Genomic DNA, 105000 nt, shown 5'->3' on the forward strand with positions numbered 1-105000 from the left:
AGAGTCATTTGTTTATGAATCAGATGGTACCAGTCGTGTTGTATGGTATTGCACACAGCCAGCAAAAATACTGAATAGACTGACGTGTTTTTCTTCTATGAATCAGATAAAAAAGATTTCTTACCCAGCTTCCACATTTCTCATATAAATGTCCAATACAGTTATTTTGTTTTATTGAGTCACTTATTACATTAACGAATATACTTACTTAATATTTAATGTTTTTTTTTTATTATTATTTTGTATACAGATTCAGAATCATTACATTTCAGGTTCATTACAGATTCATGACAGATTTGGATTCATTAAAGAATCACCTTTAGATTCATGACAGAGTCCAATCCATTACAGAGTCCGAATCATTACAGATTCAGATTCATTACACAGTCAGATTCATTACCAATTCATTACAGGTTTGGATTCATTACAGATTCAAATTCATTACAGATTCATGACAGAGTCCAATCCATTACAGGGTCCGAATCATTACAGATTCAGATTCATTACACAGTCAGATTCATTACCAATTCATTACAGATTCAAATTCATTACAAATTCACTACAGACTCAGATTCATTACAGATTCATGGCAGAGTCCTATGCATTACAGAGTTTAATTCATTACAGATTCAAATTAATTTCAGATTCATTATTGAGTCCAATCCATTACATAGTTTAATTCATTACAGATTCAGATTCATTAGTCACATTCATTACAGATTCATTATTGGTCCAATACATTACACAGTGAGATTCATTACCAATTCATTACAGATTCAGATTCATTACAGATTCATGACAAAGCCCAATCCATTACAGAGCCTGAATTATTACAGATTCATGGCAGAGTCCTATGCATTACAGAGTTTAATTAATTACAGATTCAAATTCATTACAGGTTCATGACAGAGTCCAATCCATTACAGAGTCCGAATCATTACAGATTCAGATTCAATACACAGTCAGATTCATTACCAATTCATTACACAGTCAGATTCATTACAAATTCATTACAGATTCAAATTCATTACAAATTCACTACAGACTCAGATTCATTACAGATTCATGGCAGAGTCCTATGCATTACAGAGTTTAATTCATTACAGATTCAAATTAATTTCATATTCATTATTGAGTCCAATCCATTACATAGTTTAATTCATTACAGATTCAGATTCATTAGTCACATTCATTACAGATTCATTATTGGTCCAATACATTACACAGTAAGATTCATTACCAATTCATTACAGATTCAGATTCATTACAGATTCATGACAAAGCCCAATCCATTACAGAGCCTGAATTATTACAGATTCATGGCAGAGTCCTATGCATTACAGAGTTTAATTAATTACAGATTCAAATTCATTACAGATTCATGACAGAGTCCAATCCATTACAGAGTCCGAATCATTACAGATTCAGATTCATTACAGATTCATGACAGAGCCTAATCCATTACAGAGTCTGAATTATTACAGATTCACGGCAGAGTCCTATGCATTACAGGGTTTAATTACAGATTCATTATAGAGTCCAACCCATTACAGAGTTTCATTCATTACAGATTCAGATTCATTACAGAGTCACATGCATTTCAGATTCATACCAGATTTATTATCGGTCCGATACATTACAGATTCAGATTAATCAAAGAGTCAGATTCATTATAGATTCCAATCCATTACAGAGTTTCATTCATTACAGATTTAGATGCATCACAGAGTCAGGTTTATTACAGATTCTGTTGAGGTTTCCTCATGTTTTCACTCTCTGTCTGTGTGTCTGTGGTTTGTTGTCGTGGGGCTCCAGATCTATCGAGTCTCTCCCAGATAATCAAAAGTACCGTCAGCTGCAGAGGGAGCTCTCTCAGGTTCTGACCCAGCGTCAGATCTACATTGACTAGGGTCAGAGATGTTTGTGTGTGTCCGCCTGCACACCTCCTTAACAGAGACACTAACTGCATGCAGGTGCATTCTGGGTACTGCTCATCAGTATTAACGAGTGTTCATAGACCTCCAGTATGGTTTAAACTGTAGTGTAATGCAGTGTTTAGGAGGTCGATTCACTTTTATTGCACAGTTGAGTTTCTCAGGGTTTACATGGCTCCTTAAAAGGCTATTAAAAGTCTTAAATCTTAAATCGAATAATAAAAGTATTAATCATTATGAAGCACCAATGATGAATTGACAGTGTTTGTTACCGTTTTTTATTATAACATGTAAAATGGATATTTATTCATCTTTTTGAATGAGCAGCTGAAGTAATAAAGCATAGACATTTCAAAATAAGAGATCTCATTGACTTGAATACACACGTCTTGAGTGTTTTGCTGTTTAATAAAGTGAGTATCTGAGATAAGGTGGTATGTGTTTGTTGTTTAACAGCATGTGGAGTTAATGTGAGAGCACTCCAGAACCCTGTTCTCTGTCTGCTGATGAACTAAACCTGTTTCCCTCTCTGTTCCCTCGTCTCTTTGGTGTGTTTCAGGAGCGTTCAGATGCTGGCGGATAAATCGAAGCAGGAGGCTCTGAAGAACGACCTGATGCACGCTCTTAACCAGCGCAGCAAACAGCAGAGCTAGAGACAATCCCCTCCGTGTCTCTCTCTCTCTCTCTCTCTCTCTCTCTCAGTCTGTCTGTCTCACACTATGTCTCTCCACCTCACCACTGTCTCCGTCTGTGCTAAACAAAGGAAAAAGGAGAAAAGGCTAAGCTTCTTGTTTTTGTATTTCGGCTCGTATATCACCTCACCCGTCTCTCTCTCTCTCTGCTCTGTAATCATGTAGTATTAAGACAGCGTCTGATTGGCTCTCGGTGATGTCATCGCAGTGGGGGCGGAGCTTTTCTCTTGCCATCAGAAGAACAAGTTTTCTTGTAGTGTCACGTACACGTGTCAGGAATAAACGAGGAGCGGGTGATTATATTAATATAAATATATATATATATATAAATATCCACACGTATGTATGTATTCTGACTATTGTCTTGCTGTTAATATTAAAACTTCTGCTCGAGTCCATGCAGACGAGTGTGTGTTTTGCGCGAGTGTGTTTAACGTCATGTTTTTAACGTGTCATGATGCAGCAAACATATTCCCCTCTATGTCCATCTGGGAGCGTCAGACGGTTTCCTTGTTTTCTTTGGGTTGGATAATTATTTGTCAAGTTCACCTTTTTTTTCTTTAGGTCTTTTTTTGCTTTTGTTTTTTTTTTGTAAAGCTTACGGTTTATGTTGTATTAGGGCCTCCAGCAACAATAAAAAACAGGAAAAACTGAACCTGCGTGCTTTGTGTTGTATAAAACTGGTTTTCTCACAGGTCATTGTGCGGCTCTGTCACAATCACTCTCTTCTCACATCATCAGCTACCGGTAATCAATATTTCATAAACATTTATTCATTTTTCTAAGTAGCCCTGTCATTATCACAAATCACACACTTGTCGCTTTGAATGGTCTGGTGATTTAATCTTAATAGAACAAATAATCACATGAAGTTGATTGAAGAGATATAAAGATTCAGATCGCAGTGAGACAAATCTTTATAGTTTTTATAAACAGGGAAACTTTTTAAAAAATCTTTTGAAGCAATTGATTATGGCTTACTGCTGATGAAATTAGAAAGATGGTATAAGAGGGCTAGCTTATTTATGGTTGGGAAGGTATCTTGATATATAGATATCAATATGTTGGCATGAAGCGTGATTTACTGAAGGTTACTTGTGGTGTACCACAGGGCTCAGTGTTAGGCACTGCCTACATGGTTTGCACTGTATATAAATGATATTTGTAAGGTGTCTTGAGTATTGAAAGATGTCATTTTTTGTTTAGATAAATTTATATTCTTCTGGAAAACATTCGGAACAAGCCTGCGTTTAAATGAGAATTTTAAAGAAATGGTTTGATGCTAACGGGTTCTTAATGAATTTTAATAAAACAAAAGTGTATGTTATTTTATAATCCACAAACTGCTAATCAAGAAAAAAAATAACGTTTAAAAATGAGTTCTCAAAATGAGGGGAAAAATTGATGTCAGTAAAAAAAATAGGTGTAATTGATAAATTGTGTGAAAACACTAATAATGTCAAAACCAACCGTAGTAAAACTTGTACACTGCACCATGTTGCTGACGTTATCGGTAACCACTTTCACACACGCACACGATATATCAAATACACGATGATAAATATAAAAATCAATACACAATACCTATATAAAACACTATTTATTTACACGATTAATACTGAAAGAACTGCTATTACTGCACATTCACTATATAAAATAAAATTACTGGAAAAAGTTCGCGCAGCCGTCGTCAGATTAGTAAATCGCGCAAAGGCTCGTTCGCGGTTGTGGCTTCAGTCGACTTCAGTGAGGCGCGGTGGTTTATGGGATGAGTAGTTCCTTCACTCGAAATGAAAATATGTACACAGTCTTGTACCTTTTGACTTTTTTTTGGATTTTCTCTTACTTTTTTCACTCGAAATGATATGTTGTATGCTTATGAGTTCAGCCGTAGCTGGTTATCCTCACACATGCTCTAAAACTCTTTAGATACGGATTTTCCCGAAAGTCAATGGGAGAAATGAATGGGAAATTTACTTCCGGTGTTGTACCGACTCCCCGGACAAATCCCCTTCGCGTGCACGCGCGTCACCCAGTTGAACCAAGCGTGCCGCACAAGCCCTGAAAAGTGAAGCCAAAACGTCTCGATCGCCCCCTGGTGAGTGGTCCTAGTATAGGTCATAAACCCCGCCTCCCCATGTTATTCAATGGGACGCGAGACCAACTAAACAAAATTACCCTTCAAATATCTTTTTTCCGAAGCTGTTTTTTGTCATTTACTGTAGTTTGTATCACGCTAATGTAAATTCAAGTGTTCGTTTTTTAAAAAAGTTGTTTTTTAGATTATTTAGGTTTATTTAGGTTATTTAATGCTCTAAAAACGGTGGTGTGACGTCGTGATTGACAGCTGTGATTGACAGCTCTCTGAGCCGAGGAGGCACTGAAGCGTCAACAGGCTTTTTTCATGATCTTCGGAGGACTGAGGAGATTGTATTTACCTTATTTTAATGAGATTGTAGTGGAACGGAGCAGACAGAGTTCACAGGAGCAGGACTCCACTTCCAAAACAGTGCAGATTACGGTATGTGCATTCTGCGAGGGAGAGTGAGGGCGGGGCACAGGGGCGGGGCCGTTGATTTCGCGGCTTTAAGGCTTTACTTCCTGCTTGCTACTGCGCATAGCTACTGCGCAGAACTGGTCCCTAGATCGCTATCTGCGCAGGCGCAAGTCCAAGATGTCAGCGCCATATCGAGACACTGGCGGCTTCAGTTTTGACCAATGGAAGAGAGCGAAGGCGAGTCGTCCATCTTTTTTTTACAGTCTATGAGTTGAACGCAGTGCTTGCAGTTAAACCTTCAGCGGTTTATTAGAAGCCTTTTATTGATCTTTTTTCCACAGTTGGCACCAAGAACGAACATAGAAGCGTTGTCTGATTAACAAACAGCTAACGGATGCAAGAACGCGACTGGAGACGGTCGTCAACGGAATGAAAAGTTTTACACTTAAATTATTTACTGCACCAACTTTATCATCTCGCAATGCTCTTCCCATAAAACCTGCTTTTCATCGCCATTTAAATTGATATTTAATCACATTTAGTTTGTTAAACTAGGATGAATTTAGTTCTCGTAAAATAATATGTATTATTAATAATAATATCTAAAGTATTATTATAATCACGCAATATTTATTGTACGATCAGTATTTATTTTTTGACAGTGCCTTTGCATCTTGCCTTATAGACTGTGTGTGCAAAAAACACTTGACTGTAGCTCCAACAGGACAGGTTTAATGGATACAAAAATGTTTTAGTAAATCGCTAGTTATTCTATATTATCATCAAATACCTCAATCTCTTTGTTCACTTGTTTTTATTAAATTAATACTGGTTTTGTATTTATACGTTTTTTTTGTGAATAAGTTTATCAATATTTAACATCATAATAGTGTTCTTTAAAGTTTTACCAGGACATTTGTTTTGAAATGTTGAACTTTTCATTTGTGGTGTTCCCGGTCAAAAAAATGTCTGGCCTACAGAAATTGCTTAAAAATCTCCCATTATGCTACATTATCATCAATTATTGGATTCTATCTTTTTGTCAACTTGTTTGCTTTCATTTAGGACTGGTTTTGTATTTATTTTCTGGTCATGTTGTTCGAATGCCCCATTAATCATAAAGGAAATATGAACATTTTCCAAAAAATGAGACATAATGTGTAAGCCAAGTCAGTAGGTGTCAGGCCAGTGTAATAACATTAAATAGTATTTTCAGGGAAAAAACACAAGAGAAAATGTATAATAAAAATAATAATTTTATTATTTTCAGTATTCAAGAATGACAGCAATGGGATTGTATTTTTTAAATCAGCAGTAGGGTCATCAAATTATTTCAATAGTAAAATAAAGGTTTTGTTTGGGTCATACTAAATGGTAATTTTGTCAAAGTAATCATTTCAACCATAAACAGTGTGTACAGTACAGTACTCGGTGAACTCAAACAACGTTCTTCGCAACAAAACAAACTAAATTAAACAAAGTAATAGGAGATTAGACAAAATTTACTAGATCATAAGAGGACTATATGATACAACAACATTAATGTGACCAGTACACAAATACAAAGGCACTGTCAAATAAATACTGATCGTACAATAAATATTGCATGATAATAATAATAAAACATCATTGCTCTTTTTGTTGTTTTTGATTGCTTCCACTGTCTTCATCTGTAAGTCGCTTTGGATAAAAGCGTCTGCTAAATGTAAATGTAGCCTAATAATACATATTATTTTACGAGAACCACTGTCAGAGGCAGCCCATCGTCAAGGGCCAGCAGATGTTAAATATTCTCTCATATTCCTCTGTTTTGATATTAAAAGCATGTCATCTGATAAGTATGTCGTTTAAAGTTGTGTATCATATGATGGCACAAACTTGCTCACTGTTTTGTAAAACTGTAAGGTGAGAAATAAAAGAGTTTGTTCATGGTGTTTAAATCTCTGTTTGCCATTTGTTGTTCATAGAGGAATGTACTTTATTAATGTATTTAATCATTTACTTCCAGCAGAAATCCTATAACATAGTGGAGGTCACGATGTTATTTTAAATCTGTTTTAACTAAATCTGTGCAACTAAAGTTAAATGATGATCAGATAACCCAGTGATTCAATTCTAACTCTTGATTATCCGTTCAGGTTTATTAGCAAATATTACATCTAACTGTGTGTTAGAAGATTTAGTGATTCTAGTTGGCCCTTTAATGACTTATCTGCAACAGTTTTCCTCTTTAATTAATCTTCCCAGTTCAAGTTATAATCACCCACAGGTATTATTTCTTTAAGATTGCATTCTTTTAAACTCCTGTAAGTTGGTCATAGACTGTACTTCAGCCTGCTCTGATCTTATGAATGAGGATTATTTTAGCTTGGGACACGAGCAGAGTACAGCAGTTTCTGAAGCATGAACCAAGCATCAATGTACTGTTATTTTCATCCTTCACAAACTAAATCTGCACTGCAAAGATACACTTTAATGCTGACACACATGTTATCAGACTGACAAGAGCTCATAATGAACACTTAAACTACTCTCAAGTATTTATTAATTATGAACCAGCAGATAAACTGACTAGAAGTGATTCTCTAATAGTTGTATCTCAGTCAAATATATTAACCACACATCAATGAGAGATGATTTATTCAGCTTCAGATGATGAATACGTCTCAGTTTAGAAAAATTAACCCTTAAGACTGGTTTTGAGCTCCAGGATCATGTTTTGTGTCGTTTTTATTCATTAATAGAGGTGCGTTAAGAATTTAATTAATAATAATTAATTTAATTTCTAAGTAATTCATAAAATAAGGCAATCACATTATACTTTTACTTTATACTTACACTTTTGAAAATGACATACAACAATATTGTACTTTAGTTTTTTCCCTATCACATATTTTAGTAATCATCATAAATCATTAGAAATCTTAAAAACCTCAATAATTCGTCCTGTGAAAACAGACATTGTGTTACCATTGAAATAATCTTGTACTCGGCTACTATTAACTATACTATAACCATAATGATAACTATAAATGTAATGATCAAAACCGTGATAGCTATAATGATGATTATTTGTATCTATAGTGATAACTAACTCTGTGTCTATCTATCAGTGCTGCTGCCCAGTAGTGTAGTGTTCAGTGTTAACATGTGATCGTGTCGCGCAGAAGCAGCTGTCACTCATCAATCGCTCTGGAGACTCCGCCTCCTCGCGAGCTCCAGGGGGCGGGGCTAGACGGCATCATCACGAGCAGGTAACGACTGATTCATCAGTGATGTTTACATTCTGCTTTATATTAAACTATAATATATATACGACTTTATATAGAGAACTGCGCGATATTAGAGTTACGTTTTGCTATATATCCAACTATACTATACGTCCAGCTTTCTATATAGAAATAAGTTTATGTTATTAACTTTATATTTGGAGCTGGGTAATAATGTAACATATAACAAAATTGTACCAGGTACCATATTGTGATGAAAGGTTTCAAGTGTCTGAATCAGATGCTGACAGACGTGTGTGTGTTTGTGTCTCCTTCACGTGACACCTCTGATCTGATCCACTGCTAAACGTGTTTACATGACGTGAAGCACTTTTACTTCCTTCCTCTCGTCGTGTCGTCGCATCGAAGCCACATGTTGTAAACCAGTAATTGAAGCTGAGCTGCTGCTGTTCTGATCGAGTGATGAATGAAGAACCGACTCCTGATTCGAGTCTTTCTCTGGTGTCCACGATGTCTTCTCCTCCAGCAGCAGCAGGGTCTTTATTTCACCTCACTGGAGGAGAGGACACGTCTATACTCACTTTGGTACAGTTCGGGGACATACAAACTTTAAATCTTTGTTCACAGTGTTGTACGGCTCTTTAACACATCAAGCTAACGCTAATCATTCATCTGAATCACATCTGCAGGATTTACGCTATCACTGCGTAGAAATGAGTTTAATACAAACACACATTCACAATAATGAGACGTAAACTCACAATTCAGAGGAAAAGATTGATTTGTGAGATGGTGTGTGTGTTTCTCTGTGTGTGTGATTGTGTGTGTGTGTGTGTGTGTGAGTGAGTGTGTGTGTGTCTCTCTCTGTGTGTGTGAGTGTGTGTGTGTCTCTGTGTGTGTGTGTGTGAGTGTGATTGTGTGTGTGTGAGTGAGTGAGTGTGTGTGTGTGTCTCTCTCTGTGTGTGTGAGTGTGTGTGTGTCTCTCTCTCTGTGTGTGTGAGTGTGTTTCTCTGTGTGTGTGAGAGTGTGTGTGATTGTGTGTGTGTGTGTGTGTGTGTGAGTGAGTGAGTGTGTGTGTGTCTCTCTCTGTGTGTGTGAGTGTGTGTGTGTCTCTCTCTCTGTGTGTGTGTGTGTGTTTCTCTGTGTGTGTGAGAGTGTGTGTGATTGTGTGTGTGTGTGTGTGTGTGAGTGAGTGAGTGTGTGTGTGTCTCTCTCTGTGTGTGTGAGTGTGTGTGTCTCTCTCTCTGTGTGTGTGTGTGTGTGTGTGTTTCTCTCTCTGTGTGTGTGTGTGTGTCTCTCTGTGTGTGTGTGTGTGTGTGTGTGAGAGTGTGTGTCTCTGTGTGTGTGTGTGTCTCTCTCTCTCTGTGTGTGTGTGTGTGTGTGTGTGTGTGAGTGTGTGTGTGTGTGACTGTGTGTGTGTGTGTGTGTGAGAGTGTATGTGTCTCTCTCTGTGTGTGTGTCTGTGTGTGTGTCTCTCTCTGTGTGTGTGTGTGTGTGTGTGTCTCTCTCTGTGTGTGTGTGTGTGTGTGAGAGTGTATGTGTCTCTCTCTGTGTGTGTGTCTGTGTGTGTGTCTCTCTCTGTGTGTGTGTGTGTGTGTGTCTCTGTGTGTGTGTGTGTGTGTGTGAGTGTGTGTGACTGTGTGTGTGTGTGTGTTTCTCTCTCTCTGTGTGTGTGTGAGTGTCTCTCTGTGTGTGTGTGTGTGTGTGTGTGTGTGTCTCTCTGTGTGTGTGTCTCTCTCTGTGTGTGTGTGTGTGTGTGTGAGTGAGTGAGTGTGTGTGTGTCTCTCTCTGTGTGTGTGAGTGTGTGTGTCTCTCTCTCTGTGTGTGTGTGTGTGTGTGTGTTTCTCTCTCTGTGTGTGTGTGTGTGTCTCTCTGTGTGTGTGTGTGTGTGTGTGTGTGTGAGAGTGTGTGTCTCTGTGTGTGTGTGTGTGTGTGTGAGAGTGTGTGTCTCTGTGTGTGTGTGTGTCTCTCTCTCTCTGTGTGTGTGTGTGTGTGTGTGTGTGTGAGTGTGTGTGTGTGTGACTGTGTGTGTGTGTGTGTGTGAGAGTGTATGTGTCTCTCTCTGTGTGTGTGTCTGTGTGTGTGTCTCTCTCTGTGTGTGTGTGTGTGTGTGTGTCTCTCTCTGTGTGTGTGTGTGTGTGTGAGAGTGTATGTGTCTCTCTCTGTGTGTGTGTCTGTGTGTGTGTCTCTCTCTGTGTGTGTGTGTGTGTGTGTCTCTGTGTGTGTGTGTGTGTGTGTGAGTGTGTGTGACTGTGTGTGTGTGTGTGTTTCTCTCTCTCTGTGTGTGTGTGAGTGTCTCTCTGTGTGTGTGTGTGTGTGTGTGTGTGTGTCTCTCTGTGTGTGTGTCTCTCTCTGTGTGTGTGTGTGTGTGTGTGAGTGAGTGAGTGTGTGTGTGTCTCTCTCTGTGTGTGTGAGTGTGTGTGTCTCTCTCTCTGTGTGTGTGTGTGTGTGTGTGTTTCTCTCTCTGTGTGTGTGTGTGTGTCTCTCTGTGTGTGTGTGTGTGTGTGTGTGTGTGAGAGTGTGTGTCTCTGTGTGTGTGTGTGTCTCTCTCTCTCTGTGTGTGTGTGTGTGTGTGAGTGTGTGTGTGTGTGTGACTGTGTGTGTGTGTGTGTGTGAGAGTGTATGTGTCTCTCTCTGTGTGTGTGTCTGTGTGTGTGTCTCTCTCTGTGTGTGTGTGTGTGTGTGTGTCTCTCTCTGTGTGTGTGTGTGTGTGTGAGAGTGTATGTGTCTCTCTCTGTGTGTGTGTCTGTGTGTGTGTCTCTCTCTGTGTGTGTGTGTGTGTGTGTGTCTCTGTGTGTGTGTGTGTGTGTGTGAGTGTGTGTGACTGTGTGTGTGTGTGTGTTTCTCTCTCTCTGTGTGTGTGTGAGTGTGTGTGTGTCTCTCTGTGTGTGTGTGTGTGTGTGTGTGTGTGTGTGTGTCTCTCTGTGTGTGTGTGAGTGTGTGTGTGTGTGTGTGTGTCTCTCTCTGTGTGTGTGTGTGTGTGTGTGAGTGTGTGTCTCTGTGTGTGTGTGTGTGTGTGTGAGAGTGTGTGTCTCTGTGTGTGTGTGTGTGTGTGTGTGTGTGTGTGTGTGTGTGAGTGTGTGTCTCTCTGTGTGTGTGTGTGTGTGTGTGTGTGTGTGTGTGACTGTAGGCTCTCTGTCAAACACACAGAGCTGAAGTGAATCCTCAGTGTTTAATGTGTAGTCTCATCAGACACTGGTGTGGTCTGGACTCTGAGCTCGTCTGAAGATGTCTCTCCTGAAGGGTGTCCAGCGGCTCCAGGTGTTCAGGACGCTCGTCTCTGTCTCCTCTGTCTCTGGACTCTGAGCTCGTCTGTCTCTCCTGAAGGGTGTCCAGCGGCTCCAGGTGTTCAGGACGCTCGTCTCTGTCTCCTCCGTCTCTGGACTCTGAGCTCGTCTGTCTCTCCTGAAAGGTGTCCAGCGGCTCCAGGTGTTCAGGACACTCATCTCTGTCTCTGGACTCTGAGCTCGTCTGAAGATGTCTCTCCTGAAGGGTGTCCAGCGGCTCCAGGTGCTCGTCTCCGGCTCCTCTCTCACACCTCGAGCAGATCGTCTGTCTCTGAGCGTCTGGATTCGTCTCTGAGCGTCTGCGGTGAGAGCGTGGTGTGGACCCAGGCTACGTCTGTAAGCTGAACACCACACCTCACTGCACCTGACTCAACACAACTACCAACATCAAATACAAATACTGGCCCACATATTAATAAATATACATATAAATAATGTTTTACCTCAACAATTATTTTTTCTCTCATCAAAAAAATCTTCCATTCTTTGTCATTTCTTAAACCTATCATGAGATTTTGTCCTTCATCCAAAAGTTTTATTTTTCTCAAAAATATTTTTTACATTTCTCAAACTTTCCCTTCTCTTCAATTTCTCATAAATAATTCTCTCAACAAGAAACTTTTTTCTCTTTTCATAAACTTTTTATTTAAAAAAAGAAAAAAAAATGTATGAGATAAAAGTTTAAGAAACATTTTTTTTTTATGAGAAAACTTTTATCTCAAACTTTTCTCATAAAAAAGTTTTTTTGTCTCAAAAAAAAAGAAAAAACATCTTACAAAAAAAACGTACTTTGTCCTGTTTAGAAATTATCTTTGTTTTCTGTCTGTCAGCTCCTCGTCCAGCAGGTGTCGCTGCAGCACCACACCTGAGGCTCTTCACAAGATTCTGCGTCAGAAAACTAAATCACTTCACGTGACATCTAATGTCATACGAGACACCCGGGATTACATACAAGCTTCGAATAGAGAACGCCTTTATAAGGGAAACATTTTTATTATCTATATACATTGATGACAGAAACGTTTTTGATGAAATAAGTTTTTTGGATTAAAACAAAATTATGAGAGAAGTTTTTCAATGAGGAAAAGGTTTTTTCAGAAGAGATTTGATTTCAAAAAGATTTGATGATAAAATAATTGATGAGATGAGAACTACTAAGATTAAAAATTAATAAGAAAAAATTTGGTTAGAAAAAAGTTGCTAAGAAAAAAAACATTTTTAAGATTTTTTAAAATTTTATAAAAAAAATTGGGATTGCAGAACAAAGTTTTTTGATGAAAGGAAAACATTTTGATGAGAGAAATGGTTGTAATCTTCAGACTCAGGAAAGATGTAAGACATTATTTAGTCCAGATTCCTTCAGGGTCATGGTTCTCTGTGTGTGTGTGTGTGTGTGTGTGTGTATGTGTTACATTTCTCCACGTCCAGCAGGATGTGCAGTGTCTCCTGGTCCATAGCAGAGGCCAGCGGCAGCGGCACCTGCACACACACACACACACACACACACGTGAGCTCTGAGCTCTCTACACTGGGAGTGTGTGGGTGAATCTGAGGCTCACGGTGGATCTCAGCTGGAGCTCCTGCTCTCTCTCTCACACACACACACACACACACACACACACACACACACACACACACACACACACACAGACACACACACACACACACACACACACACACACACACACACACACACACACGCGCTCTACACTGGGAGTGTGTGGGTGAATCTGAGGCTCACGGTGGATCTCAGCTGGAGCTCCTGCTCTCTCTCTCTCACACACACACACACACACAGACACACACACACACACACACAGACACACACACACACGTGCGCTCTACACTGGGAGTGTGTGGGTGAATCTGAGGCTCACGGTGGATCTCAGCTGGAGCTCCTGCTCTCTCTCACACACACACACACACACACACACACACACACACACACACACAGACACACACACACACACACACACACACACACACACACACACACAGACACACACACACACAGACACACACACACGCGCTCTACACTGGGAGTGTGTGGGTGAATCTGAGGCTCACGGTGGATCTCAGCTGGAGCTCCTGCTCTCTCTCACACACACACACACACACACACACACACACACACACACAGACACACACACACACACACACACACACACACACACACACACACACACACACACAGACACACACACACACAGACACACACACACACACACACACACACACACAGACACACACACACACACACACACACACACACACACACAGACACACACACACACACAGACACACACACACACACACACACGTGCGCTCTACACTGGGAGTGTGTGGGTGAATCTGAGGCTCACGGTGGATCTCAGCTGGAGCTCCTGCTCTCTCAGCACACGTCTGTACTCGGGGTCATCCGTGTAGAGCCGGGCTCGAACCCCTCTGCGCTGCGCCGAGCGCCACTTACTGATGAACAGACCGGCCGACCACACGGACAGATGAGCACCGCACTCCTCCGTCACGTCCTGAAACAACACACACAGGTCTCCAGATCTGACTGAAGTAACTGGAACCGATACACTACTGATTACAGGTAACTTCGGATTACATTTACAGAGTTACACTGAGGATAAATACCTTCTGGTCTTCATCTCGCGGTGAGACTTCCACAAACCTCACGTGTCTCTTCTCCCGTCCTGATCTGTGTGTGAACACACACTCGTTTAGTGTGTGATAGTGTTAATAAACTCATCCTGATGTTGATATACTGATGCACTTACACTGACAGCGTCTGAGGATCTACTGGAGTCGCCATTCACCTCAAAACTGTTCAAACATGGTTTTACTACGGCTACAAACAAGATTACTGTCGTTAAACCACAGCCGACGAAATATAACCATGGGTTTACTACAATAACCATAGCTAAACCATGTTATTTGTAGTACAACTGGGGTTATACAAATGGTAATCAATCAGAATCAGCCAAAAAAAAAAAGACAAAAAAACGGTTAATACTACTTTTATTTTACTATAATAAAACTATGGTTATTTTTTGTAAAATATGGTTCACTCGCAGATGATCTTAAGCTTGTTCATTTATTTGAAAAAGTATATATATATATATTTAAAATGTAAAATACTCTTGGCGTTTTAGTGCCATTTAATAAATAAAGTAAAATGATTAAAAATATAAGGATAAAGTCTTAGCTGAAAGCCAAGATAATTTGAGAATAAAGTCAATGACGAGATATTAACAAAGTTTTATACTTTGAAAAATAATGACGAATAAGACTTCACTTACCTCGACAAACATCGAGCAGAAAGAATAAGTTCGACCTTAAGGTTAAGGTTTGACTTGAAAAGTAAACAAACTAAAGAGATATATGAAACCTGAATCTTAGTTGTTATGTTTTGACTAATTCAGACGATATAACAACTTCGACGCGCGAGTCATGTCAAGTCTAAACTCGCCTCAGAAATCGTCCGTTATTTGGCGCACTCCACTCACTGCGCATGCGCGCCAACGAACTCTTTAAAATGAACGAGTAACGTCATATACCTATATATTTTAGGAAGAGTCGTCAAATGAAGACACCCCGTATAAACAACAACAACAACGTCAATATGAACCTCGCGAATTGTGATTTCTTGAAAAACGCTATTATTTCACTGTAAAACTAGCCTGCTAGGTAAGCCTTGTAGACTTAATTAAACCTTTAACTTATAACGACGTTTACCTAGTCTTTAAATTTAACTAATTAAACTAAACACAAATGTTTGTTATTATATAATTGTAAATTCAAAATCAAAAACTTGTTAAATGTTATCAGAAAATGTTGAATAGACTGGAAGAAAATACTCAGACTATCCTGACTGAAACTTTAAATAAAGCTATAGCAAAACAGTTTATTTTAGTGTCTTTGTGAGACTACTTATTATAGTATACTAAACAACCAGTGATTTTGAAGTACTTTCAAATAACCCTGTAGTAAATGTGTTAATATTACTCCGTAGTTATTAATTATACTGTAAGAAAATCAAGTCGACCTTAATCTGTGGCATGATGTTTTGTTTTGATAATATTAAAACAAATCTCTCTCTCTCATCAGCTCTGCTGAATGTTTAAGCAAATCATATTCAATACACTTTAATAATCAAAGAAGCACAGAAGAAATCAACACAGTGCAGAGGTGAATTCGTCCAAATTATTTTATTAAAAAATGTCAGGATAATGTAAACCAGTTTAAACACCATCTAAAAATCAGCAGTTCAGTTTATCTGTAACACAAACTCGACTACGAGTAAAACGCTCTGTTCTAGCGCTGAAAATGACACGCGTGATCAGGTTTGTTCAGAGGCAGACATCAACATTCGTCTGTTTTTACACACAAAACAAGAGCTGCATTCCTTTAGCGTCTTAAGAGGAGCACGCAGGGACGTGAGTGTCAGTTCGAGTCCTCCAGTTTGCCGCACAGGCGGCCCATGATGCTTTGCAGGCTGGGCTGGACGATTCCTAGCAGGGGTCTCTGGGAGGGGTCTGCGCTCCAGCAGGCCTCCATCAGCTGCCAGCACTCCTCGTCAAACGTGGACAGACGCTCGGGACGCGAGCCTGAAAGCAGCACACGCACACAGAGGTTACCCAGAGTTCACAGCGACGCGATCCTACGACTGGCGCTCGTTACCTTTCTTGACGTTAGTCCACAGCTGGTCTTTACTGGAGCATTTCTCAAAGGCTTCTGGGAGTTTGATTGAGCCGGAGCAGAGATACCAGAAGAGGATCCCAAACGCGTACACGTCGACCGAGTTATCGTACTTTCCTGCGCGAAATAAACAAACACACGTACAATCAGAAACTAATGTAAACAATAACTACATTTTCAAAACTATTCTAAAATAATTTAAAGAGGATTCATTTCACTGTCCAGTATTAAAATCACATACTAATTAAAAATAAATAAATTGCAGTTAAATGAATATTTAAATTATCAAATCATTTAAAAAGCTACTTTTTACTTTTAAAAACGATACTACATTTTTACAATTTCAAAATAATTTAAAAATGCACAATTTATCAGCGGATGCTGAAATCGTATACTGTAATGTGTAAAACGCTCAAGACCGAAAGCACTCCTCAGTGGATCATTAAGCGGCTGGTGACCTGTGAAGAGCTCCGGGGCCATGTGGATGGGCGTCCCCACAATACTGCCCGACATCATGGCCTCGGGTTTACAGAAGCCCAGGTCAGTGATCTTCGCCCGGTTCTGTTTGTCCAACTGCACAGAAGAACACAAACACACAGTATAATGCCTTATAAAGCACTGTGCAGAGTTATGAAGTGTTATGAAGCATCATGAGGCATTAAGAAGCATTATGATGCGTTACAAAGTCTTATGATGCGTTCCGAAGCTCTATGGTGATTTAGGAAGTGTTATGATGTCTTATGAAGCACTATGATGCTTTTTGTAGTGTTACAATGCACTATGATGCATTATGAAGCTCTATGATGTGTTATGGAGAACTATGAAGCACTATGATATTAGGAAGCACTATGATGCATTAAGATAGATTATGAAGAACTATGATCGTTGTGGAGAGCTATGAAGCACTATGTTGCATTATGAAGTGTTATGATGCATTATGGAGCACTATGATGCACTACAAAGCAATATAAAGCATAAAGATGTGTTATGATGCACTATGATGTGTTATAAAGCATTATGAAGCAATATGATGTTTTTAGTAGTGTTATGATGCGTTATGAAGCACTATGATGCGTTATGGAGAACTATGGAGCACTATGATTGATTATGAAGCACTATGATGCACTACAAAGCAATATAAAGCCCAAAGATGTGTTATGATGAACTATGATATGTTATAAAGCATTATGAAGCACTATGATGTTTTTTTTCGTGTTATGATGCGTTATGAAGCACAATGATGCATTATGAAGCACTATGATGTTAGGAAGCACTATGATGCATTAAGATAGATTATGAAGAACTATGATCGTTGTGGAGAGATATGAAGCACTATGTTGCATTAGGAAGTGTTATGATGCGTTATGAAGCACTATGATGCTTTACGTAGTGTTATGATGCATTATGATGCACTACAAAGCAATATAAAGCCCAAAGATGTGTTATGATGAACTATGATGTGTTATAAAGCATTATGAAGCACTATGATGCTTTACGTAGTGTTATGATGCATCATGAAGCACTATGATGCATTAAGATACATTATGAAGCACTATGAAGTGTTATGAAGCACTATGATATTATGAAGCACTATGATGCATTAAGATACATTATGAAGCACTTTGAAGTGTTATGAAGTGTTATGATGGGATGTCGTCACAGAGAGTCAGATGGTGGATGCAGTTCCTCACCAGGACGTTCTTCAGCTTGATGTCGCGGTGTAAGAGACCCTGACCGTGCAGGAACCGAATCCCCTCCACCACGTCCAGAGCGATCTGAAGACGCTCCTTCAGAGACAGACCGGCCTGAGAGAGACAGACAGGTCAATCACAACCACAGACGGACGAGCACACAGACAGACAGAGAGCCGGTGAAGTGATGGTACCTTCAGTCCGGTGTAGAGATCTCTGTGTAACCGCTCCATGATCAGCAGAACCGCGATACTGGAGCCGCCGCTGTACGAGTGATCGATAACTGAGCCGTGGAGATTCACCAAACGATCGTGTTTAGGCAGAGACCTGACGGACACAGACAACTTGCTACTGTTATTGGTATCAAACTAAAATATAATAACAACCAGTATTATTATTGTTATTATTAAAGAGTAGATGCACTGGAGTGCTGTTACCGTGTGTAGTGGAACTCGAGCGCGAGGTCGTTCCAGTGTTTGTCATCCGGAGGAACGACTGACTTCAGGGCACACGGGTGACGTCCACCCCAGTTATCACACAGATACACCACACCGTACTGACCCCGGCCCAGCTCACGGCCCATCTTCGGCTTTCCTGAGGACACACACACGGACTCAGACTCACATCACACGCAAACACACCCCATGTGATCCGTGTGTGTGTGTGTCTCACCGTGCAGCAGGACGTCTCGCAGCGATCGGCTCTCCAGTGACAGGCGGGCGAGTCGAGGGGCGTGATCCTTCCTGACCCGCAACCACAGGTCTTCAGTTCGCTCCAGACGCCCCGTGTGACCCTCCTCCAGCTGCACACACACACACACACACATCAGTACACGACTCCCAGCATCAAAATATATACACACACACACACAAACACACACACAGTGTAAATGATTACTGAATCACTGACCTGTCGGAGCGAGGCGGCGAAGGCCTCGTGGGAGCTGTTGAGTCTGGTCCTGAACTGAGAGCAGATGCTCTTGGCCAGTTTGGGGGCGCTCAGGCTCTCGATGGCGTCCTGCGCGACCTTGCGCTTCCACTCGGCCGTGACGGATGGAGGATTGACCCACGTGATGCGGTGGATGATCTGAGGAGACACGAGCGTCAGCCGCCGCACCACACACGCGAGCGCAGGGCATCATGGGTAACCTACCTGTTTGATCTGCTCCCAGAAGAGCCTGGTGACGGAGGAGCCCGAGTGGAAGGTCACCTCCACATTATACGCCGCGTTCAGGATCTGAGCACAATTACATTTAAAACAGTACTTCAGAATGTGACAAATGAAGTTTACTGTACACAACTTAACTGTATTGTTCTGTATAACGGTATATAGTGTGTGTGTGTGTGTGTGTGTGTGTGCTGAACCTGTTTGAGGTGGTTGGAGGTGACGTTGCTGCAGGACTCAGGTGTGCTCTTCTCCAGGCTGCCCAGGCATCTCTCCAGCGTCCCCACGAAGCTCTCTCTCAGGTAGTCCACCGAGCTGGTCAGTTTATTAGCCACGGCCTGATTGAGACGCACCACGATCAGGTCCTGGATCTGACTGATGCACATCTTGATGTCCTTCGAGCTCACCGGCTCGCCGTTAGACGACATGATGATGTCTGAACACACACACACACACACACACAGACTGCTCTATAGTAACATGACACACATGCTGCTCATTAACACTGATGAATTCCCTCTGACACACAATAATACAGCAACTAGCTTTGGATTCCCCTCTTTCTCTCGCTCTCACACACACACACACACACACACACACACACACACACACACACACACACACTAGTAAACATGAAGTTATTGCTGTAAACTGTTCTTTGTGTATGTCCCTTTAAATGCAAATGAGCTGCTACACCACGCCCTCTTTGGAGAGGAGGGTGGGACCTTTACAGCCCCTGCCTTGGTTACTATGGCAACTACAACCAAAACAAACACCCCTTTAAACACACAATGAAAAAAACTGAACTATAAAAATAAAACAATTGTGCATAGCTCTTCGGTGACTGGCTAGCGCGACAACGTCTTATGCTAATTTTCAATTTGCATGGAAGACACAATTGAGGCATATATTTATGGCTTCGCCCAATTCACGTCACCCTGCATTATTTGTGTCTTTGCATTGACTTTTGTATTTAATCTTTTCGCAGAAATAATTACATTTTGAAAATTGTAAATTAAACAAAAACAGAAACTAAATCAATAATATAATAGAACCAATTTAAGTTTTTTTTATGTTTTTTTTAAAAATAAAAACACTTAAAGCAAAATGAAAGTTAATGAAGGAATAAAAAATTATCAAACTAAAAACAGAAGGTTAATCATCATTCACACGTTTTTTCCCTGTGTTGGAACCGTTTCATTTTAATGATCTGATCTATCTGAAACTGATGATACATCACTGTTTACAAATCATTTACTCTGAACTTTTTCTAGCTGACTAATGAGTTTATATGTTTGTTTCTGAGGTAAACGTGATGTTACGTAACACTGTTTACCAGCCGTTATATCGATGTAGTCATGTTTATTTTGTGCTGTAACTAGTAATAAAGCGGAGGAGATGATCAGTTATCCTGCGATCTGTCACTCCACATTAAACATTGACAGAATGGCATTAATTGTTTGAATATTGCAATTCAATGGACACAATTTGAGATCAGAGACTTTGTTTCAGTTCAAAAGTATCAAAGCACAAATTGCGATGTATTGGACGGGAGACGCTACAATGTTCCGGAGACACACTAATCAAGTCTTGTGATTTAAGAATCGACATGACTCTGTAGAAGTCTCCCAGCTCCTCACTATAATGTCTATGTGACCTGTGAAGTGCAGGTTAGCGGCGTCCTCCAGCAGCTGCTCCTTCATGCAGCTCAGCGTCTCCACGATCATGTCCTTCATCTCCTCCTGCTTGCGGTTAGCGATGGCCATCAGAGAGCTGTAGAGTTCTCCTTCCTTCTCACGCGTGTACTCCAGCCGCCGAGGCGTGATCTGAAGATCCCTCTGCATGTCGAACGCCTGACACCACACAAAACACAGCTTCCTTCACCACAAACACCAGCGAAAACACAGGACTGAGCGATTCCAACATCAAAGCCTGCCAACCTTCAACATCAGGAACCACACACCAATACAATAGCACGAAACACAACAGTAGTCAGTGCATTACTGAACATGAGCTAAGAACAATATTGTTTTATAGCGTATAGAGATTCTCAGACTGCGTGGTCAGGGGTCACCTGGTTGATGAAGAGGTCGAGGCAGCGGCAGTGGACGGTGTTCAGCAGCGAGGCGGCCCCCGCCTGATGGTTCTGCAGCAGCTGTCGAGTGAAGGGCCCGAGCACACGCTGCAGACTCTCTCCCACAACAGGAGCCCCGCTCAGATCCAGAGACAGCAGCTGTCTGTGCAGGGCCCCGGGGTCCGAGGAGCCGCTGGAGACCCTGATGAAGCAGACGGGGAACGATGGGAGAGTCTCTCGCACCTTCCTCAGGTCCCTCACCTGCTCAGCGCTCAGTGTGTCTGTACTGACGGAGTAGAGGATGATGGGAAGGATCCCGCGCCTGCAGTCCTCCAGAGACTCCTCCACCGGCTGGACACCACGACACGGGAACACCACGACCTTCACCTCCTGGACACACACACACACACACTGAGTGAACACACACACACACACTCAGTGAACACACACACACACACACACACACCGACTGGACACCACGACACGGGAACACCACGACCTTCACCTCCTGGACACACACACACACACACACACACACACACTCTCACACACACACACCGGCTGGACACCACGACACGGGAACACCACGACCTTCACCTCCTGGACACACACACACACACACTGAGTGAACACACACACACACAAACACACACACACACACACACTCAGTGAACACACACACACACACACCGACTGGACACCACGACACGGGAACACCACGACCTTCACCTCCTGGACACACACACACACACACACACACACACACACACACACACACACACACACACACACACTCTCACACACACACACACACCGGCTGGACGCCACGACACAGGAAGACAACGACCTTCACCTCCTGGACACACACACACACACACACTCTCACACACACACACACACACACAATGAGTGAACACACACACACACACACAATGAGTGAACACACACACACACACACACACACACACAATGAGTGAACACACACACACACACACACACACTCTCACACACACACACACACACACAATGAGTGAACACACACACACACACACACACACACACACTCTCACACACACACACACACCGGCTGGACGCCACGACACGGGAACACCACGACCTTCACCTCCTGGACACACACACACACACACACACACTGAGTGAACACACACACACACACACACACACACACACACCGACTGGACACCACGACACGGGAACACCACGACCTTCACCTCCTGGACACACACACACACTCAGTGAACACACACACACACTCTCACACACACACACAATGAGTGAACACACACACACACACACACACACAAACAAACACACACACACACACACTGAGTGAACACACACACACACACACAAACAGTGAACACACACACGCACGCACGCGCACACACACACACACACACTCACACACACACAAACAGTGAACACACACACACACACACTTACACACACACACACACACACACACCTGGCATCACCTCACACCAGGTCAACTAAACAGTCTGATAAATTCACAAACTTGCTCAATTAAATCTGATGAACGTATGTAAACGAAGACCACTAAAACTAGCTGAAAACTGCCTAAACGTAATGAATGTAGCATGACGAAATATATTTTGATGTTGTTTTTGTTGTGATACGTATAGACATACATATTAGAAGACTACAATAATATACAGTATATATTTAGTTTTAAACCAGTTGACATCCACAATCCTCTCAGACACTTCTGGTTACTGGATAAAAGCTTTCAAAACAACAACTTTATAAAAGCGGTGTGATTAGTTTTGGCTTGGCCTGGAGCGTGGGATGCGTCTACATTAGACACGGTGGGTCAAAGTTCATCTGTTTGATTAATCCTGAGCGAGCGCGTCAGAGCCAGAATAAAGAGCTCAATAGAGTCAGTCAGAGCCGTCTCTCTGGAACAAACACAGCCGGCGGATACCAACAAACATCTGATTCAGTCTTCAGTCCGCTAACATCTCTGTGCTAACCAGTTCATGTGAGAGCAGACGTGACTCTAGCAGATGTGTGTGACGGGAGACAAGGCTTTAAACACAAGACAGAGTCATGACGGAGACACACACACACTGAGAGAGTCTGACCTCCATCTGAGTCTGAACCCTTCGGTCACTATATCCTGATGAGAGATTGTCCTTCTGTTACAGCCCTACTCTGACTGAAGAGATCTGCAACCAATCCAAGACCTTGATCAGTCTGATGATCCAAAGCTGATCTGCTCAGAGTCTGATCCATGACCGACTCTGATATTTGACTGATCTAGTACTGATTCAAGATCTTGGTTTGGCTTAGTCGAAGTCTGATATGACACTGATTGTGTAACAGTGTTTGTTCAGAGTCAGATCGGGAACTGAAACGGTCCAAACACAGATCCCTGTTCAAAGAGGACATCATCTGTGACCGAACCTACAGAGTATAGGAGGACACATTTTTCCCGCCATTGGTTGCCATGGAGACACACACATCACCGTAGCAGCTCTGTGTGTCTCTGGTGGTCATGTGAAGTGCACCAGACCCATGGACCCGGGTTACAGATTTTATTTGTACTTGCACACACTGCACAAACTTAAATTAGTAGGACAACATATAGAATCTGTTCTGGGCACTCTTGATGAATGAGCAGCTGATGGATGTCCCTGCAAAAACAATCTCATCTCACAGAATCAAATCAAATCATTATTTGACTAGAGGGGTAATAAAGAACAAGTTACTCGAATCATGTTGTATTTACATTTTCAAGTTGATCCAGTTAAAAATCTTTAAAGAAAAGTACTGCCCCTGACCTGCAGCAGGGTGTGATGGAGCGTGACCTCCAGCTCGGCCAATCGCTGCGCAGGATCCTCACACTCCTGGATCTCCAGGTCCTCGAGTGGAAGCGTGTCCCAGCGTCTGCAGTGAGACGCCAGCTGATGCACCAGCTCGTACTGTCCCGGCAGAGCCAGGCTTAAACGTGTCTGACGGCCATGTGTGAAACACAGCTTCCTTCTCCTGCAGGCCCCGCCCTCCGGCCCACAGGCCCCGCCCACCTCAGAGCCCAGGGGGAGGAGCCTCTCTCCCAGCAGGCAGTTCAGCAGCTGGTAGCGAGCCGAGCAGTCCTGGCCCAGGATGAGGATGTAGGGGGTGCTATCGAGCACATTCTGCAGATATTCCTCCTCGTGACGCGGGAGCGAGATGCAGCTGAGCTGACCTGACACACAAAGAGACACTGACGTTTAACATGTAGCTCATACAGGGGTTAAAAACACTACGCAAATCACAATATAACACTACAATAACATTCAACTTCACTGCAGACCAATGTTGTAATTCTCTTTGACCACACCAGAAACACAAGGCACAAACATACACCATCCTACAAAAACATCTGCTGAGGAAAGCGATATCTTTATCGTAACATTAATATCCTTTTATCTGTTATGTGTGATTTATCTGCTCAGTGCATTTGTCCAATGTGTCAAGCTGTTGTGGAAACTAAAAATAACTCGTTTATAGTGTTTATTTTTTAAAGTAAAAGTCTTTACTGCTGACTCACTCATAGAAACAGTCTCTTGTCGCCATCTAACGGCAGAACAATGTAATTACAATCACAAACACACCGTTTCTCAATACAATTAATAATGCGCTGAGGCAACGTGTGACTGGGTTTGTGTTATGCATCCACTAGATGGAGCTGTGCTAAAGGGAATGTCAACATTTTGACAGAGTGCCTTGATCCATATATAAAGCGCTCCGGATTATAAGACGCACTGTCGTTTTTTGAGAAAGTTAAAGGCTTTAAGTGCGCCTTATAGTGCGGAAAATACTGTATAAAATGATACACAGAAATATATGTTTTTGATATCGAAACTTGATAAAATGATGTAACTATTGTTATTAAACTTAATATACAATTAATGCCAAATCAGAGTTATTATACTCTAATAAAACTACAACCATAAAAAATGCCATTCCTTGAAAATAAATAAACGTTAACTGAATAATTTAAAAGAAAATGTATATAAAACTAATATAAATTAATAAAGTATCAGGTTGTTGCCAAGTCAGCATTTATTTAGTTTAACTTGTAAAAAAATATCTGAAACTGAAATAAATAAATAAACAACTAAAACTGATAGAAATTACAAAAAAAAAGAAAAAGTAAGTAAAAGTCATCTATGAACAGAATGTCCCAGTGACTGTGAAGCAGATCTCTGGTGATGAATGGAGAGAGAGAGAACACAGGGCTGTTCCTAGAGTCAGGCGTCAGGACACAAACACAAGCACTGCATCTCATGACCGGCTCTGAGCCGCTGGTTAGTGGGTTATTATTAGGAAGAGCTCATAATCCCAGCGCTGCCTTATACAACCGCCGGCTCGCCGCCTAATCTGAGCCACCACACAGATCTTTACTGAGATACTCTTGCACAGAACAAACATGTGTTTACATGCAGCTCGGGGGCGTGGCCAGAGACGCCTGCACTCTGACTGGTCAGAACCAGCGCTGACAGCCCCGAGGAACACAAACACGAGCGCGGGGTCCAGGGAAGAGAGCAGGGGTCACCTGAGACGGGTCAAAGGTCACGCCGTGATGCCGTGAGAGCACTGCTTCAGACACACTCAAACATTTCACTGAGAACCCAGAGGAAACTTACGTCAGACCTGCAAAACACCTCTGTGACGGGAAAGAGGATGACAACCGCACCCACACACACACACACACACACACACACACACACAGATCAAAGCAAGTACAGTACGGGTGTCAGCGCTCATATTCTCACACTGACTCATCACACAGATTCCTCCACAGCACACACTGATCAGAGTGAAAACAAGTTTCAATGACATTAAAACAATATCATAACACACTAAAGTCATGACGCAGGCTTGGGCTCTGAACCTCAGATACACTTTCTGATGTTTCTCTCTTGATTTGGTGCTGATATGAGATTCGGACAAGATTATGTGATGTCAGTGAATCAATGTGAGCTCATGTTCGTGTGTGTGTGTGTGTGTGTGTGTGTGTGTGTGTGTGTGTGTCCTCATTAAAGCACTGAGGAGTGTTCAGTTCTCGGTTCAGTTAAATGTGACTCTGTTCACGGATGTTAAGCTGCTTATTTCTTGCACTAAATCCTATTTAGAAATGTGTAGCTTAATTATTAGAAGGCTAATATATGTGCATTTAAGGAAGAAATATTATATATCAGAAACATTTAACTACATAAATATATTTAATTATAACACAAAAATAATTAGCATTATTTATAGTTTCAAAACGCAGAAATAAAAGTGAAACTTGCCGACTGTGTTCATATTCTACGCTAGCATTTATTAATATTTTCCATCAGCTTGTATTTTTAGTCTCTCTGGACACCGGAAGCGGAATCACCTGTGTCCAGCGCTGCAGGTGTGTTGCTGTGGTTCTCTCGGATCTCCCTGAAGAAGCTGAGGGTCTCGTGCAGGTTCTTCTTCAGGAGCACGTTGTGTTTGTTGTAGTGGCTGAAGGCTCGGGTCAGATCTCTGAGCAGAGGACTGTGTTTCTGCGGGTTCTCCATCCTGACCCGGAGCGAGACCCAGTGCGCGAGTCCGCGTCACATCTCCACACGGGCGCGCGCTGCTTCTGCAGAAGCCCGGATGGACCGAACCGATAACGCTACAACAACAACAACCAGCGGCGCGCGCGTGTGTGTGTGTGTGTCAACAGTGCATCAACACGCACACGCACGCACACACTTACACACACGGCCTCGTCCCGTTAACTGGACCGATATCGGCGCGGTTCTGATCGGTAATACACGCACACGCGCGCGGACCGGGTCGCTGCTCGCGCTTCGCGGCTGTTCGGCGACTCTTTCTCCCACGGGTGAGCGCCGATCATCGATTATCCCGGTGTTTGCGTCGGGAATGTGTCACTTTTCAGCCCAAATACGGGAATTCTGCGCTGCCAGCCGCCGCTACCCGTCCATTAGGCGAGAGAGGGACGCTCGGGAGGCGGGGCGCCACTGCTGCATGCTGGGAAATGCAGTCCGCTTTGCGTAGCGAACATAAACAAAGTACGTACTAAAATTATTTACGTCATAAAGTGAAAGACATTATTAAAAAAAAAAATCTAACAAATATTTTTAGACCACCACACACATTTCTTGTTGAAAATCCGAATGGTTTCCATTATTACAAAAATTTCAACCATTAAATCAATTAGAAATGAAGTGCTGTTATACATATTGCATTATAATAATGGAAGACGACTAATTACTAGAAAAGACCAACTGGGGCCATTAAAACAAGTACAATTCCCATGTTAACCAGTAAAACCATTACAAATTCTTTGATGGTTTCTGTTGTTCTCACTCCCTTATGAAAATTAACCATGGTTTTACAATAAATGAGACCAAAAAAAAAAAAAAACGTGGTTACTATAGTTAAACCAGGTTAACCTCAAATGAACCATGGTTTTGCTACAATATAACTATAGTTTAACCATGGTATTTGTAGATAAAACTGTGGTTATAAGTGGTAATCAATACCGCAAAAAACATGGTTTATACACTTTCACTATAACAAAAACATGGTTCATTGTCGTTTATTAGTATTATTATTGTTTTGGTCGCTGAATGTATTATTTGCATCCAGTTAGTCTTTATCTTACATTTTATATTCAGTTTCTAAAATAAAAAAGGTGGTGGATTCGCTACAATCTCCAGTTTTCTTCTCTCTTCTTCTGCTGTACAGTCAGTGTAGTACACTAGATGTATACTGTAGTGTGCTTGTAGTGCGGTGACCTGGCGCCCTCTAGAGGTTAACTCTGCGCTACTGCTGCGAATCCACGGATACTTCACATCCCTCACCTTTTAAATCACTGTTTCTCTGATTATTTATCACATCTGCTCTGTTTGCGTAAATATACACTCACATAAATATAAATGTGACGTCATGACGTTATGTCAATCGGCTGCAAAAGAGCACTAACTAACTGAAATAAGAGCATTATTTTATTAATAAAGTCATTTAAACCAGTCAGTTTAGACGCCATATTGAATCGAAAGCTAATATGAAACGGACTACTGAAAGTTTCTTTCGAAAGAAACATGATTTAGTCAGTGTTGTTAAACACAGTCTCTCACATACTCGTTCACAAATGTAAATGAGAAGTGAACAACAACAACAAAAAAACTTCTACTCATTTTAAAATATAAATAGGTCACAATCTGTATATGTAAAAAGAAACAAGAAATAACAAAGCGAAAAAACTGGAAATAATTGTAAATTTATTTATATTTATTTTGATGTGATTTATGCTATTGCCTTTGTACTGTATGTTCATTGTTCTAAAGATGTTCTAAGGATCTAAAAACCCTAGAGCCGAGCGCCTTTAGGCCACGCCCCCAGATGAACACAATCCCGCGCTCTCCACTGACGGAGCGTCTTCAGGCCACGCCCCCAGCAGGGAACACAATCCCGCGCTCTCCACTGACGCTATTCCGTGAAGCTGATCCTCATCATTTCTACAAACAGAACAATGTCTAAAAGCTCATGTGTGACCAGCTGAACAGTAAACCAGATGAAAACAGTTGTAGATGTGGGGGTGTTTCTCATGGGCCGTTCACTTTGATCATTTCGCAAATAAAAGGAAGGTTTAGGTGTTCAGCTTATAAAAACGTGTTCCGTTTTTTTTTTTTTTACATAAGTTACAAAGCTCGTGATATTTCAATCTATCTTGTTTTAAAATAATAATTGGAATATATCTGCAATATTTTTTTTGCAAAAAAGGTTTTTTTTTACAGCACAAAACCATGATTTGTGTTTTAAACAAGATACAATCATTTTCACTTAAATTGTATGAAAACATGTTTGTTTGTTTTTTTTTTAAAGGAAAACACACACTATTTGGGCTCAATTCCTGCTTTTTCGTATTTCCGGATTGAGGTTGACTCACTGCTCAATCTTTTTGTTTGACTAACAATAAAAAAGGTGTCCGGTTTTTTCATTTATATGAAACATGTATTTCTATTGACTCTGATTAAGATAACTTTCTTTCATTGCTCTTTTATTGTTATTATTATATTTTGTACTTTATTGTAAGTTACATACCCCCTTATTGTGTTTTATTTGTCCTCCTCTTTTTTCTGACATCTGTTTTCTTTTATTTTTTAATGTTCTCCTGAAGGTGATTGTATATTTTCATCCAATTTCTAAAAAAATAAAAATAAAAAATATAGTAATATAGTCGACACTCGCTTGGATCCTATCTCGCAGTGTGTCTGTATTTCTCTTCTTTTTTCTCTTCTTTGATTTACATGTGGTATAGCAGCCTTAAATATAATAACTAAAATAAAAAAAATTCTAAATAACTTTTCTTTTAAGCTTACCAACAGTTTAATACGTAAATGGAAAGAACAGATTGATTAGTCTTACCTGTGTTATTTTCCTCTTAGTTTTCTTCATGTTTTCCTTGTCTTCATCACTCTAGAACATTCTAGTAGAGCTCTGGGATGTAACCTTGTGTTCTTCATTCATGGGGAATGCATTAACCTACTTGTAGCTTATATGTTCAATGACATTATTGAAGGGGATCATGATTTTGATGTTTAAAAGCTGAAAACAGACTCCTGATTTGATGACATTTTTAATTAGAGAATAGAGAATTTATTCAAATTTAATTTTTCCAGAAATGAAAATTATTAATTTAACATTAACTTCATTTTACTATGTATGCAAATATATTATACCATAGTAAAAAAAAGAATCATATCAATCTGAAAAAAAGAAAACTTTTTTTTCTTGCATTCTCTTATCACAGTTTTAAAAAAGTATTTTGTTTTTAAGGAATGATACCCTTTAAAATATTTGCATAGCTATGACAGGAAACATGGCGTCTAACAAATGCCTTGATAAAAAATATAAAAAAATAATATACATAAACCAAAATGGGATATAAACCAGTTATGGAATAACCATGTGTCATATTCTGTGTCCTCAACTCCTGAAACATTGGTGTGTCATATTTTAAATATTTAAATGTGTGAAAATATTAAGATTTAACTCCCTTTGTAATCTTGAACGTTTGTAAATGTAAACATGAAACACTATTAACTGAGCCAGGATTGTGTACGAGTTCACATACTAAACACATGAACGAGAGCAAATTCCCCTTCAATACCACTCTTCATAAAGTTTACACTTTCGGTTTTATTAGTGAAGAAAAACATTTTCCCGCGCTCTCGCGAGGACGTTGCACCAAGCGCGCCAAACACCTGCTGAGAGGAAAATATTAATCCTGAATAATCAACTGAGGAGTAAATTGTTAAAGTAAACTGATTTAGTATAAAGTGTTTACTCAAAGGATGTTTTTTTATGAGTACACTGTTGACTTTAGAATTTGGTATATAGTACATTTACTTATTATATATGGAAAATCCTTCATCCACAAATGTAAATGAGCAGTAAAAAAAAAAAAAAAAAAAAAAAACTAAACTTTTACTTGAAACAGTGACCAGCTGAACAGTAAACAAGATGAAAACAGTTTTAGATGTGGAGGGTGTTTCTCATGGGCCGTTCACTTTGATCATTTGTGAAATAAAAGGAAGGTTTTGGTTCGACAGCTTATAAAAACATAGTTCTGTTTTTTTTAGCTTGTTTACTGTACACCTTGTCACAAAGCAACTTTTAGACATTACTCTGTTTTTTGTTATAAGTCAGAAATTACAAGAAGCCAGCTTCCGAGAAACGAATTCAATGGGGAGCGTGTGGGCGTGGTTTTCAGATTATGTAGCGTGTACGTCGCTCGGTCTCTACAAAGGATTTAAACACGCCTACCTAGTTCAAAACAAAGCCGAGGGGCGGTACTTACGGTAAGAGCCCCGCCCACACCGGCTCCAGTAGTCGCTCCGCGCGCGCCCGTCGCTCACTGTTGCACCTGCACGCGGACATGAACACACGTCATCTCACTCTCACTCTTCCTCCGCTGAAGTCTGATGGAGTGTGACGGGGCTGCGGGCGTCGCGCGCGTCAAGCGTCAGGCCGTGAAGCGGCACCATCACAAACACAACCTGAAGCACCGCTACGAGTTCCTGCAGACGCTCGGGACGGGCACGTACGGGCGCGTGAAGAAAGCCGTGGACCGCTCCGGCAACACGGTAAGAGAGAGCGCGCTGTCACCATAAAAACAACGCGTTAAACATCAACGAAACATGATTCCACATCATCAAATAATTAAGTCAACAATACAATATCTAGAATAAAATATACAATATTTTTACTGTAGAGTAAACTGACAGAAGTTATTTAATAGGTGTGTTTTTTTTAATTGTCCTGCAGATTTGAAGCACTTTTGATTGTGTGCGCTTTGCACTATGGCAAGCCGTTTTAACCTTTATTCCTTAACAGGATATGAATTCTTCATATATATAATTCAGTTTTTACTAGTAAGATTGCTAGTTCTGGATATCAGGGTTTACATTTCAGCTCGTAATCTTGATATCTGTAATTGTATTTTCACTAGTTAAACGTCACTTTAGGCTGCCACTCAAATTCAAATATTAATATCAAGAATTGAATTCATATTGCATATATTAGAAATAAGCCTTTTATTTCTGATTTCAGTAATGATATTGTTACTAATAAAATGTGAATTCCTCATGTCAAGTGTTAAAAAGCGTTTAAAAGAACGGCGTTAGGTAACGGCGTTATTTTTTCAGTAACGGGGTAATCTAATTACTTTTCCCGTCGTTACAACACCATTAACGTTACTGAACGCTAAATGCGGTGCGTTACTATGCATTGATTTAATATGCAATCCGAACGCACCCCTGGCTCACACAGCGAGTGAGCAGGTGGGTTAATAACGAGATAAGCGATTATGATTGGCTAAGGCAGAGTCATGTGTTTCATGGTAGCCAATCAGAGCCAGTGTTTTTACACACACACGCGCCAGCGGCGCCTAACACACACAGTCACACACACGCAACAGCTACACAGAGATTCGCAGCAGCAGCAGAAATGGCGAGTCAGGAGCAATCCGATGAAAAGTTGACATTTTCAAGGTGGAGATATAAGCACTACTTCAAATTCATTGTAGTCAAAGGCAAGAACGTGCATGTAATGTGTGACACACGCATCTACAAAGCTAGTGGCCAAAAACACTTTTCTTACAAAGAGTGCAGGATAAAACTCTTGCTGTCTGTTGACGTGCAATAAATCTCGAAAGTTATGTACGAACACCTGTCTGTTCTACTTATTTTAACTGACTTGTGAAAACTGCTAAAAATAAAAAACAAATTCTTTGACGTATAGCAATTTTTTTTTTACAGTAACGCAAATAGTTACTTTCCCTGGTAACGAGTTACTTTTATTATAGAGTAATTCAGTTACTAACTCAGTTACTTTTTGGAACAAGTAGTGAGTAACTATAACTAATTACTTTTATAAAGTAATGTTCCCAACAGTGTGTTTAACTAGTGAAAATACAATATCAAGAATGATATTTTTACGAGTTGTAATCTCGTTCCTGATCTGAAGAGTTGTCGTTCTGCTGTGTGAGATCTGAGGTGTTGATTTGAAGGAGTGCACAGCTTGCCATACTCTTCTGCTGGGGCTCATCAGACTCACAGTAAACACTGAACAGGTTCTGCAGAGACGCCCAGGCTTGGGAAAGAGCTTTAAATAGCCCAGGGCTCAATCCACACAGCCTCCACTTATTATTAGAGCGTTAGTCACTCGCACGCACCGTCCTATTGTTCTTCTGCTTTAATAGACACCTCACACACCGCTCTCATGAACATGAGCCTGTTTCAGCAGCACCAGCGCTTCTGTGTTCACTAACTACTTTATTACAGATCTGTTCTATACATCTCAGCACTAGCTCGATTAATTTCCATAAAATTAATAATAATAAAAAAAAAACATCCTAAATGGTGCTAAAAGGAAAAGTGAAACCTCCTGGTTTCTTCTACTGAAATAATAATTCAGTTTTTTGAGAATAAATCTGCTATAAATCTTGTTCTCCGTTTAGTAAAAGCACAAAGTACACGAAATTATAATAGTTGTATGCTTCAAACAAGAAAACAATATTTCAATTTAATTTATATTTAACGTAAGATACAAAGCTGGAGATATTTATTATTAAATCTATCTTGTGTTAACAATTGTTTTTACTTAATTTGGAAACGCAAATTAATGGAAAACAGAGCATTCTCTATGTTGTGTAAAATAATAATTGTAATATATCTGCAGTAAAGTGTGTTTTTACAGCACAGAACTCAGATTTCAGTTTTGAAGCAGATCAGATTATTTTCCCAGAAGTCAGTTTGTGTGTTTGTTCGGTGGATCAGGAAGAGGTTATTATTATTATTATTATAATTGTTATTGTTCTCCTCTTCTGAGCGAGTCTGGACACGTCTGAGCTGCTGCTTTCCTCGTCTCTGAATCAGCCGTGGGACACTGTCAATATCAACTAAATACACAAAACACATCATCTCTGTATTTAACAATGTATGTAGTCACCACTCGAAAGATGGGGTTAAGTGTAAAACATCTAATGTTACCACATTATTACCACATTTACCCCTTTTTATTTATTTTTGATTAAACCTCTTCATTTTTCAACTAAAATACTGAGAAACGAATTGAAATTTTAAACCACACACGAAGCACGCCAAAAGACTATTGTGTATATTTTCAAATAAAATGATATTTTTTCACCTCCATGATCGTTCAGAGTGCAGTGGTTCATCAATAAACTCATATCCATGATTATAAACAATATTTAGTCTAAAAGTGTGGGAGATATAATGAAATAAAAACTCAAAATTGTTTAATAGACTTAAAATACGAAAGTATTTTGGACACTAATGCTGTTCCATACATGTTCACTTGGGTACATCTCTTAAAGAAATAATAGTCAAATAGTAGAAAAACATAATAATTGAGGGTCTTAAAACTTTTGCACTGTTTATTTCAGTCACTTAATACTTTTAGAATTGTTGGAATTTTTCAGAAATACTTAAGTGTGTTTTGTGTGTCAGAACAGGTGTGTGTGTGTGTTTGTCCATCTGCTGCTCATGAGTGACCTGTGGAGTCACGTCTGACACACACACACTCATACAAACACACACACTTATATATAACCAAATAATTGTTTAACATGTAATGATGATGTAGTGTTAGTTAGCATCAGCGTATAAGGGGTATTATCAACATGCGAGCACACATCTGATGTGTGTGTGTGTGTGTGTGTGTGTCCAGGTGGCCATCAAGTCTATCCGTAAGGAGAAGATCCGAGACGAGCAGGACCTGATCCACATCCGGCGTGAGATCGAGATCATGTCGTCTCTGTCTCATCCTCACATCATCAGCATCCACGAAGGTACAGAGACCCTGACCCCGTGACCCAGACACACACACACACACACACACACAGCTGACCCGACCTGACCTGACTGTGTTTCAGTGTTCGAGAACAAGGACAAGATGGTGATCGTGATGGAGTACGCCAGTCAGGGAGACCTGTACGACTACATCTGTGACAAACAGCACCTCTCTGAGAGTCAGGCCCGGCTCTTCTTCAGACAGATCGTCTCTGCGGTTCACTACTGCCACCGGGTCAGAGTTCACCTGCTCATCCTGCCTCTCTAACAGCCAGAGCTTTCTGTCTTCTGTGCTCCACAACACATACAGTGTTTGATCTCTCTCTAGTCACACCTTTCTGTTTCTACAACACAACACATACAGTGTTTGATGCTTGATCTCAGTGGACTGAAGCTTATGTTGGCCAAACCTAGTTTAGAAGTAAACATACGTGTATATATATATATATTTAAATGATGAAAGACACAAGAAAGTTACAAACGTAAACTTAAAACTACATTTTTTTAATTTATAAACTATATTAGCATAATAATAATAATACTAGAATAACACTGCTGTAATTTCTATTATTTAATGTTTGAGGTTACAGAAAGGGTTAAAATAATTATAAATTATCTTATTACATTTATTGTTTATTTTGCAACATTTTGTGAATTCTGTTAATAATAACTACAATTAAGTACTAAAATGACTAAAACTATATAGACCAGTTTTATTTTTTAAATTATAAAAACTTAAAACTTAAAATTAGAAACCAAAAACTAAAAATCTAAAAAAATTTAAATAATTAAAAAAAAAACATTATCTTATTCCATAACATTTAAAATAACACTAGTATAATTTATATTGATTAATATCCAAGCTAAATTAAATAAATTAAAATAGATTTTTTTTACATTAAAAATAAAATACTAAAAACTAATTAAGTAATTTTACTAAAAATTACTAAGTTACTAAAACTAATAAAACTAATTATATAGATAAATAAATAACAAATATTACAAAATCACAACATAAAAAACTTAACATTTGAAAATGAAAGCTTTTAAAAATTGAGTTTATTTTTTATTTACAAATTCAAAATAATAAAAACTATAAAAACGGTACAGTAGTGACAAAGTTTTGATCTGCTTGGCTTTATTACTCCCAACAAATAAACAAGATAGAAATGAAATGCCTTTGATGCTTGTTTGAGGCACCAAAGAAGGCACTCCTCCGTGTTTATACGCAGTTAAACTCATCTAACAGCACACTGATTGTATTGTTCCTGGGCTGAATGAGTCGTGAGCTCAAAGAAAGTTTCCTACAGAGGAAGACGATCGTGATTCATCATATTGAGCGTCTGCTATCATAGATGAAGCTTGTTATGGTTAGATGGAGGGTTCTAGTCCGTCCAGCTTTACTCAGACGTCAACTATAGAAAGACTTCTGCTTCATCTAGCAAACACAACAGAGAACAAACAGGTGTGGAGGAGTCTTCAGGAATGTGTGACGCTCTGTTGTGATGTTAAACCAGGATCTGCCCTCCTGCAGAGACACACACAATCACTAAAGACTCGCAGTCCTGCTCTGACACCAGATCTGTGTAGAATCAGAGGAAACTCGGGGGGTTTCCTGAGCGTTTCTCATCAGGAAAGTGTTTAAGAGTGAAACTGGAATATGTTTAAACAGTGACGTCATCGAGGACTGGATCATTAGGGTTAGGATGGATCATTAAATGGTTACAGATTACTAGCTGCTGCATTTAAAATCATAACAAGAAAGGGTTTAATAACTATGATACTGGGTTTGAAATCAAAGATAAATCACAGATATAGGAGAAAACCCTGACGTCTCACAATGCCTTGGGAAAAACAAAGCATATATAAACCCCAATACGAAAAAATAAAGTGGTCGAATGATTGTGTCCTAAACTCCTGAAACATTGGTGTTGTATATTTTAGTTGCTCCCCAACGCCCAATTTTTTGGTGAACTAAACCTTTAAAGCCATAATCAACAGTGAGAAACCCGTCTGAACAACGATAGATTTTATAAAAGTACACCAATAGCGGTATTATGAAATATTCCAATAACGCACATTAGCAAGCCACTAAACATTGGAGTATTTAACTCAACAAAGTGTGTCAAAAATGGCTCATCTGTTTAGACTTTAAATCTGATTGTGGTTTCTAATTATCTCTGTTTTTCCAACAGAACGGTATTGTTCATCGCGACCTGAAGTTGGAGAACATCTTGCTGGACGACAAGGGCAATATAAAGGTAAGCTCGGGACAAACAGATCTTCAAAGTCAGTTTGAAACATGATCTCTGATACTTTCCCTAAGGTTATTAAACAAGAGGCGTAAGACAAACACCCTATCGAAACTTGAGCATGAGATAACGGTGTAAATCTGTGAAACTGGCCGAGCGAAAGTCCAACGCCTGTCTGTCTGTCTGTCTTTCAGATCGCTGACTTCGGCTTGTCGAACCTCTACCAGGACGACAGATTCCTGCAGACGTACTGTGGCAGTCCTCTGTACGCGTCTCCAGAGATCGTGAACGGCCGGCCGTACAGAGGACCCGAGGTGGACAGCTGGTCTCTGGGGGTCCTGCTCTACACCCTGATCCATGGAGCCATGCCTTTCGATGGACACGACCACAAGAACTTGGTCCAGCAGATCAGCACCGGAAACTACCGCAAACCCACCAAACCTTCTGGTGAGGCTCTTAAACGATACAGAAGACGACCGAAACTCAAGAGACCTCCTTCGTGTGCTGTTTGCCCTATTTTTAAACCAACGCACGAAACTGGTCTACTGTGTTTGTCAAGGCAAAGGTCCAGACGTGGCTCTTTCAACCATGCCATCTAGCAGTTTTATAGAGGGAGCTTATCTTTTTCTAGCAGATAAGCCTTTAGTGCAGATAGCCTTCCATCTGTTGACCATTGCATGGGTGTCTCATAAATTTGAGTTAGCACCAGCAGCAACACAATGTCCCAACATTACAGAGAACTGGGACACTGCCCAGAGTAACATGAACTAATCTTGCTACACAATGTTTCCCTGCTCTGTTCCTGGAGGCACACCAACAGTACACATTTAGGATGTCTCTCTTACCCATTTCAACTCTTGGAGTCTCTACTAACAAGCTGATGAGTTGAATCAGGTGTGTTGGATTGGGAAGAGTTTGCAGATGTGTACGATTGGTGTGTCTCCGGGAACAGGGTTGGGAAACACAGTATCGGGATACTGTGCACTGTTTGTGCTCCCATGCTTTCATTCCCATTAGTAGTCAAAACATTGCATCGCTGATCATTTGCATAGTTACATAAAACTTTGGATCTGTGCCACATGGATACACCTACTTTGCACTGCCAACAGTCCCTCACGTTGCTAACTCTTACCAAAAAAAAGATTGACGTCCCGCAGCCACATACAAATGTGTCTGCATGCAGCATTGAAGACTGTGAAGTTGTAGGCCAGGGGTGTCCAGATCTGCAGCTGAAGGGCCATTGTCCTGCAGGGATTAGCTCCGACTAGCTCTAGTGATCCTGATAACACTGATTGGTTTGGGAAAGTTTAATTAGAGCTTGAGCTAATTCGACTGGAAGGTGGCCCTCCTGAAGCAGGACTGGACACCTCCTGTAAGGACATTTGTAGCATTAATTCTTCTTGTGGCCCCACAGATGCGTGTGGTTTGATCCGCTGGATGCTGATGGTAAACCCCGAGCGTAGAGCTACTTTGGAGGAGATCGCGGGTCACTGGTGGCTCAACTGGGGCTATCAGCTCCCTCTCCTGGCTCCGAGTGAACCTGCAGCTGTGCATCAGGAGCCAGGACAAGCGGCTCACTCCGGTGGCCCGACTCGCATCGCAGACTGGCTCCGCCGCACATCTCGCCCTCTTCTGGAGAGCAGCTCTAAGATGCGCTGCCTGCTGCGGACAGGTGGAGCCACAGGAGGGGAACCAGTCCAGAGACAGCGCTCCATACGCCGCTCACGCAAGGAAAACAACGTCTCGCAGACCATGCAGGAAGCTCCTCGTCCGTCTAAAGGGATTCTGAAGAAGCGGGGAAGTCTTAAACAGAGAGCGTCCGGGGACTCCCAGGCTACACCGTTGGAGGAAAAGAGCCAGAACACTTTGGCACCACCTGTCCTGCCTCCACCTCCTAAAGGCATCCTGAAGAAGCCTTCGGAAGGCGAGTCCGGCTATTGTTCCTCTTCTCCGGTGAGCTCCGGACAGACTCTTGGGAACCCGTCACCGGTGCCGCACCGCAAGGGCATCCTCAAACGCCACAGCAAGTTTTCCGGCGGCCTGGAGGAATTCGGATCGCTGGACCAGCTCGCTCCTTCCTTACCAACAGTGGTCCACCGATCCCGACCGAGCGGCGCGGTCAGCGAGGATAGCATCCTCTCCTCGGAGTCCTTCGACAGACTTGACCTACCTGACCGTGAGATTCCCGTCGCCCCGATGGAGCGGCCAGCAGCTGGACGCAGGATGAGAGGATGTGTGTCCGCTGACAATCTCCTCGACTTGAGGGAAGAGTCTCAGTACCAGGGACACTGGGAAATAGACATGGCCTGCTACCGTTCAGGAGTGTCCGATAGCGTCTTTTCAATTTCTGACTGTGAAAACGTCACTCAGATATATAAACAAGCCTTGGGAGCAACGACAAGCTGAAACACACACGGACTACGATGTGCAGAGCTGACGCAACTCCAGTTGTGCTAGGAAAGGAAAGCCGGTTGAAGACTTGGAAAGTACTTGGAAATGTTCTGGAGCAATGCCAGACAAAGAGTGGTCAGGGAATGTTTTCAGGCCCAGCAGGAAATGGGCTTTCGTAGAGGACAGGACATCCTGTTTAGGACATGCATTTAATTCTGAGGGAACGGCAGTTTGTGTTGTAACATGCAAAAGAGTGGTTTTTATTAAGTAGCCTTGGTTTGAGAAAAGTGCCTTTTATTTCATCAGCTGCCTCGCTCCCAGTGATGAACAACTGCCTGGTTATTCTTTGAAATGTTTTTAAATGACTGTTTAGGGTGTTGGCTAGTCAAGTCAAAAATAAATACCAAAGATGACTCATGATAAAGTTCAGAACCATTGTGAGTTCTGTTTGTTTTTAAGGTGAATACTGGTATTTGAACAACAACATCTCTGCAAAAATAACCACAGTGCAGAGATTGACTCAAGCGCTCTTGAAGAGCGTTCATGCCAGTTTCTGACTTTTATAACATGCCTTTATCTGCTCAGAGTTCACAGGTGCACCGATACAATACACTACTGTCTGTTTATGACTTTATACAGTCCAGACTTTAGATTTACGTCTGTTTGATGATAAGAATTGTGCAGATAGGGGTGTTTGAACTCAGTTTATTAGGATGGTAAAACACAACGTGACCTTTCAGAATAAGCTTCTACAGTTTTGTTCCAATCATTCTGTCTTCAAGGAACGTGTTGAAATGGTGAGATTTACTGGATGTTAACAGCTATTTAGGAATGGTGTTTTGGTGTCATAGTGGGGTGTTTGGGGTCATCAGTAAATCTAAACTCAAGCAGCAGGGTGATTTATAGGAGATAACCAAGTAATGAAGGGTTGTTCTTCTGTTTGGTGATATATTTAGTTTGAGTTCCTGCATGTTTATTTGCCAAAGTGCCTGATTTATCTGCCCTGATGTCTCTTTGACTCGACAATAAAACAGCACAAATGGAAAATGCTCTTTGGATGTCGGTTCTTCTGCACCCATCAGTCTCCTGGATAACACTGAATTACATTTATACTCGTTTAAGTATTAATGAATTTGAAAGTAATTAAGTCAAAGAGTGTGCAACAAATGTGTCTGTGCTCTTTTGAAGTGGAAGTATGACCCAAGACCAGGGCTTTTATACTTAATCAAAACACAATTTTCTTTTATTTCGTCTAGTTGCCAATGCAACATTTATAATTTTTGTTCAATTTAACTTAAGGTACTAAATTGTATCAATAAACAAAAAATATATAAGTAATATACTGATAAACTAATAAAAACACAATTAAACTAAATGAAATGGAAAGTACACACACAAAAATAACTAATTTACACACACACACACATATATATATATATATAAACTAAATGATAATAAACTAACAATGCCTGAAAAATATATTGATGTGTACTATTAAATGTGTTTTGAGATGCAGATTATTTAAATTATTGTTTCTTTTCATATCTTAAGTTTATTTTCCAGGTGATTTGGGTAATAAATCCAGACCAAAAAACATCCTGGTTATATTTGATCCCAAAATAAAGAAAATAACGTTTTCACGTAAAGATTATTTGGGGGCATTTTTTTGCATTGTGACAATAAATGTAAATTTGCTTATTAGTATGCAAGAAATATCAATTACTTGCCATGCTAGTATATAACACGGTAGTGTCAGTTGTTCTGAATTTAATTTATGCTAGCTTTAATATAAAAATCAATAGATGAAGAACATAAGCATTTAGTTGATCTTTTGATGTCAGGGCACTTCTGTTCAAACCAGCACATTAAAACCATTCACCATTCACATCAAGTCCTGTTTATTTTCATACGTGTCTTTAAAATTTTAAAAGAGTCTATCAATAACGCAAGAAGAGCACATGAAATAAATGCTGTGTGTGTCTGACAGGGCGAAGGTTTCCTGACAAAGCAAATATTTGCGTGGGTGCGGAACATTAAAACTGATGCGAACGTGGCCAACAAACGCTAATGTACCGGAACCGTCAACAAGAAGAGGGAGAACACTAGAAGCCATGGCTCTGTCAGAGCGTGAGGTGCTGCTCGGATGGAGACGGGAGCATCTGACGGATGGTGTCCTCCAGAGACGAGAGACAGGAGCGCAGAGACACCTGGAGCACACACACACACACAGAGAGAGAGAGTCACGCTCAGCCATCCAGCTCTCACCACTGAGAGAGAGAGAGAGAGAGTGTGTCCTCACCATGTCTGTGTCCAGGACGTCCCTCAGCAGCTGCAGCAGGCCGTCTGTGCTGTACTGGGTCTTCAGGACGTCCAGTCTGACCACCGCCGCCGTCACACACGAGCAGGCCACCGCAGACGGAGCCAGGCCTGAGAACTTCAGCTCTGAAAACACACACACACACACGCGTTTGAACGAATCGAGTGAATCAATGACTCAAACAGATGATCAACAGCCCCCTGGATTAAACACTGAAGGGATTCGGTGCTGCAGGGGAACAGAAGAGTACCTGTGGAGCTCAGAGCGATGTAGGAGAGCGCGTGTCTCCGGACCGAAGCCGAGTCCTCGGCGCTCAGAGGCAGCGTCTGCAGCAGCGGCTCCAGGAAGTCAGACGGCAGAACCACGGCCAGATCCCAGTCCAGACGAGACACCAGCATCACCTCCCACTGCTGCACACATCACACATCAGAGGGAGACAACCCCAAACGCTTCTGGACAAGCGGGAACACAAGACCTTACCAGGATCTCTGGGACGGAGACGGCGTGGTCCGTGTAGACGCACAGCTTGGCGGCGCTCAGAGGAACCGATTCCCTGAGTTTGGAGGCCAGGAACATGCAGACGCACCCCAGCAGCTGCAGACGGCACCTGTGCACGGCATTCTGGGACATGTACCTGTCCAGGTAATGGACGGCTAGAGGAAACACCTCCTCCTCACACTTCTGATCCTCACACACCTGCTCCAGAACAAGCTCCGTGATTCACGATTCAGATTCGATCAGAGTATGATTCATTGGACAGCATCAGATCAGTGTGATTCGAATCACTGAGTCAGAATACGATTCATTACACAGCATTAAATCAGTATGATTCAAATCACTGAGTCAGAATACGATTCATCAGACAGCATCAGATCAGTATGATTCAAATCACTGAGTCAGAATACGATTCATTACACAGCATCAGATCTGTGTGGTTCGAATCAATAAATCTGAACATAATTCGAATCACTGATTCAGAATGATTCATTACAAAGCATCAGATCAGTGTGATTCGAATCACTGAGTCAGAATGATTCATTACAAAGCATCAGATCAGTGTGATTCGAATCACTGAATCTGAACACGATTCGAATCAGTGATTCAGGTTGATATGATTCATTAGCTCTCTCCTCACCTGCAGCATCCATCCCGTTAGGATTGGGCGAACGTAGCGCTGCTCGTCGGTCGGTTCGGTACCGGGTTTGAAGCTCGGTCTCTCCGAGCTCAGCAGGTTCCGACAGACGCGCGAGTCTCGGGTCAGAACCGCGTCTCTGAACGCGCGAACCGGTTTGGAGCTCGAGTCCGGTTCGACATGCTCGTGACAGAACAACTCCATCTGACGGACCGATTAACGCGGTCAAACTTACCGTCAGTCACGAGCGAGACGCGGTATCTATGTTCACACAACTCCTAACAGCTCTACAAATATATATACAATACATTTAGTCAAATTCATAAATTAAAACATAGTTTATTTCCGTTAAAAGAAGCTTCGTGAGCGAACTGCGGCGCGCGGCGTGCCCGCGCTCACGGGAATGGCAGAGATCGTTGTGACGTCACATCGCCGCTGATGCAGCCTTTAGTCTTCATAAGAACTACATTAATTTATTTTATTTATTTATTTATTTATAAGGTCTAATGACTTCAACAAAATTATGGAAACCTGTTTCCGTGAGACTCACAATTCTGACTTTATATCCGAATTTACAAATCAAAAGAAATGAACTCAGAATAGAGAGATCTGAATTTGCAATGTGGAGAAAAAAATTATTGTTACATATAAACTCGCAATTACAAGAAAAAAAATCCTGACTTGTGAGATTTATTTATTTATTTTATTTTATGACCTTTTTTACAATTATCTTTTTTTATTTTTTATTCAGTGGTTCATTCAGTAATCTCGCAATTATGACTTTTTTCTCAGAATTGTGAGATAAAAAGCTGCTATTATCTTTTTGATCTGGGCAAAAACAAATGAATAATCAAAATAGTAATGTGAGACGTAAACTCAACAGATGTAAAACTTCATCTTCAAAGTTCTTCATTTAAAAAAAAAAGAGATTATATCATTTTTTTCTTCTCAAAATATGATATTTTATCTCATCTAAAACTTTATTTTCTTATTTGCTACAACCTCGTTATTATGACTTATATTATGACCTTAATATTATCAAAATATTGCGACTTTAATAACACAGTGCTATGACTTTATTCACAATTTTACATTCGTATAAGACTTCATTCCAGTATTGCTATGACTTTGTTCTCATAGTTTTGAGTTTATTAAAGTTTTAAAGTTGTTCAAATGAAGTTATTAGCTCGTTTTGATATATTTACGGTAGGAAATTTACTAATTATATTAATGAACATGAACTCTTAATATCCTAATGATTTTTGGCATGAAAGAGAAATGTGTAATCGTGACTCATACAATGTATTGTTGTGTATTTCTACAAATATCCCAGTGCTCCTGATGACTGCTTCTGTGCTGCAGGGACACATAAACCTTGAGGATACAGAGAGGAATTAAACCGTAAGTGTGTGCAGAAGCAGAGGAAGAATCCAGTTTAAAATAACTGTGTCTTAGTTAAAAATAACAACAGGATCACAGTCATTTCTGAAGATTAGTTTCGCTCGATTTCTCCTCTGGCATTTGTGAGATAGGACAGTAATGATTTGTTTATCATAGTTGAGGCAGAATGAACCTCCAGATCTGATCTGTTGTGTTTCTGGAGGATATAGGCACGTCCTCTCGTGTTCACTGACAGGAACTGCACTACGACCCTTTCACACAACATCAAATAATACTTCTGAAGCCTTTTTACAAATCTTGGCTGTACCCTGCAGTGAAAATAATTATGCCTAAATGTATTTGATATAAATTTATTTCATACTAAGTAGCTGGACTACAAATAATTTACATATTTATGTACTATCATGGAGTTGCATGCATACTAAACTGGTATAAAGTGTGCTAAAGATGAACTGAAGTATATCTGATTGAACACATTTATTATTCAAACATCATACAATCCTCATCATTAGTGACATTAAAACACATTTTAGGCTTGAAATTAAGTCTCTAATTGACCAGATAAACTCTCTCAGAAACACACAAACAAGCACTACAATTGAATAAAACACCACAAATCATAGACATTTACTTAATGGTGAGTAAGGATTTGTAGTTTACCCTTAATGTATTAGATTTTCACGAAAACGTGGCATTAGTCTTGTAAAGTGTGCCATTATACATGTTTATCCCGGAGCTCGTCACTTCCTCCAGACCAGCAGGGGTCACCTGTGTGCTCGGAAGGCTTCAAAACATAATCTTTTTTTATAAAAAAAGATTGATTTTTTTTGGTTAAAAAATAGAAAACCACGCATCCCCCCCCCCCCCTCCCCCCCCCCCCCCCCCCCCCCCCCCCAGGTGTTTATCAGCTGGTAGGAAGTTTCTCTGAAAGTTTGCATTGGCGAGCAGCTACATACGGCCAAAATGAACACATTTAAAATACATCCCACAATAGATCTTCTGATTTTGCCTCTGTGCGTTGATGTTTGTACAGGAACACCACATTTGCATTTATGCAGAACAGACGAAGAGGCAGATGACCAGTTGATTTGCATGTATGTGAGCAGAACACACAGTGCGATCAGCTCTACTACATATGATCTTAAACTAGCATCACACAAATCACAACAATGCTCACTTCTATTCACAGCCACGAGACTTTACTAATTCTGCCTATGTAAATAGTGTAAATAAAGAAATTAATATAAATAACCCATTTTACTTGGTTATAAGTAGTCGCAAAGCATGCTGGGTAAGCATACTGTATGTAGGCTACTTCATTATGCAAAGTCCATACTTAAACCTTTGTTTACACTCATTTGCTCGCATCTTTTACCACTAATGAGAAACATCATAATAAGTTTTAATTTTATATGAACTTATGAAAATCATCTTAAAAATGTAAAATATATATAAATGAAGAATCATGCCATGGACGATGTTAATCTGTTTGGAGCTTTAAACCCTGACAGAGACCTCCAGCACAGATGAGAGACCGGCTCCGCCGTCTCGACCAATCAGAGCACTGTCGTCATGCGATTGATCGCTCCTCGGCCAATCAGAGCGCAGTGACGCCGGCGCTGGGCGAGTTCGGTTGAGCCGAAAATGGTGACAGCTCTCGCGTGCGGATGATGGCGGTAAATAACAGCCGAAGGCGAGTGTAAAAAGAACCCCGCGCAAATATCATCCGTCATTTAACTCGCCAAACGGATTTGACCGGCTGTTTCGCGGAGGACCGCGCCGAGGGGCCGTTATTTGAGAGCCGATCGGTGCCTTCGCGGTCTGAGTTTACTCAGTGGCTGCAGCTCTTGCTGGTTTTTGTTCAGCGGGTTTAAAGTAACGGATCTCTCGCGCCGGTATAAACACGCACACCGAGCGAGCGCCGGTACCGGAACCTCCCGGATCCACCGCTGCCGCGGGTTCCGCGTGTCTCCCGCCGGAGCGTCTTTTGTTCTGTGAGTAGCGCTAGCGGGTTAGCACACACACACACGCACACATTCAAGCAGAGACACACACACTCATACGTGTACACACATGATCATGTTTAAAATCAGAATATATATTCAGTTTTTTTCTTCCACAGCAGTTTTCCTTCTGGAGGATGAAGTCTTATAAACTGTACAGAGACCTCACATGTCCGCTCTGATGCTGGACCTCGACCTTTCTCAAAGTGAGTAGTGTTTCTTAAAGAGAAGCGGTGCAGCAGGCACTTTCGCCTTGGGGAACCTTTAAATACTTCCTAGAACTATTGGTGGAACTTCCCAGTCTTTGGTGTGTTCGCACCGCAGGAACGTATTCATTTCTAGCAATTCCTTTTGGGGGAACTGAATTCGCTCCTACTTCAGAGTCGGTGTACTGTCAGATTTTGCTACCTCACACTAAAACAGTGGGTAGTACGATTCGACAACGAAAAATGCTACTGTAAAGTTATGGTTTATTAACGTCTACGCCAACCACAAACCTAAACCTATCCTTACAGTAATGCAGATACAGTAATTACGTGATACATTCGCGTATTTAGCTAGAAGGGATACAGCTATAGGAAACCAACAATTTTTTTTTGTTCTTCTACCAATTAGATTGTGTTTTTATTAAAGTGTTCACCAACCTCAACCCTACGGTGATGCAGGTAGACTAAATATTGTTGTTCAGCATGAGAAAAAAGACGCAATATTGATTTGCGCATGCGTTTTTAACATTAGTTGGCGCTCTAGGCTAGTTTTTAACCACATACTCAAATGCTCATGAAGAAGAGCCCTTGTGTGTTCGACTGAGTCATGTAAGTGGTCAAATCTACTTCCTCGAAGCAGAACAGTTAATTGATTCGCAATGCATTGATTTTATTGTCCCGGCCCTAGTTGTTGAGGTTTGTAAATATCAGAGTTCCTGAATGCAACCAAGGAAAAGATCGGAGTTCCTAGAGCTATGCGGTGCAAAAGCACTTATTGAGACATGCATGTTTTCAGTCGTCTTTGTCAGCAGTTATGCATTACTTGAAATGGTAACTCACGAACATTACGTTATCTTGTCCTCAGGATGAGTGTGGTCATGGCGTGTGGTTCCTGACTCCGAGTGCTCATGCGTGTTGGGAGACATGGATCGCTGTAAGCATGTGGTGCGGTTCCGCCTGGGCCAGGGCCACTCCATCCTCAACCCGCAGATGTGGAGCTGCGTTGACTGCGGCACTACGGAGTCCGTATGGGCTTGTCTGAAGTGCGCTCACGTGGCGTGCGGCCGCTACATGGAGGAACACTCCCAGAGTCACTACCAGATGACGCAGCACCCGCTAGCCATGGACGTACGTGAACTGGACGTTTTCTGTTTTGCGTGTGGAGATTACGCATTGAACGATAATGTTGAGGGCGACCTGAAGCTCCTTCGGGGGGCACTATCTACCGTCCGCAGCCCTGGTCAGCGCTCCCTGCGTTCATCAACGTCCGATGGTGGAGTTAGAGTGCGCGAGGTTGCGCGGGATGGTGCTATGCAGACGGCATTGTGGCACCGGCGGAAAACTCTCCTTCAAAGTGCCTTGCGCTGCTGGAGGAGCCGACAGCAGGAGCAACACCGGGAGCGCGAGGAGAAGCAGGAGCAAGAGCGAGAGGAGAAGCGAAGACAACGCAGGGAAGTCAAGAAGCGGCTCATGGGAGAACTAGCCAATGTGCCTCCGAGGAAAAGCGCACGGCTGCTCACCCAGGCTCCTCGTACGACTCTCGCACTTATTCCTCGGAAGTTCCGTGAACCTCCGGAACGTCTCCCTTCAGCTCCCAAACAGTCCCTGCTGTCGCTATCCAACAAGCCCCTGTCGCGCAAACCACTTCGTAACGCAGGTCGCCTGCACCGATATCACTCCTCACAGACGTCACGTCGCAGGAAGCCTGCGCCCGGAGTCACGGGATTGCGCAACCTCGGGAACACGTGTTACATGAACTCCATTCTCCAGGTGCTGAGTCACTTGCAGAAGTTCAGGGAGTGTTTCCTCACACTGGACCTGTGTGAGACCGAGGAGCTGCTCGCTAAGACCAACCACTCGCAGGGAGCCCTCAGTGCGCTGGGACGCATGGGGGGGGCGAGCGGCGGCACCTTCTGCAAACAGAACATCACGCCTAGCCTGAGCTCGGCAGAACTGGTGCAGCCGAAAGAGCCGCGGTCCTCGGCTCGGCAGCAGATGTCACTGTGTCACGAGCTGCACACGCTCTTCAGGGTCATGTGGTCGGGGCGCTGGTCACTGGTGTCTCCGTTTGCCATGCTGCACTCCGTGTGGAACCTGATCCCGGCGTTCCGCGGATACGACCAGCAGGACGCGCAAGAGTTCTTGTGTGAGCTTCTGGACAAAGTCCAGCAGGAACTGGAGTCCGACGGACCCAAGAAACACATCCTGATTCCAATCACACAGCGGAAACTGTCCAAACAAGTCCTTAAAGTGCTCAACACTATCTTCCACGGACAGCTGCTCAGCCAGGTGACGTGCAACTTACCCGTTTTGACCCGTGGTCCCAAACTTGTTCCTGGAGATCCCCCAACACTACTGAATTAAAGGGACAGGTCACGCAAAAATGAAAATGACTCTAAAACATCTGGGCTCTTCCAAGATTTATAATGGCAGTTAACGGCTATTATTAAACAATAGTCCAAATGAAATCCAATAAAACGCATCCTTCCTTAGTAAAAAGTGACTCACACGGGAGCTTTAGTGGAAGCTAGAGATTACAGTTTATACAAATGTTAAATATTGATATTTATTCTACAATAGGCATCAATTCGCTACAGCAGGCCTTTCTTCACCCTGGGAGCCGTGTGAGGCACTTTTCATGATGGATGGATGGATGAACTTGTTTTTGGGCTTCAAAATCTCGACCCCCATTCACTGCCATTATAAAGTTTGGAAGAGCCAGGACATTTTTAAATATATCTCTGATCGGATTTGTCTGAAATAGGGATGTTATGGTGCCAAAAATGGTATCTGTAACAAGTCATTTACTCATTTACACCTTTAGTATTTAACAATACAAAAATGCAACATTAGTGGCACCTGGCTTTCAAAATGATGTTTAATTTCAATGACATACTGGCAGGCTAAAAATATTTTTAATAGCCATTAACATAATTATTTAAACCAGTAATATTAGCCAATAATGCTAATAAGGATAAACCACAGATGGAGACCATGAATGAAATCATGGGCTACTTTTAATTTTTGGGTGAACTAACCCCTTAAACACACCCAACTCGAGTCATCAACTTTTTAGTAGAGACTCTATTTTGGGTGTGAAAGGAGATGTTAAATGTGTTGAAGGGCTCCATGAATGTGTTTGGGAAACACAAGTTTAAATGTTTCATTTTGAATTGACTGGATAAATGCATGACTAAACCAATGATCATTGAACTAAATCACTGTTTGCAGGTCACGTGTCTGTCCTGCAAGCGCAAGTCGAACACGGTGGAGCCGTTCTGGGATTTGTCTCTGGAGTTCCCAGAAAGATACCACCGCATGGAGAAGCCCAGCGCCGCGGCGTGTCGACAGAGCTGCTCGCTGTCAGAGATGCTCGCCAAGTTCACCGAGACCGAGGATTTGGAGGGCTGCATTTACGCCTGCAACTTCTGCAACAGTAAGTTGCGCCTTTCTTACAGACATCACAAAGTTGTTGATGCATTTATCTAAGTCTCTTGCATTTTCAGGAAAGCGGCGTAAATCATCCCATAAGCCCCTGTCTCTTTCGGAGGCGTCTAAGCAGTTACTCATCTGCCGTTTACCTCAGGTGCTGCGGCTACACCTCAAACGCTTCCGGTCAGTCAGAACACCTCCCGTCTTTTACCTTGACGAGTCCGTTAGATGGAACCGGGGGCGTCCAAACCTGTTCCTGCACAGTTTAGCTCCAAACACAACTGAAGCAGCTCATCATGATCTTCAGATCAGAACTGGTTGGAGCTAAACTGTGTTGGACGTTGGTCCTCCAGGAGCAGTATTGGACACCCCTGGTTTGAACACACCTCATGCTAATGATTCCCTCCACACTTGTCCAGGTGGTCCGGTCGCAATCACAGGGAGAAGATCGGTGTCCACGTGGCTTTTGATCAGGTCCTGAATATACAACCATACTGCTGCTCGGACGCCGCTCCGACGCCGCAGAGAGAAGCCTACACCTATGACCTATCTGCTGTAGTGATGCATCATGGGAAAGGCTTTGGCTCAGGGCACTACACGGCCTACTGTTATAACACTGAAGGAGGTGAGTCACGCTTCCAAAGCAGCACAATCTGCTTCATGCAGACCGCTCACAATTGGTGCGAACGCGACACTCGGTGTAAGCAAGCAGCCTGCAGGCTTCAGATCTCTCGCGATGCTTTTGCAACAGACAAATGCAGGTTTTGCTATGTGCATGTTCTGGCAGTAGAAGCAAGAGTTTTCATTGTTTACTCCCAAGTTATCAAGCTGCTGTCTTAGCCACTAGTACTCCGTCAGTAGCAGGGTTTCCATCCAAAGTTGTGAATAAGTTCTGCGCAAAAACTGGAATATCACATGTAACATTCGCGAATAAGAACCTTTTCCGTCCAGTGAGTCAAAGAGAACAGAATCGTCACTTCCTGACAAATTGGCACTAAATCTCACTAAGAGGAAGTAGGAGAAGCCACTCAATGTAGTAATTATATATTGGCCTAATAAATGACTTGCCTCAGAGCCGACGTAACAATAAATGGAGGAATCTTTTCATCTCTCGTTATTCACATTAACTATTTTTCGCAAAACATCACGAGTGAGCGGAAAAAAGTTTTTGCAAATTAGGGAATTTTTTTATTTGAAATTTGGTATTTGTATCACTCGTTTTTGATGCAGTACTTCAAAATGTGCACAAAACAGGGTGATAGAAACATAGCTAGTGTTGGGGGATAATGCATCGCAATTAACACAAGTTACGTAAATAAGTAGAGCTGTCAGTCGAATAACAATTCTCATCTAATTAATTACATGATGTGTCGATTATTTAAATCGCAAATTACATTCCTGCTGTAAAAATACCGCTATTTTTGTATTAAATGATAAAGTATTGTACAAATGGTAGTTTTAACAATAAATATTTCATTTGATTTAACAATTTATTACAGACAAACGTTAGGCTACAACGGATACTAAAGTAAACTATGGAACAAAAGAAGATAATTTAAACAATTGTTTCGTTCATGCAGTTGAAGTAAAAAAAAAAGTCAGAAACATTTTATAATATTTATAATATGTTAATGTAAACATGTTGTGTAATATAAATTTGAATGTTTGCTGGTTTTATTATTCTTGTTAATTAAGTTAATAATTATAATGCATTGTTTTTCCACTGTAACTAATTCATCTAATTAACGTCTTAAATGACCAGATTATTTTCATTCAGGACAAACGGCACTCGTGTGATATCGCTTATCGTAAGATATAAATATGAGACAAGCTCATACAAGGTGATCTTTGCGGTGTGTGTGTTGCAGGGTTCTGGGTTCACTGTAACGACTCGGAGATGAACGTGTGCAGTGTGGAGGAGGTGTGTGGCACTCAGGCCTACATCCTGTTCTACACGCAGCGCTCCTCGTAGACTGTGTGTCTCTCACCGGAGCTCTGTTCCTGACGCCAGCTGGGACACACACACACACACACACACACAGCTGTCAGCGGGCGAGAGACACACACGGACGCTCATCCAGCAATACCATCATCACACGCTCTCAATCAGGAATCCTTCACCTTTGATACCGCCACTCTTTTCTACTCTCTTTCTAATCGGGATCAAATTCAGGAAAACAGAAAGCCTCTTCATTTACATCAGTGGTAAATGAGCCAACAATCCTATGACGCTGAATGTGTAGTTATATGTGTGTGTGTGTGTGTGGGCGTGACTGCTGACCCCTGACCCTTCACCTTTGTCCTGTATTGTGAGAGTGCCTGTTATCGACTTTATCGATCTTGTGGGATCTTCCTGATGATAGTGAATAAAAAAAATTACAAATCATGAAGCCTTGAGTTACTGTCTGCTTTATACTTGATGCACATCATTGCTGACCGACGTGTGTGTGTGTGTGTATGCTGTAGACAAAACCATTTCAAACATTTTCATGATCTTGTGTAATTGTAGTAAGGCTCATAGTCAACTCTAAACATAGAATATTGGTGTGTTTAAACGCACACGTGTTACTTTACAAGAATATTTAAATGAACTGAAGAAGTATTTAAACCTGATCCATTTACATCTGCTAGTTCTTGCTTTTAAGAGGTTTGGCAGAACTGGGGTTCATGAGTTGATAAACTGATATGAAACAATGGAATTATTAGTTAAATCAACCTAGTATCTTCTTTTCCAATACTATATGATCTGTTTTATTATTTTTATAGAATACTGTGGTACTAATAATATTTATGGAATAATTATAATTTATTTCCAAAGAAAATAGTACTTAAAAAAAAATCATAAATGCAGTATTTCAGATTAAAATCGAGACTAGGCCCATAAAATCCTATTTTTGAAGGCAGATTCGCACCTGGGTTAGAGCAAGGAAAGAAAACATGTTCTTTCATGGTGTAACCACTAGATGTCTGTATAGGACTCGATAGAGACCACTTACAGGTCTGGAAACATTCAGGATGCGCGCGCATCATGGTCGCAGAAACCCGGGAGATGGATACGGTACAAAAAAGTTAGGTTTAAAAAGATTACAGATTATATTGATCAAATGTCATTTTCAAAATGTTCTGCGCGTATTACAAGAGCTTGTCATACAGCGATAAGAACGTTTATCAACGAAATTGACGTAAGATTGTGTGTGTGTGTGTGTGTGTGTGTGTGTGTGTGTGTGGGCGGAGCCTATCTGGTGGCAGAAAACTAAACTCTTAAGTTAAGTCCCTATGTCGAGTTATAAAGTCCGAATTAGGATATATAAACTTGCATTTGCGAGGGAAAAAAAGTCAGAATAATGAGATAAAATAAATATGTTATGTAAAAATGTTAATAGTAAGGATTGGTGCCATGAAAGTAACCATGAAGATTTTATACTCAATGAAGCTACGATTTGTTTTTTAAAATGTGTTTCTTTTTTTCTTTTTTTTTACTTAAGTGACCGAGGACCGCAGGAAGTATATCAGAGTGTTAAAGTTATTTAGATGTTGAATTAACGTACATTAAAACTCGTGTTGTCAAACAATAAATCACATCCGAAATAAAAGTTTTTGTTTACATAAACCGTGTGTACCGTCTACATTTATTGTGTGTGTGTGTGTGTATATATATATATATATATATATATATATATATATATATATATATATACACACATACATACACACACACACACACACACACACACACACACACACACACACACACACACACACACTCAATACAGCATATATATTTAAAAAAATATTTATATGTATATTTATGTTCATATAAATTATATCATATATTAATATTTAATATATAAACATTTTTCTTATATACATGCATGTGTCTGTAAATATACAGAGTACACATATGTAAACGAAAACTTGAGCGTTTGACTGCACTAAAGTTAATCATAATTTCTGTCTCTGACTGAAAAATCTGTCAGTATTAATATTTAATTAACACCCTCACACCATTTGTCAAGGCTAGTTTATTTTCAGAAGTGCTCCTTTTAGTTGTCTGGGGACATTTGTTCAAATTAGTCTTTGTTAATTAAATCTTTCGGTTAAATAACTTTTAAACCAGTCAAACTGAAAGTTTCCGTTACTCGCGCCATTTTGGCATTTAAATTCCCTCAGACGCTCAGCAGCAAACGGTCCGTGGACGCGACTAAGGACAGTTTATCCATGCTATCCGTTAAGGTAAGTCTAAAATAAGACTAAATATCAAATAATCGATGTATATAAACAATATCATAGTGCTTATCTCTACACTTAACTTCTGATATTAGCCATGTCCTCATTTCCAAGTTTGTCAGATCAATCTTATTTGCATAATGTTTATTATGCATAATTGCATAATATTAAAGAAAGCTGCTTCCGATCATCAGGAAGATAATGAAGTGTAAGACCTCCATCTGAGCGCCAGGTGGCGTCCATGAGTAGTGTTTAAATGAGTGAACCGAGCAGTTGTATTAATTACCAATAAACCACGTTACATCTGATGATTATAGAGCAGGATTAAGTTTGTGACAAACTCTCTACCCTTAACCTGTTTAAGTCTAAAGAGGCTATTTCAGACATGAGTTGAAGATCATATCTGTCTCATTTTGAGCCGGAAGCAGGTTCATGTGATTTTGTAATCCATCCTGAGATTAATGGATTTAATCTGGATTAAAACCACAGATTGTCGCACTGATGCATAAAAATATGTTCCCCAAAATAATAACAAAACAGGAAACAAACCGTAGCATATTTTTGCAAATGTATTTATGAAGAATACAGTGGCGTTGTGATCTAGCAAACGGATAGAAACATGAGAAATATGACCATGCTAACAGTGATTGTTACACTATTACGGTGTTTACAAAAATGTTCTGATGACGGATGTAGTATTGATTCATGACTACCGACGTTACGTTTCTGCCTTTCCATCCTATCACTTAACAATACACAAAGTAAAATGACGAAAGTTTCATTCTCCTCCGTGATGAGATATTTCATAAATAACAGACACTGAGTTCCACAGAGACGAAACAAACCAAACGCAGCACATTTGAGACGGTTTTGGTGTCAGCATGAAAGAGTTCTTCAGATGTCTGGATCTGAAATGGGATCATGTGTTGGTATGAAAGCCATGCATCAGCAGAAGACCATCCTCTAGACTTTTATGTCTTGTCGCCACTCTAAGAACCAGTTTTAACATTCATTAGTTAAAGCAAAAGGGAGCTCAGTGGTCTTAAAATAAAGGAACGAAACTATGGCTGCGCGATAAATAGAAATGATATCGTAATCACGATTAGACAAAAGCTGTGATCAGTGGTTAATATCCATCTGAAGAAACCCAGGAAATCTCTAGCACGCTAGCTGAATAAATAGATTTAACTGCGTTCATCTTATATTTAATTTTCTTATTATAATTGTTATTATAGTAATGCAATGCTAATCAACAAAACTTTCATCACTGCTTGGATCATTGTGAAATATGTTGCGTGTCTTATTCTATTTGAGAAGCCACATCCTCTCATAGAAAGGATTACTTTCAAACACTCGACTGACGTCATGAAGCAAGTTTGGAGTAAAAGCGTTATTAATTGTGGCATTTTCAGATGAAGCAGCATTTACTACACAGTGCCGTAGTTCACTGAGAAGCTACGCAAACAGCTTTTATTATCGCGAACAATTTTTTTTTATTTCAAAATTTTTTTGCAATTAATTTTTTTCACTCTGTGTAGTAAAAGCCACTCCATCTGAAAGCACCTGATGGAGATTTACTACTGATCACAGAACCAGCTTTACCGATGAGATACGCAGTCTTATTAATCGCGCAGCCATAAAAGACCCCCATTCAGAAGGAAAAGACAGGAAATGTAGAGCCATGGTCTAGCACCACCTTCAGGCCATGGATGGATCTTTCTCATATGTCCGTCAAGGTCTCACCCTCTTCTGATACGATGGAAGGGATGCGTCTCAGTTAGAGTCACAGTTCTGGACGTGTGTTCCAGTTCTTCAGCTGGGCAGCAGGCAGAGCTCCAGCCAGTCCCAGTGTTTCCACAGTGTGACCAGGAAGAGCGCGAGGGCGAGGGTGGCACCGACCCGGGCACGCGTCTTCATGAGGGGCGTGATGAAGTTGGCCATGGTGGAGACGAACACCAGCAGCACCGCCATCAGGGCCAGGATGACGTTGATGAGTTTTCCCAGCAGGGCTCGGGCATTAGCGTTCTCCACTCCCTCCAGCTGCACCACCTGCTGCTGTTGCTGCTGCAGCTCCAGTTTGGTGATGCGGGTGAGGCAGGACTCCACTGCTTCCTGCGGGCAAACACACACTTGGGTAACACTCAGGATTTTCTCTGGAGCACCCTAACTCATCGGAATAGACCTTTATCACACCTCCTATAATAGGTGAAGCAGTGTATCGCTACTTCTGGCCCCATTGCAACTCAAATTAAGTGTATATCAGGGCTCCAGACTGCGACCGTAGTTTCCGCTTGAATGGTCACCATTCATTGTGTGCATTTTTGTATTAAAGTCTTCTTAATACTGCTCCCACTGACTTTCTTTCCATTACACCTATACAGTGCCTTCTCCTACTGCAGAAAATTCAGTTATTCTTAGTGCTAATTAACGCAAGTTAATCAGAAAGTGACGATTTGTTTTCTTCAACTCACTGGAAGGAAATGATGCTTTAGTCGCAAATGTTGTATGCGATATTCCAGTTTTGCGCATAAGTTTAATTCGTAACTTTGGAAGTAAACATAGCTTGTGATTAGCTGCTTCAGGTGTTTTTAATTTGTATTGAAAGCTAAACTCTGCAGGACAGTGGCCCTCTTGGAGCAGGACTGGACACCCATGCTTCTTAAGGTTGGAAACTTGCACATTTGCACATTTTGTGTTACTGGTGTTCACCTGGATGTCTCGCGCTCTCTCGTACGACTGGTACGCCACCTTCTCCTCCATGCTGGCCAGCTCCTGCTTCAGATTGCTCATCTCGTTCTGATGGAGCTCCGTCAAGTCATTGAGTTGCTCTTCCAGACGCTCGTATCTGGAGGAGACAGAGGAGACATATGTGACTCTTGAGTGCAGAAGCAGCCAAAAATCATTAGGAAATTAAAATATCCAGCTCCGAAAAGAGCACTGGATCTGCTGTAGGTGCTGCGGTCTTACCTGTATCGCTCCTCCTGCAAGCACTGGGTCATGTAGCTGTAGTCGCTTTGCAACTGCGCTTTCATGTCCTCGATGGTGTCCTCCATGTGCACCTGACTGACTTTGATCTCCTGGAGGCCTTCCAGCAGGGCATCCCAAGAGGAGGACGAGGACTGGTGGTGGTGATGGTGGTGGTGATGTCCGTCCAGTCGCGGGCTGCCCATTGTCGCTCCCGCCCCGCCAGAGTTGCTTCCACCCGGTGACCCAGAAGAAGCGCTGGAGCATTCGTCGTCGCTGCCGTATTTGGGGCTGGAGACCAGCGTGGCACTGCCACTCAGAGCTCTGGGTGTCTCCTCCGTGTGCCCATCCTCCAGAGAGTCCTTCATGTGGGCGATGTTGTCGGCGCTGCCAAACTTGTTGCGGATGAGACTGGCGAACTCTCGGGGCTTTGAGACGACGGCGGTGTGTGTGAGTGCCGAGACTCCACCCTTGACTCCTTCCACTACTCCACCTCCGAAACCACTGATTCCCGCTCGCATATTGGCACGTACGTCCTTCAGCCCCTGCTGCATGTCCCTGAAGACGTCTTTGGGCTGTCGCGCAGGACCATTCTGCAGAACAGGGTTAGACGTCATTACTCTAGAACAGGGATAGGGAGCATCGGTCCTGTAGTGCCCATGTCCTGCAGTGTTTAGCTGCCAAAATGTTTGTATTTAGCGGCAAGAAACCTGATTCGCTGTTGGAATCGTCCTAAACCCCACCCTGCGCTTATGGCGCAATCCAGTCTCTGTCTGGATGGTCTACTCTTTTCAACATACTATGCTTTGGGACACTTATTCTAATCTCACACACTATTTAGTATTAGTGATCCTGAAGACCTTGATTAGCTTTATCAGGTCGGCTTGATTAGGATTGGAGCTAAACTCTGCAGGATAGTGGCAATCCAGGACCAACATTGCCTATCCTGCTCTAGGAAATGCAGTTGGACAATGCGCGCATGCATGTGAGATTACCTGCTCGATCTCTTTGAGTTTCTTGTGGTAGTGCTCGAGCTTCTTGTGCAAGTGTGCAATAGTCTGCGCAGACTTCTGGTTCTTCTTCTCAAACACCTGTTTGATGCGCGACGCCTGCTGCTTGTCTGCATTGTGGGCCAGTTTGAGGTACTCGGCCACATTATCGTCACGGGCTTCCTGTTCCACGCGGATCTGTTCGGTGATCTTCAGGATCTTCTGCTGGAGGTGTTCCAGCGCCACTCGTGTTCTCTGGACCTCGCCGCCTGCCCCGTCTGACCCCGTCTCCACGCTGATGTTCCCGTCTGACCCCCCATGGCTCACGGGGGGCGGTAGACTGAGAGTGGACACTTCGCTTTTATCCAGCTGCATGCACACAATGAAAAAGTAAAGCACTGAGCTGCGCTGTCATGCTAACAGAAACATGACACCTCTGTCATATGAGTGAGTGGTCACGTCTGTTTAGAAGCTGAACAGAAACTGAGAGAGGGAGAGAGACACAGCGTGACCCACTTTCACTGAAAATATCTCTATGTACACATCACACTAAACAATCTGAAACAGTAAGCGCATGTCTTCAGCACACTGTAGGATAGTAACTATGCATCTTGAATCATTCATAAATGCAACGTCGCAATTCACTCCCAAAACAAGCTGGATGAATGAATGTCACACATACATGATACAAAGCAAATCTCAAACTCCAAATAAATAATGCATCAGAGCATGCATTTCGCATGCAGGATATAAACACACATGCATGAAAAGATGCATGGTCTGCATGTGTGTTTAGAGTTGCACTGACACATCAGGGTTTTTCACGAGACGTAACTGCCGGTCTTGCATCTTCACATGCATGCACCCTGCACACATAGTACGCTTGTTTCTCTGAGACCAGGTTTGTTGTATGCGCTCGCAGCAGGGCTCCTCTAAAGGTTAGCGCAGTCCATGCATCTTTTAACACTTTTAACAATCTGAGTCATGTCACCTGCCGAGAGCATGCGCGTGTGTGTGCGATCTACAGACCGCTGATGGACACATTTAGAAAGTAGGTTGGAGCTGAGCGATGGGAGACAGCACACACACACACACGCACACAGTGTAAACCAGGGATGTGTGTCAGATGACAGTGGGCGAGTTCAATACATGAGAACAAAACTGCAGCCGATTACTGACATGCAGAACAGCGCGTGTGAGAGAGAGACAGACGGGTGATGATGGACAGATGGATGGATGGAGAGATGGATGGATGGTACGAGACAGAAACACAAGATGAATTTGTGATAAATTACCATGGTCTTCAGTCCAGGGTGTGCAGCTTGACTGCAGAGACGTGTAAGAGGGCCATATCCCTCCCGTCTCTCTCTCTCTCTCTGTTCTCTCCTTCTCCTCTAGCTGTCTATCTCTCGCTCCAGTCTGTCATGCTTCATGCTAGAGACAGTATCGGCTGCGGTTCTGTGCCTCTCATCTTTGTCTCGCCTGTATCTCAGGTTTCTTTCTCGTCTCTCCGGCCGTGTGTTTGTCGGAGTGTTTCGACGAGGCTGTGGAGCAGATGAGCAGAGGGGGAGGGGAGTTCAGCGGAGCATGCGTCACACACACACACACACACACACACACACACACACTGCAGTGTTTGCATTCACACACACACACACACACATACTCACAGCTTTAACGGTCTATGTGTGTGTTTGCTTTCATTGTGTGTTCATGAAACCAAATTTGGGATGTGTGTGTTTTCACAGTGATAAACATTTTTAAGGGATATGTGTGTGTGGTGGAGGGGGGGGGGGTGCAGGACATTTCCCAAATAGACAGAGTGGCTGATGGGATACGCTGACGTTAGTCTCATAGCAACAAGCTTCATAACAACTGGGTCACTATGTGGAAGGTGTGCTACACACAAACACAAGCTATACACGCGTGTGGCGCTCAGCTGAAGTTACGCTTTTCTTATTTAAAGGAATATTTCGCTTTAACACAAATGGCATCTCTGGCATCGTCCCTGTGTGCGCATCGCTTTACAAATGGGAAACATCACATTACAAATTGGGTTACATTTACACATACAATGCAAAAATTAATGGTTTAAAATATGTCAACAATAAATTGATTTACTGAATGTTGCTGGTCTCATTGATAACAATTGTTTTTCAAAAGTCAAATTTAAATTTTGCTCCCCCTCCTTTACAATAATTTTTAATAAATTACAATAAAACGCGTTAACACTGGGATACTTGTATTTCTAAATACAGGTTATTTGACTTTTAACATAACACATAGACTTTATTTACTCTATTCACTTACCAGTCCAGATAAAGGGTGGATTAGCACTACATTAGCAGAAGTACCCAACTAACCAAAATATATCCTAAAAACATGTTCCCATCAAGTCCTGAATATTCTAAACATAGTTTAAAAAAAAAAATTCTTGGTTATACAAATCTCTGAGAAAACATTCCATTTTATAATTTTGCAAAAATTATGTGAACGTTACATTTGAAGGTTTTCACAATGTTCTGAAAAACAAAAAAAGTTAGATGAATATCCCAACCAATGTTTTAGAAATGGTTCCATGGATGATGTTTTTGTGCGAACATTATTAACGACCAGGTAACTCTGAACAAACGCTCCATCAACGTTACTATAAGAACGTTTGCTCATAACTTTGAGAGAACCTTGCAAGAACGTTGTGAAAACCTTCCCTGTTAGGTGGGTACTTTTAGCACAAAGTGCATGTTTTGTATAGAATCAAAAAAATTAATATTTAAAGGAGTTATTTATTTGTAGGAATCAATTGCACATGCAAGAGTTTCTCTTTATAGACAGCTTTATTACAAGAACAATTACATGTCAATCTACCGTACAATATTCATCCGTAAAATAAATACAGCATACATTCGGAGCTCTTTAACAATAACAGACATGTACAAGCTACACTACTCAAAATAATAAGTGCAATTTTACATCAGCGGCGAATAATTCGGATATTAACAGGATATTTACAGACAGGTCGCAGAAATCTACAAGTATCAGGATATGTGAATAATCACAAAGCAAGAACAGATATGAACGTTCGCTGGAATGCGAAACTTGAGAAACATACATGAATATATCCAGCATCTCAGTTAGTGAATCTGGAAAGCTCAGCGTTCATGATTGCGTTTATTTCAAACAAACGTTACTTGTATTTCCGTGACTACAAGTAAAACTGAAAGTGTCTGTAAATGTGCTGTGATCGCAGCGGCGCTCAGGGAACACAAACAGAACCCATTTCTGAGCAAAACATTCATATGCAACTTACAAAGAATTTGCAGAGAATTAATTCTGATTGTGTTTCACGAACGAGGCCAAGTGTTTATCAATTATTTTACGTTGTAAAAACGTAACTGCAGCTCCTTTATGAGAGTTGTGTGAGAACATACTGTCAGCTTAGAAGGGTTAGAATTATAATAACTTTTATATGCAAAAAAAAAAAAACATTTAGCTACGAGTATTGTGCAATAGAGCAATACATTGGTATACATGGACACTGGAAAAAAATCAGTGTTTTATAACCTGTCGTATTGTTCGTAATTCGTAACTCTTTCGTTATAATTTTGTCGTCCCGCTGAGAGACGAATTCTGAAATCTTTCCTGATTCTCTTCTCCGCCTCCACACAAAACCTAGTCGATTTACAAGGATTATAACGCATTTTCTTTAACGGAAATTTGTATACATGTTAACCATTGACATGCAAACATAAACAAGAAAAAGAAGAAATGACAGATAAGCAATTTCCTATTAATGAATAACATTCAAAAACATGATGGAAGATAGAAAATAAGTTCTGGAACAGTTGCGCATTTCTTGCGTTTTGCGCAACGGAAAAATGCTACGATGATTGTTTTGAGTTCTTGAGAGGCTGAAGGTAGATGACGGAGTATAAAAACAGAAGATCTGGTGAGATCCGGTGGTTTGCGTCAGTTTTGGTGTGTCAGTGTTCCTCCTGTGAGAACAAGAGTCTAGACGAGACACACTAGCGTTCCTGAGAGTGTATGTGTGTGTGTGTGTGTGTGTGTGTGTTTGAGTCATTGTCCTGATTTGCGGGGTGTAGCCACCACTCTCTTCTTCGTCTGGTAGAAATCTGTGTGGATAAGAGAGAGAGAGAGAGAGAGAGAGCGTGAGATGGAGAGAATGCTTCTATTATTAGTCAAACTCTCAGACACGCCCTCGTTTAACAGACGTCATTACTCAACATCTCTCACAACGTCTGAGTCATATCTCACTCCTGTTCTAACACCATTGCTTTCTTTAGATTCTGATGCAAAAACAATCTCACCATGCATTCAAATGTTTAGCTCTGTAACTCTCTTTTAGTTTTCTCTCATGTTAGATAAGAATTAGCTGATAATACTATGATAATTTAAATCAGCATAAATTACAAATTACGGTTATTGTTTCGAAAACAACAAAAAAATAAATATATATTAAAATAAATTTTTTAAAAATCAATAAAGTAAACTAAATGTTGTGATTTTAACAATAAAATAAAATAAAAATTACACCTATTTTAAAACTTAAAATTAAAACAAACATTGCTTTGTGCATTATTCACATGATAATTAATACAAATTTTCTCTGAATTCCGATACTACAAAACTATTTCTGGTGATAAAAAAAAACTGAAACAAATCAAAATAAAATACACATTTTAGAAGAAAAACTTAATATATAAAAAAAAGTAACCAAATGTTGTGTTGGGTACTAAAATAATAAAATAAACATGTTTGAGTTTAAATACTAAAATGACAAAAACTAACACGGAGATAAACAAACAGAAATACTTAAAAAAATAAATTAAAAAATAAAAGGCTTTGATTTGAGATTTTGTATTTTAAATTAATTAGTAAGTTGGTAGCCTTAGTTCTTAAAATGTACTAAAGCAAACTTAAGTGAAAATTAAAATAAATACTAAAACTTTCAAAATTAAGTCAATCTAAAATAAACGTACAAACTTTACAACTCAAATAATATTTAAATATTTTAACTGCTTATTTCCCAATTCTAAACATAACTTCGGTTTTCTTTGCGCTACATGAACTTATTTCTGAGTACGTGTCTCTGTTAGGCTCCGCCCCCTCACCTGTGATGTTGGTCTGTTTCCTCTTCAGCTCGGTCCTCTTTTCTGGTGTTTTCTCTATGTACTGCGGGACAATGCTGTATCTCTCTGGGGTTCTGGGGATGTTCTCCTTCCCCACGCGGGACGGGCCGGTCCTCGACGGATGCTCCTCCTGAGAGGAGCGGTACAGGACGGGCACCTTCACCGCAGACACGCCCTCCCACTGGAAGTCTCCGCCCTGCAGAGGCGTCTCGGTGGTGAAGTCGAAGCCCCAGCGGTGGGACGCCTCCTCCAGGTCCTTCCTCAGAGCATCACGGTACTCCAGCTGGAGCTGCTCACGATCCACCGGACCGAAGAGGTTCCTCCGCGCCGGGCCGCTCCTGAGAGCCCGCAGGATCCGCTTGTGCATCTCCATCTGCATCAGAAAACACACGATCAGTGTCTGAGCTCGGTGTCCTCCCTGACCTGAGGACTGAAGCGTGTCTGGGCAGATCTGCAGGGATATGTGAGGGCATGTTCCTCCGGAGCAGAGCTGTGACCAGCAGAGGGCGCCGCACATCATCATGACATTATCATTAAACCTCCAAATATTTAAGTTTTGTGACTCATTTTTATTAAAATTATTACTTTTTAATATTTGATAAAAAAAAATCGCTCTGTTTTTTAATCGGCATAAATTATTGATTGTGATTATTTGTTGCTTTTGGTGACTGAATTAGATCTGAAATAAATGTAAGATGAAAACCCTAACTTTTAAAACTTAAAAACGTTGCCTAATACATGAGTTTAAGTGACAAAATTGCTAAAACAAAAAACAAAACAAAAATAGCAATAAATTAAATAAAAGCTATAAATAATTATTTTAGAAATTGATAAAAGGACAAAGTAACAATAAAATATTGATTATAATACAATATATATTAAATAAACTAAAATAACTGTATATACTAATAATATTTCCAAATCTTAATACACACACAAAATAATTAAATTTCCTGTTATTCCATATATATTAGCATATTATATATTAGCAAATATATTATTTTATATTATTGTAAATATATTATTGTTTCACTCGCTGTACTTCTGATTGGTTAATATGACGGAATGTGCAGCTCATGAGGAGAACAAGTTCAAGACGGCGGCGGGAAACCGAGCGCTCGTCTGATTGGTCAGGAGAGACACTGACACGCCCACTCTATCCTCGGTCCACGTGAACGTGAAGCTCGTGTTGTGAGCCGGTGGAAAACACGACGCAAACAGACCCTCGACCGTGACATTTCACTTCACGATAACGGTCACACAGCGACCGAGAATCACGAGCCACGGCGATCCGTTCAGCTGACAGGGAACATCTCTGTTACGGTTCGTCTGGAGGGGTTAGTTTTACTCGATTGTTATTTTACAGAAACACTAAGAGACTCTCAACTAGTTTTATAATTAGCTTGCATAGAACGAATCCAACAGATGTTGTGATAAACCATGACAACGTTCAGGAAAACGTTTTGAACGTGCAAAATGATGTAAACATGCAACTTACATGTGTTTTTGTATCTTCTGGAGCGTGTGTAGAAGTCAAATAACTGAACTCGCTGTCTGCAGGGTAAGTAGTGTATACTGGAGAGATCCTGAACGGCAGTACTGAGTTTAAAACAAGACTTCTTTAGGGTTTTGAGAAGAAAGCGTCGCGTAACTCGACTCCAGACTAGTAGAAGCGTTCTCTCCAGACTTCTGCTGCGCTGACTGACCTGCTGAACCTTTTTGAACTCCGGTGGGCGGGGCCGCTCAGTCAGTGGGCGGGGCGTCTTGAGCGCAGCACGTGGACTGAGCCAACACGTGAGCACGTGTGCAGCGTAAACGCGCGTTCATCAGACATTCCAGTTGATCGACGTCACAGAACAGAACCTTCTGAACGGAGCGTAGCGGAGAGGAGCCGCCCAAAACAGAGCCGTCGCTGATTCACATGCTCGTGTCATATTATTCGTTTGAAGGGTTTATTTTTATCTTTTTTTGTATAGTAAATTATATATATATATATATATATATAAAATTATTAAGTTAAAAATAGCTACTTGTTTTTTTTTTTAAAGTTTAACTTCTTAACATAAAAACTGTAATTTTATTATCCCGAGACAATGAATATATCTTATTCTCAGCGTTTGTAATGTATCTCCTCTATGCCTTTTTGTTTGTTTGTTTTGTTTCTTAGATATTTGAGCACTCCCAGAATGACATGATCACTTTGTTCCCTTACAAAAGGATATGTCACCCTCAGCACAAAACTAGTCATAAGGTTTTTTTTTTCGTTTTCTAAACTGAGATGTATACATCATCTAAAAGCTGAATAAATCATCTCTCCAGTGATGTGTGGTTTGTTAGGAGGACAATATTTGTCTGAGATACAACTATTAGAAAATCTGGAATCTGAGGGAGCTAAAAAAATCTAAATAGTGAGAAAATCATCTTTAAAGCTGTTCAAATTAAGTTCTTAGCAAAGCATTTTACTAATAAAGAATTAAGTTTTTATATATTTACAGTAGGGGGTTTACTAAATCTTCATGGAACATGATCTTTTCTTAATATCCTAATAATTTTTGGCATAAAAGAAACGTTTTTAATTTTGACCCATACAATGTATTGTTGTTTATATACTCCAGAGACTTAAGACTGCTTCTGTGCTGCAGGGACACAGATATTAGAAAGGAGCCATTAAAAATAATGAAGCCACGCCCACTGTTTCTCTCAAGTGTCTCTCTGAGCTCATTACACAAACTATTCATCTGCATCATATAACAATGTTAACACAGTTTACATTTCAATGTACTTTAGATGTCCAGTACTATAATTATAAGTGAGATTAAAAGGCTAATTTCTACACACACAAAAAAGTGATGCAACTTTTTATTTTGCGGTTCAATTTGAAACACAGTTCTGAAGCAAAAAATCATATTTGTTGAATATAAACTCGCAATTGCAATGAAAAAAAAAACTGAATTGTGAGATAAAAGTCGCAATTAGGCCCACTTTTTTAATTACTACTTTTACTTTCACAATTACTTTTTTATCGTTATATTGTTTCGTGCTTGAAAGAAGAAGAAAAAACTGAATTGACAGATATAACTGCACAGAAAAAAAGTCAGAATTCTAGGTTTATAACTATAATTTTATTTTAGTTAAATACAGTTAATAGTTAATCACAAAGTAATAACTCTAATAAAAAAACATGACCTTTTCAGACTTGCACTCTATTTGTTTTCTAACTGCTTGTTTTCTATAAAAAAGACCTCTAACACTAGCTTTGCATTTATGCCATGAAACATATTTAAACAATAACTGTCCTAATTAAAAGACAGTACACACAAATATCAGCCTTTGCTCACTAATGAGACCGAGTGCTTCCTTCCCAGACAATTACAGTCACGTATTCAACAGGAAAGGCTTTCATTGGTGTTTAATTAATGACCGCTCTTCATTAGCATGTTTGCAGTTTAGCGGGAGAACAGAACATTCCACAGCGCGAGGAAACCCCGCGAAAAGTGAGCGGCAGTCGCCAGTCGCGGGAGACGTGACTCACCAGAGCGTGACGTCACGGCGTCTCGAGGATCGCGAGCGGAAGCGCGGGGAAGTTTGAGTTTCTGAGTTCATTCATTCGGACTCATTCATTCTAAACGAACGCTTCCTCACTCTGTGATGCAGTAATATAGAAACAGATCAAGAGTGTAGCCTCGTGAGCTCAACATTAATAGAAAAGGACACATGTAATAAACTAATTCGTGTCGGTAATGATCCACCTCACCCATTCATAACACAAAGGGTTAAAAATCCATGCCATTCATGTGAGGTTACATAACACTTGTTCTGAAAAGTGGAGGGAATTTCACGCGCATTGCCAGTCAACATTATCCTCTTAGGTGATCTTATGTATATGATCGGTGACCTTGAATACATACAGTAAGAATGATGTTTGAGAAGTCTGAATCATTCTCAAACCAGATCAAAGGAGAGTTCACCAAAAAAAAAGGAAAATTGTGTCATGTATTCAGCCTCAAGTTGGTCCAAACCTGTACGAGTTTCTTTCTTCTGCTGAACACTAAAGAAGATATTTGGGAAAATATGGCTGACCAAACAGTTCTTCCATAACAGTGACTTCCATTGCATGAAAAAAAAAAGTAAAAAGAAGTCAATGGGGACCAGAAACTTTAGGGTGGTTAAAATGATAGTATTTTTATTACACGTGCTCATGAATAAAGGCATTTTACCTTCAACATTTGGGTTATATCAGTTATGTTGTTTAACCTCTATGCCTTCGCAAACCAGAATCCATCAGCACTTTCTCTCTTCGATCTTCTATCAAAAATTAATGCATTATTGTTGTATAACCCAAATTTAATCGAATGAACTATAAACATGCATGTTTAATAATTACCTCAAGTGTTGATTCTATACTTTGGATTTCAAAAAGGAAACCTAAACTCTTTAAATCAAGTCTTTTTAAACGTGCATTATTAATATTTCTCACCATAACTGCACCGAATCATGTTCTGCTAGTTCATATAGGTGTAAGTGATGTGGATTGGGTTCTCGTGTTCGCCCTCTGCTGGTGCTACTACACAAACGATCTGAATGTGCATCATTTTATTTTTAAATAGATGTCCCTTTTTATTATATATAGTCACTAGTCAAATCCCACCATAAGAGCGACCTAATCTTAAACAAGCAACTTGCTAAACTGGACCCCAGCCACAAAAACGAAGCTCAGACCTACAATAAAACTTCAAACAAGGTTCCGATGTCTTTATGGTTTAATAATTAACCAGGATTTTCAACGTGTCAGTGATCACTACTGTACACAAGCATATATGCTCATGAGAACAAGAATAAAGAAAACATACGATACATTCTCATGTAGACTTAAGAACATCTTACAGTAAGGTTTTGTTGGCATTAACTAAGAATAAACACCTTTTAACGCATTCATTTTAATTTCTACATTCACATATAAAACCTGTGTTAACACCTATGCTGTGAACTACAAAAAGAGGAAAACAAATCACTCACACAGAAATTGCAAGTAAATTTTACAATAAAATAAAATGCTGTAAAATCTATTCTCAGTGGATAGTTATCTGTTAAGAGTAAAAATACTTAAACTATCACTATATCTCACTATAAATGGACTATTTAAAACTTTGATTTTAAAACCGAATTAAAAACATACAAGCAAAAAAAATCAAAGAGACCAAAGCATTTTTGTAATGAGTTTTAATTCAGATCATTATAAACAGTACAAACACTACAAGAAAAAAAAAAAAAAAAAAACAGAATGAAAGCTGTTCTCCATTCCACCCCCTGCTGTGGTCATAGTGCCATTACACCGGACAGAAAACAAACACGGTCGAGCTCAGCACAGCAGGACCAATCACATTCAACACTAAAAAAACAAAACACATTTGTCTTAAAAGTGTGAGATGGAATGCCTTCGCATTAAAACTGCAAACACGCACAACCGTAGCTACAGAAGAAAACAGAACTGCTAAAATAATGTTAATAAAAAAAAAAACAAACAAAAAAAAAATACGGGGGACTCGAATCTTTTCAAAGTTATTCAACATGCCGAGGTTTCCGTCACGACGTGTTTCTCAGCTCCGAAGTTCATTTCCGTTCATTTGATCTGGAACGACTGTAAACGAGAAGATCAAGCATGTCCGACGTTATTTCTCACAGGAATATCAGTTAAAGTAGTGAAAACACTGATATTCTGATACAAAGTCTAGGTGTCAACTCTCTTCTGGAACACCACCAATATCTACGGTAACATCCTTAAGTGTAAAACTACAGTAAAAAACTACCATTTTAGTTAAATACGTTTTGAACGTTTTATACAATGATAAACTTCTAATTCCTATGGAAGTCCATTCGTACCACTGAATAAAAATATATCTCGCAATAAGTCTGAATATCAAATCTAAACTTGAAATTGCGAGAAAACTCAGAATTGCGAGATAAAACTCGCAACTTTAAGTTTATATTTCACAATTCTGACTCTTATCAAAACTCACACTTGCGAGTTTTATCTCGCAATAAAAGTTTGCAATTGTAAAAGTCAGAATTGCATTTATATCTCGCAATTCTGGTTACATTCATAATTGGTCTGAATAAAAATGGTAGATGGGTCGAATGAAAATACAGTGACAAAAAACTAAGTCACAAAATTACAGCGGTTACCACTTTGTAAACACTATTTATTAGGCTTTATCCAAGGTACATAAATGGCTCATATCAACGGCATAACAGTTTTCTCTGAAGATTCGCAGACACTCTTACCTCCTTGATCGGGAGAAAGATCGCGAGAGCCTGTGGTTCCTTTCGCGAGACAGCGATCTCTCCCTCCGGCGCTCTCTGGAAAGAGATCTAGACAGAATCCAGAATAAAACATTGAGAAAGCGCTCGCAAAACCACGCGAGAAAGCTGCGCGACCAGACGAGACTCTTACCTGCTGCGACTACGACTGAGGCTCCTCCTCCTGGGCGATCTGAAGAAGAGAAGAGGCAGAGCGAGTGAGCGCACAATCAACACACGGACGCACCTCACAAGCCCTGAAACTAACAGTCAAACGCACTCGTCACGCCCTGATACAGGCGTGGAGTGGAGACCTCGCAACACATGAAGCTCGCTTAAGAGCGTTACGCTCCAGTACAGAGAGCTACAAAAGTAGTGCACTAGCAGGAGAAACTCAACAGAAACGCACTGCAAACAACCCCACAGAATGAAGACAGTGAAAGAAAGCAAGAGCAGCTCTCAAAGCCCACGCTGCTTCTGTAACCTGAACCTCCGCTTGGGCTCCCCATCAGTCTGCTAGCCTAAGCTTAACAACGTCTGTCCAGATCTCATACCAACCCTGTTTGTTTCAACTCAACAGGAGATTTCTCCTCATCTTACATCTGTATTCAGCATTTAACTGTATGAAGCAGGAAAAACTTACTAGTCTTTTCGGTTTTCAACAAGCTAGAAAAGGCGAAGGGGAGGACGGCTGGCGGCCGGGGAGCAGAATTGGTGGGAAAGTGCAGGCCAGATGCTGCGAGCTGATTAGCTGGCTTGCGGATGGGGGCTGGATGTAGTGGATTTTTCCTGCTTTTATTGGTTAGCCGAAGGCTGTTGCTGGTGGTTTGTAGTGTAGACATTGGGGAACGTAATACGCTGATTGGTCAGGAATGTGAAGTGGGCCGCTGACGATTGGGTGTTAAGGTTGGAGGAGGAGGAGCTGCTGACAACGACATGCTCAGGAACCAATGGGCTGGTGCGACCTGATGACTGGCAACGCCTGGGTCATGTGACACCAACCCAGCCAGCTGATTGGGGCACGCTGGTCACATGATGCTGAAAGAAGACTAGTAGACTGACTCAGAGGGTGGTGAGGAGAGGCATGGTGGTGACTCTGCAACGGGGTTCATTTTTATTAATATAGCTGATAAGAAAATAAAATAAAAACAACCTTCATGTAAAGTCAAGTCAACAAAAGATTGCATACTCCAACCATTACTAGAGCCGAGCAGATTAATGAAAACTAGCGACTGGGCTTCGGCGTCCAATTTACAAATTAAAATTTGGGTCAAGTTTCAATCCAAAATCAACAGAAACAAAGCCTATCTTGAAGACATTGATGGTTTTCTGCACTGAGAGTTAATCACATTTGTTTATAATGTTACCCCGTCAACCACCGCTGTATTTTATGTATCTCATGCGGATAATGTAGCTATTTTACGAGCAGGCGATTAAAAAAATTATGATTTCTAATAAAATAATGCACCAAACACACACATTAGCCATCAATTCACTAAAACTTAATTTAATTAGTGTTGGATAACGGTTACAGCGATGGGATTTTGTGTGCCAAATCACAATGCAAAAAACAAGCCAAAAAGCATTTGATTTTGGTGTGACACGTAACCTTTTGTCATGATATTAACCCAGTAATTAGCTACTGATTTGCACTGTAACAAAATACCAGAATTTGAGAAGCCCAGTCGAATCACTGTTTAATGGTTATCAATGACAATGAAGATGGAGGAGCTAAAGATCTGCGGCATACGCTGGTCAGAACCGGGACACCCGGCACCGGTGGAGCCTCCAGGACTGGTGGGGGGGGGGGGCAGAATCAGGTTAGTGTCCTCTTGAACACGACCTACGGAGAGACAGGTGAGCTGGAAAACAGGTTTACCTGCGCCTGGGGGCCGGGCTGCGTCTGCGGTAGTCATCACGGCCTGGGCGTCGGCTCCAGGACGGAGGCGGACCCCGGTTACGAGAGCGCTTCTCACCATTGGACAGCTCCACCCTCACTCGGCAACCACAGAGGGTCCTGTGTGACGACATACACAACCCATCAATCAGACCAAATGTCATTGAGTAATGGCTGATTGTTAGTGTTATAATCCACACTCACCGTCCGTCCAGCTCTCTGACGGCATCCGTGGCATCACGAGGGTCCTCAAACTCAACAAAGGCGAAACCGGGAGGGTTCCTGGCCACCCACACGCTCCGCAGCGGTCCGTAGTAGCCGAACGACCTCTCCAGTTCGGATTTGTTCCCATTATTTCCCAGATTCCCAACGTAGACCTTACAGTCCAGAGGGCAGTCTCGATGCATGGCCTCAATCTGCCAAAACAAGATAATTCCCATCAACCTCCAGTGACTCTACACACATAAACTTGAATGAAACTCATAAAAGAAAATTGACAATCCAATCACACGCGTCAGTCATCCACCATCTCTACTCAATGTATTAGTTTCCAACTAATTTCAATAACAAAGCTGACCACCTCCAAACTAATGCTTCTAATGGAGGCGTGGCTGCTTTCGGTCTCCACCCCCCTCTCTTTTCCCTCTTTCTATCTCTCTCAATGATGAATGATGTCTTGTCCTACACGATTACCATTTATTTGTATTGCCAATGCATTGACGGATTACCTGGAAACATGGATACTGACCTTCTACAGTCACTTTTAAGGTGTCTTTACACAGCCAAGTTAAGACTGAATTATTCCTACACCCCAGCTCCATGTATTTAAGTATTCAGTTGTGTTTGCAGTGTAAAAGCCACCTCTGAGCAGCATTAAACCGTGTAAAAACACATCTAACGCCACTTCTAAAGCACTTCTGTGGTGTAAATTTAGCATGAGTGTTGGGTTAACCATTACCAAAATTAATCATGTTTTTATTGTAGGAAATGTGCACTAAAATTTTTTTTTATGTATTGATTAACGTTACCATTTTGTATAAACAAAGTTTTACTTCAAATACGATGCTTAAACTCTGGGTAATGTAGCAAAACCATGGTTAATTTGTGGTTACTAACGTCATGATTTTCAGTTTTCGTAAGGGTTCGAGATCCTTATTAGGCCAAATTATTTAATTTCATATAAAACTAAACTACCGTGTTAGAAAAGTCCAACATATTGAGTAACATTAGTCAAGGAGGGGGAAACCCGCGAGATGAAAACTACAGAAGTAATAAACGCATTTAACGCATAGTCTTTCTTCCGCTTTTGTTCGCGGCTCAAAATGGCGCACGCGTTCACACGCGACTGAACACGAACCACTGTGAAACATAATCGATCTCTGTAACGGGTAAAAACAGCCTGGAGCTGCTGGAAATATTATTAAGACTACTGTTAAACGAATACAGGTAATTAAAGACTCGTAGTAAACGGCTAACGTTAATCGCTAATCCGGGTCAACGGTAAAATGGCGTCTGCACGAAAACACAAAGCAAGCGTTAAAACGCAATTCTATCTTCGAGCGTTCGGAATTAAGCACCAAAAATAACATATTTTTGCGCACTGGAAAATAATCATAGCAAATAAAAGCTGACTTACCGTGAATTTGGGCGTGTTTCTGACCGTGTGAGCCGGATTCCTGGATCAGATCCACTCTGAAATGGCGCAGCGCGGAAATGCGGACGCACTCACGTAATGTACGTATCGACGCACGCTCGAGGGCGGGGCTTCGGATCACGCGTATGAGAAGCCACAAATGAGTTTATTGATCACGAAATGCGATTAAACGAAGCTAAACTACAAATTTTAAGCAAAATACACAAATAGTGTGTGTGTGTGTGTGTGTGTGTGTATATATATATATACATATATATAAATATATATATCAAGACACAGCGTTGTTGTTTTTGATAGAATGTCGATCAAACACGACTGATGTTAGTCAGTCAATGGCCATCTTCCTCAAAAAAGAAGAAAGCTGTTCTTGAAGAAATAGCTCACCTTGATCGAGATATTTTGCTGTAGCAACTCTGTCTTTTGGTTTTGTGTACCAAAGCACTGACATTGATTATGGGATTGACAAAAACCAGCAGGGTTTGCTCTTATTCAGGTCAAAAATGAACTACAAATACCATGGATAAACTATAGTTAACGTAGCAAAATCATGCTTCATTTGTAATAACCATGGTTTTTGAGCTTTATTTGTTTTAAAATCATGGTTAATTTGTTATAACCATGGCTTTTGGGCTATATTTGTTGTAAAATCATGGTTAATTTTTCATAAGGGCCATCACAGTGCATATTGAGATGCTAAATTAGGACTAAAAAGGAACATTGTACCATAAATTTGGGGTTTTCCCTCACAAAAATCAATCTTATGACTTTAGAAGACTTGGAACATAGTGCTTCTTTAATCTAATTATTGTAATATGTCTACGTTAACTGTGCTTTAATTAGACATTTTGGAAATTTGGAAGAACATGGTGGAAATGATGAGCATTTTTGGGTGAACTATCCATGTGAAGTAGTTTTGTGGGTTTGTTGTCATCTGGGCAGTTGCTAATCAGAGATGTTTGACTTTGCAGGAATCATCATCGACGTCCCCATCAAGCGCTTGCATTGCTCACCGTTAGAAACCAAATCTGAGATGTGTTGCTAGGGCTGTGAGAGTCTTCGGCGATGCTGCTGACGTGGAAACACACGCTTACTTTTGAAGTTCTAACGAAAAGGCATTTTAACTAGAACGCTCGTTATGAACGCCAACGGCTTTATCGACTGGGACTTTTCATTTCAACAACCATCCTGCGTCAGTTTTTAACTCTCAACCTTCTCCAATTCTGAGACTCGTCTTCATCTCTTCCCCTGTTTTTAGTAGAAAACACTCATCTCACTGGCTTTCTCAGCAAATTCACATTTCTGATGAGAAACTGAAAGCCAGAAGACCTCAAATTTTAATCCTAGGCTGTGAGCTCAATGAGAACACCAAACCTGTGAAGGAGAAATGGAACGAAACCCAACACAACGATTAATCAGTAGTTTGATGCATCCATTATAAATGATTTTGTGGAAGCAACTAAGGCATATCTGCATGATAATTGGGGCTCAGGAGGAGGAGGGGAAGTGAGGTCACTTCCTGTGTTGGGGACGCCGGGGGTCTATATAAACCCTGGGACCTGAGCAACTGTTGGTCAGTCTTCTGCAGGAGAGCAGACGAGAGAGAGACGACACGTGAGTACTGATGCTCCTTGACTGGAGGTTGTGTGTGAAGTTTTGTTCTGATGAAGGTCTGAGTTGGTGTTTCTGTTCTTCAGCTCGAGGCGTTTCAGTGTTTCTGCTGATGATGTTGAAGACACAGAGATCTCAGCAGCGCGTCGCTCTCATGATACTGATGGTGATCACAGCCGTGCAGTGTCAGGAGGACCAGAGGTTATCTGTCTGTCTGTCTATCTATCTATCTATCTATCTATCTATCTATCTATCTATCTATCTATCTATCTATCTATCTATCTATCTATCTATCTATCTGTCTGTCTGTCTGTCTGTCTGTCTGTCTGTCTGTCTGTATGTGTCTGCCTGCCTGTCTGTCTGTCTGTCTGTCTGTCTGTCTGTCTGTCTATCTATCTGTCCATCCGTCCGTCTGTCCATCCATCATCCATCCGTCCATCCATCCATCCATCCATCCATATATCAGTGCTGAAGCTACAAGTGGCCCGGTTGTGCAATGGCCCACCCAGTGAGAAGCTGCTCATTTTCCAGATTAATGTTATTTATCGAAAGATAATAATTATAAATGGTTAGTTTCACTATAACTTCATATATGTGTTTTAAAATATATTAAATGTGAGTTTTCATGGTCAATTACAGGCAGATTATTAATTTTCCCTCTTCCTATTGGTGCTTATCATCCGCTTGTCAAAATAATGATTGGTCAGTTTCTGTTAGTCCCACCCACAATTATGTTAATGACGCGAAGACCCGCATGTTTGAAAATAGTGTTCGATTTGAAAGTTGAATTCGAAATTAGTGAAACAAACCTCTTTCAGAATTTAAAAAGTATCCACTGGATTTCAAATGAAATGTAAGTCCTAGCACTGAATCTGGAGTATCTACAAATGAAACCAGACCAGCGGGGGATGGATTTATAGATTAGAAACTTCTGAGACATTCTTTGTGGAAAGAAAAAATAAACATACGCTAGATACTCTTCTCCACAACGAACTGCACATTTTCAGCTGTGCTCGTTTCTACACTACTCGATATCTCCTTTGAACGAACTGAGACACTTTATTATGAGTCCATCTGCGAAGTCCCATCGTCTGAGGTAATGCTTTACATACAGTAAACTCTATGTAACGTTAGCCAATGCCTTAACTAACATTAACAATGTTGACATGGGGGAAGTCGTGGCCTGGTGGTTAGAGAATCGGACTCCCAATCGAAAGGTTGTGAGTTCGAGTCCCGGGCCGGCAGGAATTGTGGGTGGGGGGAGTGCATGTACAGTTCTCTCTCCACCTTCAATACCACGACTTAGGTGCCCTTGAGCAAGGCATCGAACCCCCAACTGCTCCCCGGACGCCGCAGCATAAATGGCTGCCCACTGCTCCGGGTGTGTGCTCACAGTGTGTGCTCACAGTGTGTGTGTGTGTGTGTGTGTGTGTGTGTGTGTGTGTGTGTGTGTGTGTGTGTGTGTGCACACTTTGGATGGGTTAAATGCAGAGCACGAATTCTGAGTATGGGTCACCATACTTGGCCGAATGTCACTTCACTTCAATGAAAAATACATTTAATATCTGTTGACATTAGTTCATACAATTTAAATTTTTCGTTAGCTCAGGTACGGTTATCAGATAAAACTTTTAATAATGTATTAGTAACTGTTGAAATGAATGTAGTAATGTTGTATTGAATCTCTGTGCTGTAGCCTATTTTGTGCTGTTGGCATTCTGATGTGCAGTTTTCATTTGCTCCACTTTGCCCACCCGGTTTAACACGTCTGTCGTCGCCCCGGGTCGATCTATCAGTGTGTCCCTCCCTGTTTTGACCCAGTCTCACGCAGTTCTGCTGTGATTGTCCCCCTGCAGCAGGAGGGCGGTCACAGAGCATCAGCTGATGCACGATCGCGGTCGCTCCATCCAGAGTCTGAGGCGCTTGATCTGGCTGTCCAGCGCGATCGAGGGGCTCCACACGGCGCAGGCGCGCGCACTGAGCGCTGTCGAGGACGAGCCGGACAGCAGGTGGCGCGCGCAGCCCAAGAGAGCGCTCGAGACGCTTCTGAGTGACGTGTACAGACCACACCTCCTCACCGCTGCGCTCGAGGACGGAGGGAAATAACATCATCTCGAAGACACGTCCGAGTCACCGAGGACTGTCCACCCGTCTACACTGATGTCTACACTCATTATGATCAACAACACGCTGTTCTACACAAACCACGCTGATTATAACGCAGGCGATGTAGCTGTGTCTCCATCTGCGCAGACGCAGAACTGCTGCTGTGTAAATCTGTCCGTCAGTCTTTAAACATTTCTATTTGAGACATGCTAGATACCATGGTACTTCAAACACACCACCTAGTGTCACATATGGTTTCCACAGAGTACTTTGTGACTGTATTTATTTACACACGTGCATAATGATAGTACTTTTTTGGGTGGAAGTATTTCTGGTGTGCATTTATTCATCGGATGTCATGGTATGCGTGTTTGGACAGGGTTCAGATATCTAGTAAATCATTCTTGCTATTATATTTATTTATATGGACGGCTATAAACCGATCGTATTTTTGATTTACTATGTGTGTGTGTGATTAAAGATGCTTTTAAGTACATCGATGTCTCATTTCGGATTAAACCGTTCAAATGAAACTAATTTTATATTCGTAACACATAAAACAAAGCACCGCACACCAAGAATCGAGTTTTATTCGTTTTCCAAACTAGTGAAAGTAGTTCCTCGGGTGACATTTTTATTTTTTTATTGCTTGCACAATATCTCCAACACTTTCATACACACCTGCAACATTACTTTCAGTTTAATTAATACAGAATCATATTTCACAGTTCTCAGTATGAATTTGTACTTAGACCAGCGTGAATATAAAATGATGAATAAAAACTGTATGCAATATGAAACGTGTCGCAGCAAAACAACGTATATAAAACGAATTATTAAAAAGTATAAATCCTCTTTACTTCACAGAACTACAGAAAACATGAAAATGTTACTAAATGAGTCTGTTAGTATTGTAGTAGTTCACATAATGTATTTAAACACTTCTCAACGTGTGGACGCAGAAGGTGAAAACTGTGTCTTTGGCACATTTCTCTCTCTCGTTCACACAAACACACACATTCTCTTCACTGTTGGACAGGAGTTTAGTCTGCTATGGCTTCTTTAGCCTGCAAGAGATAAAAAACAATTGCTTTAATTGACAAAAATAGGTTTAGGACGCCTCTCAGAACATCTTGACCCAGAAGCTTCAGTGAAGGAGACCTGAGTCATCAGATGAAATCAGATATTCTGAGACAGACACACAAACTGCTGACTGTCCAGATCGTCTCAGAGATCCTGAATGTGTACAAACAGTAGGATGGTAACATGCTATTCTGAACACAGCCACTCTACATTCACCCTAACAAAACAAGACACTCCCAGAATGCATTGCAGCTTGTTTTGAAGAACTGGTTTCTAACAATTTTTGGGTCCTTGAGCGTTCTTATTTGGTAATTAATTTGGTATTATTCATTAATTTTAGTTACTGTTTTAGTAATTTTTATAGTTAAAACCTTTGTTAAAACTTTGCTTTGGATTCTAGTTTAAATATTTTTTTATTTTGTTTCAGTTAATGTTTGTTTTATTTCAAGAACAAACAATTTTTATGGTTTTAGTGAACTGTACCTGCTTTAATCTCGATATTTGTATGTGCTACATGTCTTTGTAATTATTGACTAGATAGCATGCTGATGTTTAGTCTCGCACAAAAGCATTAAAAAATATTGTGTTGTTTTTTTGTGCATGATGGGTGTAAAATCTTAGCTTAGCCACATGCTAACGCCAAGTGCTGGTTTGACTCTTTGTGTGTGTTAACGATGGTCAATAAAATTTCAGCCTGTGATGAGTATTTCAAATCAAACGGTTAAGCAAGCACATCTCTTTATGATAAATAGTAAACAAAATGTTGTATTACACCGCAGTTGTATTTAAGTATTTTTTAGTAAAAAAATATATTGTGCATTTTATTGATAGTTGAAGCTGAAGTAATTTTGTCGTGTAAAATTTTAATTTAAATATGTATATAGTTTTCAAATTCATTTTTGTATCATTTAAAAAAAGTTAAGACTCGTCCACGTCCTCCTAAAATTTCTCGTTTGAACACACCCCCACATATCTACGTCACTATGTGGGAAGATTTGCTTAATGCTGCCCAAATGTTCACGGAAAGTAAGAAGGTGTAACTTTTATTTAACTTCTATGATCTATACAGGTGGAGCTGGGGAAGGTGGAGGGCTTCTGAACTGTGCTGCTGTTACTGCTACAGCAAGCACTAGCCAAGTATTTGAATGTTGAGCTGCGAGCTCATTGGCCACCGATACAGGAGAGAACCAATCAGCCGTGCCATGTGATAATGATGTCATTAGGTCATAATGAGTAAGACCTTTTTAATGCCGGAACTTTGTATTGCATTACCAGTAATACACAAAATTATGTTACTTTTTAGCATCCTCAAATGACCCCTTTAAAGGGAAAGTTCACTCAAAAATGAAAACTCTGTCAATAATTTCAAAAGTGAGTTATTAATGACAGAATTCACTGTAATATTTACACTACAATATCCCTGTTTCAGTGTCAGTATTTGTGTGTGATGCATATGTCTGTGTGAGTGTTTGTTAGAGATCGTCTCTTACATCACTGCAGGATGTCGGCCAGTTTGTCTTGGTAGTACTCGTAGTTCTCCTGGCAGTCCTCCCACAGCACGAACGTCTGCTCGTCGTTCTCCACGAACGTGTTCCAGGTGTAGGTGAAGTCCAGCGGCTTCATCATGCGCAGTTTGCAGCCGGCGGCCACCAGCGCCTTTAGCCCCGCCTGGATCTCAGGCTCCTCCCACTCGAAGAGCCGTGCGGAGTAGATGGACAGATGGAGGCTCTTCCTGGCCTTCAGGATCTCGGCCAGCTTCATGGCGCAGGCGGAGCACGGGCTGGACGACATGTACCAGGTGACGGTGTATTTGAGGGCGGGGTCGTAGTTGGGCAGCACCTGCTGGAAGAAGGCCTCCTCGGCGTGGCCGCTCGCGTGCTCGTCCTCGATGAAGCCCCTGAGGAGCCCGCTGGCTCCGGGCCCTTGGTCCACCAGGTAACACAAGAACGTCTTGTTCCGGCCGGATGAATACTCCACGTTCTTGAACTGGAACTTGTAGAAAAATGGGTCCATGCGATCCCTGTGGACACATCAGGAGGTGAAGTCAATACATGCATGGAGTCCCTACTGGAGCCTCCTTGCGACTGTGTTAAAACTATTGATTTCTCAATTTTGATTAACCCAATATCAAAGTCATAACCATGTCTTGAATATATATGTAGGAGATTTCCAAAATATCTTCATGGAACATGATCTTTACTTAATATCCTAATGATTTTTACAACCCATACAATGTATTGTTGTCTATTGCTACAAATATATCTGTGATACTGATGACTGCTTCTGTGCTGCAGGATATTTCATAAGTGAGCGAAACTTAATGAAAGATTATAATCACAATAATCCTTTTGCTTTATTACGTTTGGTAAGAAACAAAGTCTTAGTGTTTAAATTCTGTCACTATAATTACGAAGCAAATTCTGCTGTTCGATAGGCAGTGCAAGTAAACAATAATCTCTAAAATAATCTTTAATAGCAGTTACAGGACTAAATAAACATGAACAAACCTCAGAACATACCAAAATGAATAATGTCAATTGCAGAAGTTTCTAAACAACGTCAAGTAAATTCCAATATAATCAAATGAATGAATATATTGAATCAAACTGTAGCGAATCACAGATGTATTGTATGGTGGAATGTGTCTCAGTAGCCTGTGAGGGGGTTTCTGTGGTTGTTTTTAACAGCTCCTTCACCGGCTGACAGATAGAAGGGCTGTTGGGGTTATAAATACCCTCGGCGGGGGCAGAACTTTATTCTTGGTCTCTGACCCATATACAGAGCCCACGGTCTGGAGGCATTGTGTGCCAGATCAACCTGATTCAACACACACCTGCTACCAGATGATCCACAACAATTCACAGCTTCAATGTGTCGACAGAATCAAACCCATCAGCGACGGGTTATCAAGCACATTTACATTCATACATTCAAACATTAGTTTCATAAGCCAGAGATCTCATTAAGAACTCAGACATTTCTCATCAAGCTGCTCCGCTTTCATTTCATAGACTCCTCCTGGATGATGACTGGGTTGTTTTATTTCTGTTTGGGAGTTTTAGGAAAAGCATCTGACACCTTAACAAAATGTAATTCCAGCTCCAATCTGACTGACTTCCTCAAAAAGGTACTTTAGTTCCAGTCAAAAACTGACCGTCTAGAGTTCTTGAATTGGCTCCTCTGGACTCTAACAATGTTCTTGATGTTTCCGGTTCTCTAAAGCAGCGTATGGACGCTCTGGTGTTATTTTTAAGAGCGTGTTCTTTAGACGACACACAGCGAGACACATCACGGCCTGTCAGGACTGAGCTTGGTGGGGGTTGGGTTGGATTTATCTGCGTTCAGTGCACACATTCCCCAATAGATTCACAGATACACGCCAATGGAGAAACACGCTTTACACTCGTAAAAATAAAGGGTTTTGGCATCAGTGGTTCCCTGAAGAACATCCATGGAACTTTCCAAAAGTACTTTTTAATTTTCATAATTTTCAATGAATGTATATAGTGCCAAAAATAAAAAAATAAATAAATTCAGCAATAACTTCTTGCAATTCAATTCTACCTTGACCTGACTGATCCAGATTTACTAAACCACTGGCTACTGGGTGATCTAAAACATCCAGAATAGAACCCTCCTGCCTTTAAGCCAAATAGCTTGCTGATTTTTTGTTTATTTTACTGACATCTGTATATGAGTACTATTATATCTGCCATCTCTGATGAATTTGGCAGTGTTTTCTCTACCTTAGCGCTGTTTTGATCTTACTATTTGAATGCATGGATCCTTAGACTTTCCTGGAGTTTACCAGTTGATCTGATCTTTTTATTTTCAGAATGTATTGTTGACAGTGCGAAACTGATACATTTAGACTACTACTGTTATGCTGTATAAATACTTATTTACATTAGTTGGCATATGCGCCAATGTACGTTTCTGACAGTGGATGCCCACACTCCAGGTTGCATTTATTAAACTCAGAAGGGGAGGATAATGTCTGATCGATAGAAAGCGTGTCTGTTTTATATTAGAGTGAATGAATGGGAATCCACCTGCGAGCAGAGAGATTTGCGCTCACGCATTTGTACTCTGGACATTTGTCATTAAAATAACTCAATAGAAAGCGCCTCAAACAAACTAGAAGAAATTTGTGTTTGAAAGCTGAGAATTAAAAACATATTATTTTATATCTTTATATTCCGTCGGTGGGGCTCTAGCACTGAGGTCTGTACTTATTCCTTTGAGCCGTGCACGCAGTCGTCATCAATGGAAAAACCCCACATCCCTAATCCTAACCATTGCATATCATATATAATGCACATATATATAAAGTCAATTTATGCATATAAACAGAATGCCAAAATATAAACAGAAACTTGTGGTATTGAGATGCACTTTCCTAATTTACGATAAAAGCATGCATATATTTTTATTTTAAGACAATCATATATTCTCTTGGGCTTTGAATTTGACACGTGTTTTGTGGAATCACACACTTTTAGAATTCTGCATTTCTCCAGAAGTCTCTTATCAGGGTTCATTTTGAAAATGAAACATCTGTCATCCTTTACACACCCTCGTCTCATTACAAACCCGCATGACTGTTTCTCTTCAGTGGAACATTTAGTAGATTGTTCATGTTGAAACACTTACTAGAACCTAAAGAGAAGTGGTCCAAGAACTGAGCCCTGAGGCACCCCTGTATCTAGATCAGGGGTTTTCAAACTGTGGGTCGCGACCCACTCGTGGGTCACGGAATGGAACAAGGTGGGTCGCACAAAGTCACTTGGCTGCAGCTAATTTTGCGTTTCAATGACACACAGACACTAACACAGTTCAGTCTAGGGCTGCACGAATGTGACGAGTGGGGCGGGGCCTAGTGCCATGGGAACAGAGCTAGGCCGGTGGAGTGATTGGGAAATGAGCAACACTCACCGGTCTCAAGAACCACGGAGGAGATCGGAAAGATACAAAAGAGGAGCGATGACAGTGAAGGACGAGAGAGGACCAGGCCTGGGTTTTATTTTGTGTTTGTTTTTTATTTGTGCACGGCAGTCATCCGAGAGGGGCTGTCGCGCTGTTTTGTGTTTATTTGGTTATTAAAACTTTGTTTGATTGTCCGCCGGTTCCCACCTCTTTCCACGAAGGAGTCATCGAGGCGGTGGGCTGGAGTGAGTTCGCCCCCCCCCCCCCCCCCCCCCCCCCGGCAACTCACTCCAGCCCACCACATCGAGCACCCTCGGCGGCAGACTCCTTCGCCCTGCTCGATGGCACTGCGGATTCACCCCAGCGGCGAAGGATCTTCGGCAGCGCGCCCCTCCTTCCTCCCTGGCTTCGGCACCAGTGTAAAACATTAAAATCTTCACAATCACAGGAAGAAGGAGGCGGGAACTGGGAACCCACTCATCACAACGATATAGCCCACCAACATTAATAATGAACTGCAATATCCTTAGTGTGATTTTCAAATTGCAATTAAGTCCGTGTGCGTTGCGTGTTTTGAAGGTCTCAGAGCAATGTCATTAAAAGGTTCAATCGGTCTTTTTTTACCTATTTCACAATTATTTTAATCTCCAAACTGTTTTAGATAGTTCTGCTTTGCTTCTTATGCTTTTCTAAAAAAGTGTTGGATTGTGCTCCGTTCTCGCCGACACACACGGAAGGATCATGAATGCAACAAAACACAGCAGCGCAGATCACACTTCACTGGAGTGAGCCTGCTTCACGTTTTTATGGACACTACATATTTTAACGCCAGTAAACAAAAATTAAAACTTGTAAATTTGTAGTGAAATTTTCAGTTGTACTCTAAAATAAAATGGTTATTTTTCTTAAATACTTAATTTCTGTCATAAAAATTTTAAGTAAGATTAGGTTTAAAGTAATTTCACTCGTTGTTTTTTTTTTTTTTTTAATATTTTGGTGGGTCGTGAAATATATTACACTTGTCTAGGTGGGTCGTGGAATGGAAAAGTTTGGGAACCACTGATCTAGATGTTGTGACTTGGACACATCACCTCTCCAAGATACCTTGGAGGTAAGACTCACACCACTGGCAAAAAACAAAACAAGCAAACAATTAAGCCCCCCCGCCTGACCTTTTGTCCAATGGAAGGGCTCAATGGATGTTAAAAGTTCTTCATGGAACCACTGATGCCTACTTAGAAGACTGTGTTAATCTTTGTGTGTGGAACACTCAATTATGGCTTCATTCCCTTAAATCTCATGATTTGTTTTTGTTTTTAATAATTAATATATTCTGCTAGAATTCATCAATGATCCCAAGCACACTTGGTTGTCACGTGACTGATTGTGATTTATTATGTTTGTGTGCAAATGTATGACTTATTAGTTGGGTCTGTTCCACAAAACAAAGCGGTTTTATGATTCTCAAGTAATAATGACTAATTTTATGATGTTTTCAGAAGTTCATACGCTCTACCAAACATCTCTTGTGTTCCGCAGAAGCAGGAAAGCCAGAAAGTACCTTAAATGATGAGAAATCTCTGATTTCCAGCTTGATTTCTTCTCGTCTGATGATTTTTCTGACTCACCCGGTGATGATCTCAAACGGTGGCAGCTCCATGGGCTCCGGTTTCTCAGCGTTCTCTCCGTTCGCCGGGGCTCCGTTTCCGGTGGCGGCCTCTCCGGTCTCCTCCGGCACGCTTGTCCCGTTCACCTCGACTTTCTCTCCTTCTTTAGGGGGTTTCTCCTCTTTCTTGGCCTCATTTTCTGCTTTTTCTTTCCTCCTGACGGTCAGTCGAGAGCTGACACCTGCGCTGCTGCTGCTCTTTCTGTCGGCCATCTCTGAAACTGAACACACACACACCTCAGTATTTATAACAGCACTGGAGTGTGTGTGCAGCTGTCGGCCTGTTCTATTAAAAGACCTCCTGGTCACAGAGACGATAGATAAATGAGATCTCACACAGGACATATATTCTACATTTAGATGCTTCTTTCTCATGTCAATTTTTTTAATGTTGGAGCAAAGGCCTCGTGTGCAAAGCCTCTCATGATGCACCTCGTGAACTTCCAGAGTTGGAATCTAGACGATCAAGAAGATCAAAGGGAAGAGGGTTTTCTTTAGTCTCACCTTTTCATTCCTGCATCATTCCCAGACTTATGTGTGGGATTTTTCATAAGAACACCATTGCTTTAACACATGGGGAAAATAAGTATAGATATGCTGATATAAGGAAAAAAGAGAATTTTCTAAAATATTTTCAATAAATGATCAAAAATGTATTGACAAAAAAAAAAAAAAAAATTCAGTTTTGATGTTTAAAGGAAATACTAGTAATAAATTAGGGTTTTTTTAAGCAATATATGAAAAAGAAAAAAGATGCCTTGATCTAGGTTATATTTCATCCATATTTAGTCTACATGTAGGCTTCTGTAACACATACATTATATGAAGGTTGAAACTATATTTTCAATTTCAAAAAATTATTTTATTGAACTTATTTAAAATATATTTTGGAAAACCTGAATTCGTTCGTAACGAAGTTTTGCTTGTTTTATGGGAAAATATTTTTTAAAAGTCACTGAAACACACTTGAGATGCTCCTGTAAGAGTTGCTTTAATTGGGAGTATCGTAAATCTACCAAATCGTAACATCGTGCGCTGTGGAGATTCTGAAGCACATCGGGCTCGTTTTTAAGGATTTTAGACGCATTTTACTGCATGAGCATAACGCTAGCGGTCCGTGACGTCATCTACAGACGTGTGACGCGAGGCGCGCGCTTCGCCTGATAAACTGCTGTCAGTCATCCGTGTTCATTCTCTCCTGAGGTGATGAAAACTGTTAGTAAACATCGGCATTGTGATACTGTATAAACAGACACGCTCGGCTAGTGTTTAAGTTGAGGACAGATGAGATTAGAGTTCACGTTTATCTTATTCACTTAAAGGCTTCAGGGTTAAGCTGCTTCAAACCAATCCGTTCGTTACATTGTGAAGCTTTACACTAATGTAAACAATTTGACGTGTGAGTGGATAAAAGCAGCGAGAACATCCGAGACAACTTATAAATGTAAATTATGTGCTTAATATGCAGTTTACGCGGTTTATTACAGCTATGGTTACATATTAACAACGAGTTGGCTATATGGAGAGAGCCAAATTCTTTTGAACTTTTAAATTTGAAGATCAGGGTAAATTTAACTTTGTCTTCTGGGAAACATGTATCTTCTGTTGTTTCGAAAGTCTATACTAAATGAAAAAAAAAACATGATATTCAGGCAAAACAGGAAAAATTTACATATCTCCATTCTGTTCAAAAGTTTTCACACCCCGGCTCTGCATGGTTTCTTCTTCTGGAGCATCAGTGAGTGTTTGGACCTTCTGTAATAGTTGTGTTTGAGTCACTCAGTTGACCTCAGTGTGAAAAGATGGATCTCAAGATCACGCTGTCATTGTTGGAAAGGGTTCAAATACACAAAAATGCTGGAAAACCAAAGAATTTGTGGAGGATTTGAAGGATTTTTCTGAAGAATAGCAGACAGTTTAACTGTTCAGGACAGTTGAACAACTGACTCATGAACAACTATCACTAAACACAAACACACAGCTGTGAATCATTCAGCTAACATCACAGTGTTAAGAACCAAGGGGATGAAAACTGTAAAGTTTCCAACATGTTTTTTACCATGATACCCAAATTCATGTACCATGGTATTCACATGGCATTGCAGGTAATTTCCAAGAATATTATGATAATGTAAATACAACAAACCATTGATACTTCCTGGTACTTTTTGTAAGTATAAAAATAGCATGGAACATGTCCAAAAAATACAACAGTGTATGGTAGCCTCCTTTATTTCCAGCAGTTTGAAGTACTTGCAGTATCCGGATCTCTCCGCATGGTGGCAGGAGTTTCACAATTATTGAGTCAGACAGTGAGCAGCTCTTATTAACTTCATTAACTAGCCTATTAATGGAGTCTGGAGCAGTTAATATCTTTGGGAAGTCGACAGAAGGAATTCCTCGCTGTCACACTGACCTTCATGCTTTGCTTGATGTGGTGAATATATAACAGACCCCAAGCTGAGCGAAACACACACAGACTAGTGTTTGCCATCACGCCTGGGACTTCCCTATGACTTCTGTTATTTAAATTAAAGCTAATTACGATTACAAACAAAAGCCAACCCTGTCCAGTCCATTACTGACAACATTAGGAAATTTCTATGTGAAAAAAAGAGTCATTGAGAATTTTTTGCCTTTTTTTATATGATGTTAGTCATAATGGCTTCAGACTAACTTTAAGCTTTAATTATGAATCATTAATTTGATAGTAAGTAGTGAGGTAAAGAGATTTCATCTGATTTAGTTCTTTATAATCAAAAGTATAGCTCATCATCAGGAGAGATGAATACCTTTCCGAAATGCAATTAAAAACATGTTAGGTTTGACCTTTGAAAACATGACCTTTATAATACTGTATTATAAATTGTTTATCTCTGTCTCCCATGCAGGTGATTGTATTTATTTATTCTCTTATTTCACCAATAAAACATCTCAAGTCAGAAAACAAAGAGTATGTTTATTTGATCACATCTGCAGTAGGTTCTTAGGAAAACCACACAGACTTCTTAAGTTATATTAGCGAGGATCTGGTTTAAATAACAAGGAGCTCTTCAAAATGCTGCTTCTTAGTATTTGCAACAATTTTTGCAAAGAATTCTGCCCATACAAATACAGACAAACTAATGACTGATGGATGGGTTCGCACTTTCTACTCTATTGAGTGTTTAATCGACATGAGGCAAGACAGGTAGAGAGAGCGACAGGTGGGTGATAAGGTGATAGACGCCTCCACATTTGGAAAGTCTTGCGGTCTCGAGAATAATTTATCTTCAACAGAACCTGTTCATTTGCATTCCAAGACATCTTTAACAATCATGAGTGTTGACAAGAAATGGAAAAAGAGCTGCAGTTATCAGGGGAGGAAAAATGTGAAGAGAATAACATGGAAACATCTTAATTTGGATCACATGATGAACTGCTATTTTTAGTACCATGGGCTAGCAAATTAAGTAAAAAAAAAGAAATCGAAAAGCCAGTGCACGTATGCATGGTAACATGGACTTCCGTTCATATATGGTGGTATTTACTTTACAATGGTCCACAAAAAAGATTGCAAACATAAATTCTGCTCATATGAATCGCTTTAGACTTGAGGTTGAAATGCTTACATCACTCACTGTTATTATAAGCTTTATCCACAACAACAGAATGATGTTTACGCATCGCCTACATCTACTACTAAAGCACTCAGCCATGTATGAAGGCCCAAAACACACACACAAACACAGAAACACAGAAACACCAGTCCTGCAGCAAACCGAAACCTGTTATAAAGTTACACACACACATCTGCGTCTACGGTAAATATTGACAGGAATGACTTCATCCCTCCAGGAATAGTTGAGAGAATGGGTTAATGTGTGTGGGTAGTCATGGAAAGAGCACAGGTGACATAGTATTTGCTCGCGTTTATCTCTGAATGTATGTTAGCTGCCTTGTCATGTTTCAAGTTCATGTTTCAAGGTCTGAAAAGCTATTCTCAAGAAAAAAAACAAAAGAGGAGAGTGGCCGAGCGAGATATTCGCTGGAATTCCCCTCCCTGGCGAATATGCTCACCTGACCATGCCTCCTCATGCATCTCAGCTGGCCACGCCCTCTTTGCCCATTCTTGCCCTATAAATTCGCCAGCAGCAGCAGGTGCATTAGCAAACCTTTCTGAGACTCTGAACAGTGAACCTCAAATCCCTGTAGACAAACCCTTACTGACTGGATTATTACCTGACGAACACTTGCACTAGGATTTTATCTGGAAACCAAGCTGCCGTTATCCTCCACAACTGGTAAATACTTTAACTTTAAAATCATTACCTTCAAAGCAAGTTTTTATTTTTATTTTATTTTAATAAGAGCATACTTCTGATTTGCAGTTTTGGATGAGCTTCATTTGATATGGTTTCTTATCTTGCAGAATTCTCATGGCGTCAAGCGAACTTAGTCTTATTCTCAACAACGCCAATGCCAACCTGTACCCATCTGAACCGCAGCCCAACTTGCTGAGCATGACAGCGCCGATGGGTAGACCACCACATCTCTCAGAGATGACCTTCAGCAGTAACAACAACACAATGGGTAAGACTTCATCAACATAGCTCTTAAGAATAAACGAGCAGTCGCTCTTGATATCTGTATGGTTTTTGCCTCCTTGGGATGGTTCTCATCAACCAACCAAGAGCCCAGACACTAAGATAATCTCTTATCCCTGAAGTCTGACCTCAGTTTCTGACTCTTAAAATCATTAACCGAGGCAATGTTTAACTTGGCCCAAGGTAGATGGGAAGGAATGCTTTATGGTCTTTCGTGCAAAGCAGTCATTGTTGACACTGTGATTAAAACCTATGGGCTATCAACACAACAGATAGTTAAACACACAACAGTAGCTCTGGTCCTGGAGACAGTAAACCTGAGGGGGTGTTCTTCTATTGTTAGGGGCATCTAGGGGGTGGTGAATGAGGCTAAACATATTTTGAACCTGTTCTCCGGCAGGCTCCTGGGACCTGGTGAACCCACAGATGTGGAGCAGGCATAACGTTCTGGAGTGGATTGGCTTTCACGTGGAGGACACCAGGTTTGATGCCAGTGTGCTGAATATAAACTACTGCAACATGGACGGGATCACACTGTGCTCATTGTCAAAAGAAACTTTGATCAGCATGTTCGGATCGATGCTTGGAGAACGGCTTCACCACAGCCTGGAGACCCAAAAGTCCAGATATGGTGAGCAATAAAGACGGCACTTGTTTGAAGAAGCCTTTTAAGTTTAGGTACTTGAATGCATTAACACCCTTGATTTGTTTGTGTCTACAGCTGCTGACCTGTCTGAGACATGTCTGAGTGAATCCGAATTAGACTTACTGGACAACATACTGCAGAACTCGTTTCCCTTCATGCATGGACCGAGCCTCGGTCCACTTCTTGAAACGGTGGTGGTTCAGCCCTCAATCCCATCAGGTGAGAAACAAATTCCACTTTGCATCTTTTCAACACAAACCACTGAAAACAATATCCAACCATCGGTACTTGAAATAACATTTGAATTCTCTTTGCGCAGACAATTCGGAGAACAGCTACAGCTACTTTGATGAGTACCCCAATCAGCTGACTCCAGAGAGCGACCACGGCTATGACTCTCTAACGGAAAGCTTTCAGAGTTCCCACACTGGTGTGTGTCGCTACTAACTCTATTGATGTGTTAAGGTCAAGCATCCTAAAGTTCTCCTGAAGTCTGAACGCTCTTTTTTTTGGTATGTCCTCTACAGGTAGCTTCCACAACCCAAGCTCACCTGAGTCCAACAGCAGCGACTCCGACCCAGAATACTCAGAGATGCATTACCCCGCCAGCACCAGTAAGTTCCTCCGATTCTTCTTCTCTGATTCTGCTCATAGAGGGAGACCTATCTGCAGAAGCTAGTTTCAACCTTAGTCAAACACACCTGAACCAGCTAATCAAGGTCTTCGGGTTTACTTGGCAATTACAGACAGGTTGAAACCAAATTCTGCAAGTAGGTGGCTCTCAAACAGCAGGTTTTAATGCAATGATAAATTAGGGAGTACCCGAATCGACCCATCTAACCTTTGATTGTGTTCTTTTCCACAGAGAACTTTGTGAAACAAGAGTCAGGAGAGCCCAAAAAGAGAGGCAGAGGACGACCCCCAAAGTGCCAAAGTGAGGGATTTGAACATTTCATTCAGTCCAAAAAAAGTAAACACGGTGAGTAAACAGAAGTCTAGAGGTACCTGATGCTCTAGATCAAGTAACAATCATCCGTACTAAATTAGACTCTACCGCTCCATTGCAGCTCCAAGAGGAACCCACCTGTGGGAGTTTATCCGGGACATCCTGATCCACCCAGAGAAGAACCAAGGTCTGATGAAATGGGAGGACCGCAGGGATGGCGTATTCAAGTTCTTAAAGTCCGAAGCTGTTGCTCAGCTCTGGGGGCAGAAGAAGAAGAACAGCAGCATGACATATGAGAAGCTCAGTAGAGCCATGAGGTAAAAGACACAATTCTGGGAGTTTTGGGGGGGATTTGTCTCTGTGGATGCTAGGACAGTGGGATAACCAGAACGCTTGCTCTTTCCTACAGGTATTACTACAAACGAGAGATTCTGGAGAGAGTGGATGGAAGAAGACTGGTCTATAAGTTTGGGAAGAACTCGACTGGTTGGAGAATTGAGGAGACCGGATATTAAAGTGGACCTGACAGAAGAGGGTCAAACTTTCAGTCAAACGTAGAGACTTTGGACTCCTGCTAATGAGGAACTTTAGGTTGCTCTGAAGATCCTTTCTTTAGAAACACACTCTTCCCAGAGGGAAAAGGTTTCACAGAAACTGTAAGCCAGAGTTTTGGCTAAAGTAGGTTTTATGAACCTGTAAAAGTGGCAGTTGTCTGGTTCGAGTGGCATGCGGGCATGCCATGTATCAGATAGTATTGCTACATCACTTTAAGAATCTATGAAATCACTTGTTCTACACAATGGTTGAACTGCGAGAGAATGTATAGCTTTGCTAAGGCTCATTGGTATTGGGAAATGAAATGTTGTGTGTAGGTATATTTGTCAAACCATTTGTCAGAGCAGAGTGAAGTGTCTGTAACGTTCATATCTGCTGTACTGATTGATATTTGTTCTACTGTATATAAATGTATGTCTAAACTATATATTCTTTATAATACTTGTCAATCAAGTACAAATCAGATATTTAATTGAAGATTCTGCTCAATTTTTCTGTGATTTGTCAAGTCACTGGATAATATGTATGAGGTTTGCCTCTCAGATGTTATAACTATTATGTATGGCATTTATTTGCTCTTTTTTGTATACGTCTTTTCTAAAAATACAATTTCTGATTAAAAGTCTTTTATCTTGCATTTGTGCCTCACCTTTATGAACACTGTTCCACTGAACCTTATTTAAACATTTACTTTATAATTGCTCAATTTGCTCAGGTCTCCTTATCAGAGATCACAGATGTGTTGAAACACGACTCTTTCGTGTGAAGTTCAAAACAAACATGCAACAGAATGCAGGATGAATGCTATTTTTATGCATCACTGATGGATAAAGTGTAAACAGATTAAAAATGCAGGTCAAATATCACAGCAAATCCACAGAATGATTCAGCTGTTTTTTATAAAAATGAATTCCGACACGTTTCTCCAAAATGTTTGAAGTCTTGGTATTTTTTTTGGGGGGGGGGGGGGTTGTATGAAGTCCGTTCTCCTTAAGTTCACATAATAACATTTAAATATGATTGCAAATACAATTAGGTTTAAATACAATTAGTTCTTTAAATACTAATTTGATTTTTCAGACCTAGAATTTCCAAACAACGCATTTTAATGCAGTTTGACCTTGCCTTAAACTTTAAACTGCATTTTTCATAGCAGGTTTAGTTTTGCATTTAGAGCACAAAGCGACTGTTTTTTAGAGGTCCGGCATTCAAATACACAGGCATTGCATTTGAATTTTGGATCCACATGCAAATAGACGCAGCTGAACAAGACCATCATAAGCAGTAAACAGTCTTTGAGTTGTAAAATCTCACACTCATCATTCAAAACCTGTGAGAGCTGCGGAAAACAGTCGGAAAAGAGTTTATGAGCTCAAAAACACTTCAAACTACCCTGGAATTAAGGTCATCTGAGATGGTTAATCTGACGGTCTGGAACTGAATTTATCTTATACACTAAAATCCAACAAACCATCTCAGATGACTTGATTACCAGTTACTAAATAGAGCAGTTTCACTCCGGAATTCTTTTACTGCCATCATGATTGGTGTGTTATTATGAGGTCTCAACGAAACTGACAAATGTTAAAAGAATTAATTTATGTATTTTATAACGTACTTCAGGTGTGTTCCCTGCATACACTGCTATAATTTCAGTTTTGAACAATACACAAAACTATGCGCACGGTAAACATCAGGTGCTTTGTCAGTTTGAACATGTCTTTCATGACTAACATTCCCTGTACACTCCTAAAATCTCTTTTGTCATGGCTTAGATTACCGACACAGAAATTATTCAGGTCAAGAATGTTTTTCGATAAGCCGAGCCCGAAAGAAAGCTGGAAACACCATTGAAGTCACTGGCAGCTTTGCCCACGGCCTCGGTCTGCCACTATGCCCTACAGCTAAAGTCATGACGCTGTCATTTAGATGCTTTAAAGTGCACGTTTCATTCACAGCATTGCAGTAAGCTGCACTAAAGCTGCATTAAATGCTTGTTTTCTACTGTTAGGTTTACCTGTCCAGGTAAAACTATTATGAAGTGACTCCTAAAGAGAAGCTGCTGAGTGTGACTAAAGTGCATGAAACAGAAGGGAGTTATCTGACAGTGATCAGATAAGAGCTCATATGTGTGTTAACTGTGCTCTCTGGCACTTCTCAAGCGCCTGTCGAGTCTTGTTTGTTTGAAACGCCACTTTCTACCACAGTTCTCAGGAAGTTGCGATGGTCAGTGTGCGTGTGTGTGTGTGTGATATCATATTTATGCCGAACGAAACCCCAACATGCAGTAAAAACATCACAAAAATATTTTAATATTAATGTTTGATTTTAATGCATCAAACATTTACTTTATATAGGTTAAATATGCAAACAATAAATAAGTATACGAAAATCCATAAGAATTGTAATAATTAGCATTTGGGTGTTTTATTTTTATTGTAAAATTGCTGAAAAATGTATATAATTAAAAATAATAAATGTTTTATATATAATTGTATAAATTAAGTCATACTTATAATTTATACAATTATAAACATAATAATTAAACAAAAATATGAAATTGTATTTAATATTAATTATGAATAGCAAAAAATGAAATGTAATGTATTTCATGCCCAATAGATAAAATGATTAATTAATCAATATAAAGTGCTGCAGTCACCTGACTAACCAGACTGTTAATCCAACTAAGCAACAACAGAAGAACAAAGAAGAGTCAGACTCATGCAGAAATTAAGATATTTTTAGCAAATAAACAATATTTTTAATTTTACTTTAAAATAAACAGATCTTTCCAAGTTTTGTTTACTAGTTGTGTTACAGTGAAGATTTAGTGTAGGTTCTAAAGTTACTGCAGTGTGGAAATGTGTGTGTGTGTGTGTGTGTGTGTGAGGCTGGTCTCTGTGCAGAGCAAGTGACCATGAAGCTCCGCCCACATCCTGTCGCTCCCATTATGATCTCATCCCACTGATTTGCATAAGTATGCAGGGATTTTCCCGCCTTCTCCCCTTCAACTTCCAAGTAAAATCCATGTAGATCAACAGCCCACACACACAATCTCTCTCTCTCTGTCCCACACACACACACACACACACACACTTAGAGAATAAACACAACAGCATTATAGTTTCATATAAACCTAAAAGTTCAAAATCGGATTTGGTATGTGATAATTTGTTAATCATTTCATTTCCAGTCAATATTTTGGTATTGATGGAGTGAAACGCCCGGCACACTTACGTAAAGAGATCAACATGGGCCAATTATTTATTACTCATTTAATAGTAGCTTTTGTTCCAGGATAAAAACTCTTTGTTTGGGTTTCAGTCAAAACACAGAAAATACATGCTATACTTGCCTTTACAGTTCAACAAAATAAAAAGTATGTGAATGCATGTGAGTCATGCAACATCACATGCAAGGGTGGTCACGTGACCTTATTGTGTTAAAGTGTAATTTTTAATTAAATATTACAATAAAAAAAAAAATATATATATATGTGCTAAATCATACTTAATATTATAATTTAAAATATATAAAAGTATTTTATAACTATTATATTGCATATTGTGGAATAGAGTATTTTGGATAAATTAAGAAAAAGAATACGCGGGACAAACTGCAAGGTGTAGCGGGTTAGCACAGGTTCGTTGGTCTCTGCTGGTAGATGTTGGCCAATCATCATCTTTCATCCATTCAAATGTGTTTTGTGATGAAATAGGACAAAATGTTTTTGCAGGCGACATTTACATCAGAGATATTTCATTATATTACAGTTTGTGACGTCTGATCCTCATAAAACACCTGAATTACTGAGTCATATAGAGGTTTTGGGATAAGGATCTCGTGTGTCAAAGATCAGCTAAACAGTCAGCTAAACATCTGCATTTTGGTTCCACAGAAGAAGGGTCATGACACAAAGATAATTAGTAATGACAACTTTTGGCTGAACTGTCACTTAGGAGAACTTTAATTACTGATAAATGCTGGTGATCGATTGGTAAGTTAGAGTTTAACTGTCTGTATTGTGTTCATAATCTGGTGATGATTATGTAACTTACATTAAAGGTCCGTTCACACCAAGAGCGATGACTATATATATATATATATAGTTTTAAAAGTCATCCAAAATTGGAAAGAATAGCAGAGTCCACATCAGATAACAATAACACTATAAATGAGAAGAATCCATGCTGCTTTAAAGAGCACAAACATATAAAGCGTGAGCATTGAGCATTATTGTGCATTAGTGCGGACACTAGTAGAGTTATCATATTATTATTTACTAAAGTTACTGTACTGATCCAACATCTCTTAAAAATCTAGCTGGAATGTCGTCCAGTCAACTTAGACACTTGAAGCGCTTCTAGCATTTTAGTAATTTGATCAACAACACATTCTCACAGCCAACTCGTCACATATTGCTCAGGACCTTCTTAAAAGCATCACTTTTCAATGTGCAGGGTCCTCCATTGTTGTTAGCTTTGTTTGTCTTTATTTAATGATTTGCATGCATTTGTAAAAAATATTAATATTTGATTTAAATGTATACTATCGTTGGAGCACCTAACCCCACCCCTACCCTAAACCTTCCCAATTCTGAGCAATATAAAACACACAACAGGCAAATATACTATAAGAACAAGCACTGGGGGGGGGGGGGGGGGGGTCTTTAGGCACTTCATGATCCGATTCTGAGAGTCACAATCTGATTCCAAGATGACCCTAAATTTTTCGTAGAAAATTCTAGAAGAGCTTCAAGTGTCTAAGTTGACTGGACGACATTCCAGATAGACTTTTATGAGATGTTGCAGATATTTTAGTTGCAACTATTACATTTATTGTTCTTTCCTTGGAAAATGGTATAGTCCCATCTGATGTGAAGTTAGCCAAAATCATTCCATTAAAAAAATATATATAAATTTGACTATTTTGATACTTCTTTATTTAACAAGTTTTATAAGGAGACTGATGAAGATAAAATGTGTGGTATGGCTCTTTTGGGCCTCCAGAAAGTGTTTGACGCAATACTCTTAGACAAATCAGGTGTCATGGATTTTTTAAAGTATAGTGATAGCCTTAAGTATAGTTATTCGACTGGGAGAGTTCAGAGGGTATACACCGAAGAGGTTCTTTCTGAGGAAACATTTGTTAAAAATGGAGTCCCTCAGGGAAATGTTTTAGGCCCTCTTTTGTTTCTTTGAGATGCTGTCAGGCCCAGAGGTGGTAGAGTACCCAAAAACTGTACTCAAGTAAAAGTAAAAGTACTTATAGAAATATTTTATTAAATTAAAACTAAAAGTACTAGTTACTTGAATAAGAGTAACAAAAGTACTGGATAAAAAAACTGCTCAAGTGGTTAGTTACCAGTCTTCAGTGTCACATAATCCTTCAGAAATCATTCCAATATATTGATCTACTATCAGTGATGTTCTGAATTAAATTATACTTTAAAGTATATTAATTATGTAGGGCACAGGTAAATATGACATTTATTATAATGGGCTTTGGTGAAGATTGCTTTAAGTTCACTTAAATTAGAAATTGATATTTTTTTAAAGTCTAATAAATTAAAATTGATAGCTCTCTGTTAGACGGTAATGTTGAATGACTATAGTCATTGGTTAAATATTAGGAAAAAGTCTTGCTATCAGTGATATTCGCTTTTATGACATTAAACAAATATTAAAAAGTTACTTAATTTGAAGATTAAAGGTGAAAGTACTGCAATAAAAACCTCAACGTCAATTTAATCTCGATTAAATTGTGAATAAATAAAAAAAAAGTGTGATTAATTGGTTATTTTATTTTATTGATTGACACTTAATACTACATAAATGCCATATGCTGATGATTCTGCTTTATTGATTTCAGACAAGGACGTTGGTAATATACAAGTGAATTTAAGGAGCTTTGTACAGCTTTCTGAAAACAAACTGATGTTGCATTTAGGTAAAACAGAATCCAAATGATTTGTGTCAAAAAAATAATTTGAATAAGGTTTCCAAGATGTCTGTTAAGGTGGGGGATTGTTTTAACTCTATTGTGTTATTCTTGACAAGTGGAGTGTATTCACTACTTTTCTAAGAGAGAAAGAAGGAACACACTGCAGAGGATCTGGGTTTCTCTCAGGCCAGCGGTGTTTCAGGAAAGTCTGTATTGTTGTTGGGTCTGATGGGAAGCGGATGAATGAATCGAGGGCACACGCCCTTCACTGTTCTGCTGTTATGTCACGGATCTACAGGAAGACAGAGCTTCATTTCCTCTCAACAGATGTAACATCACAATAGTGAAGCATCGCAAACACACTGCTCTGTAGCAGAAAGATATTAACGGAGATATTAACAAGAGCTCATCTATCATTAATAGTGCCAACAAGAAGTTCAGAGCTAGAGCAGAAATCTCCTCATGGGTTCCTAAAAAACATGGTATAATCATAATAATAATAATCATATATTTAAATATAAATGAAGCAATAAACACAGAAAAGTAAAATAAATAAATACATATCAATGCAAATTATTTTCTTATATATAATGTATATTAGTAATATTAATAATAATAATAATAATATTATGTAATAAAAATTATATATATATATATAAAACATTACTTAGTTTATCTGCTGAGTCTCTTGATTAAAAATGACTCAAAAAGAGTGAACGTCATGAAATCCTGACAAAGAATGAGAGAGACACGTACTTTCCTTCATGGAGCTCATAAACAGACGATTATGATGTCAGACACGATGTCATGAAGGTCAAAGCCACATATTTAACTGGAAATGACACAATGCTGTGAAGTTAAACATTACGACACATTAGATTTTAATTTAAAGCAACATTTAAGTTGATTTAACAGCTTTAATCCATGTACAGAAAGTTTGGATTAAATACACTTTGTAATATTTCAGAAATATATCTGTTTTGCTCACACAAAGCTACATTCATGTGATTAAAACTACAGAAAAATTTGTGATTTTTTTTTGTTTTCTGTGTGAATCTGTGTTAAAGTGTAATGTATTTCTGTGATGCTCCGCTGTATTTTCAGCATCATTCCTCCAGTCTTCAGTGTCACATGATCTTCAGAAATCATGAAAATATGATGAACACAGTCGTGCTGCAGAACATATTAGTGGAAACTGTAATACATTTTCTGTTTCAGGATTCACAGATGAACAGAAAGTTCAGTTATGATTAATTTCTGTCAAGTGTTCAGTGAGTGAGTGCGGTTGTTGGTGTGTGTGTGCGCAGTAATAATGAATGTCTATAATGTGGCTTAGTGGACCGGTTCGTCTCGTCTGTCAGATGTAAACTGATCTGTTTGTGTCTCCAGCATTCAAACGCTCCGGCTCTGTCTGCTTGATGGAGCTTTCCTCCACCCTTTCAGTTAAGAGATGTGACAGTTAAGGGGCTCGACCGTTCATCCACCACAACTCCTGCTTTTCCAGAATTGAGAAACGCTTCAGGAATGACTGCGACACACACAAACACACACACACACACACACACACACACACACACACACACACACACACACACACACACACACACGCACACACACACATCTTGTTGTTGATCGGTTCGGATGTTTTGGTCGAATCTGACGGCTAATAAAATGATTTAGCATGCAAACAGGCCGAGTCTGCGCGTCCTCACGTGATGGTCTGTAAACATTCATATCAGTACGTCAAGCGCATTATATGGCTCTGATGTTGTTCTCAGTAACCAAACCCACTGACCTGCTCAGACCAATCTCATCTACACGCATTTATCTATCTATCAGTAGAAGTAGCATTGCATCAACAATCATTTAGGCATTTCCTAGCATGAATGATTTCTGGTTCCCGTTTGGCGGTGACATCATACAGTAGCCAACAACAGTTACCAGATAAAATGCTTTTATGGATATTCATATCTATAAGTATAATCCTGTTTATAGTTTGAGCTGCACAAAATAGAAAAACTCAAACAAACATGCCGGCTAGCGCACGTGTTTCACTAATCTGAGGGCTACCACTATGAATACAAGTATAGTAGAATGCACACTGTAGTAAAACACACATAAACTCTCATAATGTAGGTCTTTGGACATTTGTGGTTACAATGAGAACAGCATGCTAGCATGCTATTTTCTGCAGTAGGCTATGCATACTGTGCACACTAAATTGGTCAAAATGGTCAGTGCAATGCATGTGTGTGATGAATGAATCATTCTTTTATCAACTCATTATTTGATAAGATTAGCAAAACATGCACAAATTAGCTTTAAATGAGGTCACTGAGACCTCAAATTCAAAATAATAAAAATGTTCTGAACCACGCTAACATGGAGCATTCTGACAATGTTTTGTATAAGTTACAGTACATATATATGTTGGGAGATAGCACTCTTAAAGTAATATTCATATGATAAAGGTTCTCATAACCTTGAGAGAAAATGTTCTTATAGCATTATATATGGACTTTACAAGAATGTTGTTCTGGAAAAGTGTTTTCATATTCCTGCAAAAATGTTTTATGAATATTAAAAATAAACATTCAAAACGCATTATATTTTTGGTGAAGATAAAGTAAGTAGAATTAAAAAAAAAAAGTATTTGTATCCTTTAAATAATGTTAATCATGACATGAAATTTGAAAATGTTTATGTTCTTAGAACATTAAAACTAAATGTTCAAAAAACGTCATATTTTAGGGTAAAATAAAGTTAGCAGAACATTTAAAGAAAAGTTTTTGTAACCTTTGAATAAATTTGAATCATGACGAGAAAATATCAAATTGTAACGTTCTTAGAACATTAAAAATAAACATTCAAATAATGTTATATTTTAAGTGAAATAAAGTTAGCAGAACATTGTGAAAATGTTTTCGTAACCTTTAAATAATGTTCTAAACATGGCAAGAAAGCTGTGTCAAAAAAAATTATATTTGAGAGACAATAAAAGTTAGTAGAACACTGTAAGGAACATTTTTGTAACCTTTAAATAATTTAACAATCACTGCAAGAAAACATTTTAATGGTTTAAAAACATTTCAAAACAACCTTCTCACTAATAACCTATTAATCATGACCTTTATGTGTTAGCTGGTTATTATCCTTTAAAGATCACAAACTGAACGTTTCGGCTGATGTTTTGCAGATTGATGATGTGATATCACAGTGATAACGTGATATGAAAAGAGCCGCGTCGGTGTGTGTGTTAAGTGTGTTACACAGTCACACGGTCGTTAACTAATTGAGGTCAGCGCTCTTCCAGTAATCCCTGGACTGTGTGTCAACAAGTGCTTCCATTGCTTTCTGATGCATCTCACTGACTATAAGTCATCAGGACATCGTTTATCATCTCGTCACGTGCTAGCGATCGCCGATTAGCAAAGCATCACAGCGCAGCTCGATGCTCAATGCTGTTTTGTTAGATTCAGACTGTATATTTCGGGGTCAAAGCTCATGTGTCTGAGTTTAATATTAAGCCATTAAAGTCAGTGAGCGGTAAACACGGGCGGAGCCGCGGCAGAGGACGGTAAAAGAGCTTTATCAGCCAGATAAAAGCTAACGATATACGTGAGACACGCCACAGAAGGGCATCCTGGGTAACCGATGAGGGATTGGCACACTGATATTGTTTTGAATCAAGCTGTTGTTACAGTAAGTCATCAGTTTTGGTTGATTGCTTTTCCCATGATGCTCCAGGATGACCCGGCGTGCACACGCAACTGTGTCCCAGTTAGCATACAGCTAATATAAAATTAACCTATTGAAATATATAAAGATGTGAGTTCATTAAAAAATAAAATACTGTACAATACTATACAATGTTTATTTATAAAGCACAGTTACAATTCGACCAAAGTAATGGATAGAGTATGCAAAATAAAAGAGATCAACACGATTAGAAATAATAAGACAAACTATTAAACACACATTTTAAAATGGATGAGGTTCACCAAAACAGAGGTGAAGAAATATTGCACAGCAGGTCAAGAAATATTGAATGCCATGGAAAATAAACAAGTTTTAATAGTAAAACTTAAAAGTGATCAAAATTTAAAATGATTAAACCAAACCAATAGGTTTTTGGCACATGTAGTGCTGTGTGGAGTACACAGGGTACACAGGGATCATTTGAGCCAAGCAAGAGGAATTCAGTTTTACTCTAATTAAGGCTTAGGTAATTACTTACAAGCCAAAGTTTTAGTTCGTCCAGACAATCAAAAATAGGCTTTATTACACTTCAAGGGCATATAGATTTGTGTGTCATCTGCATACAGATGGAAAGAGACCCCATACTTGTTTAGCGGAAGCATAAAGGGAAAACAGTATCGGACCAAGAACCGAACCCTGGGGAACACCAGACTTTTTTAATATATTTAAGATGAGGATTGGTTCCCAATACTAACAATATACTTCCGGTTAGTGAAATATGAACAAAAACACTGCAACATCATGCCCTGAAAGCCAATGTCTGTTTCAAGATGTGATAGAAGAGTATTATAGTCAACTAAATCAAAGGCAGAACTGAGGTCTAACAGAATCAGAGCTACGGACTGCCCAGAGTCAGTAATTAGCATGATATCATGCAAAACTCTTAGAGGGGCAAACTCATTACTGTGACAGTATTTAAAATCAGCTTTAAACTTTTCAGAGATTAAATTTAAAGACAAATAAGACTAAAGTTGATATACTGTAGAACCACTTTCTCTAATATTTTGGATAAACGTTTTTTAAATTTTTAATCCTGCATCCTAATGAGTGTTTTTAGTATTAATTGATTATACTAAATTTATTAAGTATATACTAAGTATACTAAGTATAGAGTATAATGATTATTAGTTATGTTATATTTTGAATTAATTTATATGGTTATTTTCTATTTTCATTAAATAAATATGACTATGAAAATTGATTTATTAATATTTTGCATTAGATTATATTTTTATATTTTCAGTAAAATTTTTGTCATTTTTTATATTTAAAACAAATACAACAGTTTTTGTAAATATTCTGAACTAGTTTATTAATTTAATTAGTTTAATTATTTACATTTCAATTTGAATGTTTTAGTAATCTCAAGTATTTTTGTTGGTTTTATTAATTTTGCTTTTTCATTATTACTAGTATAGATTTTATTAATATTTGGAATTACATTTCCATGTTTATATTTTTTATAAATTTAATTTGTGTTTTTAAATCATATTTATAAGTTTTTTAAAGGCTTTGTATTTATTTTTATAGTTTCTGTTTTCAATTTAATTTTAGTTAAAGCTAGTAATATTGCTTAGTGCTTTTTTAAAATATATATCTATGTATTTATATATATATATATTTGTACATTTTATTTAAGTTTTCATTATGTTAGTACAGTAGGTAAAACTAAATGAAAATGAGAAATGTTTTCTTGGCAACTTGCTAAATCATTTTTTATACTTCATTTCAAATCAACATTTATTATCTTATTACAAGTTTTATTTATTTATTATTCTAGATTTATTAAACTCTTATAAACCCCTTTGCTTTGTATGGTTTGCATTAACATGTTAGCATTAGCTAAATCAATTCCGCTTAAAAGTCAAAACGATGCAACTTTTAGGTTTGCAAACTTAAACTAATATTAAAATAGTCATCTCTTTAATGTGTGTGTATGAAGGTTGTGGTTAAAAACAAACAAACAAAAAACATGAACGGATACACAAAATCCTGAAGAAATTATACAGGCCTTTCATTTAACAAAACATACTACTCTGAATCTAGTACACTATGAAGTGCAGACAGTATGTGAGTGTAAATATAGTCAGAATGTGTTTATGAAATATTAAATACTGGTGTGACAGATGGGAAGTTTACACTACAACACACCAATAAAACGTTTAGTATTAGAATATAAACATGCACTGCCGGTAAAGCGGCTCGGACACTCCTTTATAACTGGTTATGATTGTTTTCCACATTTTATAACAGGGCAGTCATCAAAACCAATAAACAACACCAATGGAAGTATGATGAGAGGTGCATGTTGTTTTCTTTAGTGCAGAAAACCATAGAGACAGAGTTTATATTTGATATGTGGTCTCTGGGAAAGTGAAAGCTGCTGGTCTAATGATTGTCTAACATCTAATCCAAATTGACATGAGGCGTGGCCAATCAGAGCGCAGGCTCCGCCCACTGGGCACGGTTTACGGGCAGCGCTCACACACTTTCCAGTAAAAGACGTGACCCACTGCAATGCTGGAGCTCTGCCAAATACACCTGCTCAACAGGTACATGAGTGTGTGAGAATACACACCAGCTCACATTACACCGCAACTGATATTATCTCATTAACCTCATAAGTTTCATTAAAACCGCAGACTAATTACAGCAGATATACTGTGCTAGATATTATTTACACTGGCGCAGCAAAACCTGAATTAGGTATCACATCTGTCAAAGTGTGCAGTGCTCGAACAGAGTATGCTTTGATACTGTATCCCACAATGCAATGCATATAGTGCAAAATTAAAAAGACCAAAAATAAATAAATAAATAGAAACTCGTTAAAAAATGTACATATATATTAGGGGTGTAACGGTACGCAAAAATCAGGGTTCGATACGTACCTCGGTTTTAAAGTCACGGTTCGGTTCATTTTCGGTACAGTAAGGGAAAGAAATGCAAACATTAAACTGCAGGTTGTTTATTACTATACACTTTTTAAAAAAATACTTTTTAATAAAATAAATATAAAATAAAAAAAGAATAAGAAATAAAATACTGCTGCAAAGTTCTCCACTAAATAAAATACTCTCAGTCTCAAACCAATATCATATGATAAAATATAATGAAAAATATAAATAAATAACTATGATTAATGTAAACTATGATAAAGTAAGCGCTTCTTTATATAGGACTGATGTTAAACAACTACGCTCTTCCATATAATTATTACACTCTATTAGGACATGTTCAACTGTTTCTGGCTGACTGCAATAATCACAACCTCCCGTCTGATGTTTCCCTATACTCCACCACCACGATTGCATCCTGCATCTTCTTTTCCAGGTACTTCAGATTACGTCCCCGCACCCAAAGGGCTCCGTCATCTGCATATAAAGACCTGCCTATACTTCACCACCAGAGCAGAGTGCATCAAATTCTATCCCACAATGCAATGCAAATTAGTAAAAAACTTAAATGAAAAGACAAAAAAAAAAAAATATTTGTCATTGTGTGTAGTGCACAATGGAATGCAATAAAAATGTACAATTTTTTTTTCCTTTAAATAATGTTCAAATGTCTGAAACAATTCCAATAGAATAATGTAAAATGAAACAAAAATACGTAACAAAAATAATGAACACATGAAACAATACATGAATTGTAAATTGTTCTAAATTGTATACTGCATTTAGTTTATGTCGTATATTTGCAATTCATTCAAAAAATAATAAGTTCAACATTAGTTGGCAAGTAGTTTCACTTATAAGCACTTTTAATAGATTTTGTTTTACATAGTATTATATTCTATTACATAACTACACTTGCAATTTTTGCAATAGTTACTGCAACGTACAATGAAAGTTATTACTTTTTGACATAAGTAGAATAATTTAAATTACATAATGCATTTATGAAATGTTTGTGTTTTTTCCGGTAAGACTCTGACGCTGGCAGCGACCGCAGATGGCAGAGATTCAACACTTCACCGTCTGAGCTGAAAGAATCAGGAACAAAAGTGTATACCTTCAGGAAACAAACAGCAGAGAGAGACTATCAATGTCAGCGATTATGTAACAAAAATCTAGCGCATGGGTCGCTTACCGAAAGAGAAGACACACAAACACACACAACACTGATGAATAAAGAGTATGAGAGGCTGAATCAACAGATTTTACTAACGTTACAGAAATGTTGCGACAAAACCTTCTTAAAGCGATG

The 105000-nt window shown here is 40.0% G+C and overlaps 12 protein-coding genes across 22 annotated transcripts in view; 5 read left to right on the forward strand and 7 right to left on the reverse strand.

The window, feature by feature from the left end:
- Positions 1 to 3281, forward strand: part of LOC132098181 (F-actin-capping protein subunit beta isoforms 1 and 2) — a 16819-nt gene extending 13538 nt beyond the window's left edge. The window contains exons 9-10 of one of the 2 annotated variants that reach the window (XM_059504361.1): positions 1816 to 1910; positions 2494 to 2597. In XM_059504361.1, coding sequence (XP_059360344.1) covers positions 1816 to 1909 — 94 coding nt within the window. In that variant the 3' untranslated portion in view covers position 1910; positions 2494 to 2597. Of the gene's footprint in view, positions 1 to 1815; positions 1911 to 2493; positions 2604 to 2636 lie in introns of those variants that run through there. The other variant, XM_059504360.1, reaches the window with a different exon arrangement.
- An 8159-nt stretch (positions 3282 to 11440) lies between these two features.
- Positions 11441 to 15168, reverse strand: LOC132097284 (uncharacterized). 6 transcript variants are annotated; one of them, XM_059502914.1, is made up of 7 exons: positions 14946 to 15166; positions 14424 to 14488; positions 14281 to 14344; positions 14004 to 14168; positions 13053 to 13119; positions 11794 to 11981; positions 11442 to 11721 (listed from the first exon to the last, which is right to left on the reverse strand). In XM_059502914.1, exons 2-7 carry the CDS (start codon positions 14456 to 14458, stop codon positions 11542 to 11544), a joined length of 699 nt encoding a protein of 232 aa, XP_059358897.1. In that variant the 5' UTR covers positions 14459 to 14488; positions 14946 to 15166; the 3' UTR covers positions 11442 to 11541. The 6 variants fall into 6 exon arrangements, with proteins under 6 accessions (XP_059358895.1, XP_059358897.1, XP_059358896.1 ...); XM_059502913.1 differs by having other exon boundaries at positions 11442 to 11724; XM_059502915.1 differs by having other exon boundaries at positions 11443 to 11642; positions 11796 to 11981; positions 14946 to 15162.
- Positions 15169 to 15835: 667 nt separating this feature from the next.
- Positions 15836 to 27273, reverse strand: LOC132098182 (dual serine/threonine and tyrosine protein kinase-like). The gene is made up of 14 exons (XM_059504363.1): positions 26681 to 27273; positions 24096 to 24499; positions 21274 to 21663; positions 20857 to 21052; positions 19400 to 19635; positions 19188 to 19271; positions 18945 to 19121; positions 18708 to 18837; positions 18473 to 18629; positions 18230 to 18362; positions 18036 to 18149; positions 16803 to 16917; positions 16327 to 16461; positions 15836 to 16253 (listed from the first exon to the last, which is right to left on the reverse strand). Exons 1-14 carry the CDS (start codon positions 26844 to 26846, stop codon positions 16090 to 16092), a joined length of 2601 nt encoding a protein of 866 aa, XP_059360346.1. The 5' UTR covers positions 26847 to 27273; the 3' UTR covers positions 15836 to 16089.
- A 3892-nt stretch (positions 27274 to 31165) lies between these two features.
- Positions 31166 to 40345, forward strand: LOC132098183 (NUAK family SNF1-like kinase 2). Its single transcript, XM_059504364.1, has 6 exons — positions 31166 to 31427; positions 34534 to 34654; positions 34739 to 34890; positions 36851 to 36916; positions 37102 to 37354; positions 38322 to 40345. Exons 1-6 carry the CDS (start codon positions 31266 to 31268, stop codon positions 39311 to 39313), a joined length of 1746 nt encoding a protein of 581 aa, XP_059360347.1. The 5' UTR covers positions 31166 to 31265; the 3' UTR covers positions 39314 to 40345.
- Positions 40346 to 41379: 1034 nt separating this feature from the next.
- ccnd3 (cyclin D3) lies at positions 41380 to 43193 on the reverse strand. Its single transcript, XM_059502916.1, has 5 exons — positions 42751 to 43193; positions 42096 to 42311; positions 41866 to 42025; positions 41598 to 41740; positions 41380 to 41505 (listed from the first exon to the last, which is right to left on the reverse strand). The coding sequence occupies exons 1-5, from the start codon at positions 42949 to 42951 to the stop codon at positions 41419 to 41421; spliced, it is 807 nt and encodes a 268-aa protein (XP_059358899.1). The 5' UTR covers positions 42952 to 43193; the 3' UTR covers positions 41380 to 41418.
- A 2547-nt stretch (positions 43194 to 45740) lies between these two features.
- On the forward strand, positions 45741 to 52179 carry LOC132098184 (ubiquitin carboxyl-terminal hydrolase 49-like). Of its 2 annotated transcripts, XM_059504365.1 has the most exons (8): positions 45741 to 46142; positions 46271 to 46357; positions 47223 to 48646; positions 49589 to 49793; positions 49864 to 49972; positions 50209 to 50414; positions 51658 to 51790; positions 51826 to 52179. In XM_059504365.1, the coding sequence occupies exons 3-7, from the start codon at positions 47282 to 47284 to the stop codon at positions 51759 to 51761; spliced, it is 1989 nt and encodes a 662-aa protein (XP_059360348.1). In that variant the 5' UTR covers positions 45741 to 46142; positions 46271 to 46357; positions 47223 to 47281; the 3' UTR covers positions 51762 to 51790; positions 51826 to 52179. The 2 variants fall into 2 exon arrangements, with proteins under 2 accessions (XP_059360348.1, XP_059360349.1); XM_059504366.1 differs by lacking the exon at positions 51826 to 52179 and having other exon boundaries at positions 46274 to 46357; positions 51658 to 51825.
- Positions 52180 to 55553: 3374 nt separating this feature from the next.
- On the reverse strand, positions 55554 to 59534 carry LOC132098185 (transmembrane and coiled-coil domains protein 2-like). Of its 2 annotated transcripts, none has more exons than XM_059504368.1 (5): positions 59265 to 59534; positions 57976 to 58338; positions 56984 to 57573; positions 56726 to 56861; positions 55554 to 56128 (listed from the first exon to the last, which is right to left on the reverse strand). In XM_059504368.1, the coding sequence occupies exons 1-5, from the start codon at positions 59265 to 59267 to the stop codon at positions 55829 to 55831; spliced, it is 1392 nt and encodes a 463-aa protein (XP_059360351.1). In that variant the 5' UTR covers positions 59268 to 59534; the 3' UTR covers positions 55554 to 55828. The 2 variants fall into 2 exon arrangements, with proteins under 2 accessions (XP_059360351.1, XP_059360350.1); XM_059504367.1 differs by having other exon boundaries at positions 57976 to 58452.
- A 1927-nt stretch (positions 59535 to 61461) lies between these two features.
- Positions 61462 to 65005, reverse strand: LOC132098186 (cyclin-dependent kinase inhibitor 1-like). 2 transcript variants are annotated; one of them, XM_059504370.1, is made up of 3 exons: positions 64615 to 65005; positions 63099 to 63489; positions 61462 to 62099 (listed from the first exon to the last, which is right to left on the reverse strand). In XM_059504370.1, exons 2-3 carry the CDS (start codon positions 63487 to 63489, stop codon positions 62044 to 62046), a joined length of 447 nt encoding a protein of 148 aa, XP_059360353.1. In that variant the 5' UTR covers positions 64615 to 65005; the 3' UTR covers positions 61462 to 62043. The 2 variants fall into 2 exon arrangements, with proteins under 2 accessions (XP_059360353.1, XP_059360352.1); XM_059504369.1 differs by lacking the exon at positions 64615 to 65005 and having other exon boundaries at positions 63099 to 63660.
- Positions 65006 to 68319: 3314 nt separating this feature from the next.
- On the reverse strand, positions 68320 to 73088 carry LOC132098188 (serine/arginine-rich splicing factor 3). The gene is made up of 6 exons (XM_059504371.1): positions 72947 to 73088; positions 71515 to 71726; positions 71293 to 71430; positions 69568 to 69606; positions 69399 to 69485; positions 68320 to 68754 (listed from the first exon to the last, which is right to left on the reverse strand). Exons 2-6 carry the CDS (start codon positions 71715 to 71717, stop codon positions 68727 to 68729), a joined length of 495 nt encoding a protein of 164 aa, XP_059360354.1. The 5' UTR covers positions 71718 to 71726; positions 72947 to 73088; the 3' UTR covers positions 68320 to 68726.
- Positions 73089 to 74444: 1356 nt separating this feature from the next.
- On the forward strand, positions 74445 to 77172 carry pth4 (parathyroid hormone 4). 2 transcript variants are annotated; one of them, XM_059504373.1, is made up of 3 exons: positions 74445 to 74575; positions 74659 to 74773; positions 76429 to 77172. In XM_059504373.1, the coding sequence occupies exons 2-3, from the start codon at positions 74685 to 74687 to the stop codon at positions 76676 to 76678; spliced, it is 339 nt and encodes a 112-aa protein (XP_059360356.1). In that variant the 5' UTR covers positions 74445 to 74575; positions 74659 to 74684; the 3' UTR covers positions 76679 to 77172. The 2 variants fall into 2 exon arrangements, with proteins under 2 accessions (XP_059360356.1, XP_059360355.1); XM_059504372.1 differs by lacking the exons at positions 74445 to 74575; positions 74659 to 74773 and adding an exon at positions 75518 to 75668.
- Positions 77173 to 79207: 2035 nt separating this feature from the next.
- Positions 79208 to 84584, reverse strand: LOC132097287 (C->U-editing enzyme APOBEC-2-like). Its single transcript, XM_059502918.1, has 2 exons — positions 84316 to 84584; positions 79208 to 79781 (listed from the first exon to the last, which is right to left on the reverse strand). The coding sequence occupies exons 1-2, from the start codon at positions 84564 to 84566 to the stop codon at positions 79253 to 79255; spliced, it is 780 nt and encodes a 259-aa protein (XP_059358901.1). The 5' UTR covers positions 84567 to 84584; the 3' UTR covers positions 79208 to 79252.
- A 3920-nt stretch (positions 84585 to 88504) lies between these two features.
- LOC132097288 (ETS-related transcription factor Elf-3-like) lies at positions 88505 to 91710 on the forward strand. Its single transcript, XM_059502919.1, has 9 exons — positions 88505 to 88636; positions 88765 to 88925; positions 89340 to 89570; positions 89661 to 89804; positions 89905 to 90015; positions 90113 to 90199; positions 90451 to 90564; positions 90653 to 90848; positions 90941 to 91710. Exons 2-9 carry the CDS (start codon positions 88772 to 88774, stop codon positions 91044 to 91046), a joined length of 1143 nt encoding a protein of 380 aa, XP_059358902.1. The 5' UTR covers positions 88505 to 88636; positions 88765 to 88771; the 3' UTR covers positions 91047 to 91710.
- The last annotated feature ends 13290 nt before the right edge of the window (positions 91711 to 105000 follow it).

The sequence above is a fragment of the Carassius carassius genome, chromosome 21 (genome assembly GCF_963082965.1).
Source record: "Carassius carassius chromosome 21, fCarCar2.1, whole genome shotgun sequence".
Classification (NCBI taxonomy): Eukaryota; Metazoa; Chordata; class Actinopteri; order Cypriniformes; family Cyprinidae; genus Carassius; species Carassius carassius.

Bases quoted from the DNA above. Each gene is read 5' to 3' on its own strand.
- LOC132097284 (XM_059502912.1), bottom strand. From the start codon at position 14,458: ATGGCGACTCCAGTAGATCCTCAGACGCTGTCAGT. The intron at 14,345-14,423 runs GTAAGTGCATCA...GTTCACACACAG, and splicing joins GATCCTCAGACGCTGTCAGT to ATCAGGACGGGAGAAGAGAC. The intron at 14,169-14,280 runs GTATTTATCCTC...GTGTTGTTTCAG, and splicing joins CGCGAGATGAAGACCAGAAG to GACGTGACGGAGGAGTGCGG.
- LOC132098182 (XM_059504363.1), bottom strand. From the start codon at position 26,846: ATGGAGAACCCGCAGAAACACAGTCCTCTGCTCAGAGATCTGACCCGA. The intron at 18,838-18,944 runs GTCAGTGATTCA...GTGTGTGTGCAG, and splicing joins TCGCCGCCTCGCTCCGACAG to CTGGAGGAGGGTCACACGGG. The intron at 16,462-16,802 runs GTCACCAGCCGC...TATTTCGCGCAG, and splicing joins GGCCCCGGAGCTCTTCACAG to GAAAGTACGATAACTCGGTC.
- LOC132098183 (XM_059504364.1), top strand. From the start codon at position 31,266: ATGGAGTGTGACGGGGCTGCGGGCGTCGCGCGCGTCAAGCGTCAGGCC. The intron at 34,891-36,850 runs GTCAGAGTTCAC...TTTTTCCAACAG, and splicing joins CGGTTCACTACTGCCACCGG to AACGGTATTGTTCATCGCGA. The intron at 36,917-37,101 runs GTAAGCTCGGGA...TCTGTCTTTCAG, and splicing joins ACGACAAGGGCAATATAAAG to ATCGCTGACTTCGGCTTGTC.
- ccnd3 (XM_059502916.1), bottom strand. From the start codon at position 42,951: ATGGAGTTGTTCTGTCACGAGCATGTCGAACCGGACTCGAGCTCCAAA. The intron at 42,312-42,750 runs GTGAGGAGAGAG...GTTCTGGAGCAG, and splicing joins TAACGGGATGGATGCTGCAG to GTGTGTGAGGATCAGAAGTG. The intron at 42,026-42,095 runs GTAAGGTCTTGT...TGATGTGTGCAG, and splicing joins TCTCCGTCCCAGAGATCCTG to CAGTGGGAGGTGATGCTGGT.
- LOC132098184 (XM_059504365.1), top strand. From the start codon at position 47,282: ATGGATCGCTGTAAGCATGTGGTGCGGTTCCGCCTGGGCCAGGGCCAC. The intron at 48,647-49,588 runs GTGACGTGCAAC...CACTGTTTGCAG, and splicing joins ACGGACAGCTGCTCAGCCAG to GTCACGTGTCTGTCCTGCAA. The intron at 49,794-49,863 runs GTAAGTTGCGCC...TTGCATTTTCAG, and splicing joins CGCCTGCAACTTCTGCAACA to GAAAGCGGCGTAAATCATCC.
- LOC132098185 (XM_059504367.1), bottom strand. From the start codon at position 58,344: ATGCAGCTGGATAAAAGCGAAGTGTCCACTCTCAGTCTACCGCCCCCC. The intron at 57,574-57,975 runs GTAATCTCACAT...CCTGTTCTGCAG, and splicing joins AACTCAAAGAGATCGAGCAG to AATGGTCCTGCGCGACAGCC. The intron at 56,862-56,983 runs GTAAGACCGCAG...TGTCTCCTCCAG, and splicing joins TTGCAGGAGGAGCGATACAG to ATACGAGCGTCTGGAAGAGC.
- LOC132098186 (XM_059504369.1), bottom strand. From the start codon at position 63,639: ATGATGATGTGCGGCGCCCTCTGCTGGTCACAGCTCTGCTCCGGAGGA. The intron at 62,100-63,098 runs GTGAGGGGGCGG...TTATCCACACAG, and splicing joins GAAACAGACCAACATCACAG to ATTTCTACCAGACGAAGAAG.
- LOC132098188 (XM_059504371.1), bottom strand. From the start codon at position 71,717: ATGCATCGAGACTGCCCTCTGGACTGTAAGGTCTACGTTGGGAATCTG. The intron at 71,431-71,514 runs GTGAGTGTGGAT...GTCGTCACACAG, and splicing joins GTCAGAGAGCTGGACGGACG to GACCCTCTGTGGTTGCCGAG. The intron at 69,486-69,567 runs GTAAGAGTCTCG...GATTCTGTCTAG, and splicing joins CTCAGTCGTAGTCGCAGCAG to ATCTCTTTCCAGAGAGCGCC.
- pth4 (XM_059504373.1), top strand. From the start codon at position 74,685: ATGATGTTGAAGACACAGAGATCTCAGCAGCGCGTCGCTCTCATGATA. The intron at 74,774-76,428 runs GTTATCTGTCTG...GTCCCCCTGCAG, and splicing joins CAGTGTCAGGAGGACCAGAG to CAGGAGGGCGGTCACAGAGC.
- LOC132097287 (XM_059502918.1), bottom strand. From the start codon at position 84,566: ATGGCCGACAGAAAGAGCAGCAGCAGCGCAGGTGTCAGCTCTCGACTG. The intron at 79,782-84,315 runs GTGAGTCAGAAA...ATGTGTCCACAG, and splicing joins CCGTTTGAGATCATCACCGG to GGATCGCATGGACCCATTTT.
- LOC132097288 (XM_059502919.1), top strand. From the start codon at position 88,772: ATGGCGTCAAGCGAACTTAGTCTTATTCTCAACAACGCCAATGCCAAC. The intron at 88,926-89,339 runs GTAAGACTTCAT...GTTCTCCGGCAG, and splicing joins CAGTAACAACAACACAATGG to GCTCCTGGGACCTGGTGAAC. The intron at 89,571-89,660 runs GTGAGCAATAAA...TTGTGTCTACAG, and splicing joins GACCCAAAAGTCCAGATATG to CTGCTGACCTGTCTGAGACA.